The sequence below is a fragment of the Micromys minutus genome (assembly GCF_963924665.1).
Source record: "Micromys minutus genome assembly, chromosome: 17".
Lineage (NCBI taxonomy): Eukaryota > Metazoa > Chordata > Mammalia > Rodentia > Muridae > Micromys > Micromys minutus.
Genome location: NC_137952.1, coordinates 11,126,642 through 11,270,820, shown reverse-complemented (window position 1 = coordinate 11,270,820; position 144,179 = coordinate 11,126,642). Strand labels below are relative to the sequence as shown.

The 144,179-nt window shown below is 40.5% G+C and overlaps 1 protein-coding gene across 1 annotated transcript; it reads left to right on the top strand.

Annotated features, from left to right (window-relative positions):
• The first annotated feature begins 40,611 nt into the window (after positions 1-40,611).
• Positions 40,612-130,846, top strand: TRIM44 (tripartite motif containing 44). Its single transcript, XM_080931012.1, has 5 exons — positions 40,612-41,611; positions 59,864-59,941; positions 75,571-75,810; positions 88,258-88,277; positions 126,607-130,846. Exons 1-5 carry the CDS (start codon positions 40,943-40,945, stop codon positions 126,632-126,634), a joined length of 1,035 nt encoding a protein of 344 aa, XP_080787138.1. The 5' UTR covers positions 40,612-40,942; the 3' UTR covers positions 126,635-130,846.
• The last annotated feature ends 13,333 nt before the right edge of the window (positions 130,847-144,179 follow it).

Below are 144,179 nucleotides of genomic sequence, written 5' to 3'. Positions count from 1 at the left end.
AGATACTGGATCTGCCTTTGTGGAGCTTGGAGTCTAAAGTGGAAATGGAAGATTGACCAGCAGAGATTAGATGTGATAAGTAAATCACAGCGGAGATAAGTGCAATGGGACTTGTATTGTGACTTCTCAAGCTAACCTACGTGAAAGTCAGGAACCTTGACAATCTGGCTTTCTTTTACTCTTTGAAATTTAGGACAATTTTGGCAAGGAGAGTACTATATGGAAATTATTATGGTAGTTCCCCCAAAACAATTTGTGGCTGTTCTGGGGTGCAGACTACTAGAAGGCATAGCCTCTGCTGCTTCTCTTGGGGGTCTGAGGAAGCCCTAAACTGGTGGTTTAACGTTTTTCCAGTAGATTTAATTTGTTGTCTGCAATGTGTTATACACCTAAATATTAATCTTCCTGAGGTTGGGTGCATAGGAAGGGCATGGTAGGAATTAATATCAGGGGGAAATTAGGTCTGTCAATAATATTAATAGCTATTTTTTTGCTGACTGCATATTAACAAACAAGGCTTTGTTACACATCATGGAAAGCTCTGAGAATTGGCAATGAAAGAATATTTCTTTTGCAGGTTGGAACGGAAGGTTCAGACGTCAAGTGCCCCTGTAGCTGGATGAGGTGGGGCTAGGTCTTAAAGACAAGTCCGTCTAGCACCAAATGCTTCTTCTCTTTCCCGTTACCTCCCCTACCCTTTCAATGAGGCTTTTAAAGCTGTGTTTGTATCCAGATCTCCTCCTTGTCTTTGTTGACCTTTAAATCCATTATGACGTGTTTCTAGATATGGGCTGATGCTTTTGCTTTTTTGATAGAAAAATTATGTGTTTCTCAAATCTAAAAATTTCTCTTTGTAATTTTCTTTCCTTAGTCTAAACAACTTCTGAGTCATTGTTTCTTTGATTATTATTTTTCCTTTCCTACCCCAATATCTTCTTCTGAAAATATTATTGAGCATATATTATATTGTCTCTCCATCCTCAATGGACCAAACGATTTATCTTTTTCATCTCTACTTCTCTGTGACATCCACTGGGTGTGAAGCTCTGTCTCTTGATCAACAAGTTCTCTCTCCATACATCAAAGTTACTGTGTAGTTTATCTCTGAAATTTAGATTCAACCATTTTAACTCCAAGACATTGCTCAGTTATTTCAGAAGCTTTATTTGGCTTTTTTTTTCCTCTCAGGACTTCCCAGTCTTTGTTTTATGTTGTTTTCCTTTCTTTGGTTTTCTAGACTTTTTTCTAGGTTTGCTTTCCTTATTGTTCTGTGTCAGTCACAAATGTGCGTCAGATTGCTCCAGCATCTGAGGCTATGGGGTGGTCTAACCTTGCTGACTTTTAGAGTCGCCACATAGAATGCAGGATACCCAGTCAACTTTAAATTTTAAGTATTCAGTGAACCAAGTTTGTGGGGGGGGCGGTGGGGGGGTGGGTGGGTGGGTGTGTATCAAGCAATATTTAGGACATAGTTTTATTGAAAATTATGTACTATATTTCTGAAATGCAAAGTTAGCTGGGCAGCCCCTTATGTTCTCCTAAATAACATATTCTGATGCTTAAAGGCTTTGTGTTTGCTAATTTGGGGGCATAAACTCATATTCAAGAAGATTTTAACCTGTGACCCTCTTCATTTTCATTCCTTGAGTCAGGAACCGCAAAGATGAAACAAGAATTTGGTCTTTTAAATATTTTGCCTTGTAGTTGAAGTCCTCAGCAGGTAAGGAAGATCTAAATAGTAAACAAAAAGAAGTTACAGCGGGAGAGGAGAAGGAGGAGAGGGTGTCATAGGAGGGATAGGGAGACTAACTTCTGAGCCAGAGTCTGGAGAAGACAAGCAACAAGCAATCTTCCTTTGTAAGATGTTAGCTTTCTCCTTTGAGGGTCTTAGCATTGAAGGGTCTCAGACAAGTCCCACCTGCTTTCCCTCTAGCTGGGGTACATTAAATCCAGTCTTCTTACTAAGATCAGGCATGTTCTATCTCTCTCTCTCTCTCTCTCTCTCTCTCTCTCTCTCTCTCTCTCACACACACACACACACACACACACACACACACACACAACAGACCCATTTTCACTTGGCATCTATCACTACGCCTTGGGTTCTCTTTTTTGTATGAAAGCCCTAGGGATTTCCCTACATTTTTATGAGTGGAGCTCTGCATTTAAAAAGATGTTTGTTATATTTTATAAAACATTTATAGGTGTTTTACAGAGGGAAGGTTTCTGGGTCATGTCATTTGTCTTATTGCCAGGAACAAAGTTCACCTGGGCACCTTATAAACCCTTCTATCTAACGCTGCTTGCCACAGGCTGGTCCTTACTTGAGGATTAGATGCCCTTTTTGGTTAGTAAGAGATTTCCCACCACAGAGACACTTACTTTAATAGGATTTGACCTAAAGTAATCTATGAAACAAGTGACCTGGGAGTCAGTAACAAATTCTGTTCAGTTTGCCACTAGCAAGTCTAAGATATAAACCAGAAAAATGAGTTAAAGAGAAAAGTGGGACCAAGAGAAAAAAACAATTGCATAGTTGGGCTGCGCAAGGTGCAACCTTTGCCTCTGGTGCATAGATCCCTGAGCTTGACCTTCAGCCTGCATCAGAGCACACCACATGATGCGTCACTGCAGAGGGACGAGCTCTTGCCTGGGCGGGTTAGAGCTAGGACTAAGGGAAGGTCAAGTAACTCCAGTAAAATGAGTTTTTATTTACAGTAGGCTTCCTGCTTCTGCCACAGTTCGGAATGATGCAAAACCCAGCCACTGGCACTTGACCTTTAGCCCCCTGACTTTGAAGACCACTCTCTGCCAACCTCTCAAAGAAAACAAAGCCATGGACATTGCATACTGAGTCTCAACCTTGAATTTCCAGGGGCAGAACATTTGGGTTCATCATTTTGTGAGCCTGTGAGCCTCTCTCTGGTGACCTATTAGCAAAAAAAAAAAAAAAGGCTAATGAAAGAGGAAGTAAAGCATCTTTGACTTCACAAGGCATTGAGCTAATGAAAGTCACACACACACACACACACACACACACACACACAACACACACAATAGCTATGTGCCCCTCTTCTTCTCCATCTGTGTAATTGGGATTCATCCAAAGTCTCTCTGTAGTGTCATACTCAATACCCAGCTTCACATAAAGTTTGTGCCTTTTCTCACACTATGACCCTGACCCTGTACACATGACTCGTGCTGTAAAAAGTTATTATAACGATTCTGACATAGCACCTCAGGAGTTGGTGCGCAGTGTGAAATCCCTATTGGGTTTTTTCAGGGGATACTTATGGTCCAGGTGTGTTCTGCAAATACCAATACAGTCGTGTTGGCTGTGATGCCTCCAGTTCCCTTAACAAATGTCTATGGCCTCAGATCACCAAAGTGCCGTCTCTACTTTGCCAGCCACTGCAATCCCTTTCCTGAGCAGTTCCCTCATACTGTCCAATGGTGGAACACCTAACAGGCTAACATTCTGAAGATTCTCTTGAATAATGCCCCTAGACTCAAATAAAAAGTAAGCTCTAGCCTCTCAGTTTACAATTTGACGAGCATCCCCTGCCTATAAGATGCAGTCGTACAGATCTGTGGAGCAGTGATGCTGTCATCCTAAATCCTGTCCTTTCGGCTTTATCCAAAGTCATCATTTACCGGGGCAAAACTACAATGCACATCTCTGTCCTTGTCCCAAGTATCTCCCTTTTGCTCCCCTTGGGCCACACACTGTGCTAAGTGGTAGAGTTAAGTGAGTTAACTAGAAAGACGTGGTTTCTAATCTTCAGGAGTGTAGAATCGGGTAGAGGTGGCAGACATTAAGCAAATCATTACTGTAATAAATGGAATGGCAGGAGAACACATGGCCCTGTGAGAGCGGTAATAGGGGACAACCTCACATTGGAGGTTGAAGGATGTGGCGTTTAAACAGAGACCAGAGCAATGAGCAAAAGTCATGTGACTTGGAGGGGGAAAGTAGGAGGGGAGAGCTTTTCAATCAGAAGTAACTTGTCTGAGAGCCCGGCAGAAGGCACCTACTGTTATGACACAAAAGAAAGCCACTGTGGGGACCAGAAAAGGAACTATGGAGCTTGAGGCTGTAAGGCAGCCCTTGAGTGACAGGCACAGAGGGCAGAATGTGATGACATCATGATCCTTGTCTGTTCAGGACACCCTGGAGCATAGTGAGAAAGGGCTGAGTTCTAGAGAAAAGTTCTCTGGTACCAAGCCTCCCCCGTCTATTTTCTAGATCTGTGACTGCAGCTAAATGTCCCCGTGTTCTATGGGCCTCAGCATCTTTGTCTGAAAATAAGAACAGCAATAAAACTACCTTAGTAAGTTGTGATGGTTGGTCATAATTGTTAAATCGACAGAAAAAATATCCATGGAAACAAACCCATTTGTGTCTACGAGGGTGTTTCTAGAAATGTTTAACGGAGTAGAGAAGTCTGGCCCTGAATGTGGATGGCTGTATTCCATCGGCTGGAGCCCTGTACTGAACAGAGGAGAAAGTGAGCTGAGCAGCTCTCTCTCTCTCTCTCTCTCTCTCTCTCTCTCTCTGTCTGTCTGTCTCTGTCTCCCCTCCCTCCCTCCCTCCCTCCCTCCCTCCCTTCCTCCCTCTCTCCCTCCCTCTCTCTCTCTCTCTCTCTCTCTCTCTCTGTCTCCCCCTCCCTCCCTTCCTCCCTCCCTCCCTCCCTCCCTCTCTCTCTCTCTCTCTCTCTCTCTCTCTCTCTCTCTCTCTCTCTGTCTCCCCCTCCCTCCCTCCCTCCCTCCCTCCCTCCCTCCCTCCCTCCCTCCCTCCCTCCCTCTCTCTCTCTCTCTCTCTCTCTCTCTCTCTCTCTCTCTCTCTCCTCTTCCTGACTGCTGATGCAATGGGACCAGCTACCTCCTATTCCTACTACTATAAATCCCCCTGCATGAGGGTCTGTGCCCCCAGATCATGAGCCAGAATGAACCCTTCCATCCATACATTGATTGCTTTGCTTTTGCTCTGTATTTGATCTGAGCATCAGGAAGCATAACTAACACACAAGCCAACACATGCAAAGCACTTAGGACAATGCCGCACTCATAGGAAGAGCTCGGGAAACACTGGAAATTGACTTTATAATACAACACAGGAGGCTGAGTTACGTACAGGAAGATTCATGTTGCATAACAGAACATTCTTTGTAATAATAGGCTTATTTCAATGCATCAACTTGTTCTGTTTTGGCCTGTGCATTGTTGCTCATGAGATGTTTACCCCATTGTGCTGTTCCCTTCTGCCACTAATATCAGACATATGTGTGTCTCTCAGTCTGCGTAGAGGGTGTTACTACTTACTCTTCCTCGTATCATTTTCTTGGTAGATTTCTCCTCCAAACAGAAAAGTCACTGCAGGTTTCTGCAGCCACCACATACTGTCAAAGAAATGAAGTCATCATCTATAACACTGTTACAACAAGACAAAGCAAAACAAAAAAGAATGAATGAGCAAAAAGAAAAAAGAAAAAAGAAAAAAGAAAAGAAAAGAAAACCTCCAGAGCGGATCACAATGAGAAATGGAAGGAGAAAACAACTCAGAGGAGCAAAGCCTTGGGAGACCCAGCCGAGCCCCAAGCTCCAGAGAGGTTTATAAAAGACCCTCCCTGGTGTTTAGTTGATGCCTGCAGAAATGCTCCTGGGGAAGGGGGCCTGTGAGGAAACAAATTGTCCTAGGATGCTATCGCAAGATTATAGATCCCTGAGAATTCCGAGGCATGGTCATCAAAACCATGAGTGCATTAATCCCCCTGCGCAGGAATGAGAGAAATTGGAGTTGAAAGGGCCCGATTAAGTTCTTAAGGCTTTCCCTAGGGAGAAGGCTCTGCAAAGGGCGCATCATGAATTCAGGAGACTAAGAGCATTCACCTTATAAGCTTGGCGTCTTCCCTCGAGGTCATTCTTCCCCGAGGTCTGGTAGCTGTGAAGGTTTTCACAGAATGGCTGCCGTCTGTGAACTACAAGGTCAGAAGAGAGCTTTTGCCGCAGCTGTGGCTACCCATGTGCATTTCTTCCAGATGTGCAGATTGCCTGGGGGTCCCAGTTGTCCCTGCTGAGTCTTCCGTCTAGTTGCTCCCAGAAGTATACGGACTAAATTCCTTCAGTCACACTACCTCTTTCTAAGACTGTGTCTGAGCTACGAGACAGTTGCTGGAGCAAGAGGGTCCCTACTATTAGAAGTTTGTGTGGCTTCCTAGAGCCTGTCTGTTTCAAGTCACTTGCCACAAACTTTTTTTTTCAAGCATGAGATTGTTCCATTTCCCGCTGTTAAAAGCTCGTATGTCTTCATGTTTGCCAGGGCGTGATTTTGTTGCTACAGTTCCCTGGTTCAGCAGGTAAAGAAAACTTAACACCAAGACTGATGACCTGAATCCCATTTCCAGGAGCCACGAGGTGAAGGAAGAGAACTGACTCCCTCAAGTTGTCCTCTGACCTCCACAGAGCGCATGCATGTATGTACACACATACACACATGAACATGCACACACACAGTAATAAATGTGTTTTTAAGCAGAAGGATTAAAGTTTAATAAAATGAGTCATGCTTGTGACCCAACTTGTAATTCCAAAGGCAGAAGCAAGAGAATTGTCATAGTTTGAGGCCAGCCTGGGCTACATAAGAAGACCTTGGATATGATTATGATAATGATGATGGTGGTGGTGGTGGTATTGGTGGTAGTGATGGGGGGGAGGGAGAGAGAGGGAGAGAGAGAGACAGAGAGCACTCATGGGAAGAAGGGATAAAGTGATAGTTGTATACAGCTAAAATTCCAGTGCTCAGCAATCTGAGACAGAAGGATTATGAGTTCAAAGCCAGTCTGAGCTACCTATTGAGACCCTACTGAATGAAATGATGAATGCTTTAATAATAGTAGGCATTTTATCTAGTATGTTTGTTCTTCGTCATTGTAGTCACAGAGCCAAGAAAGGAAGACCTCCCTCTACCCATATGCTTAATGGTTTGTTGGGCTTTGGCCTGTCCAGAACCCCACTCTCACTTCTTGGGGGAGCTATGGAAAAGCAGGTATGGTGGCTTAGTGGACTCTCTCGTACTCAGCAGTGTGTTGGTGAATGTTCAGCAACTGGCATCGCGTAGGTCAAGGTGAGAGCAATCGGCTGGTACCGTCTGCCTGTGTCCGTGATACAAACACTCCCATGTGTGTAACAGCACTGTGAGGTCTCCTGAGTGCAGACCTAGGGACACATCAACAATCAGCTCTGAGCTGAGCCATTGTGCTCTGGTTGGAATCCAGCACCACCTCGACGTCTACCTACAACAGGTGTACAGGCAAGATGGAGTAGTAAAAATGTCTGACCTTGCTTACACAGTTTGCATCCTGCCAGGCACCACGCTAGGAAGACCTACGTGGCAGATAAAGTTTGGCCCCTGTTTTACAGTTTAGGAAACAGAAGCAGGAAGAACATAAGAAGCTGTTCAAAGACTAAACCATGGAAGTTGAAGCGCGGCAAGTGGAACCCTGGTAATTGACTCCAGAGGTGACTCACTTCATCATTCTGCTACCTGCAGACTCGGATTCCAAAAGGCATTGGCTTCCAGAAGGTGGGAGGTGGCATCAGCCTCAAACACCATGACAGAAACGACACTGCCAGTTGTTCTAAGGAGAACTAAACACAGATGTGTTCTAATTGAGTGTAAATTTTATATTCTGAGCATACCCTCCGATTATATATATATATATATATATATATATATATATATATATATATATATATATGTATACATATATATTACCTAATATTTTTAAAAATGAAAGTAGCATAAAACTGTAATATCTAATAATTACGAAGTGTATACTGTGTATACAATATTTTAAAATGGTGGGAGGGGTCTCACTTTGTAGATTCAAATGACTTCATGCCCCCAAACTCCTGATCCTCCTGCCTCAGACTCCAAGTGCTGAATTTACAAACCCAGCTGAATAAAATTCCACAGTGAACATATGCCAGATTTTCTGAATCTACCCATCCATCAATGGATCTCTACACTGGCTCCATATCTTGGCTATTTTGAATAATATATGCATCACTGTGGTATACAAATTTAAATAAGGGCACATGGAAAACCAGTCACAACAAGATTAATTTGCTTCCCTATACTATACTTGATTAGTATAGAGATAAACCCCAGCCCGTTTACTGCCAAACCCTGGGATCTCTACATCACCCACAGTGACTTCTGCCTTTAAATAGGCCTCCCAATTCTACAGCCAAAAGTGATTTTCCTAGAAAGCTCTGCCGGAATATCTTAAAGATGATTTTGCCAAATGGCCACTGAACAAGCTATCAATGTGCAGGTCAGAAGACTCTTTGGTATCTTTCTACCATCGGCTCTTGGTCCCCTAAGTTAGCACTTTTCTCCGAACAGCTCGTCTCTGTTGAGATCAGCAACAGGTTCAAAGTAATAGCAGAAGAATGAGCCCAGTCTCTGAAGAGTTGCTCTTTCTGATCTTCTGCAGTGTCCCTCTGACGACCAGGCCGAACAGGAAGCCCGATCAGCAGTGTGCAGGAGTCTCTTTGTCTGTAAGGCAGAAGCCAACTTTTGCTGGCACATGCAGGCTTAGGTGACCCAACTTGACTGCCTTGACAGGTGTGATATGGATGAGGTGTTCTTGTTATTGGTGATAATGAGACTTTTCAGTGTCTGTCAGTTATGGAACAATTGATGTCATCAAGTGACTGGCAGCTTCCTGGGTAAGTTGCTGTTCAGAGGCAGGGCTGTTGAAGCATCAAACTCTTTGAAGGAGTCGCTGAAGCTGGATCCAGAAGGGTTAACAAACTCCAGCGTGCCTGCCTTAGCTCTCCTAGCACAGAAAGGAGGAGGTGGGCTGGGGGTGGGATAAGTGTCACAGTCAGACACATATCTATAGCAAAACAGTTTGAAACCATATTGCTGCCTGTTCTGGAATTATTTTCTCCTGCTCTGGCAATCTGTCACCTGTAACTGGGAGTAGAGGAGCAGAGAGGTAGGCGTCAGAGAGCCCAAATGAGTGAGTAACATACTCTTGGTTTTATGGTGCTGCCTTCTAGGTCCTTGACCTAATTAGACAGAGCAGTCTAGCAAGACTGCCTGAGAATCCCCACAGGGTGCATTGCAATATCACTTCTAGTCCAAATAGCATATACAAAAGGAACCTGGACTCATAAAAATTAAACAAAATGTCAAAACATTGAATTGCTATATAATCAGCCATCTCACATCTAGATATATATCCGAATGGATTGTACAAGCTAGGACTTGAACAACGGCCCCACAGTAACTGCCAAAGAGTGGAAGCATCCAAAATGTTCACGGTAGATGAAAGAAGAGCAAGATATGAGATATCTACGCCACATAGAATACCACTCAGCCTAAGGACAGGATGGCCCATGCTTACGCAGCATGTGGCACATGCTACAGCATGTGCAAACAGTGGAGACATTGAGCTAAGCGAAATAGCCCCAGCTCAAAATGATAGCTGAAGCAAGGAGTGGTCGCACACTACTATGATCCTACTGAGTTTGAGGCAAACCAGGGCTGCAAAGAGATAAGCTCTCTCAAAAGAACAGAAAACAAAACCACAAATCTAGGTTGAGACTTCTTGATGTGAAATTCGGTAACCAGCATGTCTTAGTTTTAATTTGAGAAAAATAGTTTAGAAGGATAGATATGTAAATGATTGACAGATAGATTGATATAGATAGATAGATAGATAGATAGATAGATAGATAGATAGATAGATAGATAGATAAATAGATAGATAGATATTGGGTATGAAATTTATAATATAAAACTGAAATTCGCTTCTGTTTCCTACATATCTATACACATAATATAGAGATGGCTTTATGTAATTATTATAATTTTGAGCATAAAATTAAGTTTCTTGGTGTGAAATTTTCCATTTGTAGCACCATGTTGGTACTCAGAAAGTCAGCCTTTAAAGCATGTCAGATACTAGATTTTTTTTTAATTAAAGATGTTCAGCCTATATTCCGTCCTTCCATTTATAGGAGCCAAGTAGATTAGTAGGGCTTACAGAGACAAAAGTATAAAGGTGTGGCCAGGGTACAGCGAGATATCACTTGATGGGCACAGGGCTTCCATTTAGGATGTTGACAAAGTTTTGAAGACAGCCGCTGCTGCCGAGTATACTTCAATGTGTATGAACATTGGGCCATCACACTCAGTATGGTTCACAGCTGTATATTTTACAATGTTAAGAAAAAGAAAAGACTTAGAGGGCTCAGTGGTTGAGCACTGATGTTTCATGTAGAGGTCCCAGGTTTCCAGTGTGCACCTGGCACCTCACAGCTGTCTGCCACTCCTGTTCTAAGGATGGGAGGCCCTTACACAGGTGAACATGCAAATTACAGTGTCCATAAAATCAAAACTAGCATCGTGTCTATAGCCGAGTCGCTCCAAAGAGTAAGCCGGCATGGGTTCTCTCAACTATCATGTGTCCTATCGATCTTAGCTAACTGCACACTTGACTCTCCTTGTTCTTCAAGAAAATATCATCAGCTTGCCTTGACAGAAAAGAAAATTCTACTTCAGAGAGGTAGAGTAAGTTGGCTAGATTCCAACGCAGTGGTAGAGGAAAGATCTAAACCCCGGCCTGTCGTCAAATGCGGTGTGATTTACATACTCCTGAAAGCTGAACATGCATTACCTTCTCAGGGTGTGTATACAACAGTCAGAGGAAGCCTTGCTGACCTCCTTCCCAAAATCTGGAAGACTTGAGCTCAGAAATATGTTAGAAGTCATCAGAGGAAGATAACTTACAATTCACAGAAATAAAATATACCGTCTTCCCTGATAATAGTTGTATGATGGGACCTGGAGAACTGCAGGAGCCGAGATATCAGGCTCTGTGTGGAATATCTGTCTGCTGAACTGGAATTTCATTCTTTGAGGCCGTTTGTTGTAACCAAGAGAAACACGCCTTTACTATGTTGATAAAAACCACCAACCATTGATTAATTTCCTAAGTCAGTTAGAATCGGTGACTTGTCCCAGCCAGGTGTCCCTCTTGGTTAGTGAGGGACAATGCTGGCTCATCAGCATTCTATCCTGTTCAGAGCTCTAATGTTTTCCCAGGTGACCATACAGCCTTAATATTGCACTGTGCCTCAGACAGCAGCTCAGCAGAGTGTGATGTCATGCGCTCAGGAGTCTTGCCTCATGGGCACAAATTCTGGTTTACCATTCAGTGTTATATGACCTTGAGCAAGGGACTTCACTTTTGTGCACCTTACATCTTGCTTGGGTGATTCAGAGGCAGAACTTCAGTAGAACAGAACTTCCAGGTTGTTGTGAAATCTGACTCCAGTGATAAATAAAAATGCTACACAAAGTGGCGCCCATTGGAAAAGAATCGCAGAGATGGATTAATCATAATTGTTAATTTGTCTGCATCTAATGATGGCTTCTCATCCCTCAAACACCAAAGGTATGGGAAAACAATCCTGAGTCCCCCTTCTCTTCTGAAGTCTACCCACTGCTACTTCAGGAAGGGAATAGGAGATGAGGAAAGGTGGCTTTGAACCAAGTATAAGCATCACACATTCTCCTCTGGTACCAATTACTATGATAAATTGAAGGTGACAAGTTATTTTATGACATAAATGCAAATCAGCATTCACTTGACTGTTATTTTCCAATGCCCTGGCATTTTAATGGTCCCCATAAGTTTCCTTCACTTGCAGCAAGTATCGGTATGTTCTCAGTCAACCAGAGAATTTATCTTTAGGTGGGGAGTGCAATGAACTGAGCCCACCGGCTGACTTAGAAAAATGATCACATTCCCATCCACAAATTATTCACAAAGCTAGTTAGCATCTGAGTCTTTGTTGGGGAAAATAACACGATAAATAGAGATGTGTCAAAGGGGCTTGTTTCCACCTGTCAGACTCTGCTCTCTAAATACTAGGCCTTCACACATGTGTGGCGTGTGCTTGCTTATGCGAGCTTCACAAAGACAACTAAAGGTTGTCCTTAGATGGAGAAGTGCAAGTGACAAAGACTTGAGACCTTTTCCTCTCCAACAAAATGCTGCCAAGAAAAGAGCATGGCTTCCTGTCTGCCGTGTCCACAAAGCTGCCTGCAGCCTGCTGCTTGCTTTAGCAGGAAAGGAGGAAAGACCACGGCAGGTTTACTCCTCACCACTGAAGCTGGTTTCTCACTGTGGCAGTTCTGCTGGCCTATCATCCCTTCTCTTTCTTTGATGCTGATGGGTAGAGAAAACAAAACTAATACAGCACGCACACGGGGGGGGGGGGGGGGTGAGCAGACAAAGCCAAAGGAATAGACAGCAGTTGTCACTGTAAACAGAACTCACCTGCCAGTCTTCTACAAAGGACCATTAGCAGACAGTGGGAGTTGTGAAATACACTGTCTAATTAATTAAAAAAAAATAGCTTCAGAGAAACAACCCCTAATTGTTAAAAAGCACTTCTATTAGAGCATAAAGGTAATCATAGAATTAAGTCATTAAGAATCATAACAAGGAAATGGGTGCCCAAAATGGAATGTGATCCCCAGTGACACCTTTCTTGCGGCTGAGACACTGGGCAGCATTCAGGTCACTTATTAACCAAATATTTAGAGAGGGCCAGCTCCTGTGAGACACCCAAGAGGAAGTCTGCAAACAGCTGGCTTGTTTTAAGAATATGTTTTGCTTTATTCCTAGAATTGTGTGTGTGTGTGTGTGTGTGTGTGTGTGTGTGTGTGTGTGTGTGTGCAGCATTGCATTATGAGATGAAATCAACAAGCCAGAACAGAGCAGGCTAAGGGAAGTGGCAGTGGGAACAATTTTATGCACACCACAGCACAAGGAGACTTTCTATCAACACTTTCCCTTAAGTGCATTGCATAAAACATTCCGTCTGACAAGGTGCCACCTGGAAACACAGTCTCTCCCCTCCTCCACTCTTCACCTCAAAGCCAAAACTAGACTTCAAATGCTTAACTTCCCATTGTTTGAAATCATATGCTATGCGGAATAAGTGTTGCTGTTGATGCAAAACTCAGCAGCACCCATGGGGACTGCTGAAGCCAAGAGCGTTGGGTGTGCCTTGGTAGCCACGTACAGGTAAGGCAAAGGAAAACGTTTCCCCCACAAGACAGGCTCCAACAGAAAGTTCTTCCATAGCCACTGAGTAGTACTGCATTTGCCACCTCCAAACTCTTCTTATGCCACTGAGCCTGTTCCATCCCCTCATTTACCATAAAACAGTCATTTTCTTTCCTATGAACTTTGTCCTGGGTTTAGATCTACAGTTGGCAGCTCCTGTGAAAAATTATGCTATTATGATCCCTGACAGGCAAAAGCTAGGAAGCTCCCTTTCCTGCTCAACTCTTACAGCTAGCAAGCAACTACCAAAGCCAGCTACATATTCAGTTCCACTACTAGTACTGCGGCCAACAGAAACGTGCCACAAAGGATATTTGTAGCATTTATGATAGACCTACACCCAAAATGCCCCCAAATACCCAACACTACAATAGAATGTCATGAAGAATGAACAAAAGCACACACATGAACAAATCCTACCTGAGAAGGAAAGCCATGCCAAGAAGACATACTCTATTCTATTTGGTTGTTTTGGGTTTTGCATGATTTGGAGACAGACCCTAAGGCCCCATGCATAAAGCAACCACTCTACCACTGAGCTGCCATCTTAGCCTCTGGATTCAGTCTAAGAGAAAGCAGCACTGACCAGCCAAGAACACAACAACCTCAGGCAAGGAAACAGGCATAAATCCTGATTGAAGGCAGACACAAAGACAGATTCTGAGGCTTCTGTTTTGTTGCTCTCTCTCTCTCTCTCTCTCTCTCTGTCTCTGTCTCTGTCTCTGTCTCTGTCTCTGTCTCTCTCTCTCTCTCTCTCTCTCTCTCTCTCTCTCTCTGTGTGTGTGTGTGTGTGTGTGTGTGTGTGTGTGTGTGTGTTTTCTTGCTGTCTTACTATGTGAGGATTTGGCCTGTCTACTTTTTCTCTGTGATACAGTTTATAGTTTTTAACAATGTTTTTTCAAAAGTTTAGAACTGAGGAGAAGGTTGCTGGAAAAAATGCTTACCTTGCAAGTATAGGAGCCCAAGTTTGGTACCCACTTTAAAAATACTGGATATGGTGGCTTATAATCCCAGGGCTGGGGAAGCAGACATGGCCAGATCCCTGGGGCTTACTGAACAGCCAGACTAGCCTAGTAGGCAAGTGTCAGGCGCAAGACAAGACAAAACAAAACAACAGCAAGAAGATGGACAATGCCTGAAGAATGGCACCTGGGATTGTCGTCTGGTGTACAGGCACACGTCCACACATGTGCCTGTACACACATTAGCCTACACCTGTATACAAGCTTAGCTGGGTGTGGTAGTTTGCATCTTAAAAACCCAGCCCTTCTGAGAGAAGCAGGGGAGTTAGGAGTTCAAAGTTATATAGTGAGTTCAAGCCCAGACACTTTGTTAAAAAACAAAACCTCAAGATTGGCTGTGCATCAAGGGTAACTCTTGTGATCCTGTTAGAAGCTGCAATTTCCTCTCACTTCCTGTGGGGAACACTGTAAAGTGAGTCAAGGTGATCGATCAGCACAAGACAGAGGCAAGATAGACATTTTATTCCTGTAGAAAGGAGCCCTTGAACCTCTCCAGATAAGACACCAGCATTGCTCCATTCTCCCTTGGTAAGCATTGGTTTAGAGGGTGAGCCTCTAGAAAGACCACTGGCATCAACATTTACTATTGTAATTTTCCTTCTACTAATTATAAAAGATACTGTCCCTTAGCTGTGTGTACAAGTATTTTTATGTCTGGGGATTGGAGGCATGCCTGACTGTTGATAAGAAAGCAATACAATGCTTGACTAGCATATTTCTGTTTCCTGAAGTACATTCAGTAAAGGTGTGTCCTAGACTTGACAAAAGTACAGTACATTTCCCATGTAAAATATTTTACCTCTCAGAAAGGAGAGGCCAGGAATGACCCTTCTCTGAACTCTTTTCTGCCTGGTTCCATGGACAAGTCTGACTGGCAAAGCCCTGAACAAATTTGGAACATGAAACGGGAGGAAGTTACAGACAGACTTGAGGGACAGGGTGATCTTCAGTAGCTTCCAGGAAAGCCCTAAAGAATCCCTTTCTTTGGGTTACTGGAACAGATGGCAGGGGCTGTCCCTGACTCTGTTTCCCAGATATCCTGTTCACCTTTAGTTTCTAAGTTCCTGCCTCATGGACCTTTTGTTTTGGACACATTAGGTAGTCTTCGTTTTCTCTAGTGAATTTAGGCAGCATAGAGAAATACAAGGGCATGCAGAATTCTATCATTCTGGACTCTAACATCTAAAATCTAAGGGAGCAGAGGCTACTGGGCTCTGAGTTTCCCATGAGGGGCTCAGCTTTGCCACTAAACCCATCATTCCACTCCTGACTTCCCACACCAACAATAACCCAGCTCTCTGAACACCAGTCCGCCCTCCTATATGTCTGACACGTATCATCCTCCCTGGAGCAGACAGGATGCTCCGTGTTTTCTGAGCGGTGAGAGTCCAAAGGCTGTATCCATAGGTAAATACTATATCTCTCCCAAGACAACTGAAATCTAGTGTTGTGCCAGATAGAACCAACAGGAGACGGAAAGGAAGAGTGGACTTCCGTCAGGCACTTCCTGTGGGCAGGGTACTATTTCAGACACTTTGCTTGTGTCACTGTCATGACAGTGCAGATACTATTAATATTTCTACTTTACAAATAAAGGAACTAGGGCTCAGAGAGGTTAAGTAAATTGGCCAAGATTAGAGTTGCCCCGTCTCAATTCCTTGTCTTCTGCTGGATCAGTAATTTTTCATGATGTCATGTGTCCCTCACAAATGGCAGCAGTTAATAATTTCCATAATGATTATGTGAGGCTGTTGTGAATGTGTCTTGATATTCTATTTTGTTACTTTAGCAATGACAGGCTTGCATTTCGACACTGCCTAGCTACGGTGGCTTAGTCTTGACCTCTAACCTTCCCCTACCCTTTGAAATTGCTTCATTCCTCTTCCTTCAAAGGAGCCAGAACTGCTTTAGTTAGGAGGTCCCACAACAATTTCCTTCCAAAGCCTTCATTTCTCAGGCTACATTGAGGTTATTGGTTCTCTGAGAGGGTTCATTCTACTCCAACCTCTTCCCTAAGTGCCTGTGAACATGGGCTACTAGAAAGCAGAGCATTGCATTTAGCCACATAATTATGGCCAAGTGTATAGTCTAAAATATAATTTTAAGTTATGGACCCATCACTTGAGTAAACTTAGGTAAATTAACCGCTCTGTCTCAGTTCTCACACTTATAAATTACAAGTGATAGCTATATCCGTATCTTAGGATTGCTCAGGAAAATAGCTGATATAAAATATGGACTACAGCTTTTAACACTGCCCTGTAATACTTGGGAGGGAATAAGTAGGAGATTCATGAATTCAAAACCAGCCTTGACTATAGAATGAGCTGGAGCTGACAAGGCTTATGAGGTCTTGTCTCAAGAATAAACAAACAAACCAAAAAAAAAAAAAAAAAAAACAGAGGAATGGATAAAACATATAGTTCATGTGAACAACGTGTTTTTATTATCATGAAGAGGAATGAAATTGTACTGTTCATAGGAAAATGGATGCAACTAGAGATCATGATATTAAGTGAACTAATGCAGGCTCAGGAAAAAGTTGTATGGTTTCGTTGTTTGTGGTTCCTGGATTTTTAACAAACACATAAAATCATGTATGCATACGTGATATGAAAGAAACCATCTACCTGGGTTATAGAAGCTGGGAAAAACATGAAAAATGAAGAAGGGAGACATAGGCAAGAATATGGAAGTATTGAAAATACATATGAAAACCAGAAAAAAATGGTCAGGGCCCCCAGCCCCATTGCAAATGACTAACAAATGTGAACGTTGCTGTTGTTGCTCTTGTAGCTGTATTATTATTATTATTATTATTATTATTATTATTATTATTATTATTATTGTTATTGTTATTATTGTTATTATTATTATTACTGCTCCTGCTGCTACTTCAACGACAATGACGACTTCTAATACCAGCACCTCATGGGGATGTGAGACATTATCAGCCAGCTTTCTCAGATGTTCGGACAACAAACCCAAACCTCTTTGTCTTATGAAATGGGCCAGAAACGAGCTAAACATGTTCATCAGTAATTCAGGAAAGCTCTGCCCAGGCAGAACACACCCCAGCCCTCCTAGTGAGCCACCCCCATCCTATGGTTTTCTGCATTTTTTGAAGGGCTTTTTCTTTCCCTAGGATACTGACTTCTCCCCATCCCTCACCAGTCCTCCGTTGGCAGAAAAAAAATCATTCCCCTTTCGAACTGAATCACAGCTTTAATAAAGCTATCGTATTTGACCACAGGCTTAAGAAACAGTAATATAACATAATAGGAGAAGATCATTAAAGTTCTATAAAATGAGCGTTTTCTCTGCTCCTTCATTTCCAGTGTCCTGGAGCCTTAGATAAGGGATAAATATTTTTTAATCAAAATCTAAATAACAGTAAATCTCACTTTTCATTTCATTTCAAGCATTTTTCCAGTTAAGTATGTGAGTATGTGGTGTTTTCTAATTTCCTGTGTAGATCAGATAGATGGACTAGATGGAGTATAAAAGAGTTTGTGGTTGTGTTCTCTCTCTCTCTCTCTCTCTCTCTCTCTCTCTCTCTCTCTCTCTCTCTCTCTCTCTCTCAGTTTTCAGGACACTTTTCTGATTGCAATTTCAGCACACATCTCCTCTCTGGTTAAGCTGTCAGAGAAGTGAGCCAAGAATGATTAAAATTCTAGAGACGGATTCGTTAAAGAAAAAAAAAAGTACTGGGAGGTAAAAGCACTGACTTGGAGGGAGAACTGGGTAAGCAGCTCAGGAGGCTGGGGACAAAACAGACATTAATTATATATTATCCAAGGGCCACAGTCCACACACATGGACATACACAGATACATACACCGATACACACACACAGACACACACACACAGAGATACGCACACACAAGCACACACACAGTTTAAAGAAAAATGGAGCCCTTGTCTTCTTCTGTGCTTTCTTCTCATGCTTTAGAACATTGATCAAGAACACAGGCACTAAAGTCCAGCATTACACCTGCCGTTTGTCAGCTCTGTGAACAAGCAACTAAACATCATCGACAAAAACAATAATAATGTGAATTTGCACATGAGTGTGTGTGCACATCTCTGCTTTCCCTCCTCCATGGATTCTAGGGATTGAACTTAGGTCATCAGGTTTGAGCAACACAGCAAATGCTTCTGCCCTCCCCCCTACCCCCCAGAGACTTCTCCATCTTATTTTTAAAGACAGGTCTCTTACTGAATTTAAAGTGCACTGAGTTGTTTAGAGAAGCTGGCCATTAAGAGCCTGGGATCCTTCTGGCTGCTCCTTAGAGCTATGATTATGGGCGAGAGCTCTTGCATTAAGCTTATTAAGTGGTTGGTGGGATCCTTGTGTTTGTATGGTAAGTACTTTAACAATTGAGCCATCTCTCCAACCCAAGTAACTCAACTTCTCTGAGCCTCAGCTCTATTGTTGGTAAATGAACATGATGGGAACAGAATGCATAAGGCTGACAGGAGTCTGACTCTATCCAATGCATAATAAATGAAATAGTGCAATTTTTAAGGTTATAGAGATGATTTTAACATAATATTTTGAACAATATAAATTGTCCAGAGAAGATTTTCAAAGGGCACGCATGCTTGGGCCATTTTAAAATTGTCTGGGCTAACATAAAAGGAAATGAAATCCTTTTCATAAGCCCAGAAGTAGGTTGTCAATGAAATTTCCCTTAGCCCCATAGCTGGATAATCTAAGATTGAGGTACCAACAGATCCAGCACCTATTAAAAATCTGCTTCCTGGTTGGCAAATGACTGTATTGTTGTTGTGTTTTCTTAGAGCTCATGAGCATCTCTTATAATGTTGCTCATCCCATTCATGAGGCCTCCACCTGTACGACCTACGTACTGACAAAGTTTCCATATCCTAAAACTATCTCATCAATGATTAAGATTCTGATCTATGACGGTTTGGGTGGGGACACTAACATACAGTCTGTCACACACAAAATGATGCTGTGTAATGTGCTGTTGTCCTTGACTTAACACCTTTTCATTCTCCGTGGAAGAGCCACGGATCACTCACCAATAGGATTTCATAAAGTACCAGTTGCCACAGAACACTGCTCTTGCAAAGTAGGGTCATGTCCGTCACATTCCTGAGACCCTGGTCTCAAGCCACAGAGAGACTCGATGAAGATGTTCAGCTTAGCATCATTGGTTGAGCTCAGGATGTTGGTCGGCATAGCCACAATCCCTTTCTTGATGCTCCAGGTAAGAATTTGCTTTCTTGGCTTTTCTAGCTTCTTTCTGGAATTGTAAATTTTTTTTGAGAGTTTCATACATGAATGCTACATTTCTATCACTCTCACCTATCTGTCTCCGTACTCCAACTCCTTTCCTTGTCCTTTCCTACTCCCTCTCAATTTCATGACCTTTTCATTATTGTTGTTGTGTTTTAGAGTTGTTCACATGTATATATGCTGAGTGCTTGGAAGTGGGTAACCTATTAAAGAAATGGTCCCTGGAAGGATAGCTTTTCCCTTTCTTAGCAACAATTGAATACTGTAGTTCTTCCTCTACGGGTGGTGCCTTGTGAATTTTTCTCCATCCACATTGCTATGTCTATTGGCGCTGCCATTATGCGGGTCTTGATTAGAGACCATATTGTTGAGAAGTCATGTGTGCCGTCTCCCTGACATCGCTAAATGGTATTATTTTATAGCAGGCATCTGAGACTTCTGGCTTCTACGTTTCCATCCTCTCATTCAGGACTTTTCCTGAGCCTTAAGTGTAAAGGTTGCATTGTAAATGTACCAGGTGAGGATGGAGCACACAACAGTCACTTATTCTCTGCACTGCAATTATTTATTAAACGTTGCAATTCCCTGCAGCTACTACAAAAGAAAAAGCTTTGTTGATGAGGGATGAGAGCTACTGTTATCTGTGGGCATAAGGATAGGTATTTAGAATACAAGTAAAATCTGTATTGGTTTAGGGAAAAGGATTGTAGAAGGTTCTCTTATATGGTCTATGACCTCTCTCTCCAGCAATGGGTATCTATAGACCAGGCATGAATTTCCTCCTGTTGAGTATGCCTAAAGTCCAATTGACAGCTGTTGCTGAGATAAAAATTTTACTAGTCTTATTTACATTCCTTGGTCCCCTCCTGGTCCTCTTTCCCCATCATCAAGGTGAGAACAAACACACTCAGTCCTTCCTGCATTGTATCACTCTATAATCCCCTCTTTAAATTTTGAGAGTTCTTGTGATTACACTGGTTCTATTGGCTAATCCAGAATAAGCTTCCCATTATTAGTAGGTTGGCTGATTAGTAACCTTCTGTCTGCAACCTTAATTTCTCTTTGCCATCTAACATGGCATGCTGCCAAGAGCAGAACCCCAGACATGGCAGCAATTCCTGGGGGGTAACCAACCAGCAATCTGGTGGCAGGTTGGCCACATCGAACCACCTCTTCCACGGACAGGACAATGCTTTGTCCTCACTAGAGTGGATACTTATTCTGGTTATGGATTTGCCTCTCCTGCATGTAATGCTTCTGCCAAAACCACCACCCATGGACTTACAGAATGCCTTATCCACCGTCATGGTCTTCCACACAGTATTGCTTCTGACCAAGGAACTCACGTCACGGCCAGAGAAGTGTTGCAATGGGCATGTGCCCATTGAGTGCATTGGTTTCATCATGTTCCCCAGCATCACGAAACAGCTGGCCTGGCAGAGTGGCCTGTGAGGACAGTTATAACAGCAGTTAGGTGGCAGAAGCCTGGAGGGCTGGGACAGAGTTCTCCACAAGGCATTTTATACTTTGAACCAGTGTGGAAATTCTCATAGCCACAATTCACAGGAATCAAGGGATGGAAAATGAAAAGTTTTGCTTTCTGTCCCTGCCACCTTAAGTTTTGCTAGAGGTTTTGCTTCTCAAAGTGGGAATGCTCATGCCAGGAGCCACAACAAACATTCCATTGAAATGAAAGCTCAGACTTCCTTCTAGCCACTTTGGGCTTCTGGTGCCCTTAAGCCATCAGGGTAAGAAAGGAATGACAGCGTTGGGAGGACTGAGTGGTCCAGATAACCAAGGGGAATTTGGATTGATTTTCCACAATGGAGGGAAGATAGATTATGTCTGGAGTGTAGGCTATCTTGGTGTTACCTTGTCCTGTGATTAAAGTTAATGGGGATCTACAACAGCCTAAACAAGGACTGATTACAAAGGACACAGGTCCTTCAGGAATGAAGGTATAGGTTGCTCCTCCAAGAATAGAATCAAGACCTGCTGAGGTACCTGCTGATGGTGAAAAAAAATGCAGAACAGGTGTTGCAGTAAATATTAAATAAAAGGCTTAACCTTTTATCAGCACCCACGGATGCCACTCTAGTGTGGAGCCGTGCACACGGACTCGGTCACTCGGTCCACGTGACACCTCCTCCACACAATTCCCTACCCAGGCAGTTCACTCCACCTGCCCTGCTGCCTCTGTCCCGGGTGGAATTGCGGCCCCGGCATTTTCTTTCCTCCACCGCCCGTCAACATCACTTCAAAGCCCGGTAACTTATAATAGATTCTCAAAATTCACAAACCCTCTACACAATAAGATTACATCCAATAGACAAAGATACAAACTGCCCTTCCATATGAGATAAAGACCTATAGAATCCCTTTAAATATTTATATCTACCTGTGTCCGATTACAGCCACCAGGATTTAAGTCTGCTTTTCCAGGCTCCATCTTGATTTCTGTTCCTCTTCCGCTTTTTTCTGCCTTTGCTCCGCCTACCTCCACTGTTCAATCACATATCAACCTCACACAAATCTACAAACATGTAGTAAAGGAAGATAGTTGCAAATACCAGCTAAGGCCATGTGACCAGTGGCAGAAACAAGAATTATAACTGATATGAATGTTTATGTCACCTCTTGTTAAGAATGCATTTACACAGATATTTGTGCTTTCTTTTTTCAATTTAAACATGTCTTAGTTAGGGTTTTATTGCTGTAAAGAGACACCAGGGATTTAGTCTATTGTCATCATGGTGGGAATAGCACCACGCAGGCAGACTTGATTCTGGAGAGGTAACTGAAAGTTCTACATCTGGATCCAAAGCCATCAGGAAGAGACAGTGAGCCACAAGGTCTGACTTGAGCTTCTGAAACCTCAAAGTGCATTCCCAGTGGCATACTTTCTCTAACAAGGTCACACCTATGCCAATAAGGCCACATCTTCTAGTAGTGCCACTCCCTATGGGAGCCATTTTTATTCAAGCCACCAAATGTAATGTAACATCAATAGAGTATCAATGGTTATCATATTTAAACTTTGAAATGCTAAAAAAATGTCCCTCAAGGGACATTGCCACTTATTCTAAAACTGACAATGGGTTTGTGTTTGTACAGCAGATAGTTATATCATTTTAGGAATAGTTATGACCTGGTTAAATATGTAATGCTTCTACATGAGATAGTTATATTATCTTAGGGGTAATTATAACCTACTTATTGTTTCTATTTGAAAATTAAGTATGACATAAAAGATATGACTATGTACAAAGTTAACAATGGTTGAACTTGTGGTAAATATTCTTGGTGTCAACTTGACTACATCTGAAATTAACTAAACCTCAAAAGTTGGGTACAGCTATGGGAGGGGTTCTTAATTAAATCGCCTGAAGTAGAAAGAACCATCTTTAATTTGGATCTTTTGAGGTAGGATGATCTACCATTGATCTGGGCCACACCTTCTAGTGGCAGCCTATATAAAGGACATGGAAGAAGGGAGCTCTTCGGTCTTTGCCAGCTTGTCCTCAATGTGGCTGCCAAGTCTATTCCTTCTCGGGCATTAACGCCTACTTACTAGGGATCCCACCGTATACTGAAGAACAGGTGAGATATTCATCCTCATGGTTTGACCAACTACTGGATTCTTGGACTTTCTCTTGGTAGATGGCCGTTGTTAGATAAGCAAGACCACAGCCTATAAGTCACTTTAATAAATATTTTTTCGATATGTATTATTAATCCTAATGTTCTGTTCTACTAGAGAACCCTGACTAATATGGTAACTTTCCATGGCATGGTCACAGATTCTGAGGACTGGGATTCAGGTATCATGGCTGAGTCATTGCTCTGTCTACCTCATGGATCACATTTTTTTTTTTTTTTTGTAAATAATAGCAAAAGTTTTAAAGAGTCTAACATGCATCAGACATTTTGATACCTAAAAATTTTGCAAACATCACTGCATTGATTTTCACAACCATTCAGTGAATCATGAACATCATAGCCCTGATTTTAAACACATCAAAGCTAAAGATCCCAGCACATTAAAAAAAAAATACAAGGTCATAGATGTAATCATTAGCAGAGTTGGGATTTGAACCTAGGATCATTTACAAGGTCTCTTAACACAACATTGTCTAATTTTAAATGTCAAATATAACTACTGGGGTGGATGATCTCAGATGAGTAAAGATGTACTGAAGAAAAGTCTCAGAGAGTCCCTTAAAAATCCAAATGACAGCTTAGTGCATGCTTTATGATGTATAAATTTCCTCTGCTGACAGTCTGTCCTTGAGGGTGACAGAAAGTATTATCAGAACAACTTACTCCAAACCCAGGGCTCCAGGGCATGACTGGATTTGGGAGTTAAGTCATCTTAGCAGTCATCAGCTTTTTGAGGAGAGAAAGAGTGGAAACAGGTCATGTAGCCCAGGTTGGCCTTGGATTTTCCATATATCTGAGAGTAGCCTTCAGTCCCCAATTCTTCACTTCCACATCCCAAGTGCTGGAATATCCCACACAAACTGCAAATGTGGGATACGCTACCATACTTACCAATAATCAGTTGTCTCTTCTCTCTGTGACCTGCCGTCCTCCTAATTAACTATGCATTAGTACAAGTGCCTCACCAGTCCTAATTGTCACCCTTCTGCTTTAGATATAGCGAGAAAACCAAGTGACTGCCTCTCTCCAAAGGTCCCAAGGAGAGTTACAGTGCCTACTTCATTTCCTCTGCCAGACACCCTGGTCTATCGTCCAAGCTGCCACTGTGATAAGGTACTTGGTCCTTTGTGAGTTCAGCAGTGAACCAATATCTCTAGAACCATAAAGACACAGTGATCAATCGGGAAGGGGTACTTAATAGGTAATAAACTTGTTTATTTATGGTGATTTCCTATGTCCCATAGCAAGAAATCCAGAGGTTGGAATTATCTGGTTAAATCTGAAGCTTAATCTTGTCAAGGGCTGACACAGTCTTCTGTGACCATTTATGTTTGCCACCAAGATTACAAGATGGCTTCCACAGCTTCGCCCCCATAGCAAGATGCTAAAGCAGAAAGCAAGCAAGCAAGGAAAACAGGAAGGAAGGGATGGGTGGATTTCCTCTTTGTTCAGGAAGAAAATATTTCCCAAAGCTTCCCAGAAGACTTGCCTTGTATGATTTGTAAGAAATAATTTGGGAGGATGGAAATGAAATTGTAACCAGCTATATCTGGAGAGATGTTGGGTATACTGCTTAAGGAAAGAGGCAAGAGGGTCCCAGTGAATGTTATTGGCTATCTATTGGAGCAGAAGAGGGTCTCAGCGAATGTTATTGGCTATCTATTGGAGTAGAACTAAACACGGAGAAGGGTCCAAGGCCCAGACCATATTAGGTACTCGACTGGGGAATTCACAGTGAGATTCACAATAAATCCTCGGAGAAACACAAATACGGACCACCAGAACCAGCATGGCCACATTATCTTACCCTTAAGTCACTGGAACAAAAGGCCTGGCACTATCATTTAATGGAAGAAGGATCTGTTTTAGCTCATGGGTTCAGAGGTTGGGTTCTTATGCCAAGGAGGGCACAGCTAGCAGCAGCTTACCCTGGGGCAGAAAGTATCTAGAACTTGGCTCTACCTATCCCAATTTCCTTCATGTGAGGACCTAGCTCCCAGGACAGTCCCATCCCCCACTCAGATGAGTCTTCTCCATCAGCCCACCTTCTCTGTAAATAGTCTCAGGCAGAGGTCTGTGGCATCAAGTCTAGTGATGCTAAATCTAGTCAAATTGACAATGAAAATTACCCATCCCACATGTGAACTGTGGTAATCGTTTCCAAAACTCTTACTTTCGCTCCCTCCCGCCGTGCACGCCCTCCTATAGACTAACCGAACAGAGTTGGGAGGATGCTTTCTTCTCTTCTTGACTCTTGGCTGGCCTCTCCCTTGCTTTGAAGTATGTGTGACATCTGGCCTAGGCTGTAAGGAGCTTTAAAACTTCCAATTTTATCTTTTGTTTGTTTTTTGTTTTCTGGAAATCCAGATTCTACATAAAGAGGTTTTCCTACTGGAGGGGATTGCAGCAGGGAAATGGCCCTGGAAAATGAGAGTGAACAGAGAAGAGAACGGAGGCTGCCCAACAGCTGGGACGCGTGTGCGGGACAGGCTCTTGGACGTGCCAGCCCCAGCTGAGCCTCCAGATGCTTGTACCTGCGTGAGCGGCCTCAACCAACACCATATGGAGCAGAACAGCTCGGCTGAGTCCTGCTGGTTCACGAGGTCCCGAGAAAGCCTCGACCGTTACTGTTTTAAATCGTGAGACTCAGGAGGCCTATAGGGCATAGAAATTGAGGGAGCAGAAGCCCTCCTTCTACACCACCCACTTCCGGTGCCAGTGGAACCAAAGGCTGTGTCAGAACGTCCGTCCGGGTTTAGGAGAGGCAAAACTTGAGAATTCTGGTTTCTTATGCTTTCACTTGTTGTTAAGAGTTTCTTGGTTTTTATTGTTGTTGTTGTTGATGATGTTGATGATGACGACAACGACGATGATGATGAAATAAGGAGCTGGTGTAGCTCATTTTGGTCTCGAACTAAAAAGGAAGCCCAAACTGACCTTAAGCTACGCATTCCCCTGCTTCCATCTCCCAACGGTGAGACTTAGGAATGTGTGTCACCACACCCAGCTCAAGTACTCGGATGTCTTAAAAAATAAATCAATAAAGCCCAAACCAAAGGGGGGGGTAATTAGGTAAGTGAGGCAACACAGGTACTAGGTGTTGGAGGCAGGGGATCAGTTTAAGGTTGTCATTCCCTAAATCATGAGTTGAGACCAGCCTGAGCTATACGCAACCCTGTTTCAAAAAAAAAAAAAAACCAGAACTCGGGGTGGAACACGTAGCTCTGTCGGTACAGCGTTGACTAGCACGCAGGAAGCCCCGGGTCTGACCCACAGTACCCCATAAACCAAACACTTAGGAGGAAGGAAGAAGGCCAGATGCTTAAGGACATCTCTTACTGCATAGTCACGGTACAGTCATCGTGGGTTACATGAGACCCTGCTTCGGAAAAACAGTGAAAACTCATATCCCAGCGTCCTCAGTCCCCGGGTGTCATTGTCACATTGTGCACCGCGGGTGCTCTTTAAACTTTTGCTGATATTCGGAAAGCAGTGGCTCCCGTTAGATGATTGCTCATTAGGTGTTTGGCTCAATCCTAAATATATTACCTCAGGTTTGATGTGCTTCAGGATTTTATAGGTAATAGAAATTTAAATTTTCCCGTGGTGGAGTTGGGGTGAGGAGAAAACAGGCTTTTACCCTGAGCATTTGAGAGGCAGTTGTAGGAGTACTGGGAGAGCAAAGCTAAGTAATGAGTTAAATAATGAGTTTAGAGTCTGCTGGCTAAGTAGTAGTGGACCTGGATTCACGTCCCAATGTGCTAGACTCTGAGATATGTGTGCACTAACCACTGTGATAAACAGCCTCACTGACTCTCGGAGGCATCCTCCCCACAGATGAGATTTTTCCTTCTTGAACGGCGCAGCGGTTGCATTCAGACCAACTTGCATCGTGTCTTAACTGTGCCTTGGGGTGAGTATAGATTTCAGGATTAAGCCAGAGTGGATGTGTTTGGAATCTTCAAAGAGTTTCGCATCACTGAACATTTGCTATGCATCATCACTAGGGCTCCTTGTACAGGGCGGAAATATCAAACGCCTTGAGTTTTCATCCCCCAGAAGAGCTACATTCGTGGCACTCCTTCCTCCCCGACGCTGTTTTCTATTCCTGGCCTGTTCTCATCCTTAAACTGCTTGCGAGGTAAAGGATGAGCCTTGAATTCTGGTGTAGAAACTTTGTACAGTCTTGCTGGGTAAGGGGGGGGCGGGGAGGAGGGGAAGATGGGGAAAATAGATACACAGGAAGGACATTGAACCAATGAAGACAATCTATGATCTAGGAGTATCTATACACTCGCAACCCCACCACTGCTTGTCACTGTGTACAATGACTGAGCGTGACAGTTTGCCCCGGGCACTCGGATCTACACCTGCCCTGCCCTGATGGTTGATAGGTTTCGTTGGTATCTCAGGGTATCCTGACCCTGTCTGTCACATGGCATTCCCAGCACAGTGCTCCAGAGTTTTAGAAAAGGTGGGCATTAGACATGGTCACTGGTGCTGAGGCCCTCTCTGTCCTTTGTCTTAGAAGAGGTCATAACACAGAAGTGAAGACACATTAATAGCTTTCCAAAGGGGGGGGGCTCAGCATAATAGCAGGCCCCATGGAGCACGGTGCAGGGCAGCATCTGTGGGAGGAGATGAAGCAGAGATGTCAGGAGAGGGAAGGACAAACTCAAAGGACTCAGAGGCAGGGAGGCATGACACACCTAGGGAGCGTCCAACCACTCCGGATAGCCACATGAAAAGCAAGACTCATCTTATGTTGGAATTTCCCAAGTATCTCATTTAAAGCGAAAAACAAACAAACAGCAATCGTTTCTTTTCGGTATTGTTCGTGTTGAGATAGGACATTATTCTGTAGCCCAGGCTAGCGGGGAATTCACTTATGCACCCAAGGCTGGCCTTGTAGCAATCTTATCTCATCCTCTCAAGTGCTCTCCTGCGATAAGCATGAGCCGCCACACTCAGCTTCCATGTGACCCCATTTTATGAGAGGATCTCCTAGTTAGCTTTATTTTAAATGAAAATAAAAATCCATGTGTGGAAGAAGGTAAGATGGGGAAGCAATAACGAGAGCAGGGGCGGGGGGGGGGGGGGACTTAGTATTGTCCTTTGCCTGCAGCTTTGTCATTTGACCCTCAAAAAGCTTGCTGTGGCAAACATTGTAGAACACGGTGCCGACGATATGCCCTGAATAATTGCATTCAGTGATTTAAAAAGTGGCCCTAAGCCAGGTGTGGTGGGTTCTCCTGGTAATCCCAGACTGAGGAGGCCAGGGCAGGTTGTTTGAGACTTTAAGTCAGCTTAAGCTCCTTAGCAAGGGGGTGAAAGTGGCTCTAGTGATGTTGAAGAGTCTGAGACACTAATGAAGTCAGGAATAAACCGTTTCCCAAACTTGTAGGCAAAATAGAACAAAACAGTCAGCATTTAAGGGCCAGGAGCATAGTTCAATGTAGAGGACAAAATTAACATACATGATGCCTTGGGTTCAATCTGAGCACAAATACATAAATTCTGTCTAGCCAATAGCAACAAAAGCCAGTTTCCAAATATTTCATGCAATAGTTTATTTAAACTATAGCTAATGAAATATAATAAATATTAACGCAGACACTGCAAATTTTCAGTTCTACATTACACTGTTGTACATTCAAACTGACTATAAAATGCGAGAGGGGGAAAAGGAGGAAACTGCCCCATCTGGGCAATTACCTGATACTCAGCAACATACTGTGACTTGGTCTCTGGGGCACTGGGGTACACAGCTGAGGAAGTGGAGAGAGAGAGAGAGAGAGAGAGAGAGAGAGAGAGAGAGAGAGAGAGAGAGAGAGAGAGAGAGAGAGAGAGACAGTTGGAAAGAAGTTAGATGGTCCAATCAGAGGACTTGGATGTCACACCCTGCTCAGGGCTTACAGTGGTGTGATCCGTGCGTGTTCAGAAGATAAGGCTACCTGTAACTAACCCTGGGTTTCAGGAACGTCATTGCAGCGGTAGTGTGGAGGGCGGTACAGAGCAAAAACACACTCAGGTTTTTCTGTGGTTGTTTTGCAATCCAGATGGTGTCTGACATCAGGAATGTGGATTTGAAGAATGGGGGCACTTTCTTCATACCTTAAGAACGTGCTACGCTCTGCAGTGGGTGCCGGCCATAGGTCCTTCAGTAATGTGGATGCCTTTCTGAAGATCACATCCAATCCCGTGGACCAAGGGACTCAGTCTCTAGGACTCATTTCCCCATTCAGATGCCAATCACAATGCTGCAGGTTGTTTTTGCCTGTGCTTCTGGCTTACTGGCTATAAATCCTGTTTCTCGCAGCCTTCCTGTCAACTTGATTAATGTGCTAGAGTGGTTCACAGAACCCAGGCAGACACATTTACAATTTTATGATAAAGGATACTAATTCAAAAGTCCTGCGTGTAGAAGAGCAAAGCTATAATTCCAGAATGCTAGCACAGGAGGAACTGCTCAAGTTCCAGGCTAGCCTGGGCTACATACATCACAATGCCCTGCCTGAAAAGCAAATAAAATGAAACAAAAAAACAAACCAAGATAGATGAAATGATGCGTGGGGTGAGGCGTAGATGGTGATCTGGACCAGCGACTCATTCTTCAGTGACAGGTTCCTGATGGGGAAGTACATGGGGTGAGAAAGAAAGGGGAAAAAGATGAAGGCGGGGTCAGGGGGACTTGTACAAACTATGTTTATTGAGTTCTGCGGCACGTTCCTCGACCAGCGAGGAAACACGACCACCACCAGAGGATTCTTCTCAGATCACGCTTTATTGTGGAAGCCTCTTGGTTGAAGGAGAGAGCAGGAAGCGAGGGGCCCCAAGGGGCCCCAAACTACCCTAGCTGTCCGCTTATATAGGGAGAAGCACATACGGGCTTGCCATGATTGGTTGTCACCAGTCTGCTGACACCAGAGGCCTCGGGATTGGCCGGAGATAGGTTATGTACTGCGCATGCGCAGGGTGCAGCGCCTTAGCTGACAAGAGCATTACTATATATGGAGTTGTTTACCTCAAACCGTGAGGGAGCCAGCGCCATCTTGTAATGGCGCCCGCATTCAGCTCCCCACAGAGTTCAGCTGCCTATATACTGTTTTCAGGGGGAAATGACCAAAGTCAGCAGAGAACTCGATTAGACAACACTGGCAAAGAGAATATCAGCTGCCTTAGGATTGATAATTACAGCCCAGGGGAAGAAGTCCCCCAGAAACTACAACCTTAACTCCTTCCAGACACATGCTCCAGCCTCAGACCTGACTTGCCAAGTTCATCCTGGGCAGGAACACTGAACTCAAGTTTCCTTTCTTCTTTCAACGGAGCCTCCAGGAAAGTCTTGGACTGGTCTGACTCCCCAGAGTAGCATAGATAAAGATGCTTCCCTGTCCTTTCTGGGTGTACCACTCTCCCAGAACATCCATGCGAAACTCTGCAGAAGCCCTCTCAACCCCATCCTCTTCTTCACAGAGACTTTAATGCACAGGTATGATTGGACTAAGGCCAACAGTGTAACTGTGATTAATAGACTAAAAAGGAAATCCAAAGAAAATTGCAAATATAATTGTAAATAAAACTTTAAATGCCTGCCCATTCAGTTGCTTCTTGGCCTCTCTGAGCAGCATCCTCTCAGGCATGAGAGAGACCTCTTAAGAACCGATTATCTGCTGAGCAGTAGGGGCAAACACCTTTAATCCCAGCATTCAGTAGGCAGAGGCAAGCAGATCTCTGAGTTCAAGGACAGCCTGGTTCACAGAGTGAGTTTCAGGCTAGCCAGGGCTACACAGAGAAACCAAAATAGCAAAAATAATTTAAAAAAAAGAGCTAATCATTTCACAGCTACTATCAGAGAAAGTAGATAAGGTAGATCACATCCTTTCATTTCTGTTGGTCCGTGGAGAGGCAATGAAATTTGGAATGAGTACACACTGTTGACATGAACACTGCCTTGTTAAAGACCACAAAGCCTCAGACCCATGGGAATGCAAATGCTCTCAGGGGCCTGAGTGTAGACGTGTAGACGTGTAGACGTTGATAATTTGTTTAGATGGTATTAACCCCAGCTTCTCACTTCCTAGAAGCCTGAAGTCTGAACGCTCCCCTGCAGAGGCCCCTTACTGAGATTAGCTAATCCTCCCACTCCTCCTTTCTGCTGCAAGGAATAAGTGGATGTGAATTCTCTGGTTGCTGCCAGTGCATCTCCACCAGAGAGCACAGCCCATCTGACCCCCGCTTTTCTGCATGTGTCTGTCCTTTCTTCATTTCCTATATTCCTCAGAGCTCAGTATCTGAGCCATGGAAACCACCCAGCTCTCACTGAGGGAGTGAATGAGCCAGACTCACTCTGAAACTCCTTGTGACTATCACAGCCTAAGAGGTGGATGTGAGCATGTTACCATGGCTCTTCCACCTTTGACCACGTCCATGACTCCTCTGGCTTATGTGCCCTTCCTGAACTGAAGCCCCAACTTTCTTGAGTTGAATTCTTGTAACGCTTGGTCATCATAGTCTAAACTTAAAAGTAACTACTAGGGCAATGCATCGTGTTGAAATTTGCTTTTGAAGACATAACTTATTGAGTGAGCATGAAAGAGGGAAGCAAGTTAGCCAACAGCCGCCTCTCATTTTGTTTCTTAGTCACATCACTGTGGTCCCTCATACCAGACAAGAGTCTACAGTAATAGTTAGAATCAAAGGTGAACTAGGCTGTTAAGAAAGCTGTCTCATCTGCCTCACCTGGAGAACCACCCCATAGGCAGCCAGCAAACCCAAGCACTATTGCTGATGCAAAGAAGTGTTTGCTGGCAGGAACCAGATATGGATGTCTCCTCAGAGGCTCTCCAAGAGTCATACAGATACAGAAGAGGATGCTTGCAGCTAAACATCAGACTGAACATGGGACACCAATGAAAGAGCTAGAGAAAGGAATGAAAGAGCTGAAAGCTTTGCAACCTCATGGGAAGAACAACATTATCAACCAGCCAAGGCACTGAGGTGGAGAGGGTGATTAGAAGAGGGAGCACCTTCATGGAAGCAAGTTAAGGGGGAAGAGGGAGGGGAGTGGGGGTAAGGGTATAACATTTGAAATGTAAATACAGAGAATATCCAATAAAATTGAAAAAAAAGAAGAAAGCTGTCTCATTCTATAAGGAAAAGATGGATTCCTACTCTAAACCACACAGCTTAGCACAAAAGTGACCTGAAGATGGTCTTTACTGTGAAAACTAAAGGACAGCGATGAAAGATGTTGGAATTGTAAATGGAGGTCTCTGTGTGTGGGGAGGGGGATAAAAAAACAAACCCCCATGTTCTATGCTAAAGAGCTACAGGGTTGATTGACTGCTTAAAATGGTGATTGTGTTGAATGGGAATGTTGCAGAACCAGAGTCAAAATTAACTTGGGCTTTCTTTAATTCCCTTAAGAATTCATTCCTGGGGGCTGGAGAGATGGCTCAGTGGTTAAGAGCACTTACTGCTTGCTCTTTCAGAGGACCTGAGTTCAATTCCCAGCAACCACATGGTGGCTCACAACTGTCTGTACTGGGATCGATGCCCTCTTCTGGTGTAACTGAAGACAGTGAGTGTCCTCATAAACATAAAATAAATAAGTCTTTTAAAAGAAGTCATTCATAGTCCATTTGTACATCCAAGTAAATATTCATCTTTGGCTGTCAGGTAAAATAATTGGAATGTATAAAGTTATCAGACCACTAGCTTTCACTGACTCCAAAGCTAAGAAGTAGCCAACAGATAGTGTCTAAGGCTGATGTTACTTGCCTTCCTGATATTTCCACCAGTATATTCAGAAAATATCTTATTTATGACAATAAAAGAACACGCAACCACTTCCATGTGGGAAATCTGAATCTGCATCCCTGGACTAGGGTCATATATTTTTTCTGAGAATGAATCAACTCTTATTTCTTTTGAGGCAAAAGCTGTGTTTTATTCCAACAATCGATATGTTTAAGATCACGGGGCAAAGAAAGACATCTTAAACACTAATGCATTTGACCACATTAATACATAAGGCCTCTTTTCAGAATCACACCCTTACTAGCAATGTTAGTGGACAAGTAGCAGACCAGAAGATATTTTCAGTGTTTAAATTGACCAGAGTTACTGTCTAGAATGTCCAACGAAATCATCCAGAAGAAATAGTAAAATAGAGGAAAATGAAATCCTAATGAAAGAGTTATGAACAGTCTATTCATCACAAAGAACTATTCACTTTTATTAAAAAACTAAGATGCTAAAAAATAGTATCGTGATGAGTTTTCATGAGATTATGCATGCACATGTGTGTGTGTGAGAGAGAGAAAGAGACATGGTGGCCTATACCTTTAATCTCAGAACTCAGTAGACAGAGGAGGATCACCATGAGTTAGAGGCCAGCCTGGTTCACAAAGTAAGCTCTAGGACAGCAAAGACTCCATAGAGAGACCCAGTCTCACAACAAAAGTAACACACACACACACACACACACACACACACACACACACACGCACCCAAGTGTGCAGGTCCCTGTGGAAACCAGAAAAGAGTCAGAGCCACTGGAATCTAGGTTGCAGGTAGTTGTGAGCTGTCTGCCCCTGGTACTGGGAACAACAATGGGGTCCTGTGAAAGAGTAGCAAGTATTTTCACCTACTGAGTCATCTCTTCAGCCCCTTTAGCCCCTTTATTAAAGAACGTTTTTTAACAACACAGCACGGTGTAAAATAATGAGGAAAGAAAAAAAAAAAAAACCCTTCAGCTCTATGCTATGCAAAATTTCATAATACATTAAATAAGACAATACACTTTTAAAAATATGTACAGAGGCAATGACATTTATCTAACACAGTAAAGAGAGTTTGTGTGGAAAACTTCTGGGAAAAACTTGGGGGAATACACCTAGAGTTTGAAGACAAAGAAGAAATAAAGTTAAATTAAAATTAAATGAAGTAAGAAAGGTGTCTTGCACGAACCAAGGTCAGATTAGAATCTGAGTGGTGTGACTAACTGCTTAACCTACACTCGAGTTCCAAAATAAATAATAAACCGAGAGAACGGGCCTCGGGGAGATTTGCCCTCATAATCATTGATTTACAAGTGCAGTGCACCAGCCTCCGAAATACAGTCTTTAATTAGTTCCAGTCCAGAGGTGACTGCTTTTCCAAGTGGAGAAATGCAAGGCAAATATAGGGTCCCCCCCCACCCCCACTCATTCCCAGAGTGCCGATCTCACAGATGATTAAGTGTCTGTCTTCCCTCTTAGCAGTCTGTGCAGATAAAAGCCAAGGCCACCCCCCAGGAAAGCGGTTCCCAGAAGAGGAGCTTGAAAACACCATTTTGACAAAAAGAATTAGCATCACCCTGGGTTTAGGGAGCTGGCTCAAGACCAGGGAGGAAGTCAGAGATTAACTCACAATTGACTGGATGTTCTTTCATAGAATTCCCCCAGCCTGCAGTTTCCACACCGGCACAAAGGAGGCACCCACTAGGAAGTGATTTATAGAAGGCATTTGAAAACACTGATGACGTCAGCGTCAGGGGAAGGTTCTGAGTTCTTTCGGTGAAATGATGATCAGGGAAATGCTGTATGCTGAGTGAATGACATTACTAAGTAAATGTCATCAGGTACCTGGATCAGGGCTTCTAGCTTATCTAGGATTACTTTGGAACTAAGTGTTCACAGTATTATACTAAGCAGCAGCGAGCCATTCAACCATTCACATGTGAGCACCGAACAAAATGAAGTGTTCAGGAAAAGGCTGCAGTAAGCAAATCAGTATATTTATCACCAAAAGCCTTTTGAAGAATAGAGTCAGCCTCAGCCCCAAAGACTTCATTCTTTATATTGTGGTGGGGCTGGCTGGGCTGGGAGGTATGATATTTCACTGTACTGGCATAACAGGATAAGATGGTAGCTAATATGATAACAGGAAGAGATGAGATTTAGGTGATCCCAGGGGCTTGTTGGAGAAAATGAAACCAGGCGCTGAGAAGACAGCATACTTTTGTAGAAATCGGGCCAGTGGAAGGGGGCCCATCCACTTTCTCAGCACTAGTGGACTTTGAAGTTCTTGCTCTCTTTTTAAACTTCTAAAGGCCTTTCTGAAACTAACTGTGCTACAAATGAACCACTCTAGCCTTAACTCCTTTATTTGCAGCAGTGGAAGAGGCTGCACATTGCTGTCCCATCGGGGTGGGAGTGAGGGGTGGGGGAGCTGGGATCAAGGGAACTAGTAAGAAGTAGCCAGAATCTCAGTTCTGATATACTCAGGTCAGGTCGGGTAACCTTTATTAAGTTGGTGGTGTTTTTGTGTGTGTTTGTGTGTGTGTGTGTGTGTTCAGATTGTTAGGTAGCTAGGTAGATATTAGCAGATTTAGAGGGATGAAATTCTACCTCATAGTCAGCAGTTTATACAAACAGGAATCCAAACTTGGAGTCTCTGAATACAGGTCAGGAGAATGAGATCTGAGCCCCATCTCTGGCCCTAGTTAGAGCCATTGCTATTCTAAACTTCCTGGGAGGCCATTAACAGATAACCAGGTGTTGTGAAATGAATGTTTAGCAGCAGACTTTCTGGTACTTACCGATATTCCTGCCTAGAAGAACCAATCCAAGTGGACCTGTCAATCACCACACCACAGGAAAAGTAGTCTGTTCTAGAGACTTTAGAAACAGGCTAAAAACTGCCAGAGTTTTAGATCAGCATAATGTTCTCTTTGGCTGTTGTCCAACAGTCACCCCTTAAGAGTGGGCATTGCTTTACAATGGTCTTCTTGGCCCCTGTCCACTCCCCACGCTTGAGAAGGCTCTACTTTGTAATAAACTCCACCTATCTCCTACACTGGGCTCTGTGTGTCTTGTCTGAATTTTTTTTAATGGAGGTTCCCAGGACCAGAAAGTCATAGGGAGTCAAAGGGAGATCCTCAGTAACAGAATGTTTAAAGGCTTAAGGCCTAATAGCCACATAACACACACTTGCTATTTAGAAATATTTATTTCTGAAACTCTCACAGGCATTCACAAGAGTCACAGCTGCAAAGTGCTCTGTCCTTCACATCTGCCTGCTGAGCATCTTAGAGATAGATGCCTCGCAGCTGCTGTGAACCACAGTGAGAAGACAGTGCCAGTGCCAAGTGTGCCGAGCAGCCGGGGGACAATTCAAAGTTTTGAAGTAACTGTTATGCAGCAATAGGTCACGGGTGCAGGTTTTATTCAGTGATACTCTCCTGAAACAAAACTCTAAAACTGGAAAAGCTTTGAACTTGGGTGCCAGGAAGAAGCAAGAAGGATTTTGAGGTGAGTATTAGAAAAAAAAAGAAAGTAAATGAAAAGAAACTACTAGTTTAATTCTAATGGTCTTTGAGATAGTATAGAAGTTTGGCCTGGTTCTTCCTCTCAGCTCCATGCTCCCAGAAATAAGACTCAGACTCAAATTATATTTACAAATACCTTGGCCATATAGCTAGGCTTTTACTCTTAGTTCATAACTTAAATTATCTCATTTATTTTAACCCACTTTCTGCCATTTTGCTGATTACCTGTGCTCAGGTACCATGTTCCTGTCTCGTCACATTTTCCTGGGTGAATCTTCTGGCATCTGGCTCTATCCCAGAATTCTTTCTGCCTCCTGGATGTTCCACCTCCTATTTCCTGCCTAAGCCATAGGCCATCAGCTTTATTACTGACAGGTTCCACATAGACATGATATTCTCTCTACAAGAAGATAGCTATAGGTGAGAACTTAAAGAGAAAATGTTATTGGAAACTGGAAGTGGTATTTGTTATGTTGAGACAGAAGGTTAGACACTGCCACCTACACCGATGTGGAAAATAGAAAATGTACCTAATCAATTGGATGTTGTAGCTAAAGTCATTTCCCCGAAGAGTGTTGAAGGTATTGTCTGATACCTTTTCAAAGGTGAAAGGAAAGAGAAAATACAAAGGAAGAACATTTCAAAAAAGAGTCTAGTTTGAAAATCTCCAGCTAAAGATGGCAGATAATGCTAAAATAAAGAAATGGCTTCCAGACAAAGACTATTCCAGGATGTTGAAAATACCAGTGATGGACAGAGAGTATGACTGTACAATCCTTTATTTAGAACTCAAAACTGCCCATCCCAAGGAATCAGAAAAACACTCAGACAAAAATAGGACTTCAAAGATGCCCCAGGATGTGTGCCTCGGCAGCTTCAGCAGAGGGGCAGTCTCGGTAGAGAAGGTTTTATTTTGAACAGATTTGTAGGTATGAATTTTGCATAATAGAATAAACCAAATTATATTTGTAGGAGACTTTTTAAAGTATTATAAACAGGGATGGAGAAAGCATAACATAATGTGACCTTTGAACTTGCTAGAGTCTATTGTTAGAAATCGAAGAGACAAAGTATACAGTTCCGAACATGTATTTGAATGGAAAAGGAATTAAGAGTCCAACAGGTGAACTCATGAACTATAGAAAGTTCTTCCTACACAGGAATAGGTCTGAAAGTCCTAACCAAAGAAATGCTAACATGTATGTAACTTGGCTGAAGGACCTTGACGGACCATTCCATTCAGAGCTTCCTAACTTCCTTTTGAACAGCTTATTTCAGCTACTGAGCCTAGCCCACCAGAGTATCTGGGATACACTGGTGTTAAGATGAACAGGAATTACTCTTTGAGAGGCTTCCCCTAAAACATACCCAGGAGCTTTACCCACATTTACAGTCAGTTTAGATGATGTGACTCTGGAGTGATGGTAGTTGGGTTGAGACTTCTATGGAAAAAGATTATTTTACTTTTAGAAGATGCATAGATCATTGAAGACCGAAAGGCAAACTCGGGTAGCCTTTAAGATGATTCCCCAACTTAGATCTTTTGTTATTTATGCCCCTGGTCAGTTTCTTCCTACACTTGATAGGACAATATTATCTCTGTGACCAACAATCTATGTTGGAAATGATGGTGTATAGCTCAGGTCATACAAGATATTATGCCTTCTACCATGTTCTCTCTTGCTTTGGGGAACTTCAGCTTATTAAGAGAATCCAGCAGTCCTATAAAAATTAGGTCCTCTTGATGGCCACATGAGCGGAGCGAGCTTACTTACAAGCAAATATTACATTTGCAGATTAGCCTTTATATGCCTACAGTACAATGTCCTTGCTTATATTTCTAAGCCAGAGCCACACAGAGTTAAGCCAGTCCTGGATTCTTTACTCATGGAAATGAAATGAGACCACTGAAGTCTGTTATATCAAGGTTCTGCACTGGAAGGTTGGAAGGTCATTTCCCAAGAAATGATAGATTAATCTGTAGCTGTTCCCAAAGACGACGAGGTATGCTCAGAGATTTGGATGGTTCTACTTTCACTGGAGAGGAGTAGGGAATACTGAATACCTTACTGAATCTACCAACTAGGTTACCAGACATTATAAAGTCCCTTTTAAAGCATTTCATCTACCTCTCTCAGACTTTTCCACAGAACGCTCAGAGGATTGTCACATATTGAACATCACAGCATTGTGTTTGTTAAGTAGAATTAAAAGAACCGAGAATAATAATGATAACACGTTACTACCTCTTACCAAAGACTCCAGAACCATATGTCTTTTTTAGGGAGTGTTGTACTAGGTATTGAACCCTGGGCCTCTGAATGCAATGGACGTGCTCGACCACTAAGCTACTCTCTACACTTTTCTTAATTTTGTTTGAGACAGTGTCTTATTAAGTTGACCAGGTGGCTTTCAAAACAAGCAACTCTCTGTGTCAGCCTTCCAAGTACTGGAACTAAAGGTGTGTGCCACCACACCGTCAAAAATTCTTTTTAAGATGTATTTCCACTTCAAAGATTGTAAATACAATGTCATTGTGTTTCCTAACGCCTAAATAGTTTTATTTTCAGCCCAAGATGGAAATAACCAAGCAACAAACTGCTCTCAGATGAACTAATGCTGGAGTCTGGGTTGCCATTGGTCAATTTCTTTTCCAAAATGGGGCACTAATCCCGGTTTTGAGTGAAGTCATTTCCTGAGAAATAAATGGAAGGAAAACAGAAAATGTGCACAGAATTAGAACAAAATATCTTTCCAGCATTCTACAGAATTGTTCTGAAGTTAAAAAGAAGAAAACAAACAGAACTCTTAATTTTCTAAAAAAAATTATTTAATGAAAGCTGCACAGAGAATACATATACACGAAGAGACATCAAGCATTATTTTAAAATGTCTATTAATCTCCATCCCTTGATGTTTTTGTGGCGATTTTGAAGTCCTAGCACTCTTATTTAAAGAAATCGGGCCACCATCTTTTTCTCTTTTCCTTCCTCCCCATCCCCACTCTTCTCAAAGATAGATCTATGAAGCCCTGGCTGTCCTGGAACCCCAAAGTGGAAGTTATTAGTCTCAAACTCAGAGACCCACTAGCGTGCATTACATGCCTAGTGGGTTACATTTATAACCCAACTTTCCCTCTGCCTCACTAGATCAAAAATGCCCCTTTCCTCTCCAAATTAAAAAAAAAAAAAATGTCTGTTACTGGAGAGACAACCATAGAGGGTAAATAAGGGGATGCGTACATCACCAGCCGACCGCCAAACATGTCTTACGTTAAGATAGAATGACCTTCGAAGGGTCATTGTCAGCAATAACTACAAATTTTGCTAAAATCAATAAAGCTTAGTGATTCCTACAGTAAAGACTCCATCACATTTAATCCACAAATTCCCCACGAGGGAGATATTGCTATTAGTTCTTTTTTACATCTTTTTTTTGGGTTTGTTTTTAAAGTGGAAAAACAGAAAGGTGAATTAATCTGTCCATGATTACAAAACTAAATGATGGCCTTAGGATTTGGGGACTCTAGTGGATTTTGAAAACACAAAAAGATCCAGCACGGTCTGGGGTATTTTAACTTTGCTTAATGTGTAGCAGCCGTTTTCCTTTCTCTTGGAGTCCGCTCTAAATCTAGAGTGACAGGTTAGTGACTGAGAGTTGGAATCTCACTTCAAAAACAAGGTTTCCCTGCACCTGACACAGCTATCGCCCAGAGAGATTCTGAATCCTTAGGAGGCCGGCATGCAAATAGACTTTGCAAACGCACAAGACATAGTATTGCTTTGGATCGAAAACGTTGCCTGTTTGCTCATCCAGGCTAAGACCTAAGGAGCCTGGAAGAACCAACACAGCCGTTTGGGGGGCCTTATGGAAATCCCAGGAGGGCAGGGTGTGTGATAAAGCACCTTGGGCCTTGGCTCCTTAATGGGGCGGGGACAGATTGTCTCTAGAGTGACATAGGTCCGCAGGGACCGCAGGCTAGTGGTTTTCGGTCAGGTTGACACCTCCAGGGAGGGCGTGGGGGAGGCGGGGCCCGTTGCATGATCATTGAGAAGGGAGTGCGTTCGAGCTTCTCCTTCCGGGGTGGGGGTGGGAGGATGCTCAGCCCCGCGGGAAAACGCAGAAAAAGGTCCTTGCCGCTTTAAGTGACTCAGGAAGTGAAAGGAGGCCGCTGACGGCGTGGGTAAAGTGGAACCGGGGCGGCGTGGGCCCGCGGCAGCCGCGATCTTGCCGGGCAACGGTGGCCGAGCTGCGCGGCGCAGGGGCCGACGGGGCGCGGACTGCCGCGCCGGAAGTGGCGCGTGAGGGACGGGGAGCGGCGCGGCGCGCAGCGGAGAGACCAAGCGGGCGCCAGGCCCAGCGCTGACGGCTGGCCCGGCCCTCAGGCCTCAGCTGCTGCAGACGCGGCGCAGCCCAGCCGGGCGGCCGGCCAGTCCCCGGGGGAGGCGGGCCTGCGTGAAGAGGCCCCGCGGTGAAGGCGCAGAGCACGCAAGCCGCTAGGCCTCGGCCTCGTCCCTGCAGCCACATGGCCTCCCGAGTGGGCGCGGCCTGCGAGGAGCTGCCTCCCGACGGCACGTGTGACGAGTGTGAACCCGACGAGGCTCCCGGCGCGGAGGAGGTGTGCCGCGACTGCGGCTTCTGCTACTGCCGCCGCCACGCCGACGCGCACCGCCAGAAGTTCCTCAACCACCGCCTGGCCGCCTACGTCCATGGCGCCCAGGCCTGGACTCCGCCAGCCAGCGGGGACGAAGCGCTCCCCGAAGACGTCGAGGCCAAAGGGGAGGCCGAGGGGGAGGTAGAGAGCGAGGTGGGGGAAGAAGAGAGCGAGTCTGAGGTCGACAGTGGGTCGGAAGAGGAGAGCGAGACGGAGGAAGACAGTGAGGATGAGAGTGATGAGGAGAGCGAAGAAGACAGCGAGGAAGAGATGGAAGATGAGCAAGAGAGTGAGGCGGAGGAAGACAACCAAGAAGGAGAATCTGAGGCAGAAGGAGAAACTGAGGCAGAAAGCGAGTTTGACCCCGAAATAGAGATGGAAGCGGAGAGAGTGGCCAAGAGGAAGTGTCCAGACCATGGGCTGGATTTGAGCACCTATTGCCAGGAGGATAGGCAGCTTATCTGTGTCCTCTGTCCAGTCATTGGGGCTCACCGGGGCCACCAGCTGTCCACGCTAGATGAAGCCTTCGAAGAGCTGAGAGTGAGTATTGGGCATTCCGACATGTCTAAGGGGAACAGGACCCCCAATTTCAGATGGCGTAGGTCTGAGCACATTCATTTTCATGTATCAGTAAAACGAGTCGCCATGTTGGGAGCCCTTGCCTAGTCTACCATTTTGGTTGAAATTGTCAAGTTGTCGGTTCTCGTCTGTGAAAGTGCAAGTACACAGAAAATGTTGGGTGTAATTTCTGACGGTTTGCAAATTACGTCTCCCTGGATCTCAGATAGACCATTCCTTGAGAATTGTGACTCCATTTAGGCCAGTTTCTACATCATCACTGTTAGGATAACTGTTTCAGGGCTTTTGCCAAGGCAGCTTGGCCCACCTAAAAACGTGAGGAACCATGAGTTTTGATAAAACCAAGTAGTTGCTTCCTCTGGTAGAAGACTCCGAAGGTGGTGGTACAGGTGTTTTGTTGTGTGCCTTGAGTTGCCTTAGGTTCCTTGTTCTTTTGAGACTTAGTAGAAAACAAGTATAGCTGGAAGGCTAAATTGGTGTGGAGATGGAGGGTTTTGTGTTCACTGGCCAGACTTTGATGTATTCAGCTTGGACCTGTTTTTGGTAAGCAGTAGACATTTAGTAAATATTGTTTGCATTTGGGTTGCCTTTTATGTATGCAGTGGACTGCTACATCGATAACATTTTTTTTCTGTGTTCATTAAGTAATGAGTATTGATAAACGTCTTACGGCTTTTGTTTCCCTATGCGATCTCACAACCACTGGCTTCAAAATGACTATTTTGCTAATGAAAATACTCCGTATTAATATTTTTTATTCCTACTTTTACTATGTGAAGTACATCTTCAGAAGTGTACAAAATATATAGCCTAACAAATAAACAAAAAGCAAATATTCATGAGACTTCCAGCCAGCTTAGAAATCATTATTAATACATGTTATTACTAATTGTATTATTAGTGATTAGTAGTAGTAGTATTAACTACTATTTTTAGTAATATTGATACTTCATAACTTTTTCTAGTAACACTGTGTCTTGGTAGCCATTTTCCTGACTTTTTGGGCTAACAATTTTCTTGGTTATATTTGTGTCTACAGCATTCATGTGCATTTCTAAACTTGAATTGGCATTATGGTTTTTACATTATTGACATGCAGTGTTTTTAGTTTGGGTGGTTTTTGTTTGTTTGTTTGTTTTTAAGGTATATTTGTGTGATCCATCCATTGACTGGCTGTGATTTTTCATTGGTGTATTGAATTCCATTTTATAAATATGCTAAAAATCACTCTGTACCTGACATTTGACTTGTTTTCAGCTTCTGGAATTTCTTGCTTTTATAAGGATTTACTTAGCGAGGTGCCTTGTGCCTGTAATTCCAGCATTCCAGAGGTGAGTGCAGGAGAATCAGTTGAGGTCACTCAGGGCTCTAGTGGGTGTGAAGCCAGCCTTTCATGTGAGATTCCTGTCTCAGAAACAAAGTGACACACCTCCTCAAATATAATGCAAGTGTACGTATTCTTGGTCATGCCTCCTGATACCCAGGTTTCTATATCTAACTAAAAAATAGTTTTGAATGTTACCATCTGCTTTCCAAGTGGTTGTTCAAGTTTGCATGATTATGAAGACACTTCTTGTTGTCCTGAGTATTCACCACCACTTGGTATTAATAATATTTTTAATTTTTCTCAACACAGTAATTATGTAACATGGTATATTGTGGTTTTAATAGCATTCCTTTGGTTTCCGAGTATCTTTTGTATTTCCTCTTTTGTAAAGTACCATTAGGTCAAAAAGAGCAGATTCAGAGTTAGGTTATCTCCTTTTTTCTCACTAACTTACAGGAGTATGTATGTATACACATACACATGTGTGTGTGTATGTATGTATGTACAGATATAGTCTGTTTCTTTAGTGCTTATATCTATGTTGATATCTTCTGTTCTGTTTCATGGATTTTGTTTCCCTTTCTAATATATTAATAGTACCTTGAAACACTGGCTGCTGCATAGTAGTCAGTAAGTATATGGATCAGAAGTTGATAAAGCTGAATGTAAAGTGGATGGCTTGGTATTCAGTCAGAACCTCCCTTAAGTGGATCTGTGGAAAGATTCTTCAAGGTCTTGGCCTTGGGAGTTCCTCTTTAGCCTCAACTTGAGAACTGTATGTTGTTCAGTCTGGGATGGCAGCTTACTTCATGTACTTCTTCCTGTTGACTGCTTGAGTATCTTTAACTTGGGCTAAACTGTTGGGTGAGGACTGAGTGAGCACTGGCACACAGACCTCTCTGAGAACAAACCTTTATAGTTCCGGCATGTGGGGTAAAGATGAGAAATGGTATGAGGAATGCAAAAGCTTGGCCCAGGGGAGGCAGAGGCTTCTGTCCTCTGACGGACAGACAACGTTGTGAGTGGGAAAATAAAACTATTCTATTAAAAATATAGTTTTGCTTTTTTGGGGGTTTGAGTATTAGAGGAGCACTGTGAAGAGTTGTTTCTTGGCCTTTTGGGTAAGATTGAGTGAGGAAGAGAGTTACAGTCTTACACACGTATGAAATGAGAGAAAGAAAGTGGTTTTAGCCAGAGGCATGACCAAGAATGGTTTATTTGAGAAAGTGGTATTTGAGACATGAGGATTTAATAGGTAGGCATGATGTTAGATAAACTTTCTCTATCATAGCAACAATCTGTATGCATTTATTGTATCATAAGATACTGGGTTTTATGTCAGTCTGTTCCCTCTATGCTATAAACTCTTCTAAGTCTAGTACTTATGATCCTAGTCATTGTATTACTAGCACCTAACACAAGGCCTATCAGATAATAAACACACATGAAATACTTGTTAAATGTATGCTATGAAGTATAATAATTTTATCTAATTCCAAGACATTGCTGGAGAAGTGATAAGGAGATTGTGTTGTAGTGTATCAATATTTATATTGGACTAAGTTCAAGTAGACATTAAGTAATGGAATAACTTTAGCAGCAGTTCATATAGCATGGATGTATATTTCTCCTTGGTGTCTAGATGTAGGCAATCTAGGGTTAGAGGAAGCATGAAGTTGTATCATGGTGCTTGCTAGCTCCTCTCTGATATCATTGTTACAAACTGAGATGGCCTCTGAAGGTCTAGCCAGCAGTTCTAACTTCTAAGATAACAGGCACAGAAGTGAAATTCCTAGGCAAATGGATGGAACTTGAAGCTATCATCCTGAGTGAGGTAACCCAGTCACAAAACACTCATGGTATGTACTCACTGATAAGTGATACTAGCCCAAAAAGGTCTGAATACCCAAGAAACAATTCACAGACCTTATGAAGTTCAAAGAGAAGGAAGCCCAGAATATGGATGCCTCAGTTCTTCTTAGAAGGGAGAACAAAACACTCATGGGAGGAAACAAAGGGACAAATAGAGGAGCAGGGATTGAAGAAAAGATCATCCAGAGACTGCCTTACCTGGGAATCTACTCCGTATGCAGCCACTAAACCCGTGCACTATTGCTGATACCAAGTAGTGCTTACTGGCAGGAACCTGATATGGATGCCTCCTCAGAGGCTTTGCCAGAGTCATACTGATACAGAGGAGGATACTTGCAGCTAGCCATTGGATTAAACATGGGGACCCCAGTGAAGGACTAGAGAAAGGACTGAAGGAGCTAAAAGGGTCTGCAACCCCATGGGAAGAACAAAACAATCAACTAACCAACCCACAACAGCTCCCAGAGACTAAAACACCAACCACCGAGCACACATAGAGATCCATGGCCTGAGGTGCATATGCAGCAGATGATAGCATTGTCTGGCATCTATGGGAAGAGAGGCCTTTGGTTCACTGAAGGCTCATTTCCCCAGTGTAGAGGAACGCCAAGGTGCTGAGGAAGGAGAGGCTGTTTGGGAGAGGGAGCACCTTCATGGAGGCAATGGGAGGGGGAGGGGTGTAGGATTAGGGGAAGGGGATAACATCTGAAATGTAAACACAGAGAATATCCAATTAAAAAAAAAGAAAATAAATTAAGTGGTAAAAACCAAACCAACCAACCAAACAAAAATAGAAATGAAAGACACACCCCTCTATTTTCTCTCCAAATGTATATACTCTGACTTTTAGGTTTTATGGGGCAGAACTTAATCCAATGGTTTATTTAGTGGCAAGAGAGGATGGGAAATAATTTCTCCAAACTATAACATGACAAGGTAAAAGGTGACAGTTATTGAAGAGGAATGGCAGGGTGAATAGTAAAGTATTTGCCCTGCTCATCTTTACAGTCCTAGCTGTAATAATAGTTAATTCAGTCAGCTTCTCTGAGTCTTGGTTTCTTCTAACATGAGCATGGTGTGTGCCCCTGTGGCCTGGCAGGACTTTGGATCTTTATGAACCCTGATAGGGTATAAGTTGTGTGGAAGTACAGATTCTGACTCAATACTCACTTAGAGAAGTAAATGAAAATCACAGTTTTTACTGCAAAGAGAATTAAGAGTTTATTCCAGAGCCAAGAATGAGTGACTATTGCTCAGGAACACTTATTCCAATATTGTAACAGGTTCATGAAGTTTTATAGTAACAGAACAAAGAATGCCATTGGTGAAGGTGTCTTAAAATTTCATTGATGCGAACATCAGGTGCACAGGTTATAGCAAAATGGGGATGTTTCCACTATAGACCTAAGGTGCTATTTGATAATATTCTTAGCCTTTGAATTTGTAGAAATTAGAATTTGTACATTCCAAAAAAGATCTTGCCTGATTAGTCACAAGGGTGCTAGTTTAAACACAGGTGAGCAATTAATAGCTATTTAAGGGGCTAAAGATACCAAAATAATTTGACTTCCGAATAGCAACATTCCAGTTCTCCATCATCTCAGAAGTTCTAACGAGGCATGAGCCTTATAGGGTATACAACAGAGTTGGGGGTTTAGTGTTGTTTGCCTATTCGTTTGTTTCATTTCACGGTAGTAAGTAAAAAGAAGAATTTGAATTCACTTCTGACCTCAGAATGTATACTTTTCCTACTGCTGTTATTCTGTGTGAATTCTCAGTTATTCTTCCACTTATTTATGATTTTTACATTTCACAGAAACATTTTCCTGTTGATTGGGTACTTCATGCATAAATAAATTCAAACTATTTTCTCATCTCTCTAATTTTCTATTCTGCAGAACAAATGGCTTTCTTCATTTTCTTTCTCTTCAGCAGTTTTTTAGTTTATTATTTGATATTTAGATGTTACTGTCTATTCAGTTAGTAACAATGACAGTGGCAACAAAAATATGTGGAGAACTGTCTGTGTCCTATGGTGTGTACTGTAAACTTCATACATACTTGTCATTTAATTTTTTCCACAATGTTATAAGATAAATTATTAAGTTGTATTTATATTATTTGAAGTTAATTGCATCATTTGAAGAAAGGTTTTTTTCTTTTGATTTCTTCACATATTCAACATGTATTTATTGAAATTCTTAAATTTTCTAGATGAAAGTGTATGCTGAAATATTTTAGCTGTCAATTTATGTTTATTTTTTTATTTTTGACTTTTAAAAACAGGTTTTTGTTTGTTTGTTTTTATGTAGTCCTTGAATGTCTGGTGCTTGATATATTAGTCTAGCCTCATACTTGAGACATGTTTCAGGCTTGAGATTGATCATAGGTGTGTGCCACTGAGCATGCCTAGTTTACTTGTCAATTTAAACATAGGAGGAAGCACAGTTTTCCAAATTTCTTTTAGGGAATTCCTAAGCCATCAGCTACAGAGAGTGAGTCAGATTTTATATACATACATACATACATACATATATATATAGAGAGAGGGGAAGGGGGAGGGAAGGAGAATGAATGAGTTTACTTCCAACTAGTCATTGGAACTAAAATGACAGAAGATAGCACAAGTGAATTATGGGATAATCATAATTAAATATCATAAATTGTCATGAAAGTGAATAAACCAGAGCTATGAATAAATCTCAAAACAGTGTTTGAAAAGCAGGCAACTGCTAGAAATATATATATTGAATGGCAATATATTTTAAAAGTCTAGAAAAATAATTTACATGTGGAATATTTTTTGGCAGTAGGGAACTAACAATAAGTTTTTTTTTTAATTGGATATTCTCTGTGTTTACATTTCAAATGTTATCCCTTTTCTTCCTACTCAATTTCCTCTCCCCCTCTACTTGTTTCTCTGAAGGTGCTCCCTCTCCCAACCACCCTCTCCACCTCTGCACCTTGGCATTCCCCGACACTGGGGAACCGAGCCTTCACTGGACCAAAGGCCGCTTCTCCCATTGATGCCAGACCATGCTATCCTCTACTACGTATGCAACTGGAGCCATGGGTCTCTCCATGTGTACTCATTGGTTGGTGTTTTAGTCCAGGAGAGTTCTGGAGGGTTTGGTTGGTTGATAATGTTGTCCTTCTCATGAGGTTGCAAACCCTTTCAACTCCCTCAGTACATTCTTTAGCTTTTTCATTGGGGACCCTATGTTCAGTCTGATGGTTAGCTGCAAGCACCCTCAGCTGTATCTGCATGACTCTTAACAGAGCCTTGGAGGAGGCATCCATATCTGGCTCTTGCCAATAAGCATTTCTTGGCATCAGCAATAGTGCTTGGGTTTAGTGGCTGCATATGGGTTGGATACCCAGGTGAGGCAGTCTCTGAATGATCTTTTCTTCAATCCCTGCTCCTCTATTTGTCCCTTTATTTCCTCCCATGAGTGTTTTCTCCCTTCTAAGAAGGACATTCTGGCCTTTCTTCTTTGTAAGCATCATAAGGTCTGTGAATTGTTTCTTGGTTATTCAGAGCTTTTTGGGCTAGTATCTGCTTATCAGTGAGTACATACCATGACTGTTCTTTTGTGACTGGCTTACCTCACTCAGGAAGATAGCTTCTAGTTCCATCCATTTGCCCAGGAATTTCATAAAGTCACTGTTTTTAATAGCTGAGTAGTATTCCATTGTGTAAATATACCACAATTTTTGTATCCATTCTTCTATTGAAGGACATCTGGGTTCTTTCCTGCTTTTTGGCTATTATAAATAAGGCTGTTATGAACATGGTGGAACATTTGTCCTTGTTATATGTTAGAGCATCTTTTGAGTATATGCCCAGTAGTAGTATAGCTGGGTCTTTAGGTAATACTATGTCCAATTGTCTCAGGAACCACCAGACTGATTTCCAGAGTGGATGTACCAATTTGCAATCCCACCAATAATGGAGGAGTGTTCCTGTTTCTCCACATCCTCACCAGCATCTGCTGTCACCTGGGTTTTTGATCTTAGCTATTCTGACTGGTGGGAGGTGGAATCTCAGGGTTGTTGTGATTTCCATTTGCCTGATGACTAAGGATGTTGAACATTTCTTCAGGTGCTTCTCAGCCATTCAGTATTCCTCAGTTGAGAATTCTTTGTTTAGCTCTATACACACCTGTGGTCACTTGATCTTTGACAAAGGATTGAAAAGCATTCAATGGAAAAAGGGCAACCTCTTCAACAAATGGTGCTGGTTCAACAGGCAGTCAGTATGCAGTAGAATGCAAATTGATCCATTCTTAATCTCTTTGTACAAAGCTCAAGTCTAAGTGGATCAAAGACCTCCACATAAAACCAGGTACACTGAAACTATTAGAATAGGAAGTGGGGAAGAGCTTAGAATACATAGGCACAGGGGAAATTTTCCTAAACAAAACACCAGTGGCTTATGCTCTAAGATCAAGAATCAACAAATGGGACCTCATGAAATTGCAAAGTTTCTGTAAGACAAAGGATACTGTCAGGAGGACAAAATGGCTACCAACAGATTGGGAAAACATCTTTACCAATCCTACATCCAATAGAGGGCTAATATCCAATATATACAAAGAACTCAAGGAACTAGACTCCAGAGACTCAATTAATCCTATTAAACAATAAGTAATTCTAAGTCCCTGATGTCACCAAACTTATATTCTATGAATAAAACACATTAAGTAAAGTTAAGTAATATTTTAAATAATTCTTATTTTTATAATAAATACATTAGAAAGGGAGACAGAGTAGGTAGGATGATAAGAGAGGAAGGCTGTTGAAGAGTTGGAGAAGAACTGGCCTTGAAACAGGGACATAGAAACTACTTTTGCTCAGCAGTTTTGACTCACGTGGGCCCATGGACATCCAAAAACAAGATGAAAACCTGGCGTTTGCCTTTATTTTGTGTTGTGACTGGAGAAGAGAAATAAATTCTTGTCCTTAACCTCTCTTTTGAAGTCATCTTGACTTTTGAGAAGAACAAAACCTGAAAGGACAGACCACCTTTCCGGTGAAGATCAGAATTCATGAGGGCCTGGTTGCCTCCTCAGCTATTAACAGACTGATGGTTTAACAAAGTACCAGACTACATGCAGGACCTGAGCTGAGATAATTAATAATGGGCAGGACCACACCTTAGGTAGGATTGCGTAATTAAATCTAAAACTCACCTCAATGCCCTTAGGACAGATTTGGGGCCTATATAAACCCTTATTTTTGTTCCTTATTCCGGTGTGATCACATTGAGTGAGTCTTCTTTTCTGCTCTCTGCCTTCACTCCTCTCTTTAATTGGCATATTGGGAATGGGTAGCCCTAGTACTGCTTCAGCAACCCAGTTAGTGCTAGGATTGGTCATAGGAGGATCTGGGGAATTAGCAGTTCAAGTGGAGGGAATGAGTGTAAAGGGTGTAGGATGAAACAGAGCTGCTGAGACGATTGAAAGAACTGCAGGAGTATAAGGAGTAATAGCAGGCTTGGGGCTGCGGTGAGGAGTAAAAAGGGCAATTACAAAGTAGGCCATTATAAAGATTGTGGATTTTCTTCTGAGTGTTCTTATTCTGCTTAAGCCAGGCAGTAAGTCTGATTTCTGTTAAGTCTTTACTCAGCTTGCATGATAGTGTACACCTTCAATCCTACACATGGGAGACTGAGGTGGGAGACGAGCAAGAAAGTCCCTACATCTTGAGGCCCCGTCTCAACCAAAACAAAAGCAAATCAAAGAAGCAAAAACTGAACCTCACAAAACAAAACTTGACTCAGCTTTTTTATGGAGAAAATGGAATATAAGGTAGCAAGAGTGAGTATTTCCACTTGCCCATTTGGGAAGTAGTCGATGGTGAAGAACATACAGATTTTACATGCACTTTAGAGTTAGGTTTAAAGCAACTGGAGGACTAGAGAGATGGCTCAGCTGTCAAGAATGCTCACTGCTCTTTTAGAGGAACAGAGTTCCATTGCCAGAGTTGAGTGGTGCAGAACCACCACCTGTAACTACACCTCTAGGACATCCAACACCCTCCTCTGGCCTTTGTGGCACCTGCACCTGTGTGTCATACATAGACACGTGCACAGACACACACACACACACACACACACACACACACACACAAATAAAGATAAACTCTTTAAAAATAATAGTAACAACAAAAAGCACTTGGTCATAGATTTCCAATCTGAGAATGATTTTGAGTCTAAGGAACCAAAGATGGTTGCTCAGTATGAGAGTGAGTTTCAAGTTGGAAATTAGATAAAATGAAGAAGGTGGTAAGTATTTTCATTTGTGGAATGGTGATAATAGTTTTCATTTCATTTCTTTTTAACAAAAATGTGTAATTGTTACATTTTAATTATAGCCTATAAAGTAATGAGTTTCACTATGGCATTTTCACATATACTTTATTTTTGTTGATTTCTTGTCTCAACTCCCCACCTTTGTCTCCTTTCTTTCTTCCTGCTGGTCTCTTTCCTTCTCCAGGTGACCTTCATTCCATTTTTATGTCCCATGCATTCTCTCTCCCCTTCTTCCACTCATGGTTCTAGTTTCATGACCTAAACATCTGCTACATAAACTTAGTAAATTCTAGGATTCACATATGAAAAAACATGCCTTTGTTTTTCTGAGTTGAGGTTTTGATTAATATAATTTCCTGTTCCATTCATTTTCCAAAAAATACCATGATTTCATTTTTTATTATGAATGAATAAAATTCTATTGGTATATGCACCACATTGCATGTGCAGAAACATAGGTGAAGAGTTATTTATTGGAACATGGGCAACTTCAGAGGCCACTATACTGAAGAAAATGTCTTTTTGTCACCATCAACTGCTGTTGATTTGGGGAGAGATTCGGCCTGTTAAACCCTTCCCTCTTCATAATAGAATGTTGATATGTCGATTGGCCAGTCTTATGCAGATAATCACAACTCCTAAGAGTTTTAATTGTGTAGTGCCTGGAAGACAGCATCCACTATGTTTCACTCAGTTCCTCTAGTCTTAATCCTTTCAGTCTGCCACAGTTTCTATGAACCCTGGAGTGAATGATAAAGAAGTCTCACTGAGGGCCAAGCATGAAACAATCACTGATACTTAAGACTTTCACTGGTTATACATCTCTCCAGTAACTTGCCCACTGGAAAAAGAAGCTTCTCTTACCAAAACTGATGACAGCACTAACCTATGAGCATAAGCACAAATATTAATCAACCAAGTTGATCGGCACATCATGTCCATTAAGCTAATTGTTGATGCTGATACTGTAATGTCTCCACTAGGGCCCATGACCTCCCTGGCTATGGGTGTTTAGTCAGGTTACAGTACCAGACATGAATTTGCTCTTGTGGATGCAGTTAAAACAAAAATGAATTGGTTACCTCTAAAAAAATTATGTTATTGTTGCAATAGTGTGCACATTATTGCCCAGAACCTCACAGAATCCATAGCTGAGTAAAACTGTTAATGACATCTCTCTTACAGCAGCTTTCATGGAACCTTCTGACATTATAACTTTTAGCTCAGCTCCTATTTGATTTCTCTATATCCGCAACCAAAGTATGTTAGATGGGGAGAATCCAACAGCAATAGCCAATAGCCTTATCGTTTTGAGGGTCTCTGGGGCTTCCCTGGCTGGTAATTCAAAGGAAAATAGCCCACCTCTCCAGCTAGAATTTTCATCTAATAACTACTCAGTGAGTGGTTTCTGGGTCTACTCACTGAGTCCTTTTTTCAAATTTTTAAAAATTCTTTTTATGTGTTTAAACTTTTGTACATTAGTGTATGTTGGACATATTTCCCCTCATAATCTCTCTTTTCCCAACTCTTTTCTTTTCCTTGGTCCTCTTAACGTTAGTTCCTTCTGCTTTCAAGTCACAGGTACAGGCACACATACATCTAAGAACCATATGCTATTTAGCATTTGCCATTGCCATAATTGGCTTCGTATGAGTATCTCCAGTTGTTGCCATTGTTATAATTTCATTTTTTTAAAATTATCTTCATAGTGTGTGTGTATATGTCATACTTTTCCATTCCTATGTTGGTTCCATAAATTAGTTGTTGTGAATGGTATTGGATTAAACATCTACCTCTGTATCCTTTTGTTCCCCTTGAGAGAGGCCTAGCTATCCACAAACTAGCTCTGTAAACTAGGCTAACCTCCCAACTCAAGAGATTCACCTGCCTCTGCTGGGATGAAAGGTGTGTGCCATTACCACCTGACTTTGTTTTTTTGTTATTTGTGTTTTGAGACTTGGTCTTGCTCTTTAGCCCTGCCTGGGATAGAACTCACTGTGTAAACTAGGCTGGTCTTGATCTCAACTTGAAGTCAACCTGCCTCTGCCTAAGTGCTGGGATTAAAGATGTGCACTAACACACATGTCTCCACTGTAACCTGCCTCCTGTATCTTTATCTTGACGTATGTTTGCTGTTTTTTATTCTAGATTTTAGAGGAAAGCTCCTAGTGCCTAAGAAAGAGCCTCTGCATTTCAGATTTTAGATTAAAGTCTTTGATCTATTGCCATTTGATTTTTGTGTAGGAAAAGAAATAGGAATCTAATTTATTCTACAGGTGGTTGCCCCATTATCCAAGGACCATTTCCCTGGTGTGTATTTGACAGCTTTGTCAAATATTAGGGGACCATGGCTTTGCAGTTTCTGAGTTCTGTATTCTATTCTATTGGTCTACATTTCTGTTTTCTACAGTACCATAAAGTTTTATCACTATAATTCTGTAATATAAGACAAGATTAAATATTGTGATCATTCCAGCATTAATTTTTTTTCCTGCTTGAATTATTTTGGTTATTTGGGGTCTTATCCATAATCTTTTTTATTTTTGTGAACAATGTCATTGAAATTTTGATGTGGATTGTTAAATATGTAGATCACTTTTGGTAATATCATTAATTTAACAATATTAATTCTGTCCATCTTTGAGCATGGGAGGTCTTTCCATAATCTAGAGTCTTCAGGTTTTTTTTTGTTTGTTTGTTTGTTTTTGTTTTTTAATACTTTTAGGTTTTCATTATAGAGGTCTTTTAATTTTATGGTTTGGTTTAGGCTCAAGATTTCGAGTTGTTCCTAAGCTATTATAAATGGGATAGTTTTCCTAACTTGTTCATGGAAAGTTTGTTATTTGGTACATAAATTTTTCTTTAATCTTTTTGTTAATGGATTTTTTATTGGATATATTTTATTTACTTTTCAAATGTTATCCCTTTTCCCAGTTTCCTGTCCATAAACTCCCTGTTCCATCTCCCCAGCCCCCCTACCCCCCCCCCGTTTCTATGAGGGTACCTCCCATCCACCTACTCCCACCTCCCGCCCTGACATTTCCCTACACTGGGGCACCGAGCCTTGGCAGAACCAATGGCTTCTCTTCTTATTGGTGCCCAACAAGGCCATTCTCTGGTACATGTGCAGCTGGAGCCATGGGTCCATGTGTATTCTTTGGATAGTAGTTTAGTTCCTGGGAGCTTTGGTTGGTTGTTACTGTTGTTCTTATGGGGTTATGAACCCCTTCAGCTCCTTCAATCCTTTCTCTAACTCCTCCATTGGGGACCCCCGTTCTCAGTTCAATGGTTGGCTGAGAGCATCTATCTGCCTCTGTATTTGTCATGATCTGGCAAAGCAATTTTCTTTTAAATCTTTATATGCTATTTGTTTACTGAAGGTACTTAAGTCTGAAAATTTCCTTATAGAATTTTAAGTTTTTTAAGTATATGGTTATATCATCTGCAAATAAAAATATTTGCAAGTCTGACTTTTCCTTAACTATTTATATCCCTCTCCCCCTTTTTTCTTTTCATATTTTGAGTCAAGCTTGCATCCCTAGGGTAACCAACTTTATCATGATATTTGATGGTCTTAGTGTTTTTTTATTGAGAACTTTTGCATCTTTACTCTGTTGTTGTTGTTGTTTTGTCCTTAGTTTTAATATCAGGGTAATACTGGCTTCAAAAGGCAAAGTGTAAAGGTATTAAAAAAAGATAGAAATGAAAAGTTAGAGCAGTCCCTTCCTGGGTCCCAAAAATTGGAGACTGATATTTTGTGCTTGGGTTTGGGAAGGTAAATTAAATCTGAAAACTTTTAGCTTGTTACATGATTTATGTTGGTGCTGAGCCTGAACCCTACCGAGTCTCAGTCACGCTTCACTTTAGTAGCTTCCTTTTGCATATCAAAGGCTTCTGCTGTCCATATGTAGCTCTGTAGTTTATGAGCTGGGCATGCTCTTTTATTTTTGGAGAGGAAAAAGTGCACAAAACAAAGCATGCTCATGCTGACCAGTATCTTGAAATGTATTCGGGGATCAGCCCATAATAATACATTCTCTTCTGCAGCCATGTTACTTGCTCCAAGATGACATGGTAGAATCTCTTCATTTATGAGACTAGATATATAGTGGCCGTGGAAACTGAGGAGTTTACATACTAGTTGAACATATTAGCATTCTGTCTAAACTTCACCCCACAGTTACCTGGCAACAGCCAGGCATGCCTGGCACTATAAAAGGGGATGTTTGCCCCCTCCTCACTCTTGCCTCTCTTTCCCTCTTGCTCTCTTACCCCTTTGTCTCTTCTCTCCTCATCCTTCCTCCTCTCCATGTGCTCATGCCAACCTCTTCTCTCCTCCTCCCCTCCCCACCCCTACTACTCTCTTAACCCCCCCCCATACCCTGAATCAACTATTTCTATACTATACCATCATGTGGCTGGTCCCTCAGAGGGGATTCCCAACATGGGCCTGCCAGAAGCACCCCCTTCCCTCTGCCAGAAGCACCACACCTCCATAGAACATATCCCCACTCTGCACTGTTTTTATCTTTTTCATAACAGAACACCTATGCTTAAGGCTCTATAGAGTACAGAAGGAATAGGTGTGGGGAATACAGGCCATGGAGGAGATGAACTTGCACCAGGATCTTCCTTTGATGTTTTGCATCTATTGTAAAACTTGTTAGAGACAGATCTACCCTAAGAGATATCATTTCTTTTTTTTTTCTTTTTCCTTTTTTTTTTTCTTACCGCTTTATTTAAAAAACAAAGAGGAATACATGTGCAGATTTTTAAAGGCATTTTGGCATAACATTATATGAATATTTTGTCAGTACTTAATTCTTTTAGAGGTTTGATAGCATGCATTGAGATCCCACTAGTTACCATAAGCATGAAGTACATGTAGGACAGAACGTAACATGGAAACAGATTTCTTGTTGAGTATAGATTAAGCATAATGATCTGTGAATAACAAAAATTGAGATTTCATTTTCATTTAGAGAGTCTTCATTCTCGTTTTGAGACTGAATGTAGCTGGCTCAGTATAAAGCCTAATGAGTGTTTGACTAACTCTGAGTTGGCTGGAAATGTAGAATGTAGGATTTTCTGAAGGGAGGCTCTTTCAGGTTCTGCTCGGAGTCTCCCCTGGGTAGGCGATGCTTTGAGACTTTGTGGGCAGGAGGAAGGGTTCTGCTGGTGAAATGCATTTTTAGGAAAAGACAAAGGGTTTTCTCATCTCTATACTAGTAAGGCACAGCTGCCTTCAGTCTGTCAGCTGCTTAGGGATTCCTTCATTTGTTTTCTGAAGGCGTTTAAGACATGGTTTGGTGCATTCCTTTCTTTTTTCTACAGCTATGGGGAAAGTCATAATCCATTAGTGTTCTTGCTGAATAGCTTAAAATGGGTGCTGGCAGCTGAATGTGTGTGTGTGTGTGTGTGTGTGTGTGTGTGTGTGTGTGTGTGTGTGTGTGTTGGGAGCTGGGGAAAGCTTTCCAGGGACAAGTGGCCTGCTTGTTTAGCTGATGAGAATAGGTTAAAGGATGATATCACCAGACAGGCTTTTTTGGTCTGAATTATCTTATAAAAAGCAGGGTTGCATCTGGCAACCTAACCCTTTTAAAGTACTAAGGTTTCACCTTTCCTGGTATATGACTTCTAGATTCCTGTTCCCAACTGTCAGTTGTAAGACCATAGAGATTAAAAGCTTAAATGAGTGGAGAAGATGTTTTAAAAAATAGAAATTACTAAACTTTAGAACCATGGCTAGAATGGAAATTGTCCGAGACCAGCTCAGGCAAACTTGGGTCCCCCAGGGCCAGAGTGAGGATTGAAAGAAAAAAGACAAGTTAGTTAAAGCTGCAACATGACCTCGGCCTGACTTGAGGCCTAAGCCTCTTGGCCGATGCAAAGCTTGGTTTAATTCTTCCTCTTTTAAATTATTTTAATTTCATGCAAAAAGGTATGAGACTTTCAGTTCTGAGACTGGGATCAAGCGAGATAACAGCCAAAGGTCCTGTAAACCTCTTACTGGAGGTCAGGTGAAAAGGTCAGAGACAAAAATGGATACTGCTGTGTCTATATCCTGAAATCCGCCCTGCCCTGAGCTGCATTCCTAATGATACCGCCTGGAGCTTCAAATGGGAATATACTTCCCTATGCCACATTCTTAAAAGCCCTGCCCTGAACTTCAGATGCAGATGTACTTCCTTATAGCTTTATCCCAGGAGCTCTGCCTAGAGAGCTACAGTGCCAATGTGCTTAATACTAGCCCTTACAGGGTGTAGCACAGAAGCCAGATTCCTGCCTACTTCAAGGTGTCCTGGGATAATATTAATATTAATATTACCCTGCCATCAACTGTCTGGAGGTGCCAGAAATACTCTCCACAGGAAATGTGATCTGAGTTGTGTTCAAAGAACACATCTAAAGCAAATGCTGGCTGTGGTCACATTATCAGATCTACTTGTAGTCTTGGGAGGGAAAGGAGGTTAGCAGAAGAAGATAGACTTTAGTGTATTTTAATTTATGGAATGGACTCTTACAAAATATATACTGTTTGGGAGGAATTGAATTGACTGTAGACTTGGAGATAGTCCTATGATTACTCTCCAGGCTGATTTTGAATAAGTGATTTTTGTGATATATTTTATCTTTGCACTCCTTAATTGACCCTTCTCCCATAAGAAATGACAATAATTGTTTTTGTGCTTGTTTCCTTACTGAATGATAAGTGGTCTTGTCCTATCATAGAATTTCTGAGATAAGAAAATGAATTAGTTCTTATGACTTTAGATTTTGCTACATGCATGGATTGCAAGAACATTTTTCTTAAGATTTTATATTCAGTTATTTATTTATTTCAGTAGACATTCTACACCTTTGTTTTAAATACTACTTCGTATGTCCTAAAATTTTTAGAGAATATTTGTGAAGATCAGAGAACAAGTTTGTGAAATCAGTTCTCTCCTTCCACTTTGTGTGGGTTCCAGAAACTGAGCTTAGGTCATGCTTGAAAGTGGCAGTGCTTTACCTGCTGAGCCATTATTTTGGCCCTGGTAAAGCAACACCTTGAAGCAGGGTATAAGAGATATAGACACTAAAAAATAGTTCTAGCCTTAAGAAACTCAAAACATCAAAAAGAAAACAGACAAAACTAATAATGTAATTAAATACATATTCCATTCTTTTTATCCAGTGCTAGGTCCTGTTCTAACTATCCTGGCGTATGTGAAACACACTGTATGCAACATGTACTGTTATGGCTAGCTTCATTTTATAGACAAAAAAATAGAAGTGCAGGAGGTAAAATAACTTGCTTAATATCACACAGCTGCTGATAGAGTTGGCATGTGAAGCCATATGCGAAGGTCTGTGTTCTGTGCTGACCTTTACAGTGCTCACTAGTCACTGTAACATGATACTTCATGTTACAGGAAATGTGTCTAGTCCAGGTTAAATTGGACTGTATGAATAAGAACTAGATTTTGAAGACCTAGTTGGGAATGGGTAGGAAGCATAAGAATCTGTCCATCTGTCTGTCTCTTTGTGTCTGTCTCTTTCCCTCCTTCTGTCCTTCTGTCTCCTCCTCCCTGGAGTGTGCTGTGCTGTGTGTGTGTGTGTGTGTGTGTGTGTGTGTGTGAGTGTGTGTGTGTGTGTGTGTTTGTGTGGGGGGGGGTTGGTTGGGGAGGTAATTTATTAGGAAAGAAAAGATTCTCAAGAGAAGAAGTGGGCCAAAACATACAAAGGTCAGAGACTTAATAGAAATAATATGTTGCTGATATTTTAGACAAAATGATTGAAGCAAAATGTATTAAAGGTGGTCTTACTTTCTTATAGCTACTCTAAAACTTAAGATTACATAGAGGCTTGCCTTTGTGGGAGCTCACATTACATTTTTGTTGGATTGTACTATAAATGACAGGCAGGTATCATTTTGGAACACTTACTATGTAGACATTTCAAATAAGCCTCATTTTATCCGTATCTGCTCATTTACTTATATTACCCTTCTATATTATCCCCGTTTTGTAGGCAAGAAAGATTTCAAGAAATTCAATTATTTGTCCTAGGTTAGTCAACTAGTGACAACTTCAAAACCATGTGACTGATTCAAAAACTTGTTTTCTTAACTAGAGTCTAGTAATTCAATTTGAATTTAAACCTGAGCTGTTTTAAGTATATATAAATTTTAAGTATATAAGTATATGTAATATGCATACTTCTGTATCAGAGATGTAAAGTTTCAAAATAAAAATCAGTAGTCCATAAGAGAATTCTTTTGCAGGGTTTTGACATAATTGAGTCTGAGATGAGGCAGTGAACTCATCCTGTGTAAATTGTGTTTATTTAATTTTTCATCCCTCCCCTCTTCTCTTTCTCCCTCTGTGCTCCCCCCCCCCCTTCCTTTCATAGCCTGGCTGGCTTGGAACTCACTATGTAATCTAGGCTAGTTTCAAACTCAGAGATCCTCCTAGGTGCTGGGATTAAAAGAAAGTGCTACCACACCCAGCCACAAATTGTTTAAATTTTCACTTCCAACCATTTGCCTCTCCTTGTCCACAGAGAAGGGGAATGGGGCTGCGCACCATCCTTTCTTGTTGGTCCTCCCATCTGATAAGACAGATTTGCTTTCTGTGTCACTGTCCTCTGGCCCCCGAAATACTGTGTTTGAAAGAGCAATGATGTGCTACCTAGTGACTCTGACTATTTTTTCTCCTAGAGCAAAGACTCCGGTGGACTGAAGGCAGCTATGATAGAGTTGGTGGAAAGGTTAAAGTTCAAGAGCTCAGATCCTAAAGTAAGTATTGTTTTGAAATGAACTGGGTATTGGTACCTCAAGCATTTGTTCTCCTTGGTCTGAGTCCTGGGAATGTTAATTAATGATCATCTATCTGTACTTTCTACTTAGATTCAATTAAGCCTCTCCATCAAAAGCAGTGTTCTAATATGCTTGGAGAAAAGTCATCTATTTTCTTTTCATTTCTCCATTTTATGATTTATAACACATAATCATTAATATTTTTTCTGAATTACAGAGAAGTACATTTTTCATCTGTCTTTTTGAGACTCCTGTTCTCTGTTCCTGTTAGATCTAGCCAAAGGTATCTGAGCTACCAATTAACATAATTCTGGTCCCTTGACACCCAGCCAGTTGGGGACTGATATACCTTGTCTTCCCTGGCTTACAGGAGGCAGCAACCCCAAATATGTCTTTATCTTCATTACCTAGTGTCTGATCTAGGAAATTATTTGAACATCCTAGATTCTTTGCAAGATTTGAGGAGCTGGAAAATTGTTATTCTAGGGAATGTCAAACCAGAATGGGGGTGAGGGTGGAGGTGGTGGGTCAGGAGCTGAATGTGCAGGAGGGATTATGACTAGTAGATTTACTTCTCTTCTTACCGAAACACTTACCATACCACTGCCTGGTATTGGGACCAACTGGCTATGTTGGAAACTCAGAGCCTTTCACAGTTAAGTAGGGAAAGGAACATGCTTTTATTTTTGTGTCTCTCCTTTTTCTTTTTTTCTCACAAAATCCTTATCAAATAGGAGTACCTAAGAAGCTAGGTCCTGTGGTAAAATACATGGCAAGATATAACCATTTAAAATGTGTGTTTCAGAGGCATTAAGTTCATTTACAGTGCTACACAGCCATCATCACTGTCCTCCTCTGGCATATTTTCATTGTCCCAAACTAAAGCTCTGTCCCTATTAGGCACAACTCTTCAATTCTTCCTCGTTTCATATTTTTGATTGCTATAAACTCCTGGGAAGTTGTTCCTTATCCCAGATTAATTTGTTTTATTTTAAGCACAGCGAGTCCTAAAGGAATAGAACTATTTGCTCCAAATACAGTACATTGTGGAGATGAGAATCAGATAATTGTAGTGCCTTCACTCTTGTCTTCAACTCACACTGCAAACCAAGCATCAGGTCTCTACCTGTTCTTAGGTGTGGGTAAATACACTGTCCACAACTTTACCTTCAAGCCCCCTTTTTGTTACTCCAAGGCTTTGCTTGCATTTATATGGAGCTGGCCTGAGAAAGGGTGAATGTAAGTGGAGAACAACCAGCCAGTAAGGGAGGATAAAATGGGCCACTTTTAATATAAACTATTTGTAAAAAATGTTCTCAGAAATCAATTATTATCTTCCAAAAGTACCCTTAAGTTTTCTGTCTGTCCTGTTAACCTGCAGTGCCCTACCATTCCTCTTTTGGATTGACCTATTGGTTTGGGTTGCTTTATATACAGTGATTGAATATAAATTGAATAAAGATACAGGGGACTGAGCACTATCTCTGCCTCACTTCTTCTAGAACTCCCAAAGTCAACTTCAGACTGAATTTACTCAAAATTTTTGATTTACTATTTACTTACTTACTCCTTCACTCACTCACGGATTGATTGATTGATTGATTGATTGATTGATTGATTAACTGACCAACCGATTGATTGTGGGATTCTGTCTGCTTGTTTGTCTGTGCACTCTATGCATGCTGTGCTTATGGAGGAACTGGGGTGGGTTCTATTGTTGGGTACTCAAAAATATTTAAGAGAGATGAAGGCAGGTGAACATAAAAATATACATACTTACTTCATGGCATTAGTAATTCTGTCCAGAAAGTAGACACCTTTGTCCTTCACTCTAAAGTGGTTAAATGTGGTACATCTACAGTGAGATACTATTTAGCAATGAAAAATGAAGTAGTAATACAGGACATACTTTCAAGTACCCTTGGAACTATCATGCAGAGGAAAAATAACCTTTTCTCTTAGAGTTTGTTCGTTTTTTTACTTTCTTTCTCGTTTTTCTTACTTTCTTTCCTTCCTCCCTCTCTCCTTCCTTCCTTCCTTCCTTCCTTCCTTCCTTCCTTCCTTCCATCCATCCATCCATCCATCCATCCATTCATCCATCCATCTCATTAAAGATGGTTGTGAGCCACCATGTATTGTTAAGGAATTGAACTTAGGACTTATGGAAGAGCAGTATTTTTAACTGCTGAGCCATCTTTCTAGTCCTTAGTCAGAGTTCCTAATTAAGAAACTTTTAACAGAAAGCGATCATCTGGAGAAAAGAGAATATAAATTTATTTACTAGTATAACTCAGTGAATAGGCTTGAATTGAGGCGTGAATACCATTGAAATAGACCAGTTCTGGGAGATGGCCAAAGCAGGTAAACAGAGGGAGAGGCTCTGCATGGTACATTTGCATTGATAATTTAGAGGCACCTTCACTTTCTGTTCAGAGAGGGAGAAACTTTTAGACAGATTTTCTTTGTAAATTTCTCTCATGAGAGGTAAGTTTTGTGTGTTAAATAATTACAAGTCAGTTGTGGAAATGGTAAATGTGCTTGTCATTTCAGTACTCAGGAGACTGAGCTACAAGGAATGCTCTCAATTTGGGACCAGCTTGGACCACATAGTGAGATCTTATCTATAAGACAAAATCACAGTAACAACAGAGTGAACTCAAGATAACCTAAAAATGAATTGTTATTTGGGGTAACCTGTCCCATTATCTGACAGTTATATTTTGGAGTATCATGTCCAAGACATTTGAGGATATCATATCCCTTGCATAAGTTTTAAAAAGTTATTCACTTTACATGTACTTTAGCTCATTGTAACTATTAAGTTTTCAAGGCATACAGTCAAACCTTGAAAAAAATCAAGTACTGACTAAAAAATATATTCATATAGTTTTATGTAAAAATTATGTTAAAATCTGAAAAAAAAGTACTGACAAAAAATTGTATAATTTTAAGCAAAAAATGTTTAAAATCTGTACATTTATCTTTGCTTTGTAAAATAAAGTTGTAAAAAAAGTTATTCACATAGGATCAAATATTGTATGATTCTACTTATATAAAAACGGAGATTGGAAAATTTGTAGAAATAGAAAGTGGACTTGGTGTTTTCAAGGGCCCACGGGAGGGGCATTAGCGACATTTTAAAAGCATGGTTCTTTGAGGGATGATGAAAGGGCTGAGATGGATGGTAGTGATAGTTCCGTAGCCCTGGATGTTGCTAATAACCTGAGTAAAAAGGAGCTCACAGTATCCTTTTTGGTTTTTGTTGTTTTAATTTGGAGACAGGCTCTCTGTATTGCCCTGGCTGTCCTAGAACTCACTATGTAGACCAGACTGGCCCACAACTCACTGAGATCCTTGTGCTGCTGCCTCCTTAGTGCTGGGATTAAAGGCATGTGCCACCATGCCCAGCACACTTTAATGAATGGAATTATAGGACCTGTGGATTATATCTCAATAAAGTTCTTCACTGGAAATGTTAGCTGTGAGCAGTGTCTTTTTCTTCTTCACAGTGAGTGAGGGCCAGGAACTCCAGGTTCACTCTAGCACAGAACAGTAGTGTACACGCCACAGTTACTCAGCCCAGGCTTCTGGAACCAGCTCTGCCCCCAGGAGAAAAGCTTGGGCTCAACTTTTGATTGTTCAGTTTTTGCCTGTAAAAAAGGTGTATGGGTAATAGAATACCCTTCATAAGTTGTATGGAAGACTGTATGAGATAAAGTGTTTAGTATTGCATCTAATTAATGATGACTACTTTTAGTTTTCTGCTAGTCCTGCAGAAACCGCTTCAAAAGGGGGACCCTTTCAATCCATTCTGAAAAAAAAAATGGGTCGCCCACTTATAAAAAACTAGATTCTATATTGGATCAGTTAACACTTCTCATAGGACCATCTATATCTCTTTGAGTGATAATGATGTAATAATGTAAAATATTCAATAATCTTGTGATAATGAGCAAATAGATTGAGTTAAATTCTTTCAGTTGGGATCTCTTGGTGTGGCCAACAGGCTCACTTAGTGGGCCTGGTTTGGCTGTAGCTCTCTGCTCATGCAAGTCAAGGCAGATCCATCACGAGCATGTGCAGCTGTGTGTGTACTCCTGATAGAAACAAGAATCCACTGCATCTGTTGTGCTGTTCTGGGCTAAACTCTCTAGTTAGCAGAATTGCCTGGTGCCAAATTAAAAGAAAGAACAGTTGTTTCATTTAAGAGTTGCACCACTTGTAGCCCCAGTTTAAAGTAAATGCCATGAAGATTCTTAATTTCCCCCCTACTCCCTCTTATTTCCCCTGAATCTTTAGGCTTTGACTATGCTCTTTTTTTTCTTGGGGCCCTCAAATCATAGTAAACTCCTACATACATTGACTATAGGCACTTTAAAAGTAAGGTGGCAATGATTTTTGGGTTAATAGGTGAGCTGGAATATTGTTAGAAAATGAAGGGACTGAACATTAAATAGCTTAATAAAACTAATTTGTTGTGATGTCTGTGCTCCTTCCTATACTGACAGAAGACTTGATAATCTGCTCTGCTGAATGCTTGCACGGGCTGATTACATGGCTTATAGGGAAAGGGGAGCTGAGCTGTCTGATTCCTCCATAGCAGTCATGCTTCATGTTTGGAGTGCAGGATCGTATTTGACATTTAATTTAGGAGCCTGGGAACCTAGATAGAAAACTCTACAATGACAGTGGTGATAAAATCAGCTAGACTTTTATTTAAGAGCTTCTATCCCCCTATAATTCCTCCCCCTTTCCTGATAAGTTAAACCTTTCAAGAAATAAAATTATAGTATACTCAGCAAAAAGATGCTTTTTTTGATAACTTAAAAGTAAGTCTTCAAAGTACAACTCTCAGTCTACTGTAGTCTATATGTAGATGCTTTCAAGGCTGTGTAGGTATAAAATTATTGAGAATAATGCCTCTTTAATTGTCTCTGTATCTAGATCCAGGGCTAAAATGAACAAAAATTGAGGAAATAAAGTAACTTATGGAAGGTCAGACCTTATGATACCAATGAATTTTCTTTCTGTGATCTTTTTGTTTTGTTTTGTTTTTGTTTGTTTGTTTTTGTTTTTCAAGATATGGTTTTCATGTGTAGCACTGGCTTTCCTGGACTTGCTTTGTAGACCATGTTGGCCTCAAACTCAGAGAGGTCTACTTGCTCCCTGAGTACTAGGATTGAAGGTATGCACCACCACACCTGGCTTCTTTCTATGATTTTGATGTAGTATCTATAGGACATTATTGACATTTTACTATACAAGTACACTAGGAATAAATACCAATGCAGAGTTTATTCAGACTTTCAAGGTGAAATATTTATATTAAGCATGACATGCTTTTCTTTCCACCTATGGTGAAAGTGTCAGAAAGTCTGGTCCACTTGGCACAGTACCTATTATCTGTCATTTAATATTCTAGAGCCTTCACTTTTATCTTTAGAATAGAATTAATTGTATTGTGTTATAATTAATATTTTTAATATGGAAATTTTTATTTTTGTGGTGCTGGAGAGGAACTGGGGATTGTTTATATGCTAGGCTAGCACCCATATTACTGAATTATGAATGTAGGCCTCAAATTGGAGAGTTTTGAGGAGATATGAAACAATGAATGAACATTTGCTCTCACAGCCTTCAGGGATCTGAAAAGCATTTTAATGAGCACCATGGTTCTTTATTTTTGGATATACAGGTGTTGCTAAAATTCCTTCCTTGAGTAGAAACATGAACAGTGTCTATCCCTCCTCCTTAGGTCCAAGGGCAAACCAAGTTATAATTCCATCAAAGTTCACCCAAGGGAACCAATTAGTTTATTAGACTTACTTACAGAGCAATGAGTGAGAAATTATGGACCAGGAGCACAGGTGACCTTATAGTAGCACCCAACAAGGATGATAGCTTCCCTATAGCTGCATAGATGGAACCTCTTCCCCACATCGTTCCCCACCTTTGTACTCTAGTCTTTCCCAGAGACCCAAAGACCATATGTACTTAAGACAGACATACATAGGAGGGCTGGCTGGATACTCAGGCATGGGTTGCACGATCCTCCCTATTGCCTCCTTTCAAGAGAGTGCAAACAGGTAGCAAGCCCAGCTCTGATGAGCAGGTCCAGCTCAACTCCTGAAAATAGTGGTAGTTTGGTCTTCAAGCTGTCTTACACAAAACAGGGTATGAATTTCTCTTATGAAAGGAATAGGGTTTATATCTGCCCATAAAAGGACATAGGATAAGAGTCAAGTGTAAGCTTGATAAAACTGCTGTATCCACACACTCTGAATAGGTGCCACAGAGCAAAATGTGACCTGTCCTTTCTGCTTTGCTACTATTGTAGTCTAGACTATCTGGGATGATGCTCCGTCAGGTCTTATCAAACTAGAGAAGGTTGCCATTGCTTTTTAATGATGTGGAACTCCTGAGGCAAAAACTCAAGATACTAGATTTTCAGTTCCCAAGTGTGGAGTCTCTCTTTAAGAAAGCTTGCTAGACACAGCTTATGAGTGCTCTTGTGACTATTTCATAGAAGCCCACAGTAACTGTTCAGATACTGTTATCTCTTAGCAATAGATTACTCATTGGCCTGTATGCCTGGAGTAATATATAGCTCTTTCTATGTGGTATTTTAGGCTAAATTCATAAAAATCTCTATGAGAACAGTTATCCTACTTTACAAACAAACTTTTATTTGCCTGAACTTCAAAAAGTAGTTTCATAGAGCCAGTCCTGAAAACCCTTTTTCTAGTATATTTTGTATATTAGGCTACCTGGGTTCAACTATTGTGAGCCCTTGCAGGAACAAAGGCCTGGAATAGGAAAGTTCCATATTCAGTGTCTTTCTGAATGTTCCTGGTGTGTGTACAGTTATTTTGGGGTTAGTTTCCCTAATATGAAGTAATTGGATTTGAAGGGAAAGTGTTTGGGTCAAATGACAACTAGGGTGGAGGTTGAGAGGCGAGTCTTTCTCTGTTCTTTAATTACATATTTTAAATTAGCTTACAGAGAAGTGAGTTTCCATAGTGTTTGTCATACATCCTTAGTTTGGGTTAATCAAATCACCACTCCATCCTGTCCTCTATTTCCCCACCCTCACCCCTGTGTACAGCTTTAATTTCCAGTATTTCTCCATCTTCTCTCATATATGTCCTCTCCTCTCTCCTCACCTATGAGGATATCTTCACTTCTCCTCTCCCTCTCATGGTATCCTTTTAGTTTCCTGAACTTCATAGATATTTGTTCACACACAACTAAAAATTCAAGATAAGATCCACATATGAGAGAGAACATGTGTTTGTCTTTCTGGACCTGGGTTAAGAGATGAGTTCTTTTTAGTCTTCAGCAAATAGAGCAGGTCTCCTTTCTCTATGCAAATGTAACACGCTCAAAAATAGTATAAGTTCTGTGCTGTTGAACCCACAAACTTTTAGTGTCATTTTCTACCTCCCACTTCATTATCAGTAGCTGTCTCTCGTTTATGCTGTGTTCAGGTGCAGAGGAAACAGGAAAACAAGATGGTCTAGAAGCACTCCTTAGTTTTTATAGGTCCTGCATGTCCCTGGAGATCATCTACTTTTATATTCCCATAATGCAGGTCATCCTCAGAAGTGATGCTCAGAAGTTTGTGATTGTGGCCTCTGTTACGATTCTGGGGACAGGCAAAGAGGGAAGCATTTTAAGAGCAGCTGTCAATGTCAAGTCAATGCGAACACAGAATCCCCAGTGAACTGTTCAGTGTTGCATCCATTTCAGTGCATGTCACTGGGTTACTTATCAAGTTGTCAAGATGATAAAGTCACAGCAGCTGACAATAGGACAAGCAGTCCCAGAAGGAGAAGATGCTTGGCAGGAATGATGCATCCATAGTGGTTAGATGTTCATGTCTCTCACTAAAGGCTGTGTCTCAGCTGCCTGGGGTGGACAGTGCTCCTCTCAGTTTCATCAGCAGATTCACTTATGTGCTTATCAGACCCTTTCAAGACTCGAACCTCCAAGACACATTGGCCTCTGATACGGATACACAGGGCATGTATGTTTATGTTACGGAAGGAGAATTGTGGGGCAAAGAGGAAGAGGCATACCGCCATGTATAGGAAGCTCTACAACTTAGGGCTCAAAACCTGAAATTCATAGTTTAGGGAGGAAATAAATTCTAAAGGAAGGATGGAATATTTTTGATTGAGTTTTTGAATTATTGTCTGTGAGAATATGATTTGAAAAGTTAGAAATATAAACTGGGTGAAACGCTATCAAAGCTTCCAGTGTGGTGAGAGAGACTATGTGTAGTCACTTTAAAGTAAGATTGAAAGGATCAAAGGTGACATTTGAAGTCAAGGTCAGAAGGTAAGAATTCAGGGCCAAGGAGAAATGAAAAGAGTATTTAAGACATGGTTGAAAGAGATTCTAACCATAGGCTCACATCAAATGCCATGACTTAGAATTTTTAGAAAGCTGGCAGTGGGAGGGATAGGAGTAGGTTAAACGGCTATAATAGAGGGGGCAGGGAGGGCGCTACTGAAGAGCACTGTGAGGGAATGCTAAGGAGAGAAGCGAGTTTTCATAGATAGGAGAAACCCCAGCTATACTGTAGAAGGTTAAGTGTAGTGTGGCTTCATGCAGAACCAGTGGACTACCACTATATATATATATATATATATATATATATATATATATATATGCCCCATAGATTAGAAGGGAGAGAAGGAAAATAAAACAGCCTGGAGCTGGTATCCTGGATGCCTGCCTAAATGCCCCTTGAACGGAGGTGGGAGGGCATACAATGTTTTATGGAAAAACAAGATAGAAGGCAAATTATATACTCAGACTATGCAAATTTGAGCTCCAGCCAGCCATTTACTTGGGGCAGAGTTACATGTCTTTCCGCACTTCGGATTCTTCATTGTAAACTAAATATAATGATAGCTTTCTCACAGTGTACCTACCGTGATGGCTCACTGATGAAATATACACATAGAGCTTCTGATCGTCCTTAACACAAGAAATACTGGGGAGGGGGGACAAAACGCAGGGAGATAAGGAGTTGGTAGTGATTCAGCCTGAAGTGAGGTTTAAAGTACCAGAAAAGTATCCAGATGGAGATGGTCATGCATCAAGAGGAACACTAAGATGGTTGTCTGGAGAGAAAGTCCAGGTATAAAGGGCCTTCTCCAAGGTTTTGATGATTGTATTCAATAGATGGGATGGAATTGCTAAAGCAGAGTCTAGTGCTTCTCATTGCTTCTGTCAATGTCCAGAGACACTTTGATTGTCACAGCTGTGGAAGGGAGGATACTGCTGGCCATTATACAATACCTGAGCATTTCCCCACAGCAAGGAATTGCTACCTCCAAGTGTCTGTCAGTGGTGTAGGGTTGAAAACACACAATCATAGTGACATGTGAATAATGTATAGCATTGCCACAATGAAGGTGGTAATGAGGGGGCTAGAGAAGTGTTACAACTGTGAAAGAATTCAGACTAATGGTATAGCTCAAATTCTATAGACAGCTCAGTGGGAAGCAGTATGGAGTTGGTGACTAATGTATTCCTTAATGGTGGAGAAGAAAGGGCTGCAAGTTTGACACGTCTTAATAAAACTTTTTAAGGCTAGGAGAGATGGGTGATGCTGATGGGGAAGCATTAGAGTAGGAAAAGGTTCTTTTGTGCTTTTCTATACTTACTGGTGCCATGTCACCACAAATACTGATTTGGACTCCATTCCCCTGAAGAAGGAAGCTTCTTGTTTGGGTATCAAATGTGTTCAGAGACAAATCTAGATTGGTGAATTATTTTAGTTTATACAGCTATATCATTTTAGAAGAAAACTAAGTTTGGGGTCCATTTTTATAATTAAAAAAATGAGACTCTAAAAGGTTTAGTGACAGTCAAAATCACCTAGCTGTTCAGTTGTGAAAGGCAAGTTTGACTTAACATTCAGCATCTCTGGCCTTCCATTCGGTGTGTTTTATAGGCAGGATGTTGCATGAAGTGGTTGTCAGAACACTGAACAGGATGACTAGAGCTGAGTCCTTTGCTTTACTGTTGTTACCTGCTACATAATACTGATGAGTGTTACAATCACTGCAGCTTTGGTTTCCTTGAATTTAACACGAAGCCCTCATCACCTACCTGAGAACTAAGAAACAAACATAGGATAGTGTCTGGAATAGTCTCTGGATATGATGGATATTAATATTGATTTCATGCTCGTCCATGATGCCATTTCTGCTTAGCACATATTTGCCTCTTAATTTGGAGGATCATTATGAGTTTTAGTCATCTGGTATCCTCAAGAACAGGCTTTAGTTTCTAAAAATCTTTTGATAAGTATCTAACTGACTGATTGAATAAATGACTTGAATTACAGTCACTTTTTGTTCATGAGTTGGAATGCACATTGTCCTAACATACTCTGGAGGGCATCTACTTTTAGGTCTTGTACAACCATGCTAACAGTAATCCTCATTGCATTCTTCTTTCTATAAAGTGAGAGGTGGGCTTCAGAACAGTGTTGAATAAATCTGAAGACACACCAGTGTATCTTGGACCTGCCATTTCTAGTTTGTTTAGAGCTATAACTATCACAGATTTTAGACTTTGTCAAATGTCAGATGCTTCTTCAGGTTTTATTGATTTAATCACGGGGACTATGGTTAATTTGTTTGATGGGATAGATTATATGAACTAATTTTCAAGTGATGAATTAACCTTAGCATAGATTTAATATTTATGTACTGTATGATTCTTTTTAGACATTGATTGACATGATTTGCTAATAGCTTATTGAAGATTTCATTTTCTCTTTCCTGTTTTGTTATATAGTCTAAGATAGTGACAAACTCACTGTGTAGCTGAAGATGACTGAACTCCTAATCTTTCCACTGGGGTTATGTGTGTGTATCACCATGTCTACTTCCAACTTTTTCTTTAAGACATGCTTCTTTTAAAATTGTTACAAAATAAATACTATACATTATTATAGAAAATTTAGACTGAAGGGGTAAGAGTATAGGTTAGAGGTGAAGCACATAAAAATACATGCCTTTGTGGTCAGTTTCTAGCACTGCTCCTGTCTCAGATAGATAGATAGATAGATAGATAGATAGATAGATAGATAGATAGATAGATAGATAGATAGATAGATATAGAAAGATAGACAGACAGATTTTGTTTGGATTAAGACTTGATTGTTCAGTAGATACTATCTAGAAAGAAGTGTCTTGAGTCCATTTCCACCATTCTGTATATCTACTTTTCTTCTCTGAATTTGTAGAATTTTCTTTTTTTATTGACATCACATATAGTGAGACTATTGCTGACATTTCTGGAGAACTTTAGGACAGGCTGAAAAAGTATCAAAAACTCGTGGAGAAATAATGCCTGACGTTTCCAGGTAATAGAAACCAGCACAAAGCTTGAAGCTTTTTAAGAAGTGTGGTTTTAGCAGGATCGTGTCAATGACAAGGTGGACTAGAACTAGAAGGAGGTGTAGAAAGCAGGAGGTCTTGTACAGAACACTCACTCTTCCACATGCCCTCCCCCAGGGAGACTATTCCATAGGCTCTGGAGTAAGGTGAAGGCCATGACTCAAGTTATTTCTCAGAACTTTGAACTAGGTTGAAAAATATCCATCTGCTAATTGATATAAATGCAAGTAGGAGGATAGACAGATAAAGGCTTGACAGACTATTCTGCTTTTTACTCCTATGTTTTACTTCCTTTACAGAAGACGAAGTGTCTTGTTAAAAAAATATTTGAAGCAATAGGAAATGAGGAATTTAATTATTATTTTTATCTGATGCCCTCTTCCGGTGTGCCTGAAGAGAGCTATAGTATACTCATAAAATGAATAAACCAATTTTTTAAAAAGCTACATGGGAGAAAAACTGTATAGGGGAAGAGTATGGAAATATTTTAGAATCTGCCATATTTATTTTCAGATGCAAGCGTAGACGATCTCCCTAAGTTCAAGGGGAGAGACAAAGTCCCTACCACTCAATTGCAGGATCATCAAAGGTCGCTTTAACATATACCATAAAAGATGAAGTTATGGCCATTTTGAAAGATGTGTCGTGCTCCTGAATGATTCTGTCCTCAAAAAACTAGGCTGTTTATTGCTACATGGTAAAACCAAAACATTTAATGAATTAAACTTATCCTCAGGGAGTAGTAGCTACCAAGGTTCGTGCTTCTTTCTTTTTTTAAAAAATTATTTTATTGGATATTCTCTGTATTTACATTTCAAATATTATCCTCCCCACTCTCATCTTTCCTCCCCCTCCACTTGTTTCCATGAAGGTACACCCTCTCCCAATCACCCTCAAGGTCAAATAGAGGATCAGGGATTAAAGAAAGGATCCATTAGAGACTGCCTCACTTGGGGATCCATCCCACATGCAGCCACCAAACCCAAGCACTATTGCTGATGCCAAGTGGCAGGAAACAGATGTGGATGCCTCCTTGGAGGCTCTGCCAGAGTCATTCAGATACAGGGGAGGATGCTGGCAGCTAAACATCAGACTGAACAAAGGAGCTAGAGAAAGGACCGAAGGAATTGAAAGAGTCTGCAACCCCATGGGAAGAACATTATCAACCAACCAAATCCTCCACAGCTCCCATGGACTAAAACACAAACCATTTAGTACTCATGGAGAGACCCATGGCTCCAGTTGCATATGTAGCAGAGGATAGCATTGTCTGGCATCAGTGGGAGAAGAGGCCTTTGGTCCAGTGAAAGCTTTTTTTCCCAATGTAAGGGAATGCCAAGTCTGAGTTGGAGGAATTTAATTATTAAAGCTCAGGGTTAATTTGCTTTTTCTCTGATCCAGTTTCCCTGCTTGTGATTTCAGGTCTCTAACTTTGAACCACGTGTGTATGTGGGTTCTAGTCAAATAGGTTGCAGTCGATTTATCTCATAATTGCCATTTTTCAATCTCTTGGAGTTAAAAAAAAATTTAGAGAGAGTACCAGGTATCCCTTAGTGAAACTTTGTAGATCTGGTTTCTGAGAGAAGCGCCACGGTCAGTTAACAGTGTATTTTCACAGTAGAAATGTACTCATTATAGCAGCACTAACATACATTAAAATAGAAATAGAAAAGAATCATATAACCTCAAATCCTAGTTCCCAATCTGGTAACTTCACTAGGGACATTAATATTATTTAACATTTCCCCTCTTTTCTCCAGCACCAAGGAAAGCATCATAGAGACATTTTGAATTCTGGAGGGCTTAGATCATTTAACCAGTTAGTATGTCCTGGCTACTTGGCATAAAGGCATTCTTTTGCTGTGGCATCCTTATGGAATTGTTACAAAGACTGCTTAAGACCTCACCAATCTATTCACTTTCTAATAAACTAATTAAAAATGGCCTCACTGTCTTCACCTACCTTTAGGCTTTTTGTTCCTCGGTTTTCTTTCTTACAGTTTTTCCCCAGTTTTATTTCTCCCCCTGCTATACTTCTATGAAAAAAGTACCAGGCTGAGACCAGAAGATTGGACTTTCTTCCTCTCCTATAAGTTTCTGTTTCCTTATTTTAAAAGAAGTTCACTTAGTTGACAACTACCTGTTCTTCCCACACCCTTTTTTGATGGTTCTTTTTTCTGTTATTTGTAGTTCTAGTTCTTCATTGTGGATTGTGGGTGCTTGTGTGTGTGTATGTGTGTATAATATGTGTGTATGTGTGCATTGGCATAGTGTGTATGTATGTGCAGGTGTGCAGATACTAAAGGTTGATTTGCAATGTTTCTTTTAATTGTTCTTCATCTTTTAAATATAATTTTTCATGAGTATTGTATATAATGTACAGATTTGTGAATGCATGTTTGCATGTATGTAAACACATGTGTATATGCAAATGGAGGCCCAGCTTTTTCATTCTTGCTCTTCTTTATTCATTGAGACAAGGTCTCTCAATAAAACTTAGAGCTTGCAGATACAGGTATACTCTGTTTCCACCTTCCTACCTTTACGATTACAGATGGGCTTCTATGCAGTCTTTTTACTGAAGCTGGAGCTCATTCTTTCTCTTAGACTGATTGGACAGTGAGCTCCAGGATCTGTGTCTTCCCCATTCCACCTCTGCTCCTGCCCCAGCACTGGGGTTGCCAGTACACACTACCGCACCCATCTTTATGTGAGTGCTGGAAATAACAATCCAGGCCCTGAGCTTATAGCAAATACTTTCCCAAAGAAACCATCTTCTGTCCTTTCTTCCCTGTTCTTATCTAATGTATGTATAATATGAACAAGTTGGTTTTTTAAACACCCACAAAGCTGGGGATGTAGCTAAGTAGTAGAACATTTACCCTGCATGTATGAGGCTCTTGGCTTGATCCTTAGCACCACAAGAAAAAAGAAAATACAGTTTTAAAAGCAATATGCTTGCAATATATAGTTACTTCCAAGATTTGGAGTGTTTAAAGGTTCTTATTTTCTCAGTTTTTTAATATAGCTTCAGCTACAGCTATATGTGTGTGTGTGTGTGTGTGTGTGTTTGTGTGTGTGTTTGTGTGTGGTATATAGTTGTAGTAAAATAAGACAATAACATTTTTGCTTACTATGTTGAAAAATGTAAAACTGATATTAACCAGTATCGATAAGGTTATAGAGAAATGCGTTCCTTTCACACATTGTTTTAAAATTGCTGTATCCTTTGCAGAAAGTAGTTCAGCAGCATCACTCAAGAATTCTAGAATATTTATAAGATGACTTAGTGACTTACGAGATCTCTGAAGACTCGTGTAAATATTAAAAATAATTCTTTGGAAGTTCATTTCTGTGTTGTCTATAGTAGTAAAAATATAAAAATTGTACATTTCTCTTATGAGAGGTATAAATGGGATATATTTTTATATCCTGCAAGTGGTAAAAAATAATAGAAAATGAAGATACTGTTTATAGTCACTGACTTTTAAGCAGAAAATAAAGACACAAAACCATGTTTATTGTAATTTATTTCTAGAAACATTGCCCAGTTAATAATGTGTGAGAACCATATAAAAAATAGACTATTTACTGCACTGGTAGTTTATTTGTATGAGTTTTTTGTTCCTCCTGTTTTACTGTTCAAGACAGTCTTATTGTACTGAGAAGCATGGACTCAAAACCCCTTCACTCTCCTGGTTCTGTCTCCTGGGTGTTGATATTACAGGTATATACAGCTATTCCTGGTTCAAACTTTGTCCTTCTCCTCTTGTTTGTTTTTTTCTTTTTTTTAAACAACCATCTATAGACCAGCTATCCTGGAACTCACTAGTAGTTTATGCTGGCTTTGAACTCTTGACATTCCTCTATCTAAGCCTCTAGTGTGCTGGGATTACAGTCATGAAACACCATGTCTAGCTAGAAATTGCACTTTTTATTTTATATATTCATCTATTATAATTTTTAAAGTAGTCATATACTACTGGTAAACCAATAAAACCCAAAGGGGAAAAAAGATGATAAGGACTTAGTTCCTGAACAATAAAGATGGTTACCAGGAAATGTACAAAATGTGTTGGAGAAATATTGTTGAGAGCATACTTCTAATACTTCAAAATGAAATAACAACCATAATTCATTTCTTCATTCTGTTCAATCTGCACTTCTTACTTGTCTGTTCTACAGGTAACTCGAGACCAAATGAAGGTATTTATACAGCAAGAATTTAAGAAAGTTCAGAAAGTGATCGCTGATGAGGAGCAGAAGGCCCTTCATTTAGTGGACATCCAAGAAGCAATGGCCACGGCTCATGTGACTGAGATATTGGCAGACATCCAGTCTCACATGGATAGGTTGATGACTCAGATGGCCCAGGCCAAGGAACAACTTGATACCTCTAATGAATCAGCTGAGCCAAAGGCAGAGGTAAATGAAAATGCTGGTGATTGGTAGCAGGAGAAATGTGACTGCCGTTATTTGTCAGCTTTGAAAATGCCTGTTTATGACCTATAAACATAAATGAGCTGAAAACTTAGGGAGGTTTTCAACTAGTGTGGAAACCAGAACAAAGGCATTGGCTACTAATGTCTATTCCTGGCTTTTAGGCCTGGCAAAGTATTGTCCAACATAACTTAAAGGGATGTAGTCAGTGGGGCAGATACTAAAAACAGGAAGCCAGAAATCCATACCAGAGAAGAGAGCAAGTGACTGACATGTTCCCATCTCAAGCTGTCAAATGAACCTGAAAATGATGAGAATCATTTTAGAGATGGGAACAAGGCCGAATTAGAATGAATCAGGGAGAAAAGCCTAAAACACCCCAGAGTGAGAAACTATGGATTTAACTTTGTGACTAGCAAAGGAGTACTTCCCATTGGGTATTTTATGGATCCATCTGTTTAAATTGAGGGCTTATTTGATGGACTAAAGAGTGGTACATGGAGCTGTGTATTGTGGTGCTACTTGGAGGCTGAGAAGGGAGGACCACTTTGGCTTATATAGTGAGATCCTATATAAAGTTTGAGTTTCCAAAAGAACCCAAATACCTAAGAAAACTACAACAGAACAAAGAAAGGAAAAAGAGCACATAAACAAAATACACAAGGTAAATTAAATTGGTATCCCTTAACTATATGCATTGCTATTTCATAACAATAAAGTGTTGTATATCAAATAACATACTTGAATTTCTATTGTGTACATGTCAAGGCAAAAGCTAGGCACGATGGTGACTGACATTAATTTCAGTGCTTAGGAGGCAGAGGCAAGCAGAACCCCATGAGTTTGAAGCCAGCCTTGGTCTACATAGCTAACTCTAAAGCAGCCAGGAATATAGAGACCTTGTCTAAAAAGTTGGGGAAGAAGATCTGGAAAGATAGTTTAGCAGTTAAGCTCACTTAACTGTTTTTGCTGGGGACCCAGGTTTGGTTCCCAGCTTATACATAGTATCTATCACTACAGTTCCAGGAGATTCTTAGCTTCATCTGACCTCTGTAAGCTTCTGCATACACATGTTGCACAGACAGACAGACACCCAAGTACACACACAAAAGAAAGAAGGAAGGGCAGGCTGGTGGGAAGGCAGGCAAGCAGGCAGGCCAGCCAAGGCAACCAGTCTTTAAAACGTCTATGTCAGGGAGAGGGTAGTTTTCTCATGTGTTTTCATAATGGTAGATGAAACTTCAGTTAAATACATGCAGGTAGGTTGAGATAGTTTGTTCTATGAGAAAACATAAGATAGTCAGTCTCAGTGTGAGCATTCCAGGACTGCTACTGAGTTAGTGAGTTCAGCCTTAACTGACAGTTTTGCCCGGACTACAGAATGTACTGGCCAGTGAGGGAGTGAGGGTGCAACACCAGACTCAGGTCTTGTTAAGTCGATTTGACAGGTATGAAGCCATTCTACCCATCCAAGACTCTTGATTGTTTTGATTAATGTGTGAAAAGAATAGATGTTGTTCTTTTCATTTTATCCTTCCTAGAATTAGAAAAGTCTGCACCTAAGTTACTAGATGTACAAGACAGTTCTTTACAATCATCATTTATTTAACTAAGGTCTGTGTTTTTTGTCAGCTCCATTAACAGATGCTGTATTCAGATGCAGAGAACTACAGAAACACTAACTTGGTATCATTTAGTTTGTAGAAAATGGGACCAGAATTTAGAATTGTTTGTCTTATTCTACTGGATGCTTCCAATCTTGTATGCTAAGTATTTTGTTGTACCTATGGGAGAAATCAAGAGAATTCAGTTCTTGCATAGTCAGGACCTCTGGAAGACCAGTCAGTGCTCTTAACCGCTGAGCCATCTCTCCAGCTCCCAGAATAAACTTTTTACTCAGTTATGATGTATTATTTGGTTTCAGTTTGTTAATTTAAGAGTTTTTATGACTTTTCATGAGGTATATGGATCTATAATTATGTCTGTTTTTGTCAGTGTTTAGTATTAGTTCTACATTTTTTAAAATGCATAACCTTTATTATAAAAAGATCATCACACAATTAAATGAGATCTATTTTGCATATCTCAATGAATGCAGATATATTTCTTTTTTACTTATTTATTTTTATTGGATATATTTTATTTACATTTCAGATGTTATCCCCTTTCCTGGTTTTCCCTCCATAGCCATATCTCCTCTCACCCCCTCTCACCTCCCCACGCTGACATTCCTCTACACTGCAGCATCAAGCCTTGTCAGGACCAAGGGCTTCTCCTTCCATTGATGCCCAACAAGGCCATCTACTGCTACATGTGCAGCTGGAACCATGGGTCCCCCCATGTGTACTCTTTGGATAGTGATTTAGTCCCTGGAAGCTCTGGTTGGTTGGTGTTGTTCTTGTGGGGTTGTAAACCCCTTCAACTCCTTCAGTTCTTTCTCTAACTCCTCCATTAAGGACCTCATTCTCAGTTCAATAGTTGGCTTCCAGCATCCGCCCCTGTATTTGTCAGGCTCTGGCAGAGCCTCTCAGGAGATAGCTATATCAGACTCATGTCAGCATGCACTTTTTGGCATCAGCAACATTGTCTTGGTTTGGTGGCTGGATCCACACAGGTGGCACAGTCTCTGAATGACCTTTCCTGCTCCAAAGGTTGTCTCCATAGTTCCTCCTGAGAATATTTTTGTTTCCCCTTCTAAGAATGACTGCAGCATCCATACTTTGGCCATCCATCCTTCTTAAGCATCATGAGGTCTGTGAATATCCTGGGTATTCCTAGCTTTTGGGCTAATATCCACTTTTCAGTGAGTGCATACCATGGATGTGTGTGGGGGATGGGGGGTTGGGTTACCTCACTGCAAGATATTTTCTAGGTGCATCCATTTGCCTAAGAATTTCATGTAGTCATTGTTTTTAATAGCTGAGTAGTACTGCATTGTGTAAATGTAACCACATTTTCTGTATCCATTCCTCTATTGAAGAACATTTGGGTTCTTTCTAGCTTCTGAATATTATAAGTCTCATGTGTCCTTTTGTATGTTAAAGCATCTTTGGGTATATGCCCAAGAGTGATACAGCTGGACCCTCAGGTAGTACTATGTCCAGTTTTCTGTCGACTTGCCAGACTGATTTCTGGAGCGGTTGAACCACCTTGCAATCCCACCAACAATGGAGGAGTGTTCTTCTTTCCTTGCCAGCATCTGCTGTCACCTGAGGTTTTGATCTTAACCATTCTGACTGGTTGAGGTAGAATCTCAGAGTTGTTTTGATTTACATTTCCCTGATGACTAAGAATGTTGACCATTTCTTTAGGTGCTTCTCAGCCATTTGGTATTCCTCAGTTGGAAATTCTTTGTTTAGCTCTGTATATTTTTTTAAAAAACCCATTTTTTAAAGTAGGGTTATTTGATACTCTGGAGTCTAACTTCTTGAGTTCTTTGTATATATTGGATATTAGCCCTCTATCAGATGTAGGATTGGCGAAGATCTTTTCCCATTCTGTTGGTTGCCATTTTGTCCTAATGATAAGTGTCCTTTGCCTTACAGAATCTTTGCAATTTTATGAGGTCCCATTTGTCGATTTTTAATCTTAGAGCATAAGCCATTGGTGTTCTGTTTAGGAAATTTTCTCCAGTGCTCATGTGTTCAAGGCTCTTTTTTCACGTATGTTAGTTTGAATATACCTGGTTTTATGTGGACATCCTTGATCCATTTGGACTTGAGCTTTATAGAGTGCAATAATATTGAATCAATTTGCATTCTTCTACGTGCTGACCACCAGTTGAACCAGCACCATTTGTCGAAGATGCTATCTTTTTTCCACTGGATGGTTTTAGCTCCTTTGTCAAAGATCAAGTGACCATAGGTATGTGGGTTCATTTCTGAATCTTCAATTCTATTCCATTGATCTACCTTCCTGTCTCTGTACCAATGCCAAGCAGTTTTTATCACCATTGTTCTGTAATATACCTTGAGGTCAGGAATGGTGAGTCCCCAAAAAATTCTTTTATTGTTGGGGATAGTTTTCCATATCCTGAATTTTTTGTTATTCCAAATTAATTTGCAGATTGCTCTTTCTAACTCTACAAAGAATGGAGTTGGAATTTTGATAGGGATTGCGTTGAATTTGTAGATTGCTTTTGGCAAGATGGCCATTTTTACTGTATTAATCCTGCCAATCTGTGATCATGGGAGATTTTTCCATCCTCTGAGATCACCTTCAATTTCTTTCTTCAGAGACTTGAAGTTCTTTTCATACAGATCTTTCACTTGCTTGGTTAGAGTCACACAAAGTATTTTATATTGTTTGGGACTATTGTGATGGGTGTCTTTTCCTTAATTTCTTTCTCAGCCTGTTTATCCTTTGAGTAGAGGAAGGCTACTGATTTGTTTGAATTAATTTTATATCCAACCACTTTGCTGAAGTTGTTTATCAGCTGTAGGAGTTCTCTGGTGGAATTTTTGGAGTCACATAAGTATACTATCATATATCATCTGCAAATAGTGATATTTTGACTTCTTCCTTTCCAGTTTGTATCCCTTTGGCATCCTTTTGTTGTCTAATTGCTCTAGCTAGGACAGTATTGTCTAGTCCCTGATTTTAGTGGGATTGATTCAAGTTTTCTCCATTTAGCTTGGTGCTGGCTATTGGTTTGCTGTATATAGCTTTTATTATGTTTAGATATGGGCCTTGAATTTCTGATCTTTTCAAGACTTTTAACATGAAGGGGTGTTGGATTTTGTCAAATGCTTTCTCAGCATCTAATGAGATGATCATGTGGTTCTTTTCTTTGAGTTTGCTTATATAGTGGATTATGTTGATGGGTTTCCGTATATTGAAACATCTCTGCATATTGAAGCCTACCTGATTGCGGTAAGTGATAGGTTTTATGTGTTCTTGGATTTGGTTTGCAAGATTTTTTTTAATTGAACAACTTATTTTAAAAAACAAAGATAAATGTACAGATTTTAATATGAATACATTTTTGTCAGTACTTGATTTTTTTAAAGGTTTGATAGTATGCATTAAAATCTTACTAGTTACACTGAGCATAAAGTACATGTAAAACAAGATGTAACCTGGAAATGGTCAAAGTTTTCTTGGTGTGTAAAGATTAAGCATAATGATTTTTCTTTTTCTTTTTCTTTTTTTTTTTTTTTTTTTTTGGCCTTTGTTTTTCTTGAACTTCATATAGTCTGTGAGTTGTTTCTGAGATGTTCAGAGCTTTATAGGGTTAGTATCCAATTAGCAGTGACTGCATATTATGTCTGTTCTTTTGTGACTGGGTTATCTTACTCAGGATGATATTCTCTAGATGCATCCATTTTCTTAAGAATTTCATAAAGTCATTTTTTCTGATAGCTGAGTAGTACTCCATTGTGTAAATATACCACAATTTTTGTATCCATTCATCTACTGAAGGACATCTGGGTTCTTTCCAGCTTCTGGCTATTATAAATAGGGCTGCTATGAATATTGTGGTGCATGTGTCTTTGTTGTATATTGGTGCTTCTCTGGGGTATATGGCCAGAAGTGGAATAACTGGATCTTCAGGTAGTACTATGTCCAATTTTCTGAGGAATCGCCAGACTGATTTCCAGAGTGGTTGTACCAGTTTACAACCCCACCAACAGTGGAGAAGTGTACCTCTTTCTCCACATCCTTGCCAGCATCTGCTGTCATCTGAATTTTTGATCTTAGCCATTCTGGTTGGTGTGAGGTGGAATCTCCGGGCTGTTTTGATTTGCATTTCCCTGGTGGCTAATGATGTTGAGCACTTCCTTTGATGCTTCTCAGCCATTCAATATTTCTCAATAGTTTGCAAGAATTTTATTGAGTATTTTTGCATTGATACTCATTCATAAGGGAAATTTGTCTGAACTTTTTTTGTTGGTTCTTGTGCGGTTTAGGTATAAGTGTAATTGTGGCTTCATGGAATGAATTGGGTAGTGTTTCTTCTGTTTTTATTTTTTGGAATAGTTTGGAGAGGTATTGGTAATAGGTATTCTATGAAGGTCTGATAGAATTCTGTACTAAACCCACCTGGACCTTGGCCTTTTGTTGTTATTCTTGGAAGACTTTTTATGACTGCTTCTATTTTTTTAGGGGTTATGGGACTGTTTAGATGGTTTTTCTGATTTAACCTTGGTATCTTCTATCTGTCTAGAAAATGATCTATTTCCTCCAGATTTTCCAGTTTTGTTGAGTATAGGCTTTTGTAGTAGGATCTAATTATTTTCTTATTTTCCTCAGTTTCTGTTGTTATGTTTCTTTTTTCATTTCTGATTTTGTTAATTTGGGTACTGTCTCTGTCTCCTCTGGTTAGTTTGTCTAAGGGTTTATCTGGCTTGTGGATTTTCTCCAAGAACCAACTCCTAATTTTGTTTATTCTTTGTATAGTTCTTTTTGTTTCTACTTGGTTGATTTCAGCCCTGATTTTGATTATTTCCTGCTGTCTACTCTTCTTGGGTGCATTTGCTTCTTTTTGTTTTAGAGCTTTTGGGTGTGCTGTCAAGGTGCTAGTGTATGCTCTCTCTCCACTTTCTTTTTGGAGGCACTCAGAGCTATGAGCTTTCTTCCCTGACCAAGTTATTGAGTAGAGCATTTTTCATCTTCCGTGTGTATGTGGCCTTCCTGTCATTGTTATTGTTATTGAAGACCAGTCTTAGTCCATGGTGATCTGATAGGATGCATGGGATTATCTCAATCTTCTTGTATCTGTCGGAGCCTGTTTTGTGACTGATTATATGGTCAGTTTTGGAGAAGGTAACATGAACTGCTGAGAAAAAGGTATATTCTTTTGTTTTAGGATGAAATGTTCTATTGTTGTCTGTTAAATCCATTTGGTTCATAACCTCTGTTAGTTTAGTTTAAACATAACACTGTCTCTGTTTAGTTTCTGTTTCTATTATCTGTCCATTGATGAGAGTGCAGTGTTGAAGTCTCCCACTATTGTGTGAGATCCGTTGTGTGCTTTGAGCTTTAGTAAGATTTTTTTTTTTATGAATATAGGAGATATTCGGAATTGAGAGTTCATCTTAGTGGATTTTTTTCTTTGATGAGTATGAAGTGTCTTTCTTATCTTTTTTGATAACTTTTGGTTGAAAGTCAATTTTATTCAATATTAGAATGGCTACTCCAGCTTGTTTCTTGGGACTATGTGCTTGGAAAATTGTTTTCTAACCTTTTACTCTGAGGTAGTATCTGTCTTTGACACTGAGGGGTGTTTCCTGTGTGCAGCAAAATATTCCATCCTTTTTACATATTCATTTTCTATCTCCAGAGTTGTCTCCCTTTGTGATTTCTTTATTGTTCCTATTTCCATGCTTAGATTCTGGATGGTTTTGTGTTCTTCCTCTTAAGGGCTTCTACTTATTTACCTGTGTTGTCCTGTATTTCTTTAAGGGAATTATTTACGACCTTCTTAAAGTCCTCTAACATCATCATGAGTTGTGATTTTAAATCAGAATCTTGCTTTTCTGATGTGTTGGTATATCCAGGACTTGCTGTGGTGTGGGAATAAGGTTCTGATGATGCCATGTGGCCTTGGTTTCTTTTGTTTAGTTTCTTGGACTTGCCTCTCACTATCTGATCATCTCTGGTGTCAGCTGGTCTTGCTGATTCTGACAGTGGCTTGACCCTCCTGTGCTCTCAGGTGTGTCAGCACTTCTCTGAGACCAGCTCTCTCCCAGTGGGTTCTAGGTACAGAGTGCTCTGGCACCAGGTCAGCTCCAGGTGCAGGCAGAAGCTGGAAGGATCCTGAACCAGGCTGCTCCTCGGTTCCTATGTCCTGAGGGCTCTGGGCACAACCCTCAGAGCAGAAGTGGTGGTCTGACCTGTGCTCTTGGATGTTTCAGCACTTCCGGGGAACCAGGTTTCTCCCAGAAGGGTCTGTGTACAAAAGTCTACTTCTACATTTCCTTCATAATTCAAACTGAAAAGTATTCCCTTCTCTGTTTTTGGCTACTCTCTATCAAACTTAAATGTTAATAGTATTTTAACCAGTTTTTTTTATTCAGAATAATATACTTAAGAAATTATGATGGCCATTCCTATGTGTCTTCTTGCAGTCTGACCCTTACCTCTGTGCTCCAGTGTCTACTTTTCATTTCAGTAAGGACTTCTCAAAACAGGATGATGCAGTAGAAAGTTATGTGAGGACTTCAGAGTTCACTGACTGCCAGTGACATGTATAGCTAACACTCTGCTAGCTTTTACTGTGTTTTTAGAGTATGGACAAAAGAGTGTGTGTATGTGTGGGGGTGTGTGGGGGGGGTGTAAAGGAGGGTGGGAGGGAGAGTCGAGGAGAGGATGTGATCCAATTTTCAAAAAACAGACTGATATGCTTTATCAAGCATTTTTATCTGTAGTTTAGGAACATTTCCATATTGTGCCTAGTGGATAGGGTTTGTTGTTGTTTTGTTTTCTTTTGAGATAGGGTCTTGTCCAACCTTGGCTGGCTTCAAACTTGCCATGGGGCTGAGGATGACCTCTGAGTCTCCTGTCTCTATGTCCCAAGTGTTGAGATTCCAGACATGTGCCACCTTGCTCAGTGTACGTAGTGCATGGGCTGGAATCCAGAGCTTTGTGCATGTCAGACACCCTATCAGCTGAGTATATCCCAAGCCCCACTGTCAGTTTTCAAAAGGAGCTTTCTGAGTTTAGGGAAGATCGTGCTAGAAAAAGTTTTTTCTATGCAGAAATTAAAAAAAAACCAAAATGTACATAGCTTAAGCATTTATTTTAGCTTTAAAAATCTACTGGTTTTGAGTTTGAATCTGGGTGTTTTTAGGAAGACACGGGTTTGCTAATTCAAGTTGAACTACATCTACCACCATTTTAAATGCCCAGTTATGACTAGGACATAGCTTAAAGGAAGTGTTTCCATATGGCATGTAAGGCTGTGGGTTTGTTTTCCAGCACCCTAAGAATTCAGCAATAAACTTCTTGTCTAAAATGTCTAGTATTACTCTGTAGTGATGGAGATACGATTTAAAGTAAGCTAGATGTAGCCTCTTAGATGTTGTTGTAATCTGTAGTATTTTGTATGTTCCACTAATAATTAAATTTGTTACTAATTTTCATCATGTTTAGGCAATGTTATAAAGCATTTAAATTCTCAGGAATCAAAAACTCTTGGAGTCAACAGTTGTCTTTCTTACATTCATTTTTGTTGTTTACCTTGTCATGATGGCTACAGGTTTACCTAAATAAGCAGGTTTAGGATTAACCTTGAATCTAGGTGAACCTCATTTCCACTGGTGGAATAGAAAGAAAAGGTCACATTATAGTGCAGTGTGCCACCCAAGGGCACTCAGGGTGTTTAAAGGAGGGCGTGGGGAGCATTGCTTAATCTAACAAGTCACTTTTAATATTTATAACCAGAATTAACTTATACTGGCAATAAATTATAAATTAATTTTAAATCCTGCTCTGTCTTTGCCCGAACTCCTGTGTAATTACTCACTATGTGCTTGTGTACCTTAAATAAGAACAAAACAGTTTCTTTTTCAAATGGTTGAAATCCACTAACAGATACCATGTGATGCTGTCACTGTCAGATGAGTGCCACAGATGCAGAGATTAGAAAAGAGCAGGGCTCTCCAAGCTCTTCGTGAGCAAGTTTCTGAGTTAGGCCTGATCTATAAGGAGTGCTTCGAATTAACAAGGCTTTGGGGATAAAGGTGAATATTCTTATGGCAGGACCAGCATGTGCACATCTTTTACTAGCAAGTTATAGTCATCTATCTGTATGTCTGATGACGTTACCCAAGCAGACGGTTATACTTCCTAAACGTGCTTGCTGCTTCATCCACCTGCTCATTCCTCCAAGTGAGACTTTAATTCTGCCTTCTGCATGCTCTTTAGCAGATCTTTCTAGAAAACCTGGACATAACAGCAAAACTGTGCCTTATATTTTCTCTCCTGTTCCCTGAAAAACAGTATCAATTAGTAATTCAGAGCAAGCTCAATATGACTCCCATGTGTTGAACACTTACAATATATCATACATTTGTTTAGAAAACTGAATCTTAGAAAAGTTAATTACCAAACTTTAAGGCAGAAGTTAACTTGAGATACTGTTTTTATAGCCCAGAAATCCTTCATGCCTTTCTGTTTAACCTATACAGGATGGATTCTAATTCACCACCCTTCTTCCTCAGCCTCATAAATACTAGAATTGAGAGTGTGCCATGAAAACCATACACAAAGTCCTGTCTCATAACCATTGCTCCAAGATGTGTGACAGTGACGAGGACTTGCTTTAACTCATGGGAGGACAACTATATATATATATATATATATTTTTTTTTTCTACAAGGTTAAATGGCCAATAATAATTAAAATTTTGTGTTGAACCTTAATTATGTTATATAACTCAGGAAATTTAAGCTTTATGATAAATAGCTTGAGATAATACGGGTGAGGTGTATAAGTTGATCAAAATGTGAAAAAGCCTTCTACTACCCCTATAGCCTCTGTCCTCCACTTGCCCACTTTTCTTTCACTGAAGTGTAGATGATTAGTGTCCTTACACTGTTGCAAATCTTTAATAATCTACTAAAATGCCCCCCTTTTCAACCTCTAGTACATAGAATGGTTAAATCATTTTCCTGGTTGGAGCTTCCTGTACAGACCTAATCTTTGGCAATCTGCCTTTATCCCACTTCCACTCTGAACTCCACACTGCCCTTAGCCCCACTCCCACACTTATCTATCATGTCTTTGCTCTTGTTATACCAGTATTCTTTTGTCTTATCTATTTATCCATCATCTTTGCTCTTGTTACTCCAATCTTCTCCCACTTTTTAGTGCTGTCAACCTGAGCAAATCCTGCCTATCCAAAGTGTCAACATACATGTCACCTTCTCTTCCATTTTGCTGCTGAGGTCATTCTGTTTATGTCTTCTATAGAGCTGTAGAATACTTAGTTTAATTCCTCTGGGCATGAGCACCTTGTTGAGAGCTCATAAAAAGTTAGATCATTATCCTCGGCACTTACATATGCTGTTTTTTATGATTCATACTGAATTACTGCTGATATCAATTAGTAATCTTTATTAACAGTGTCCTCTCAAACACTGTGCTTAACAATTACGAATATTAGTTAATCCTCGTATTGATCCTATGATACAGAGACAGCTGTTACCCCACTTTATAAAGTAGGGAGTTGAAGTTCAAAGAGACAGAATACCTTGCCTAGAGTAATACAAGTAAGTGCATAGACCCAAGATTTGAACCCAAAGAATCTGGTTCCATCTTACACAAGTTGGAATCATTCATTCATTGATTCTCTGGGGAGTACAGCTAGAAAGTAGAATTTCTATTTAAACCAACCTTGAATGACCGAAGAGGGGAGTGTAGAAAATAATTTGTCACCAGAATAATAAATATGCTACCATGAGAAAGGTTTTTAGTCTTTTGAAAGCTCTCATTTTGTTTCAGAGGGAAAGCCAAATAATCTGCTATGATGGTTACTGATAAAGTTAGGTCAGGAGTAAATCCTAGAGAAATAATGAACATTGATTATTTTTGCAGAATAAATAAGAAAAAGAGAAAAGTTATTGTTTGGGTAATATAAGGTAGATCACCAAGTGCCCAAACTACCCATTTGCAGAGGGGGACCCAAAAGCCATTTTAACTCATTGACACATTCCAGTGGAACACACTCAAACTCCCAGAACTTCAACCAGAGTCTCTGTTTCCTGAGTGCCCATTCAGAATTCTTTCCATGTTAATATGCTGTATAGTAGGACACTGTGTTCATAGTCCAAAAAAAAAGTGCTAGACCAAGACAGAAATGAGGTTTTGAAGAAAACAGTTTGTTGCTTTTGAAGCTGGTTGGCTTTGCCCAAGACCTACTGCTACTTTGGGATTCTCGGTTTTCTCAGAATGCTGCCAACCATAGAATGAAAACAAAACAAAACAAAAGACAGTTATTCAGACCTCCTAGGTTTGTATGTTCACAATCCATGCTTACAAGGACAAATTATCAGTTCACTTCTGCTGGGCAGCCTGAACAGAGGGATATAATAGTCTTTGTCTTAGCCTTTAGACCAGCTGTTCTTAACCTGTGGGTTGTGGCCCTTCTGGGAAGTCAGCCGACCCTTGCACACGGATTGCACTTCAGATATTTATGTTACAGTTCATAACAGTAATATGACTACAGTCATAAAATAGCAACAAAATTAATTTGTGGTTGGGGGTCCCCATTACATGAACTGAGTTAAAGGGCTACAGCATTAATAGGAAGGTTGAGAACCATTGCCTTAGATATCTTGTTTTTGTGTTGTTGTTGTTGTTGTTAAAATAAATAGAAAACCTTGCTTTTGGTTTGGCATGAAGAGGGAAATTAAAGAAATCTAGACCAGTTTTTACCAACAATGAATTCTAATACTGTTTTTTTTTTTTTTGTTTTGTTTTGTTTTTCAGGGTGATGAGGAAGGACCCAGGTAAGTTACATTATTGCTGCTTGTTTGTTCTCATAAATGGAATGTCATTTGTGGCCTTCTAATGCCCCCTGAGATATAGATAAGCAAGGGACAGCATAGAAAGGGGACATCTGTCTTAATTCAGAGCTTTAGCCTTTTGTATTGTACGACTCTTATCTCTGTCATTCTCGTCCTGTAAACTTCAGATAAATGTAGACTTGAACGTATATAGTGACAAAAATTTTGGTTTGTTCTTTAGCACATTCAGAATACCTTGCTTAGAGGAGTCGGCTCTATATTTGAATGATAATTAGACTGTCAGATGGACCTACTAAGCTTATAGTGTTCTTTTTTGATAAAAATTAGCTTTTGTGAATGTGCTCTAGACTGTATAATTTCTGTCACACTGAATACTAGGTAATAGGTATAAAACTTATTTAAATGGGGAAAGGCTTTTGAACTTTTCTGTATCAATAGTTGGAAGAAATTTAACAGGATATTTTTTATTGCCTCAACTTTATAGTAAACTTGGATTCCTCTTTCCTCTCATCTGCTTGAGTAGTGAGAAAAGACTATAGGATGGTATAGATTGCAACTATACCAAAATTGTAATGTTGATCCCATCTGTCATGGAGACTAGAGGACTTACAACCAGGAGATGTCAAAAAGGATGTCTTATCTTAGTCTTTGCTGTTCAGACTTTATTTTAACCACAAATACTGCTCTTTCTAATGTTTACGTAGAACCTCAATAAATGTAAAACATTTTTCTTTGTGTGGAGTTAAGACTGTATCCCTTGGTGACCCTTCTTCATCCCAGTAGAGCCTGAGTGGCTTTTGCAGAGACAGAGTTTCTCAGGTCTCAGTGCAAAGTTCACTGATGTAGTTCAATTCCTTCTTAAAAGAACCTTAAAAAACCTGTTCAAGATTGTCCATGGAGCCAGTATCTGATGCTGGTTTTATTTCTGACCAACAAATGTCATTTCTTTTTCCTCGTGTCTCAGGTTCTGTTGTTTTGTTTTTCCTTTTGCTGTGATGAAATATATATATGCATACATACATACATATGCGTACATACCCTGGCAAAAACAATTTAAGAGAGAAAGGGATTGTTTTTGCTCACAGCTCAAGGTACAATCCATTATGTGGGAAAGTCAAGGCAACAGGAACTTGAAACAGCAAGTCACATTGTATTTACAACAAATGAAAAGAGCACTGAATGCTTTAATGACCTCTTTTGGCTTTTTCGGGCTCCTACTCATATGGAATGCACATAAACTCATGCAAGCACTTAACATAAAATGTACTGTGACCCTGCTGTATGTCAGGCATGTACTACACGCTGTTACTCACATAGTGGTGACTAAGGCAAACATGGCACCTACTTTTGTACATTTAGAGTCTAGTCAGAGAGGTGAGCATACAGAGTAGCATTATGGAGGAAATGGTGAGAAGTGGAGGAAAGTAAGGGGGTGTTGGGAGGGAGGAAAGAAGAGAAAGAATGATAGAGAAGCCTAACAGGAAGTGTTATATATAGGCAGGAGTCTGGAAGATGAGAAAGCACACAAAGGTTGAGCATGGCTTCATTGTTGCAGGTAAGGGAACTTCTTGTGTAAAAGCACTAGACCAGAGAAAGTAGAAGATAAGCTCTGTAGTAGTAGTTTTGGTCTTAAAAGCCTTCCTGGGGAATTTGCACTATCCTAGAGTCAGTGGAAAAGCATTAAAGAATTTGAAACCACAGTCCTATAATCCCAGCATTCAGGAAGTAGAGGCAGAAGGATTAAGGATTGAAGGCCTTGGTAGCCTGTGCTATATGAGACATTTCTTAAAAGGTAAAAACAGCAATTTAAACAAAAACTGACCACAGCAGGTTTGCATTTTTGTGTCTACTGTCTTCAGAGTGGAAAACTAAAGGCAATCATAAGAAGCCTAGGTAAATTGATTAACCTAAGTGGTTTTTGTGTTGTGTTCTTCGACAAAGTACTGGACTGTGAGTACCATATAAGGAAATTGATTAGGTTGCAGTTTTTAAGGTTCTGGGCCTTGGCACCACTACCTGATTAGCTCTTGTGAGGACCTCATTGTGCATGCCATCATGGTAGCTTGAATATGAACAGAAGAAAGGCTCACAAAAGGGGAGGTTTTAGGCCCCCGTTTTCTAAAAACAAATCTAATTCCACAAACTTAGATTAATTTCTTCCCAGGATGGCAGCCCAGTGGCCCTGTCACATTCTATTAATTCTCACTCTTTAAGGGTTTACATTACTTCTGGATATGGCCACACTGGGGACAGATTCACTATGTAAACTTTTCAAGGATAGATAATGTCTAAGGTGTAGCACAAGATTTGTAACAATAGGATCCCAAATCAGTGTTTTCTCTAATAGCCACATTTTTACTATTTTGCACAGGCATTTGATTTGGACACCAGATTCTCCACGACACTTTGCCCCTTTATTCTCTAGCTCCTTGAAATCAAGGACAGTCACAGCTATAAACCTTCTTTCTGCCAAAAAGTTCAGGCAAGACCATGCTGAAAGATCCTTCGAGAGCTTAGCAGAATAGGAAGGTTAGCTCATGCAATGACATCCTGATAGTGCTTGATTAGCCGGAACATTTCCATGTTTTATGGCCACATTCCAAAGTCACACTGCTCAGGAAAGTTTTCGGATGCTTGCAGAGCAGTGTGAGAGTCTAGATTTCAGGTTTTCCACAGATACCTGAGTGTCATTTTGGCAAGGCATAGAGATGTCAGGCTGTCTACCTCATGCTAGGCTGCCATGGATGTCAGCAGGATTCCCTTGGACCATGACTTGACAAAATCATTTTCAGTATCATGTGCACTTGAGAGCATGTTCTAAATTGATAAAAAGAGGAGAGAAGATCCATATTTTCTTTTTAACCTTTAAATCCGTGCTTGGTTCCATTCAGCTTGCTTCTGTTGAACTACCGTTTGGCTCAGTCTGTTCCAGTCACCACTTCAGGACAGATTGCCTTTGATCTAAAATTTCTCTCATTTATGATATACACTTTACCATTTCAACAAGCCAAAGAGAACTTTGTTGGAAAGTATTCTGTGCTGCTGAGAGATTAAGTGAGGGTTTGATGTGTGAAGGAAATGTACTTCTCCCTGCACAGAGAGTGGCCAGGAGACTAGGTCCAATATTGTTGTCCTCTACCATGGAAGGAATAACAACAGAAATCCTATATCCTATGGAATAAGCTTTCCTCCCTGTTCACCAGCTATTGCTCTTGAGTTTTGATGTTCTGAGCTGTTTGATAAGAGTTAGCCAGATATTGTGCTTTTGTTTATGCCTGTTCCTCACCAAGTTTTACGGTATAGTTGTCTAGCAAATTAACAACAGTAGTAATTCTAGCTACTCTGTACTAAAGACTTAAGTCCAAAGTGCTTTCTATACAATTTCATTTAACCTCATGCAAGACCTATGATGTAGTTATCCCATTTGTCAAATGAGGACTTATCAATAAATTTATAGAGACATCACGAGCTAGTTAGTAGTAGTAGGTAGTAAGTAGAACCAGGAAGTTTTCAGGGCTTATTTGGACTCTCTGCAGGAGGCAAGTTTGTGGCCCTGTGTGAAAGTCAAGAGAATTCTCATGCAGTCCTCAGAGGCTCACCTTGGTGTACTCCCTCCAACCTGCAGTGTGACTCACTGACATGTAATTGCTGTGGCCTACTTTCTGAAAGGGATTTCTCTTTAGCTACTGCGCTTATCCAGGTCTATCTATTTAATCCTCACACAGTATCTCCTAAGCACCAACACCAAGAGAATTCTCTAGGGAGCCAGTCACAGAATTGTTGCTTGCTGTGTAGTGACTGCCCCATGATACATGATACACAGTCATGGCTGGCAAGTGGGTATGGTAAAACAAAAGTTTTAATATAGAGAATGAGAACATTAACTACTGTGGAGTCATCTTGTAAGACAGTCTCTTTGAAACCCAGAATGATTATTTCTTCTTCAAGCAAAAAAGCAATTTACACTTTCAGCAGCAATTTTCTGTCTTCTCTGTACTATTATGGGAGATCTGTGTTCACTGCCTCACAGATTGGCTCCTTCTCTCCCCCTGTTGAAGCCTGCTGAGAAGTAATATGTACTTGAGGAGAGGGGGTGGCAATATGATCTGCTGGTGTGAAAGCAATTGTTTTGTGGGAGGCAGTGAGAGAGAGAGAAAAAGACCCTTAAACGCTCATGCTTGGAGAAAAAGGAGCACGATCGGGATTAAATTTTTATTTGTTTTTGTGTTTTTTTTTGAGATTTTTTTTTCTCTTTAAGAGAAAATAGCTTTTTAATAATATCAACTATACAGGGAACTTCTGTCGGATTTTCATGTTCAAAGTTGTCTGTTATTTAAGCATAAAGTGCCTGTTGAAATCACTGAGAATGTGACCCCTGCTGCTTGTGTGGTCAAACAGAAAGTATGTTTGGAAGGAAATCAGACCAAAGGACATTGACCTACCTCTCTTCTCTTTTCTGCTTGAGACCAATGGTGTGACCTTGTTCAAGTCATTTACCCTCATGTACTATTGTCTCTATGTAAAATACCAGCCTACTGCACCTTTGCTGAGTTAGGTGGTTTGTGTTAGTCAGTTTTTCATTGCTGCAATAAAAGACCTGAGATAAATAGTTTGTGACCCTTGGGAAAGCCTAGAGAATTCATAGTCCTCAGAGGATCACTTTGGTCTATTTCTCCAACATATATGAAGAAAATTATTTTTTCCTCATATATAGCTTCAGACACTTTAACCTATGATTACTGACAACACAGTAGAGCATCATGGAGAGTCATAGATAGGAAAGGTGGCTAGGAGTCAAATAAGAGCTTTTCAAGGCATACTCCTGTGGTTCTTCAGTAGGCCTCACACCCTGTAGGCCGGCAGTGCCAGAGTTGATAGCACATAGTCTTTGGGGAATATTTATTAATTTTAGCCAAGTGTGTTTTAATTAGTAATTTTTAAAATTGTAAATCTTGGTTTTGTTTCTTTAGTAGCCACAATGGTTAAGGAAGAGGGCGCCATGGGCCTTGGGGATATAAGGACAAAGATGTCTGTTCTTGCATTTACAAAGGTCTCAAAGACTAGCTAAAGACAATTTTATTATCATATTTCATTGCAATATGATAATTATTAAGATATTTTAAATATTAATAAAGTACCAAGTATGTAGATATATTTCAAATATTTAGATATATTAAATCATTTATTGCTCACAGTAGCCCTAATTTATATTTATAGTTATATGTTATCTTCATTTTTCATCAGATGAAAAACTGAGTCATAGAGAAGTTTCACATTCATGAGATCACAGAGGTTTTTTGTTTTTTGGGGTTTGTTTTTTGTTGTTGTTTTGTTTTGTTTTTTAAGGGCAGCTTCCAAGCTCCAGTGATTTGATGCTCGAGCGTGAGCCGCACTATTGCATGACAATAATCCTGTAGAGTGAGTCTGCTGAGTGTGGAGTACTGCACTAACTCGAATTCTTCGGCACTTGACAGATGGGTGGAGATAGGCATTTTCTGTTGGAAAGAATAAGAAAGTCATCCAAACAGAAAAACCGGCAAATATAAATGTTTAGAGGTGTGAGGATTCATGTGCCAGTGGGACTAGCCCGTGGTGACTGCAGAAGATAGTAGGTTCAGCTTGTAATGTGACTGGGGTGCGGCGTTGAGACACAGGCTTCCCGTTTCACATTACTTCTTGAAGCCAGGATTTTGTCCTATGCCTCCAATCATGTCTCATAATTTTTATACACCATTAACTGTTAGTTTGTTTTTAATGCCTTTGTTTCTCCATCAACCTGACAACTGGGCTAGTGAGGTGACTCAGCTACTAAAAGGCTTGCTGCCAAGCATGATGACCTGAATTCTATTCTGGAGGCTTACGTGATAAATGTAGAGAACCAATTCCTACAGGTTGTCCTATGACATCCACATACTGCTCTGGTGCACAGGCCACATACTTACACACAAAATACACATGTAATTTTAAAAATCTGATATCTGATTATATTTAACAATTACCAGGAAGGACAGAAAGCATTCTTTAAAAAAAAGGAAAAATAAGAAATGAGGTAAAATGTTTGGAAGGACTGAATTTCATTTCCGTTCTATTTATATTCCTATGTTTATAGTTCTACCTTCCTCTACTTTAGAATAAAGTCTAGAAAATCACTACCTAATTCCTTTCAAATAAATGAAAAAAGACAACCATAATGCACCAACATTTTCCAAATGGAGGACATAGATGTTTTACTTAAAAACTAGTCAAAGAAATTGGTGTAAACTGATACTGTGTTGGTGTTGAGTTAGAACTGATCCTGAAGGGTCAGGTTGTGGCCTTACTCTCTGTCTTGTTTGTCTTCCTAACCATCATGGCCTGGTTCTTGGCAAAATATGTTTAGGAAGTCAAAACTCTATATTATTTTTTAAAGAATAACTATTTTGTAGCCCTATTATGTCCCCCCACATGGGGGCAGCCACAGCAAAATTGTTTATTTAGTCTTTTATTTTACAAGAAACCTGCTGGTTAGTCAGGCAGGAGGTAACAACATATTTTCCTACCTCCCAATGTCCCTTTTCTCTATTCCTTTCTTTTTCTTCTTCTTCTTCTTCTTCTTCTTTTTTTTTTTTTTTTTTGGTTGGTGAGAGGAGAGGGGTGGCAGTGGGATGTAGGCAATGGAAACACAGAGGCATCCACACCACATGCTGAGAACACATACTGGTAAGTTTTGTTTTGACTTTCTTTTACTTTTTCCTTTCTTTTTTGAGGTTTAGAGTCACCAAGTAGAAGTTTCCTTAACAGAACTGCAAGGAAGTGATTTTGATCTCATATGTGTATGTTGTGCGTATGTACACATAACACTGTGGTATCTCAAATAGGGAGGTTTTTGTTTTTACCATGGACCAAGAGGCACTTATTTAGACACCGTAGACATGGGTAGTTAGAGGCTCACAAAAGAAAACTTTGTAATCTGCAGGTGTTCAGGAAGAAAAGCCCCTTTTTGTATAAATGCCTCCCTCCCTCAAGTCTTCAACATCACTACCCATTCTCTGTAGGTTGAGATGTGGTTGTAAAATGGGAAGATTTTGTTTCCTTGGTGACTACATGTCTACTTACACTCTGGTTCCATTAATTCTATTTAAAGAAAAGTGAGACTGAGCATGAAGAAAACAGCACAGAGAGGGAGGATCTTCAGGGGAGCCAGGCAGGGAAAGCATCATTTCTCAGCATTTCTCTGTTCTTGCTTTAGATGCATCTTGATCTAGATACTATGGCACAATGTATTTTATCAGTCCAGAAGTTCTGTCACTCAGACAAGTATGAAGTGACCAAGATGGCAGCTCTGTCCTATTTTTAAGAGATGTCCAGGATTGGTAATTAACCATCACTGAGACTTACTGATATCGTGAACATTGAAAGGGAGCTAGACCAGTGTATCACAGAGCTTTTAAAGTAACTATTGGAATTATACTTATACTGACCACCCTTGTGTATATGATAAAATAGATACTATAAGAAGTTTAGTGATTGACTATCACTAGGATTTAGAACCCAGATCTAGCAGTCTTAAAACTTCCCGTGTTCAGCCTTTATACTGCAGTCCATTTTTCAGGAGACTGAAGGTTTAGATCTTGCAACTTATTCACCAGAAATAAGTAAAGCTGATGGGTAAGATACAACAGTCAACAGGGATACAGCCCTTTACCACCATTTTCCTTTTCTTTGTCAAATACAGACAAGCAGTTTGAATTTTAAAAAAGTTGAGACTAGGCTTGCCAAGAAAGAATCTGAGGGAGAATAAACAGGAACTTCAGTCCCCAGACAGGTAAACAGTAGTTTACTCCCTGGCTTTTGTGGAGCCAACAACTGCCATTGCCTCTTCTGAAAGAGCCACTGTTCACCCTGTGGCAGGTGCAGGCCAACTGTTGCCATGACAACTGGAGGAGAAGCAAGCAGTTTAATTCCAGAACTGATAATTAACTGGGGGTGGGGGGAGTGGGAGTGGTGAAGAAATTGGGGGGATAATTGTTGTCAGAGAGAGAACTTAGCAATTACTGGCAAGCTGCATATATGCAAAGGCCAGGCACAGATGCTTCAACCCAGCATCCCCTAACATTCAGCATTCACTCCCTCTGCTTGGAAATTTGATACACAAAATTCAAGGGTCAAGTTCCATATACATCTGAGTCTCCTTAAGGAACACAAGGAAAGAAGAATGCTGCATAGGCTGAGAAAACAAACTCAGGAGGGCATATGAATGAGTACCTCAGAGATACCATCCGGTCAGAAGCAATTCAGAAATACTGTTAAAACTGAAGGATAGAAGCCACAAAGTATGTTCCTTTTCAGTTTCTACACAACCAAAACAAGTAAAATTCCACAGCAAAACTAGAACTAGAAAAACATTGAGAGTAAGTACATATGTATTATGTGATGTATTTGCTTTTTTATATGACTTCGTGAGGTGCCAGATCCCCTGAAACTGGAATAATAGACAGTTGTGAGCTGTCTTGTGAGTGCTAAGAATTAAGCCTAGGACTCTAATTTGCTGAGCCATCTCTCTAGCCTGAAAGTATAGTTTACTGTGATGTTCCACAGCTTCTGTTTTGAAAACTAATTGTATGTAATCTCCTTGTATTGTATATATACTCTTTGGGTCTGGTTGATTTTGGTCTGTGATGTTTTTACTTATTTCTAAATTTTTTTAAATAAGTGAAAAAATAACTTAGTTGAAAGATATCTTGATTCTATTATCATGTATACTGATAATTATGATTGCTTTTATGTCACTTTTAAGTTTTATTTAGTGGAATATAATATCTTAATAATCTGGGTTCCACCATTATCCATTTAGTAAGTACATGTAAAATATTCAATTATGTATTGTTTCTTTTTCTTGCCATTGCATTTATGCTATATTTTCCTCACAAATTTATCCTGATAAATGTTTGCAAAAGTCAAATTTTTTTACTTTATAAGTTGTACTCTCTTTTAACTTCTTTTATAAACTGAGTCAAATTATAGGCATTAATTCTTTATCAAAATATTGAGAAGTGAAATAGAGCATTATGTTCCTTTGGCATTAGTAATTGGTAAAATTATAACAGTGCCTATTCATTGGAGTCTACTGAGTGTCTGTAATTACCAACAACTTTACCTGTAAAGACTTGCTTGGGTCTTAAGAATTTTTGAATTAAAGATGTTTTTCTTTTTAATTGTTTTTTGCTAATTTTTGGTGTTGTGTCAAAAAATGATAATATTATTTAAATTAAAGGGAAGTTATTGTATGTAAAGGGGGAAATCTTAGCTTTCTTATGTGACTCAAAAAAAGCATCATTCTAGATCTTGTACAATATCAGTGGCAAGTGGCCATTTTGGCTGGTTCTTACTCTAGAGCCCTGCTATTGGGAGACTTCGGTGCCTTGTTTTACCCATTCATCCCATACCTTTCCTTCAGGGTTGGAGAAAACTTTGTTGCCTCTTTAATTCATTTTTTGGATTCCCACCTTTCATCTCTATTGTTAACTTGTCTTCAGTGTCATATGCTCTGTGAGCTATACATGCTCCTTCATACAAGCACTGGAATCCTTTGATTTTTCTTTCTCTCTTCAGTGTGTAGTAGATCTGTTTCAGATGACTGAGCCCTTCTTGCCAAGGTCCTGATAGAAAAATGACTGGTGTGGACTCCTTAGTCCATGGCTGTTTCTTAGAATGTGGTGAGCTCTTACATTTTTGGTTGTGGGCCTAGCCTTTAACAGCTGAGCCATCTCTCCAGCTTGCTTCTCAGTCCTTAATTACTCCTCAAGATCATAGTCAGAACAGTTCTTTGACTGTCCACAGTAATGGAAGGATAATGTGTTGTTGTCTAGCCTCTTATTTCATATGACCTCTCATTGTTCAATGAAGCTATTCTGTCATTCCCTCTTCTGCATCTGTCTGATGGGTCATGTGTAAGGTCTTCAGACTAGCAATGTATGCAGAGCCATAACTTGAGGAAAGGAGTTTTGGTGAATGAGCAGCAGATTGTGATCCAGGGTAGTCAGGCTAGTAGGAGCTGTCCAGGCATCAAAGATAGCTGAATCAGAAGAAAACAATGAACAACAAAGTAATGAAGTCTCAGGAACCCTTTTTAATCCTTTTTCTTTCAATGGTGCATTATAGAGTAGACTGGCCTGGAATGCCTCGTCCTCTTCCCACCACTTACAGATTAATGAGGTTGCTGACAGATAACCTTAAGGCCCATTTGTAGACCACCTGACTGTGAGACCTGGTTTGTTCTTCAGGGCTCTTAACCTTTATCAGCCTACTGCACATTAATGATTCCAATAGTCTTTACCCTCTCTAAAATAATTTCCAGTTCCTAGGAACTGCATAATAGATGCGCCTGAATCTAGCCATTGTGTTCCCTTGTGTCTATATAACCAGGTATCAATAAAGAATGTGCCAAACTGTAAAAAAAAAAAGAAAGAAAGAAAGAAAAATAAGAAGAAGTGGTGAGCATGGCCAGCACAGCAACAGTGAAAAGAAGGATGGAGTTAAATGAAGATCAGGGGCCTGAGTAAGCTTGGCAGGGGCACTGTTTGGTTAAATACATTCAGGAAAGTCCTTGAAATTCTTTAGGCCTGAGTTTAAACATTTAAAAAGTAAGAGTCCTGAATTTGATGTGACCCTAAAAATTCCTTCTAGCTCTCTCCATGTATTTCTAAAAGGTCTATTTCTGGAGACCACAGACTTAATAGAAGTGGCACTGCTGGGAAGGAAGGTTAGTTGGGAAACAAAAGATGTTAATAACAGCTCCATTTTGTATTGATGTGTGTGGCCATCAACCTTGCTTAGCCCTCTCCACCACTTTCTCCTGGTCTGTGTTATGGATTCAAAAAGGAAACAATTGATTCTTCATCTGCAAGGTGAGGTCTTTGGAAACATACGGTGCCATGAAGTTATAAATTAATGTAGCCTTCTGTGCAGCATTTCTCCATCATCTTTTGATACCCTGGTGTCATTATGTGCTCCCACCAGTATACTTTACAGTATCATAACATCTTTATAAAAGCCAGCCTAGAGGTCTACAGAGAGATCTTATTTTTCTCTATTGCTACATCTCTACATAATCAGAAACTCTGCCAAGTCTTCCTTCTTCTGAAGGGCATGCTTCTGACTTTCTTTTATCCTTTATTTGGTGATTCTCCTAAGAAAAGAAACAACTTGCCTGGTTAGTGAGAAGCAATTATCTGACTCCTCTTCCTCATTGTATAGGGTCCATGTGTTAATATAATAGTCTAGCACTGAGAAGGTAGCAAAGCATCTTTATTTACTTTTGCTATCTTCAGTCACCTAAGTGGAGCAAAGGTGACCTGCATTCAGATGATTAGGAAGAAACTGCCTTTATTAGACCAGGTAAGTTTTTGTTTTCATTTCTCACTTAGTGATAAGTTAGTACTTCAGCTGTTACTTAGAGATGACATTGATTTAGTGGGAGAGGTGGCAAAAAACATCACAGCAGCTTCAGATATTAGACATACAAGTCATCACTGTATTTTATTGATTGGTTTTCTATCGACTGTACCTTGATTACATTTATCTTCTTAAATTTCACCTGATCCTTTGAATTGGAGAATACAATGAATAAGTGAGATCTTTTAGCACCATATCACAGTTTTTAATGGCTTCCACTGTCTGCTTACTCAGCAGTCAGTAGGAAAATGCAATTACCAAAGAGGAAGACTGAGGTTCCCCCCCACCCCACTTCCTGTTTTGATATCAGGGCTTAATTTACAAAGCTTGGTAGTTACCTGCTGGTGTTTGCTTGGCCCATGGATTGTGTTTCCAGGAAACCACAATCTATCTTTGTATCATCATATTCTGACTATTTTAGTTAAAATACTGAGTTTGTCACTTTTTCAGTCATATAGGACTTTGACTAATCAATATTAGATTTGCCTTTTAGAGCTCCCTAAAAGGAGAATAGTAAGTACTGTATGTAACAATTAAGTGTTTATTTTTTAATTATATTTACTTATTGTGGTAAGGTGGGGCACAAACACATGTGGAGATCAGTGGACAACTTGTGGGAGTCCATTCCATCTTTCTACCATGTAGAGAGCCCAGGTTTTAAACTGTGTGATCAGCCTTGGTGTACTTAACCACTGAGCAATTTTACTAGTTTCTTACTTTGTTGTTCATTTTATGTTTGCTTGTTTATTTTTGTCTTTAAATTTTCATTCCCATTCTATCCAGTATTTTAACTGCCAGGCCCCAAATTCTGACATAATATGAAAGATACTGCTGCTACTTTTTTTGTAATAATGAAAAGATTTTTTTAAAAGTTGACTTGTATCAGTGTTTTCTATGGTTTCTTCTGCACCAGAAATTCTCTCTTCTATCTCTAGTATTCTGTTGCTGATGCTTGAAGCATCTACGACTCCTGATCTCTTTCCTAGGTATCCTATCTCCAGGGTTGTGTCTTTTTGTGATTTCTTTATTGTTTCTATTTTTATTTTTTAGATCCTGGATGGTTTTATTCAATTCTTTTACCTCTTTGATTGTGTTTTCCTGTAGCTCTCTAAGGAATTTATATGTTTTCTCTTTAAGGGCTTCTACTTGTTTACCTTTGTTCTCCTGTATTTCTTCAAGGGAGTTATTCATGTGCTTCTTAAAGCCCTCTGTCATCATCTTGAGGTATTGTTTTAAATCCAGATATAGTTTTTCTGGTGTATTGGGATATCCTCTGCTTGCTGTGGTGGGAGAACTGGGTTTTGATTTTGCCAGGTTGTCTTCATTTCTGTTTTTTACGTTCTTGCCCTTGCCTTCTGCCATCCTGTTATCTGTGATGTTAGTTGGTCTTGCTGTCTCTGACTGGAGCTTGTCCCTCATGTGGGCCTATGAGCCTGTAGGCTTAGGGGTGAGAGTGCTCCTGGGCGATGAGCTCTCTGTGGGCAGGTTTTTGGTACCGATGGTAGTGGGATGGCCCTAGCTCTAGGTGCAGATGGAGAACATATACTAACAGCTTGACAGCACACCTGAAAGCTCTAGAACAAAAAGAAGCAAATATACCTAAAAGGAGTAGACAGCAGGAAATAATCAAACTTAGGGCTGAGGCTAAAATCAACCAAGTAAAAACAAAAAGAACTGTATAAAGAATCAACAAAACTAGGACTGGTTCTTTGAGAAAATCAACAAGATAGATAAAACCTTAGGCAGACTAACCAGTGGACACAGAGACAGTATTCAAATTAACAAAATCAGAAATTAAAAGGGAGACATAACAACAGAAACTGGGGAAATTCAAAAAATTATCAAATCCTACTACAAAAGCCTATACTCAACAAAACTGGAAAATCTGGAGTAAATGAACCATTTTCTAGACAGGTACCAGATACCAAAGTTAAGTCGGGATCAGATAAGCCATCTAAACAGTCCCATAAGCCCTAAAGTAATAGAAGCAACCATCAAAAGTCTCCCAAAAAGAAAGCCCAGGACCAGATGGGTTTAGTGCAGAATTCTATCAGACCTTCATAGAAGACCAATAATCTAATACCAATAATCTCCAAACTATTCCACAAATTAGAAACAGAAGAAATACTACCCAATTCATTCTATGAAACCACAATTATGATTATGCCTAAACCACACAAGAACCAACAAAGAAAGAAAAGTTCAGACAAATTTACCTCATGAACATCGATGCAAAAATACTCAATAAAATTCTTGCAAACAACAAAAACCAGCTGAGCCAAGCCCAGAGGCTGTGTGAGCCAGTAGAAACCTCCTATGGTTTCTGCTTTGGCCCCTGCTTAAATTCCTGTCCTGACTATCCTCAGTGATATAACTGTAAGATGGAACACCTCAACCATATACCCAAACCTGCCCTCCCTACACAAACACAGAGCACACAGCCATACACAAGTACTTTTGTTCATAGTTTTTATTCACAGCAACAGAAATCAAACTAGAACAATCACACAATAAAGGCTAGGAATTAAATTGTCTCTTAGAGTATAAATCTTCGAGCACATATTTTTGTACTATGTTGCTATTAGATCATAGAGCTTACTTGCTTAATTCAATAAATATTATTTCCAAGTTACACAATAGAAATAAAATCTATGATGTATTTTCAGTAATCTAAAACTTTAATGAAAAATCTTAACATTAAGTTGTACTCAAATAAAAATGCCATCTTTATTTGTTTAGGATAGAATTAGCATTAATATTTTCTCCTATAAAGACCTGACTAATATATCTCATTATTCATTATATATATTTCTATAATTATAGTCAGTTTATATATTTAATTTCTATATGTAAACTAAGTACTTGAAATGTTTTTGTTAGATTAAGACTGTCATGCCTTGCCTGTTGCTCTCTTTGCAGTGTGCTAAATAAATTTGTTCCCCCTTACAAAACTAACCAAAAACCCTAAGAATTTTAAAATCTGAAGTTCATTGATGGTGCGGGAGGCTGAGCAGTTAACAACACTTGCTGCTCTTGCAGAGAACCAAAGTTCTGTCCCCTGCACTTAAAATTGGTCAGCCGAGCACCCGTACCTCCTGCTCCATGCTATCTGACATCCTCATGTATGTATACACACATGCTCTCACACATTTTAAATATGAGATACTAATTGAATTTTAAGACTGCAAACTTAAGTCATCAATCAAATCTGTCCTAAAGGTATGTTTTATCTGCTTTGAATAGTTTTAAATTTCAGATTAGTGTTTAACATCTAAATATTTCACATTAAAGAGCAGATTTAACCCCTTCTTTCAAAGTAACTTTAGCAACACTGGGTGGTCATTTCTCCATGATGGTCACCAGCTAGACCTGGAGTGTGTTTTACTGTACCACAGTCTTTCTTCAGCCCAGTACTTGTTTACTGTCATACCTTGAAAGATTTGAGTCTGTATTGCTGAGGTTAGTCCAGCCTCTTCTGACTGCTGAGTAATGACAGAGGAAAGACCATTTCCTTGGCTGTACTCCCGCCTCTATACACACTGACCCTTTGTAGTTTTGTGCTTTGCTCCTTTTTTATATGTTAAATTATTCATATAAGCTTGTCTTTATTCTACTGTCTTTTAGAAAAGGAGTTACATTCTCATCAAGTAACTCAACAATATAGGAGACTGGGAATATAATAAGATATAATCTTCCAACCTAAGGAAAATCATAATCTAGCCTTGATTATTTTTAATTTAAGGAAGTATTTAGTACTCTTATAGGTACCAAGGCATGTTTCGAACTTACTTGCTAGAATGTGACCATTGACAGCATAGGATTTGACATCACAAAGGCCTAATTAAACAAGTGTGGTGGAGTGAAGTGTGTCTATACATTTAGCACTTGGAAAGAGTGAGGCAAGAGAATTGCAAATTTAAGGCCAGTCTGCAAGACTTAGAAATTAGAGGGGAGGGGGAGTGAGCTCATATCTTAATACTTGTTAAATAGAAGACAGTGTTGGCTTGTTTACAAATTTTAATCATGTAATAAACAATAAAAATTTTAGTATATTGAAAAAAGTATTTATATAAGGTGGTTTATATAAACTCTTCAGCCTCACTTTTTTTTTAAATCTATAGACTGGAGATATTTTAGTAATAATTACCATTTAGTAACTGCTCAGGGTTTGGTAACTTATTGCTAGGTCTACACAATCAGTTGGCATTTATTTGGTGCTTATTGATGAACAAATAAATAAAAAGCATGAAATGAATGTAAGGTGTTGGGTTTTCTCAAACAGCTATGACAAGTGTTCTAGCAGACCGTTTGGCTTTGAATGTTCTGGTTTGATAAAACCTAAAGACTCATGTTTTGAAAGCATCAACAGCCAAAGTTCTATAGAATGGATCTGTGTCCTTACCTCTGTGTCCTTACCTTAAATGGCATTAGCCATTTAAAATTAATGAGCATCAGGTAAGAAGTGAGAATCTCATGTTTTAGGATAGACACATGCTCAGGGTCTTGAAAATGTATTCAAGTCTTGGCCTGTGGGCTCAACTTCATGACATAGCAACTTGAGAATATTGCTTTACAGAACCCCTTTGGGATTGCAGATCAGATATTTACATTACGATTTATGGCACTAGCAAGATTAAAGTTAAAAACTTATAATGAATTGATCACCACAACATGAACTGTATTAAAGGATCACAGCATTAGGAAGGTTGATAACCACTGCTCTAAGGAATCGGGACATCTATTAAGGAGACTTGAAATGGGGAAAATATTAGATCACTTTCCTGGGAGTCCTACACTGCTTCTTTTTACAGCTTTAGGAAATAAGCAGAGAATTAGTGAACTGCTATTCCTGTTTCATGTTGTATACTGATCCTCTGAACCAGTTTCCGCCTAGAGATTATGAAATCAAAGTTCTGAGAGAGAAAAGGGATCTATTCTAGTTCCTGTGCATTTTGTAAGGACTGGACCAGGACTTTTGTTTTTTCTTCAACACCATATAGCCTCCCAGAGTCTACCTCATTGCTCGTGGCACACACCAACTCATCAACTCCAGTCCCTCTCCTAAGAGGAGATTGAGACCATCAGAGTAGGTGTACTAAGTAAATGCATGCTGCACTTTTTCTTGTTTTCAAGCCATGCTTTTTAGGCATTTGAAAAGTCAGCCCTTGCTGCCAAAATGCCAGGTAAGGTATCTTTGGTAGAATTTTATTCTAATAGAAAAAGAGACAGAAAAAAAAAAAAAAAACAAAAAACAAAAAAAAAAAAAAACCTCTTGTTGAGACAGCTGGTTTTCTGCTCTAGACAGCTCTCTTTGCTAGTAAAAACTGTAAAAGCTCTCTGGATAGTTCATGGGTTTTCTGACCAAAGTCAGAAAAGCTGCTATTAAAAAAAAGTGTTCCATTTTCCAATCAAGTCATAAATCCTGTTAGAAAAATCCTAAAAGTGATTCTTGGGTTTTCCAATCAAAATCAGAAAGCCAGAAAATGTTTTTAAAGAGCTGTGTTCACTCATCTGACAGCCTTCTCTGGATAGCTGCTAGAAAACAATTTTAAACAGCTATATTTGCTCTCTAAGTAATTCTTGAGATTTCCTACCAAGGTCAGAAATGCAATTAGAAAAAATTCCAAAAGAGCTGTGTTCGCTCTTCAGAGATCTCCAGACAGCTCAGCAGTTCTACAGGAGAACTGCTACGACTCTCTGCTAGCTCATCTGCAGACCAAAAGCTCAGGTTTTTATTTACATATCAATTCAATTATTTGTTCCAGGTTCCCTCTAGACCAATCAACATTCCATGACCACAGCCCCATAACTTTTAGGAAGAGACAGCAGATAAAACACAGACAATAAAATAGCTGGGCAGATTTCTACCAAACCTGGACCTAAATTCACTGTCTCAGGCTGACCTCGAACTCAGGAATCTGCCTGCATTTGCATTTGCCTGTCTCTGTATCTTTCTGACAAGCTGACTTACAGTGTAGCAGCATCAATTCCTTTACATCTGTGAAGTTCCAAATACAATTCATATTGCATCCTTATTTTTTGCATAGTTGAGAAATTAATATTTTTGAACTCATGTTTCAGAGTTCTTTTCCACAGCCTTAAGGACTGTCCTAAAGGTCCCAGGGTGTACCATTTTGCTAAAGATACAGAGACACTCTCAACTCCTGGAATTGTTCTATTTCGAATTATCACGGAGTCATTAACAGGGAGGACATTCCTTAAAGGAATGTGAAAATATGTACATTGTTATACGAACGAACGAGCTTTATACCCACAGCAGCCATCAACACTAGTGGAGGCCCGTGCCCAGTTGGCCCTGTCCCAGTGGCAAGAGCCATGTTATTCCACCCCCGCCAAAGTCATACCAGAGTCCGCAGGTTTGAAACCAAGGGAAGAAAAATCTTGGCAAAGATATACTCAAGTCTATGCCTTTGATTCTTCTGAGTATTTACTGAGTTTCAAGGCAGCTTGCAAGAGTTTATTCTTTCTTTCTACCATGTGGATTCTAGATCAAACGCAGGCACAGTTAGCATCAAGTGCCTCTAATCGCAGTCATCAGCAGACTCTAGGATTCCTTTTTTATGACTGAAAAGGGGCTGCGGCTTGAGATATTGTGTTCAGGCTCAAGCATGATGAAAGAACCACGTCTGTTAATCATGGGGCACATACTTTCCCAAGAACATATTTTATAACCCTACTTCCAAATCAGATTTTTTTTCTGTAATGCACATTGCAGCAAGATTGCACAACTAATGTTAACTGCAGTGTAGGATATGTGTGCAAATACTCTATAGTAGAATGAGCTGAGGACAACTACCAAGTCAGCAAGTATATAATATCTGACAAATATACTTCATTTGCTGCTCATAATAAGCTTTTATGTTAGAAAGTGGAGGTTTATCCCACTTCATTTGGAGAAGTAAGTGATGCTGAAATCATAGGGTCACATACTTAAGGACAACAAAAACAAATGGATTTTATTGATTATTTGTATGCCTACTTTGTATTGCATGCTAAGCACCTTATCTGTGTTGTCCTTTTCTCCATTTCTAGAGCTGGTGGGAAGGGCCTCAGCTCTCCCTATTTTATAGGTGTATCTGAGTAACAGGTATAGACAAGTTAACTGCTTAAGTTAAATGTAATTTGGCCCAGTATCACAAAACTGAGTGGGATGGAGCAGAAACAGAATTCAGACTTTATTAGTGCCAGCCTAATGCTTTTCAAGACTCTTCTACCTTTTCACTATCAAGACTTTGTCGCTTTGTATCTAAGAATGTGCCATGCCACTGACATTGCCCAGAGCCCTTGAAGTTCTCTGCCCATTACTCCTTTTAATTGATGTAACCTATCCTGTTTCTTCAGTGTTGTTTTTATGAACACGGAATCTAGCAGCACATTATTTTAAATGTTCTATCATTATGAATACATTTCCTTTCATTGTAATAGCACCAACTGTAATGACTACATTTTGTTTTCATGCAGATGTCACTGGTGGTTTTGATGCTCTCTTCTAATTTATGTTAGAAAATGAATGCTTAAAGTATTGCCGAGGCTCCCATTACTCCAGAGAAAATGAGGGGTGCCCTGTGTGTGCATATGTTCTTGCATTCATGCAGTAGATAAAATGGTTTGATCGAAATGAATTGTGTGCCTGAAATGAGAGTCTAGGTCTTTTCTAGAAGGGCACATTGAAGAATATTTGTGTGCTTACTGGCAAACCTATGCAAGCAGATTTCTTTGTGAATGTTTGGGCTACTTGGTAGACACAAACTGTACTTGTGCTTTGTAAGGACAGGAAAGGGAAGGCCTCTAAGATCTTACCCTGATGTGCACAGCCACCAGGGGCTGCTGTTATGCTCAGGCCCTACCATCTGCTTGTCCATCGGCCATATACTGACGTAACCTTCAGTGTTGAGGGTGAATAGTGTGACAGAATCCCACTTGGAAGCAGAATGTGCTGGGATTGGGGGTAGTTGTGTGAAGTGACCTTTACGGTAAGAGTTGGGGTATATAGTCAAGAAAAAGTATGGGTATAAAGCTCTGGAAGCTTTGTGGAAGTGAGTATAGTCTTCTGTGATCCCATAAATGACCTCCTTTGTACAGTTTATCTACACATGATGGTGTGACCACTTATGGGACATGTACATATACATACGCAGTTTATCAGACATTGTTTCTCAGTTTAGCAGTTAAAGAGTGCCTGGAAAAAACCTTGTAAGGGCCAGTATTACGAGTCTTTATTCACAAGTTGTAGGAATTAAAGGGTTAGAGGGCTTGTAGTTCATAGAATATAATAATATCCTAAGGAATAGCACATGCCTATATTACACCAGAGGAATGCCCCCATAATAAAACTTGACAACTTTGTTTAAGGTCACTGATTTATCAAATCCAAAACAAGATAGTGGTTGTAAACTAAGCTTAGAATGTGTTAGTGTATTATGTTTGTATATACTAAAGACATATGTTCAGAAAATGTTCATTTGCCTCAAACAACTGTTGCTCCAAAAAAGGAAGGGTAAGGAGGAAAAGAAGAAAAAAACCTAAGACTTTTTCTGGAAGTTGGTTTAGGGACAGTTAAAATGCTCTTTGTATCTTTATGAGATAATAAATCGCACCAGAATTCTATAGCTGAAAATCTACCCAAAAATTCATTATGGAACTACCAGTGTCTCCTTTTCTGTTGCGTGGGGAGTACTTTCCTTCTCTGAGTCTTTCAAGATGTAATTTTTGCACAAAGTATCACCTGTGAGTCTCTTGTCAATAACTAGAAGAACTAGTTTCCCGGTGCCTATCCAGAAATACAAGCCTAAGGTGAACCCCAAGCAGTAATGATAAGGAAGTTATCTTCTGTCCCTTATGCTAGGAAGCTACTAATACTTGTCCTACTTGTCCTAGAAACCTATTAATACTTTGCACAAATTCTGTCTAATCAAATGCCTGGTTTTAAGGAATTAGTTAAAATGCAAATAAATAACTGTAAATGGTAACACTGACCCCCATATATGGGTTCAAATAATGGGTGACTGGTATATCTGTAGGAAGAAACATCAAAAAGACAAAAATATTTAAGACCTATGTGTCTGGGCAGTCTGCCATAATGTTCACCATTTTCTCAGGGCAGTGATTTGAAGAACATTTTATTTTTGCTGTGGGCAGGGTTGGTCTTTTTTCAGCCTACAAAGCCTTTTTGAAAGGGACATAGAGAGATAGATGAAGGTGCAGAGGGAAGCTGCCTCCTGCAGCATCTGCTTTAGGTTTTAGGACTGAACACAGGAGGCCAGTACAGTTTACCGCCAGACCAAGTTTGGTCAGAATTGCAGGAAAACTAAAACTCATCCAAAGAAAACGTTTGGTCTGTGCTCCTCAGACCTCAGCCATTATAGGTAAGAGCAGGAAACAGCCTGATTCTCCCTCATTTCACTGCTCTCTGTTCAAATAAACTGTCAGGGAAGCCTGAAAACCGGCCTGAACACTTGTGTTGAGATGCCCGTGTTAACAGAGTTCCTAACAGATCTACCTTTGCAGACAAAACTAGAGCAAAACCTTTTGCATTAATTCATCCTACAGGTCTTTGACCTCCAAAATGCTCAGCATTCCTAACTATCCACATGTATCTAGTTTCTGCAAAGCTCTTCAGCTCTAGAATGATTGAAGCTTGTGGGAGAGGGCCAGCTCTACAGAAAATGTGACTGTGTCTTAATCCCTGTCCTCTGCACTTCCACTGATGTTCTTGTGTCTTGTTCAGTTTTAGCTATGAAAAAAACTCATGATTTTGTTTTTTCAACTATAAATACTACTTATTGAATGAGAACAAGCTGGTGTCAGCCTATGAGCTTTATAAACTATTAATCTAAAAGAAAACAATACCTATATAGTTTATTTTAAAAATATATATTGTTCTGTGCTAGAGCCTTAGTAAAGTTTCCTATTTAGGCCTACAGCTACACTATTACATAGGTTATTGTAAAATGACACATTTTACAGCTGGGGGCACTAAAATTCAGAGAGACAAATGAAACTCCCAACATTTACTTGGTTTATTTATTTTTTTTATTTTATATACCCTTTTCTTTGGTAAGTTATAACCAAAGATCAAAAAAAGATCCACCAGAGAGATTGTACTATAGTCTACTTGAGATTGAAACATCTTTTGAACAGGTGCATGGAAGCTATACCACGTGTTGCATTGCACCCATCCATCTCCTAATTACTGAGATCTGAGTGATGTGGGCCTGACAAAAACCCACACTCAGCCTCCACTTTCTAGTTCTTGAAATACATGGGTTTTATAGTTGGCCAAATGTGGGCTCCAGCTGTGGCCATATCTCTGACTTCCCAGAGCCTCAATCTTTACATATTTAGAGCACAGCCATCTGTGCCAATTAAAACAATTAAATTGTTTAAATTAAATTAAAGATAAATGGGGGGTCTTCTTGCTTTTTACATATACCAGTGGTTTCCACCCTCCATTGCATTTAATTTTCCAGGGCTTAGTCTGCCCATTCTTTTCAGTGAACAAATGATTATGATTAACCACCTGTGGATTAGGTCCACCAGGGCCCCTAGTACTATAAGTAGTTTGACTGAAGAGATATCTACAATTTATGGACAAATAGCCACCTCTCCAAATGAACAACAACAAAACAAACTTCCAGGGGTTTTATTTAAACTGTGAGAGTTATTGCATTTATCTATTTATTTCTCTAAAGTAGTTTAATAAAGGAGTGTCTTTGTTGTCTTACAGCAAATGACCTTAAATATAAAAACAACCCTGAAAAGAATTCCCTTCTTCTAGAAGTGATGCATAAAATCCTAATTTTTGCTACCCATTCCTCCACATTTACCCTGGCCTCAGTAAAGATTGCCAGGGAATGTTTTAAATATAGTGGGTTGAGAAAACAAAGCAATTTTATGTTTTTTATGTTAGCTTCTCATGCTAGTGTGGAGTTGTCTCTAGGCAGGTTGAGGCTCAGAATATAAGAATCTTGAGACTATTTCTTTAAGGAAGAAGGGAGCAGAACAATATGTTGTAGATGTCTACTGGAGGCAGACATTGTCCTCACAACATTTAATGGGAAAGTGGATCATTTACCAGTGTTTCCTCTGCTATATTCATAAAGTGTCACAAGCAAGAATACTGAGGTCAAGTTGGGGGGGGTCAGTTTTGCAGGAGAGCTACTAAGTGAAAGGATTGGCTAACCTTGTTTCTCTTGGACATGGTTGCTAGTCCTCTTGAGTCTGAAAAGCAAGAGTGCAAGTTTTGGCAGCAGGGAAGCCTGTCATCCAGGTTGTAGACAGATGACCCTCAATTGGGCAGCCTTAGCTTACTCGGTATCTGTTACTTCCTCCAGGATTCAGAACACTTAAGTACAAAGTAGTGGGCTTTGTTTAAACTAGATGACATGCAGTAGATGGAAGGCTACCATGTTCAGTTCCCTCTGTGTGTGTTTCTCTCTTTTCACTCCTCCCTCTCTCCTGTTTGGTGTTGTCATGGGTTTGGAAGGGTCTTCTGGTAATGACCAGACTGGTGCTATCTCTCATCAGATAACGCTGGAGTATAATCCAGAAAAGAGCCTCTAGTAAGATTGTTTGAAAGTAAATGTTATAGTCACCTTTTTGGATGACTATAGGAGCCCATACTAGGAACCTGTTATTTCTATAAGTAACAGACAGTGACTATGAGAACATGTGAGAAACATTCAAGGCCTTTCACTATTTTAAATAGATCTGCAGAGGCCAGTAACCAAAAACTTTTATAGTGCACAGCTTTAATACCAGCTCTTGGGAGACAGAGGCAAGCCAGTGTGGTCTACAAAGTGAATTGTAGGACAGCCGGAGCTGCACAGAGAAATCCTACAGATTCAGCTGAGTCTGTGCCTGCTGTCTTGTCTTCTCAGCTTCTTGAATATTGGAGTGGGATACAGGTAGAGCGAGCTCTCATAGCATTTTTTCCATTTCCTAGAGAAATATATAATAAACACATCTACTGCAGGAGGGGGGATAGGTGAATAGGAATCAGGCAGTAAGTAGATCAGGAATCTCCCCAGTTATCTTCTATAAATCTACTCAGAATCCTGGAGAAGTTGTTTCACAGAAACCCATGGCTTATTGGCAGAATGCATTTATGTCTCCCAAGAGTTTCCTTTCTCCATTAAGAGAGTTTTCTTACTGTCCCTGGCCTTTTCTAACTTGCCTTAGGACAGACAAGTTAATTTGGTACTGGCAAAAATGGAACTCAGGTTCTGCTTAGAACCCAGTGTCTCTTATTCCATACCCTTAGCATTAGTACACTTGCTCTTGACACTCTTTGATGCTGAGTCTCAGACCAATCCTGGTCATATGAATACATTTCAGCAGCCTGATGCCTGCCTACTTCCCCCTTGAAGAGTTTATATTGAGTTACTACTGGGTATTTGTTATTCTTTTTTCCTAAAAACATCTGTTTGTGCTGTCTTAGGGGAATGTTGCACAGAATGTGGCCTGAATATTTTAAACATTTGCTCTTGTTCACATTTTGAAGTGCTGGCAGTGTGGCAGACGCCATATGGAGCTCTGAAACCATTCTCGTCTTATATTCTTTCTCGTCTACATTCCCCATCTTCTTATGACCCATGAAAAGAAGCCTGGGAGCTGCTGCTGAGTCACTTTCAGCCTACTCTCCCATGCTCTGTCTCTAGCTATGCTGGACTCTGCATACCCTGTGGCCATTCTAAGCTGTTTCACATCTTCCAGAGTTTATTCAAGCTCTTCCCTCCACCTGGCATGCCTCCCTCCTGACCCCATTATCTTCCTGGAAAGTACTAATCCATCTGTCAGTGATGAGTGATAAAACCATTTCTTACTTGTTATGTGAGGGTCACCACTTCTTTGTAGTGTGCAGACTACCTACATTTTAAACACTGTGAGGTCCTTAACTATATTTCATTCCTTTTTTATTTGCACATAGTAGAGGTTCAGCTACTGAGAGATGAAAAGGACAAGTATAGAAGTCACAATAAAAGATTAGAAAGTGACTGAATACTAATTATTAGGCAGTGTGTTAAACACGTTCCATCTCCTGTTTATTTCTTACTTAGCTGTAAGGGAGAGCCTCAGCACCTGTCATTTTTTTATCCTCTCATCTTGTTTCCCTTTCTTCTTAGTACAATTACTTTGCTTATTGTTTCCTCATTGGAAATTATGCTCCATAAGAGCCAAACCCTTGTCAGATATACTTTTTTTTTAAAATATTTATTTATTTATTTATTTATTTATTCATTTAGTTAGTTTATGTATGAGTAGACTGTCACTGTCTTCAGACACACCAGAAGAGGGCATCAGATCTCATTACAGATGGTTGTGAGCCACCATGTGGTTGCTGGGATTTGAACTCAGGACCTCTGGAAGAGCAGTCAGTGGTCTTAACCACTGAGCCATCTGTCCAGCCCTTGTCAGTTATTCTTGATGCTATAAGGCAATACCTAATAAAGTGCTTAATGTATTGAAATGTTCAATAAATATTTTCACTGAAAGAATAGATGATTTGATGCCTTTATTCCACAGATCACTAAAATAATGGATAATGAGGTTAAATAGCTTTGTCAAAGACACATAATTCAGATGACAAACCCTGGTCAGGAATCTTGGTCATAGTCTTATGTAGGTAATGCTAGCATCCTATATTATCTTCCCTAAGAGTTCTACAAATAAATAGGCTTAGTAGCACTAGAAGAAGTTGTTCTTTTCTGTTGGATGTAGTCTCTGCATTGAAGATCCACCTTCTCCACCTTTCACCTCAACAGCCAAATGAGGGATATGCTGCCAGGAGAATGTGTCCTAAGTGCCAGGCCTGTTACTGAACACTGAGCGTGTAGAAACATATCATCTGAACTTAATTTAGATTCGATTTTCCAAAGGAGAAGAAAGAAAATGAGCTAAAAGCTGAAAACCACTACTGTAGAACTGAATAAAAAACAAGCTTGTTAAGTCTAGTGCTGGACAGACAGAACTGAAATTGACCTGAGGGACTCAGGTTGCCTTTCAGCAAGGTTATAACAGAAAAGTTGAGTTATGCTATAGTTGTAAAAGCTGAAGAGGAAAAATAATCTAGCTGTTGTCTTTGCCCCCTTTTGACATTTCTATTGGGGATTCTCCATAACATGAAGAAGTTTTCTAGCAGTTATAACCAAAGTTTTGAGTCTGCCAGAGCCTTGGAAAATCTTTAACTTTGAGGCATTACCTGGAAGCCAGATTAACTTCACAAGCCTTCTAATGGATTGCCTAACCATCTCTGAGTTTTCCTGCCAAGTGGTCAAAAACAACGGGCAGGCTTTGATTGTAGTTGCATTTTGTCTAGTTCTGAAACCTTGAGATGACACTTTCTTACTTTTTTTTTCTTCATATATAAAATGAAGTGTTCCTGTTGCTACACAGTTACTGTGAAAACAAAATATAAAAAATGTGAGCACATCAAACAATTCCTACAGTGAGTGCTTGTAGTATATCTGGTTCTCATTTTACCAGTGTAGACACTTATTGTTCATGAGGCTAGAATAAAATCTTGACCATTAGTGTGTGTGTTTTCTACTAATGGTCACAACCACATTGCAGTGCAGCTTTACCACTACTGGATCCAAGCTTTAGGTGGCATTTCATCTGAATGAACAGTGACTTAAACACTCCTTCACCTGGAAGAATGTTAATTATTTAGCCTGGAAGACTTAATGACATTCTTACCTCTCTCCTACCTTGGGTCGCTAAAGGGAGGGGTGAATCATTCAAACTCTTGCAGTTGGGTCTCTCTTGAAAATAGCTCACAGCTAGGTTGCAGAGCACTGGAAGATTCCAAACATGGAGCTGTTTAATACAGAAGCAAGATGAGAACTTTTCTTTATGGATATAAATTGGTTTTTGAGGTTTTCTTGTTGGAGATGTTACTTATAAGCTTGTTTCTGCTATGGCCTTGTGGTTGTTTGGATGAGAATAGCCTCCTTTCCATATTTGAATACAATTGGTAGAGCTGCTTGCAAAGGGTGAGGGGGTGTGACCTTGTTGGAGGAGGTATACTACTAGAGGCAGGCTTTGAGGTTTCAAAAGTCCATGCCATTCCCAGTTAGCTGTCAAGATAGAAGTTGTCAGATACTGCTTCAATGCTGTGCCTACCTGTGTGCCTGCTGGCATGTTCTTCGCCATGATGGTTATGGACTCTAACCCTCCAAAACTCTTCCTTCTCTAAGTTGTTTGATCATGCTATCACAGCAATAGAGTAGTAGCCAAATCAGCCCTCAGAAGAGTCTGATCACACTTGTCCTTTTCTAGCAAGTCTATTCTTTTGTAAGAACAGTCATTGTTTATGATACAGCATTTTAATCTACATTTAGTATTGGAGTGGTTATATAGGCCTCATTATTTCAGTGGGCTCTCTGTTTACCTGTAAAACCTGTTAACATAGTTGCCTGAGCAATGTCTCTAGGACCAACAAGTGACATGATCTGCTAGGAAGGTTTCTCAGAAGTCATTTTTTATACGGTCATTTCAGTCGCTTACATATTCATTAACAAGATATATGACAGATATTATATCATGTTCAGTCACATGCATGCATACACATACACACTCAAACACGCGTGTGTATACTCTATATCAATATATTCTCTAGATAAAGAGAACATGTATACATACATGCTAATCTCACTTGATTCCTTTTAACAACTCTTTAAAATAGCTAGTTACTAATTTGTCCTCTATTTTCAAGTAAAAGTACAGAACCGAAAAGCTCTAGTAAATGGTAGAGCTGTGATTCAAATTAGTATGTTTAACTCCTAGATCAACATCCATAACTATTGGTCATAGAAGTAGCATTAGTTTTTTAAGAGTTACAGTTCTTCCAGTAGTCTACAGAGTTCAGACCTTATCTCATAGTCATCATGAGACTCAAAGCACCCACACCCACACACTGTTTTTCATGTAGAGATGAGATTAGTGTCAAGAACATTAATTTATTGATCATTTTTCCTTCTACCTTTGTAACTTGTAAGAACTAGCAGCTTGGAGCAACAGAAATTTTGAAGCCCAGATTGTATTAAATCTTAGGTTTAAGGTTTTGGGTTCTTTTGTTTTGTTGGGTTTTGTTTGTTTGTTTGTTTGTTTGTTTGGTTGGTTGGTTGGTTGGTTGGTTGGTTAGGTTTTGATTTTAAGGAAACTGCCTGAGATTTGGTTTTTATTATTCATATGCCAAGAGAAGATGAGAAAACTGGGTCAGGTGATTTTCTGGAGGTATAGGAAGGAGGGAAGGCAAACCTTTAGGCTATTTTCTGCTTCTTATTTTCCACCCCCTTGAGTTGCATGGACCCTAGTAGAGGATATAGAAGACTTCATCTTAATTCTCTCCATGGAAGATCAGCAATGATGTGAGATCCAGAAGTGTTGGAGAAAGGAAGGAAAATTGCAAGCAGCCAATATAATGTCAGTGAAAAGGAAAACTTACTGGTCTCCTGCCATTTACTTCTAACAGACACATGACTCCCCTCTTCTTCCCCTTCCTCCTCTCCACCCTAATGCTACTTCAGTTTTCTGTATATACTTTAAAATCATCCTATTTGTGGCAGGAGTATAGGGGAAGTGGGTATTCTCACATTCTCTTCCCTGTGTGAGTAATAATTATAAATCAGCACACAATGATTTCTGCCACATATTTAGCAATAGTGTATCAAGAACCTTTAGAAACACATACCCACTCTTCTCTTTGGCCTCCAAGGCAGAAGCAAGATAACTAAAGGAATACTATCCTTTGGAAGGCATCACAGTAAGGTGCAGATGTTGTGCCGCTGCTGTGGCTCTAAGACCTACCTACCACCTTCAGAAGTCGACCTGTAGCAGTTGTAGCCGCCCTGACAAGTGCAAGAGAATGTATAACTCAAGTGCCAACACCAAGGAACGGAACACTACCAGGACTGGGTGGATGAGGCACCTAAGTAGTATTAGTTCAGATTCACACATGGATCCCATGAAGGAACAACTAAACCCAAGAGGGCAGCCGTGCAGCATCCAGTTCATCTTGAGGATTTCAATCAGTCATAAAATAAATACTCTTTTTTTTTTTTTTTTTTTTTAAAGAAAGAAGCACATACCCTTGGCTGGTTGGAGAAATAGCTGATTTTAAGAACTAGGAAATGTATAAGGCAAGCCAGGGGAGTGTTTTAATAACAAAGTGAGGAAGAGCTCAAAGAGAAGCCAAATGTTCACATCAATGAGGAAATGGCATGGGAAGCTCAGAACTAACTAAAAGCACTCTAAAGGCCAAAACTGAACAACTGAAGAACAATATGGTTTTAGATTATAATCCCAAGTGTAAAGTCAAGGCCCAGGAGTCTACACTGGTACAAATGAGTGAACTGGTGAGTAAAAGAAGAAACAATTTTATGTTCAAAAATATTTCAAATGGTTTATGTAAATATGCTTCAAGGAGACAGGAATGTGGTTTCTCATTTCAATTTGGGCTTTTTATAGTAACTTTATTATAAATTGTACACTATATGAAATGGGAAAAGAATACTTACCAATCAGTATTGAAACCAATGATCATGGTCAGCTTTAACAGTGTGAAGTTATATTGAACTTGAACCTTTGAGAGTAGGTGATGCAGATTGCATTTTAACTCTGAAGTCTTTCTTCCCAGCCCCATAACCATGAGCAAGACATTGGACACATCCCAACTGAAAGACATCCCTACAAAATGTCCCAGTATTATACCATCAGAGCAGCCATGGCAATCGCCAGGAACCCCGAATCAAGACCACTAAATGTGGTTTCCCAAAACAGAAACTGACAAGATAGGAATCATTTCTTGTTGACAACAGGGAAACCTAAGCATAATTTCTTTTATTAACCTAAAGTCTTTCTAAAATTTAAAGTATTTTTAAAGTACAAATATGCCTTTTGACCTAGAATTTTCTCTTTTTCTGTTTTTTCTTGGAAATTATTAAGGGTGATTCATCCACATTGATGTATGTCACAGAGATGTAGGAAATAGTAAAAAGCCAGAAAACTTTTAAATATCCAATATTTGGTCTTCTAAATGTATACAATTCAATCATAAATCATAATCTTAAATACATTTCTTGATGAGAAAAAATATTCATGACTGATGGCTGAGTGAAAAAATTAGGTTAAAATGAAGTAAGAAAGGATGAGACAATTATATGAAAGATGGCTGAAGAGATGGCTCAGTGGGTAAGAGTACTGACTGCTCTTCCAGAGTCCTGAGTTCAATTCCCAGCAACCACTTGGTGGCTCACAACTATCTGTAATGAGATCCAGTGCCCTCTTCTGATGTGTCTGAAGACAGCTACAGTGTATTCAGATACATAAAATAAACGAATCTTTAAAAAGAGAGATATGTATTTTATGCATGCAGAGTAAAGTTAGATGCAAATATATTTCAGCATGTTAATGGAGCTATAGAATTTTTTTTCTTTTTCATAGAGGTAGGGCCCATTTAGTATAAAAAGCAAAAGATACTCAGTAGGTTTGTTTTTTTGGGGGGTTTTATTTGTTTGTTTGTTTGTTTTGCTAGAAGTAACTTCAGTTCTTAATCTGGCAGCAACAAAGGATTCAGTCCTCAAAAAAGAGTTCTAAAGCAGATGTGGCATTGGCTATCTAAGCATCCTGCTTTGTTTTATCCATTTACTTCCTCATAGCAGGACACTGGCTGTAATCTTGTTGAGAAGCTGACTTTACACACACCTGTAAGTGTGAGGAGCACCACCTGTGAAAATGGTTACTAGGCTCATAGGGATCAAACTTAACACTTGGTCATAAGCTATACAAGAGACCAAGCCTCTCTAAGGACTCTAAATAGATCTGCCAACCTATGAGACAAACCTGATCTGCATTTCTGCATTTTCTTTTTCTAAAAACAAATCTGCACTTCCTTCTGCTATAAACCTTCTTACCTGGTCTTTAAAAAGCAATACACATTTCTTCATTCCACCACACACACACACACACACACACACACACACACACACACACACACACAATGGTGGGCATTACTGTCCTGCTTTTTAGGTCTTTAAAAGAAATCCTAAGTAACTACTACTTGTTAGAACTGGGAAACAAAGAATTAGAATATTAAAAACTCAACTTACTAAAATAGGCCTGTTTCAGAGAAGCAGGCACTGAATATTAGAGGTGCCCCATGTGGTCGGGGGGCTCTTGGTGATGGCTGGTTCTGCATAAGGAGGCACCTGTAGCTTTGTAAGAGTTCCTTTAACTAAAGAACCCAGCTTAGACTAGAAAGCCTGGAAGATACACACATAATTAAGGGTGAAGATGACATGCTGTCAGTGAACATGGCTGCCCAGCCTACATGAGCCCTGAGATCCTCAACACTACTGGGACCTACTCCGGAAAGGCAATGGACATTTAAAGCTTTGAGATGATGCTCTACACACTTTTGGTTGGACAATACCCCTTTCATGACTCAGACCCGAGTGCCCTTTTGTCCAAAATCCACCACGGACATATCTGCATTCCTGAGCATGTTTCCCCAAAGCCAGGTGCCTCATCCACAGGGTCCTGAAATGGGAACCTTCTAAGAGACTCACGGCTCCTGAGGTCTTCTTACTCCATCCCTGGTTCGAATATGTCTTGGAACCGTAGTATGTTGACTCAGAAATAGGAACTTTAGACCAGATTGTTCCCAAATACCAAGAGGACAGTGACATTAATTTCTTCTTCTACTAATCCCCCCCAAATCCTCAGAAACCTCATAATTCTCACACATGGCATCTCTAATGATGGGCAGGCCCTCTTACATGATGCCAGCCAGATTTGGGGACAGAGCACCATTGTCCCTGTGGGGCTCGGTGTGGTGCCACCTCTCTGGGCTGAGTGACTTGATTTGACCAGCATGTAACTCAGATTAGCTACTGTCCTCTTTTCGATGAACTATCATGACTGTCCCTATGTTGAATGCAAGGGACATGTTTTGAAGCTAATGGGCATCTTACATGGTCAGGTGTAGTGAACTTGAACATTTGAATGGGAAGCAGTTTGCACAGTGGCATTTGAACAATGTGGCAGTCAGTTGGAGTGACAAGCCTGTCATCTTTGAACTTGTCTTTGAAGGCTCCTTTTGCTGCTGCAGTTTCTCCTACCAGAAGTTTCTTTTTTTTTTTTTAACCTTTACTCTTGCTGCATACTCACCCCTGATTCTGTTCCAGCATTGAACAGAGTAAGAAACCCTTGAGCCTGCCTGAACCCAGACCCTCCCCCACAACCTTGCCAATACCTCCTATGCACTGTTTCCCCCTCCCTACCTTGGGACCTGTCTCCTGCAACTATGAAAGCAGTCACCAGCTAATTGTGGAAAAGTATTGGGAGATTCAAATTCTTGGCTGTTTTAGAACTCCTGAGCTCAGTCAGAAAGTAATTTTTTTAAAGAAGTTAATTTGATCATGTGGAATCTGTTAGCTCTTAGGGCTCTCCTCAAATATGGCAGCATTTAGCCTGTATTCCCCACGCCCACCCTTAGGACCATCTCCAGGTGTAACATTTTGTGTGTGCAGACAAGGGTGAGGAGACGCTCCAGCCTGCTCTCTCGGGAGCATGTGTGAACCATGTTTGTGCTTCATGGGAAGTGAGTTTGAGAAAGTCTTGCAAGATTCTCAGACTAATTTCCAGAAGGAAACTGGAAACCACTTTTCCATGAGTTTGTGGTGCCTTTGGCATCCAGGGTCTTCAGTTTCCCATGCTGGGCTCTGGGGTTCATGTGTTTGTTGTGACCCCGCCTGTGAAGCTGCCTCTGGAGTGACAGAAAGAGCAAACCTGTAAAATGTAGTTGAAAAGGACTTTACAACTCACCCAATGCAGATTCTCTCTCCTAGCTGCCTACTTCCTGCTTTAGCTTCCCCAGGTGGGGACCTAGCCTCTGCCTGAACACTTCTCAGAGAAACTGCCCAAAATTGTATTAAAAAAAAAATACAGATGAAATAGCTGTCACTGTCCAGGACAGTGCTGAAACCAGGTGTTTTAAATGGGTAACAAAAATACTGTATTCTGAGAAATGACACAAAAACCAGCAGGCATCTTTAAGGGCTATGCCTAAGCAAAATACTAACACTGATAATGCAGTGTATACCTCACGTACTGTGTGCTATATATTTGTATATACATTTTACATTTTATACATATGTCTGATTGTTGTCATTTAGCTCTGAGGCTTGTTTTGTCCTCCATGTCTGTCTGAGGAACCTGTGTGTCCAGATCTGTGTGAAATGTGAATGATTAGTAGCAATATAGTCTTGACAGGATGGTGGGACTTGGGGAGGAGCAGGGACAGGCCTCTGTTGATATTGCCCAGCTCCTGTGTCAATGATAAATTCCCTGGTTGAGAACCTGGGACTAGCCTGGGCTTACCAGGACAGCTGGAAACACTAGGTCTCCTCTGTGTGTGTGTGTGTGTGTGTGTGTGTGTGTGTGTGTGTGTGTGTGTGTGTGTGTAAAGGTAACAGTGGTACATTGTTGCTAACTTGTAGAGAACTTTTAATAAATATGGTTTCATAAAGAAAAACAAACCTCACCTCTTTGCTGAATTTGGTGTGGTTTCCAGAAGCTGATTGTTTCCCATACATCCACCATTTACAGGCTGGGAACCTTGAACAAATAAATCATGGAACCTCCTTGGACCTCAGTTATCTCTTTTGTGAAATGGAGATGGTACCTACCAGAATCTATATAAAAAAAAATAGCATCCGAATTACCTTTTAAAGATTCATTGACTTTTATTTATGTGTATATGTTTTGCATGCATGTATACCTGTGTATTACATGCATGCCTGGTGATGGCGGAGGTCTGAAAGGGTGTTGGATCATTTAGAACCGAACTTAACACGTGTTTAATTTGGAGAGGACCTTATTATCTCTTTGGAGTTTTTCCGAAATTACATTTATTGCTCAGGCTATCCCACTTTCTCAAGTAAGAAAAATGTGTTCCAGAATCACATAGCAGAACCTGACCTGGAATGTCAGCCTTCTCATGCTTTTCTCCTTAGACCCAGGAACAGGAACATTTGCTTTGTTTTCTGTTAGTACCTACCTGGTTCTACAGGTCAGGACTAGTAAGTCCCTGTGCTTAAGGCACAGCAGCTCATTCCCCTTCTGCCTAGCTGTAGGGCTGTGTGAATATGCCTCCTACAGGAAACATCCTGGATCAGAGAGTGTGGCCCATCCCCCACAGGGCTGAAATACTTACTAGAACTAAGCAGTTGCTTCTGCAAAGACTCAAGACTTCCCAGTTAGCTTTTTCTGCAGTGCCTATGTGGCCTGTTTTTTTTTTTTTTTTAAGAACTCTAAATCTTTTTCAATTCTAACTAGATAACCTTTTAATTTCCCTATTCTCTTGAGTTGAATAATTCTTTTAGAGAAATGATTAATTAATAAATAGCCATGAACTCTATCAGACACAAGTAATGCCAAGTCAAAGTATGTGTATTATTCTATGGATAGGAAAAGAATTTTGTGAACTCAAAGTGCCTGCCACCTCACATGTTTACTCCTCTTCCACTCCTTCAGCTCTTGAGGACACAGCTGAGAAGCTGAGCAACCTGTCTGTGTGTCACATCTTTAAAAATTGCCAAAGCATCCCTTCTGCATGGTGACTGCTCTGTCAGCAGGTTTAGAGTTGAGTGAGGGTGAGCCTTGGCTACTTCTCCCAGCTTACATTAATAAGTACCACAAAAAGAAAGGCGTCTTTACATGTCTAAGTCTGGGAGGATTTTGTTCATTATACTACCTGGGACTTCTTGACCCATTCCATTCCATAGACCCTGTCCCTAGCCAGACAAGTGCTAAATTTGCACCACCATCCCATTCAGAATTTAGGTAATCCTAGTTCTTTTAGCTAAATTTTCTGATTTTACATCCTTTAAAGGAATGTAGGAAAAAGTATGTGCCGCTTTACCTACCTTTAAGTCAACTCCTGAAGGCTTGGGTCAAGGTTTAAGAAGTAAAAAGGATATGACTGCTGATATCATGTAGTTTTTATGACATTTTATGTACGCTTTTGTCAAAACTGGCATCACAGACATTTTACAGACAAGATTCAATATATAATCTTATTGACAGATTCATTTCTTGTACCCAAACTATCTAGCCAAATCACACTCGCTTTCTGTTAGGTTTGATTTCATTTGTATCCAACTGAAATAGACATACTTTTGGTATAGTTCTTTCAGACAGCTGTCTTCTGAGTTTAAATCTTAGTGAAACATATTGATAAGCATGTTACCTTGTCTAGACAAAATAGGGAGTGATGTCTTACTATTTCTCACCCTGCCCTTATGGAATCGCTTTAAAGACTTTGCATAGATAAGGCAATGTCAAGAACTGTGTACATATCTTTTCTGAAGTGGAAATAAGGTGAGTTTGAAAGTGGACATGACTACCAAGATAGCCTATGCCCAGGTTCTTAGATGATCACTTCTAGGGAGAAGATACATAGGCATCAGGGACTTGTAAGTTGGTCTCCTTAAGAGTACCCATGCTCGAGTCATCCCTGCAAAGAAAGCCATTAAGTACAACTAGGGAATGTCCACTAGAGCTTTAAGACGGCTACTTGTAGACATAATACCTTCAGACCAGACTAGTCAGTAACTGAGCAGAAGCCACTTCACTATTCCACAGCACTCGGTGACCCACTATTATCAGCATTGACAGGGGAACTTTTTTCCTAGAAACCTCCTTAGGATGGTTAGCACCATGAAACTTTCTGTCCAATCCCTGTGTTTTCTTAGTTTTGAAGTTGTCATTAAATAAAAGAGCTAAGGAGATGATGATTCAATGCATAATGTGTTTTCTGCAAATATATGAGGACTGAAATTTGAAGCTCACATAAAAACTATGTGGCAGTGCATGCCCGTCACCCGAGTACTTGGAGAAGAGTGGTAGTGACAGGCAGATGCCACATGATTGCAGACATTTATTCTAGTTGAAATGGCAAGCTTCGAGTTCAGCAGAGATAGAGATAGGCATCCAACATCAACCTCTGCCCTCCACATGGTTACACGGGCACATGCTCAGCCACACACACACACACACACACACACACACACACACACACACTAAAAAAAAAACCCTTTCATCTCAAAAGCATCTGGAGGCAATTGGGAAATAGCATGTTTAATCTGGAACATACCAAAACTAAAGGTATTAAAGGAAGGTTGGGAGAAATCAAATTTTGATTTTTTTTTTCATTTTTTTAACCATATGTATTGGGTAAAATAAATAAAGTTTTGATTTGTACTTTGATTTATACACTGAAAGATATATGGCAATACCAAGATGAAGTTGAGATTTACTCAAGAATTTAGGCTTCATCAGTCTCATGACCTCAGGTCAATTATATAAAGCTGTTCCTACTCTTGTCCATTAGAAATTAATACATTCCTTATACAGTCACCAAAAAGGCCTGTGTAATGTGTATCTCCATCCAGTTTTAGATCTGTGTGGTGTTTGTGTGGAAGAGTACCTAAAGAGAAAGGCTGTACTGCCTCACTCGGAGAAGATGCAGACTATAAGGCATTTCAGATAAGAATGTGCAAATGTGCGCAGGCTCCTGTCATAAGTGGACGCAGTGTCAGGGAGATGACGCCCACTGATGAAGTTATGGCTAACCCGTCAGAAGATACCATATGCCAACTGGATTGAGCTGTGCTACAGATTTCATTAAGAGCTCTTTCTTTCTATTATTACTATAAGAAACAGGTTATTACTATGAAAATGTTTTCTTGTTTCTAAAAAACAACAGAAACTCAAGCTATCTCCCCAGCCCACGTCACACCACAGTACAAAGCTGTGATGTACTGATGGGTGAGTACTGTGCCCATCCAGTCTGATACACAGGAAAGCTGAATAAATATCAGCAGCTGAAGAAATCAATAAATGATATGCCAGAGCCACAAGGCCTCATACTATAAATGGTGAGGTAAACCTTTTCAGTCCCAGGAAGAGATCTCTCTTAGGGGAATGAGAATGGATTTTGTCAGTAAATACCTATGGCCTTTTCCCTACGCTCTCCAAGTTTTATAGTAACAAACCTGAAAACTGGAAAAGAAATTGTATATGTTGGATATTCTCGGTTTGAGGTTAGAGTTGTTGACCTCTTGGAAACTATGATGAAAATTTTGGCCTTTCTCAGACAAAGAGACACACAGACAAAACTCTGAATACAATTTTACTAGGTTCATGAACCCTTTATCTCACGAATGTTAAAAGTGACCTGCAGCTTAAGTGAAGGGCAGAGTTACTGTCAGTCCTCTCTTACTAGAAGTAAGACTGACAGGGGAACAAAACAAGCTTGCTCTGAATATAATACTGAGGGGTGCCAGTTTTATCTGTTCTTGGATTGTGGCTAGAAGCTTTTTATAAAGGACCCTTTGTTTCCTTTGGGACAGATGCCACCAAATACTGCCTCAGTGGCTGTCCTCTGGCCAGCCCTGCCTACGCGCACCCTTTATCCTATGACTGGACAACCAACAGGAAAAGAGCAGAAACAGGACAGAATTGTGCATGTGGCATATTGTTGAAATGGCTCTTCTGACTTCTAGAGTGCACTCTCTCTCTAAAGTGTTTCCACCTTGGAAGTACTAGAAACTCCCTGTTAGAATATTTTTCTCCTAATGGTTTCCCCAGAAGGAAACAAAGAACATAGATTTATATAGACAAAGATAATCTTTTTCTGAGAACTTCTCTAGGCCATAGCTGGGAGCTAATAAACTACAAACCTTTTCTGTCTCTACCAGTTTGAAACGTCAGACTTCCAGCAAAATCAGACCTTGATCTTAAGGACCCTAGGTTCTTATATCTCAGAGATCTTCACTTCATCTGGACAGGGCGGAAAATAGTAATTGCAGTATCCCGGGAATGGAATGATTACTGACAGAAAACACCAACTTACAGGTCATGGTATTTCTGTGTTCAGGTTTAATAAGCAGGAAATTGAGTTGATTCTTACTCATCTTTGAATTGGTGACCCCTAGACATGGATGAGGCGTGCCTAGGCAGGTTGCTGGTTTTGCCTGTTTGTAAATATGCTCGTTTCTATTGCCTGTCTTTCTCTGGTCCTGTCTTCTGCTGTCCAGAACCAGACAAGTGGTGCTTTAACACCAAGCATCTGAAATAATCACTATACCATACCTTTGACACTGAAACACTAACACCAGCAGTCCTCTGCTTATCTCAGTAGTGGTTGGGGCTCTTTTTAACCCTGTGTGTTCCTCCTTCCATTTGTTTCTGTTGTTTTTAGAAGTCACTGTTGAACACTTCTCTATGGTCACTGTACAACTACTAGATGTGTAGTGCTTGGTAAGGAGTATTAATGCTGCCTTTTTTACTTCAAGAGAAGGGGGTGAGAATAAATGCCAAACTATAGAATGTAGTAAGAGCAAAGAAGGAAGGTACAGAGAATGACCCAGTGAGCTGATGAGATAGAGCACTTCTTAGAGACTGCAGCAGAGCTGAGACCTTGGCTCTACCCAGTACAGAGTGCCATTGATTGCTCCTGCTGCTGCTGTTTTTCTGACCTAATAATAGGTGTCTTAACACCTAAAGGAAATAAAACTAATTTCTACCAGCAGTTTATTTTGTTAATTAAAATTCAATTTGATGACCTTCTCGTTCCTTTACTTACCAGTTATATACTGGGCACTGTGTATTTTATATGTGTTCTTGTTTGGTTCTCTAATAACCCAAGATAGTTAAATTTAGAAATCAGAAATTAAAGAAACTAAGACACTTTCCTGTGGCCCTACTGCTCGATCATGATAGAAGCAGCGTGAGGCTGTCAGCCTGTGTACTGTGATGTCTCAACTCACTTGCTTCTCCTTTTCCTTTTTAGTGGTGCCAGTGAAGAAGAGGACACATGAAGACTTAGCATTCCCTGCAGACAACACCCCTTCCCCGTGTGTATGTGACAGCGTGTATGTAATGGCTTCTGATATCTGTGAAAGCTGCCCAGCAACAAACTTCTTCCACTGGATATGTCCCCAGATCCACAGCAGGCACACGTTTCCAAGGGACCAGGGGTTGTATGCATACTGACTGTGTGCTTCTTGTTCTCTTGTGGTAGGTCATGGGAAGAGCCTCTTTGATCACCTTGGAGGGCTCCTAGACAACCCCCCAATGGCTGCTTTGAACTTACTCAGGAAAGCCAGCCACTGGAATATTGTGCAAGTCAACAGTATCACTTCCTTAGGAAGGTTCTAGAACATCTCAAAAGGAAATCAGTTTTCCTTACCTGCAAACAGAAAACCCACTTTGTTGGTACTGAAGCTTAAAGCAGATGTGGAGCCAAACTGACTCCGTAGGCAGTCTGTCACAGTCCAGTTCTGCCTCTGGGAAATTTGATAGAACATCTGGGTTAAAACAGGGCTGGAGAAAGAGTCCAGAGCTAGAAAGAAGATATTTTTAGTAGTGAGGTTATCTGGGACTTCAGATTCATAATTCAGTGCTGTGGAAATGAAAAAAAAATGATTGGAAAGGTGGGAAGGAAATGGCCTTAAGGACCAGAGTGAGGCAAAGAAATCTTATTAAAAGTTGAAATCAGTGTTTTAGAATTCAGATCACCCAAATTTTCCAAAATGGTCACTAAAGAATCTGATAAAAACCTGAATTCTTGGGCCAGCTGTGTGGATTAATGGGCCTGTTACAACATAAAAGGCTGGCGTGTCTATTGGCAGGTGGAGATTGTCACTGTAAAACTTAGCAGTTCCACGCAGGTTAGTCTATGGTGGTCAGTGCACTGTGAGGGGAATCCTTGCCACTCCCTGGCTGTTAGCAAACATTCCCTCTATTTATTATAATTGGAATCCTCCCATCCCTGCAGCAGGCTATAGTTGACCTCACATGCCCCAGTTTTCTCTTTTATGTAGCATGTCCAGGCATGCCCCACAGCTAGATTTCCTGGCCTTCTCACACTCCAGTCTTACAACCACACTTTTCAGGGCCAAGGAAGAAGTAGTGTGTTGACAGATACCCAAGTACAAGTTCACAAGCACCATACCTTCTTGACACATCAGCTTTCTTTCCAAATGGTGTGTAGTCAGGGGATAACTAATTTTTTTAATAGAATAAACACATACGTTATAGAAGAAAATGTCCATACACTTAAACTGCTAAGATAAAATAGGAGACTCAGAAGGAAACTCTTATTTGTAAGTGGACAGTGATTCCCTCTTCTCCGTTTGTGTGGTATTTCCATGTTCACTTTGAGATTCTATCTGAACTGGATTCAAGTAACCTTGGGGTTGCTGTTGACCAAGGTCTAGACTTCCAGATCCAAGGAGTCCACCTTGGGGTAAATCTCCCTTTTCCTGTCATCCAGCTTGCCTGTGTACTTATCATAAAGCTTTAGGGGCAGCTAACATGTATGTACAGGATAGTTCTAAGGCATAAACAACATATGCTTATTGTAGGAATCCTGTTTATGTCATTGTTCAACCCTGTGCATGCTAGAAAATGATTTATCCCTTTGAGGCAGGAAACTGCCAAGCCTTATGCTCTAAGCTAGGATTATCCTAGCTCACTACACATGCAAGGATATAGGGACAGAGAGGACTATAAGATCAAAAGATAGATAAATACTTTTCCCCAAACTGGTGGCTAGAAGATGGCTTAGAAATTTTTGGTGCTTTACCATTTGTCTGCAAAGACTGGAAAATTTAATACATCTTGAGTTAACAACCTCCAGTGATATCCTGTTCTTAAAAAAAAAAATTGAGAGATAGACCATTCTAGAAAGAGTATAGAATATCAGAAAATTGAAAAGACTTGACAATTGGGAAGCTTGTGTTGTCTTTCCCCAGTAATCATTGATCTTTACATGTTGACCTTATATTAGCAATGAACAGATCATTGCCTCTTCAGCTAATCATGTTATTACTTTAAATCAGTGTTTGGGGAATCCAGGAATTTATAAACAGGAACATAAGATTTGCCAATCTGTCTCTATAAATTATCACATCCCTGGAATCCTCAAGGAAAGCTTTTCCAGTTTACCTAGAAAGGGTTTCATATTCACCTTATGGGCTCCTGCTGTCTTCAGCACCTGATAAAACTTTAACCAGGAAAGCATTTAACACATCACAGCAGTCTCTGCCCAGATCTCTAAATTCCTAGTGACAAGTATTTATCAACGTAAGAACTAGGATGCTTTCTTTATGGTATGAGCTTCATCCTCAGAGCTGTGACTTGTTGCTTGGCCTTGTGCCCCATGGTGAACGAAGCTTCTTGCCTTTCCAGGTCAGTGTGAGTTAAGAGTGTCAGAATTGTATTGTGTCCTGACAGACTATGGACAGCAGGGTTTACCCAAATCATCAAATGATACAGGTAGTGAATGTCTCTAAGATAAGTTGGATCCTCCAAACAAGTCCAGGATACCTTCTAAATGTTAAGTTTCTGAGTGCCGGGAGCAATTTGTTCATTGGTTTGATACCACTATGTCTAGGGCAGTTCCAAGAAGTGCTTGACTTCTCAGCTCTCATAGCCAGTAAGAGAAAGTAACCTTAAGACAGGCTGTGAGCCTCTATAGATGTGCAGAGGACAAGTGTCTGTAGGTGCTAGCAAACAATGGAATCAGTTTGAACACGGCACTCTCTGCTCTGTAGTCAGCCCTCTGACCCACATCTTGACTCACCTACAGACTGAGAGAGAGGCTTTCAGTTCCCCAGTGCTGTATGCCCATTCATACTATGAATTCTTTTTCAAAGACATCAGGATGGCCTTAGTCCTCTGCCCCAGTAGATGTTGTAAGTATTCAATGTTGTTAACTTGAGCTTCCTTCAAGGAGCTGGGGGAGCCTTTCTTTTTGATACAATCCTCACAAAAGAAAATAAAGGCCTTCAAGAGTGTAAAGTTTTTAGACAGAGTTAGAAGTGATGGTAGTCTTCTAACTTTATTTAAATACCTCCTGCTTCATTATTATAGAAAAGCAAATCTTCATGTTTTAGGAAATCCAGGCACCATGTCTGTACTCTGTGAGAAAGTGCCAATTCAAAATTACTAACTTTGGACTCCCTCCCTGGAGAGAGAGAGAGAGAGACAGAGAAAATGAGAGTGAGATTTGCACACACCCACATATACTATGCCACTTAATTATTTAAGAGTTAAGGGAAGCTCAAAGCAGATGTCAGTTCTTACAGCACTAAGCCAAGATGGCACCCCAGCCCTCTTCCATCATGTCTAATAACATGGGAATTTTAGATGCCTTGTCATTTGGTGACCTGGATCATTTTGTCATTTCATACTCCATTGGGCCCAAGAGTAGAACTGCAGAATGGTAGTCAGTGCTTTAAGAAGTCCTCTCTCCCACAGAGAAAATGCCCTACTGAGTCCTGATATTCTACTCTCACGAAATGGTGCTCAGTGCACACTTCTCAGTAAATTGGTTGATGCTTACTGTGTGCTGAGCACATCTAGATTTTTTTGTTTGTTTAAAGGCAAAGGTCCCATTATAAATCAAGTCCAGCCTGCCCTAAGAGAAAAGGCTCACTGAGGCTGCCTTCACCCATCAGTGATTCTGAGGCCCACCATCCTATGGAATTCTGAGAGCCACAGGAGCCAAGTATTCCCCAAATCATAAAAGAACATTCGGATCACTTGATTTTTCCATTACTATTTGAGGCTGAGCAGAAACTCTAGAGCAAGGACCAGAGCAGGAAAGTGAAAATAAATGGAGACACTTAGAGTGCACTGTTGGGAAAGTAGCCAGAGTCTACGCTGGGCTTGATGTGGCTTTAAGGGGACCAAACATTTATACTTTATGGAAGTTAAATCTGACCAGTCTTTACAGTGACAGGCCACAGTGCGTGTGAGTGGGTAGAACCAACGAGTTTATTGTCTTCTGCCTGTTGTTGTGTGCATAGTCACATTCCCTCCTTAGTCATCTTCCCCTTCCACCCTTCACACTAAACAAGGGAACACTCAATCTTTCAAGGGAATTACATATCTGAGTTAATGTTTCAGTATATCATTTTCATACTGTAAATTATTTTGTAAGAGAGATTTACTGCTATCCCAGGATGTTCGGACTTGGCACCCCTGTGCATTTGGAAATCAATAAACTATTACTGGAAATATCATTTGTCTCTCAGAGTTGTTCACAAAGGACCCTGCTAAGTATAAATATCCAAGATGATCATATGCATGTACATATCTGTGGTAATGCTGGAGATGATGGTTAGTTAGATGTAGGGACCTAAGTTACTCCTGACTTCTTAAAGGGCCATAGGAGACTTCTGGAAGGTGATGAAGAGTAGACCAGCGAGTATTAGGTAACTAGGTAGATTATAAGGTAAGTATTTACTCCTGGGATCTTTTCAACTTTGTGACTTTGATTAGCTAGAAAGAAAGTCAAATTTTAGTTTTTGACTAATTTTTTTTTTTTAAATATAAACTAACATCACCCTTGGGCAAATTATAGTGAAGCTAGCAGTACCATCTTTGTGGAACTTTAAAGGTATCTATCTGAATATTATTGATGAGAGAATTAAATGGTAAGTAAACTCATTTCAGACTGGCCTCTAACACGGGGCCAACCTGGAGTTATATACTCAGGACTTGAGTAGCCCAGTATGAAGATTATAGGTAATAGACCTATGGAATCTAAAATTGCTAGCCTTTCCAAAAAGCATAAAACATAATGCTCCAAAATCCTAAAAGCCATGAGCAGGTATGTTTGTGAACCTGATCTGATTTGCTTCTGTCAAAGGTGTCTTCATTTACCCTTTCTTTGTGGCACCATGAGAACTTCAGAAAACTTTGCAGACCAGGGTGATGGAGTCATTCAAGGTCACCCAGTAAGCCAACCTGGATCAAAGCCCCAGGACAGAAGACTGTCTGTCTCCTGGAGCAATCATTATGTCCCACTTTCTCCCCGGTTGCTGAAGGGCACCTTCTCTGCTGGCGGATGGGTAGGTGGCATGGCCAGGCACGTAGCACTTGGTAGTCTTCAGATTTCAGACCACAGTGTATTGGAAGGTTTCCATCCATCAATGCCAGTCCTCAGTACCACATTTTATGGCTCACACCATTCTCATTTTATTGCCTTTCCTTTAGACAGCTCTTTTTTTTTTAATTGATTGTTTCTTGATTCTGCTTACATGTAGCCTCATTTCCCTTAGACTCATAAAAACATGAAATTGCAACTTGTCTGGAATCTCTCCTGGTCTTCACAAGGCGCCAGAAGGAGATATACTTAGCAGGAAATCAGACCACCAGCCTTTCAATAAGAGGGAACGATGTCTCAACAAATGAATGAGAAAAAAACCACTTGAACTCATTCAGTGGCTGTACCGAATGTCTGTTTGTTAAATATTGCAGTTTCTAGCATTAAAACATTTTTTGCTAACAGTAATAGCTGCCATTTAGTCCATTTAGTCAACTCTTTGTCTGGGCCAGGGACTCCTTGTTGTTTTTCACATTGTTCTATTTAATTCTCAAAGCACTAATACTGTTGTCTCTCATTTTATAGCTCAGAGATATTTTAATAAGCAGAGAGCCGGGATTTAAATCAAAGCTAACAGACTGTGATTGTCTGCTCTTCCTACCTAGCCATACTGAGTCATCTTGTTTGATAAATAACATGTCCCTGGAACTCTGCCCATACAGTTCAGCTGAGAGGTAAATATTGAGCCCTTGCTTTGTAAAGCCTGGGAAACAGGACAGTAGAAGGACTAAAAGCAGCAGTGCAGTTCTTTTCTGGCCCAGTGCTGTACTTTGGAAGACTTGTTTTACCTCCTTCGTTTAAGGCAATACATAATGGAATCACTGAGAGACAGTGTTTAGTGCTGCTTTGACTGTGGACTTAGACTCTCCAGAGTCAGCCAGCTCTGCCACAGAGTCCATAGTTGAAGCATCATGAAGATGGTTCTGTGTCTGAGCTGGCTGTAACATGCCATTTACCTGATCTTAGCCATCTCATTACTTCATTTATTTGTAGTTCCTGAACATAAAATCCAAACAAATGGATTGAAAATTAGTAATTGGGAAAACCTTAGCAGAAATGCAACTCTTTGAAAAATGATAAAAAAGTTAAAAAAAAAAAAAAAAAAATAAGCAGCCAGTCTTCTGCTCAGTGGAAATAAATGCCAGGAAGCAAGCATACAAGAGGCCACACATCCACCCATCAGGCACCTTCCCAGAACTTCTGTTCCCACTTCTCACAGTTCTAAATGTTTGACTAGAGTTCACGTCTTCTTACAGAAGAGTGACAGCAATAGCCAAAATGTCAAGTGGACCAGAGAAACTCAAATCTCATTTATGGAGAACACTTAGCTCCAAAAGGGGTACCAGTGCAGCACATTCAGATAATGAATGAGTATACAACACACACAGATATTCAAAAGTAAGGATTTGTTGGGCAAATGTTTTTTAAATGCTTATAACACAGATGGTTAAAAAGAAATTAAAGTAAAGTAAAAAGAAAACCTTAGGATTAAAAGGACTAAACCTTTGACAATTCAGAACATTTAGCTAAACAAAATGTACATCCACTTAGCTGAGGCTTCATTGTTCCGTGAGACTCTTCTGTTCAGAAAAGTTTTTCCTCTAGCTTTTATAAGTGACTTTCATGCTACAGTGCTTTGAGTATAATGACATGAACAATACAAGTGCCAAGTTTTCAGTGTGATGAATAAAACTACTAACCAGAATACAGGTCAAATTCTGCAACAACAAATACTGCTATCATAAAAATCACTTAGGCATCTCTAAGCCTGTCGATTGCCCATTTATCTTAGGCAATAGTCATTACAACAAAATCAGAAGTATAATAAAAGAAACTAGACCCTCTCTGCAAATTGAGCATAACATAATTAACCTGTAATAACATATTTTCACTTCTATTTCTCCAAATCTGTCCTACAAGAAGAATCGACCTTATATCAACACAGTATCAGCCTAGAAAATGGTTGGCTAGTTCTAGAAGAATTCAGAAGCAAAGTGAACATGGAGTTGGATAGCATTAACTCCCTATAGAACTTTGTCTGCAGAGTCATTTCTGACCTATGTTGGAACCATCAACCAAAGGGTAGTTGACTTCTAGTCCTGATGGAGTACACATACTAAAGCCTAGAATAAAGATTCAATTCATTTCTTGTCATTCTTTGAGGACTTTGGAGTAACCTGACCCTGATTTGATGACCCAAACTTTTTTTCCCCAAATCCAGGGACATTCAAGTGGAACTATCTGCCCTTCCAGTGAATACCGAATGCTAGAGAATCAGTGCTGTATTGCCTGTGTATAGAAAGTTGTGTTAAGCAGATTCATGCTATTTGTACACTGGCAAGGATTTTTTCCTGCCTAGCCTTTTGTTGTTGGTTAGGATCTGACTGCTGTCAATCAACTATCTTCCTGTTACTTAAATATTTTTCATTATTTCTTTGCAACTAACATCCTGTATACCTTTTGTAGAATAAATTAAATCATGATTTGCTTCAGAACCATACAGTTGGCAACAGGAAAGGAGAGAGGTGGAAAATGTCCATGTTTTCCCAATGAGAATATCTGTCCTTTTCTAAAAACATCTATAAACCTGGGTGCCACTCAGCTTGCAGAGGTGGTTTCTTCAGACCTCAGGGTAAGATGAGTCTGCAGGTGTGTCACTACAGGAAATTCTGTTTGCTTCTCTAAACCAGGGCACTTTAAAACATTCCTGTGTCCCAGGCCAGGAGATCAGGTTCAGAAGAGGCTGACCCCTCTGCTTTGAGAACACGAAGACCAAGGATGTAGTTGTTGGCTACATGCTATTTTATTATAACATCGAGATGTCAGGAAAACAGGAGAACATAGTAACAGTATTTTTCTACACCCATTAAGAGACCTTTTGAACCCAGGTGTAGGCTTTATCCTATAATTAAATTCAACCTATTCCAAGAGGCCAGAACCACTTTAGGAGACCATACTTGAGACAGTAGTCATGGTGAGAATTGGAGGGAGGGTGTTCTGGGTAGAAATGACAAACCACTGATAGCAGCATAGTGGGCGTTTTCTCCTGTTGAAATGGGCAGCAGATTGTTATAAACTATAGTTGCCTATTGTGGTACAAAAGGTAAAAACTTATTCCTCCTAATATAACTATTTTGGTCCTCATTACTCAAGCTGTATTTCCTACCTTTACAGTCTTTAGTTCCTATATTCTACTGTCTATGAGCTTCACTTGTTTGGATTCTACCTTTAGTTCCTCTACCAGCCTCCCGCCCCAGATTCATTTCTTTAATTTGTACCTTTAGTTCCTCTGTTCTCCTGTTTTTCTATGAGATTCATTTCTTAGTTTTAACCTGTAGTTCCTCTGTTCCACACCTCTTTCTACTGGGTTGAGCAAGACGACAGCATTTGTTCTGTCTGAATGCATTCTATTTTACACCAGGCTTTCCAGTTCCATTCATGGCAGGATGAAAGGGAATGACTCTAAGGTCAAGCCCAGGCTGACTTACAGAAGCAAGACAAAGACAAAAACAAAATCCACGAATAAGGAAATGGGCAAAAATGAAAGATGATTATTTTCTTAATACTTAAACCAGTTCTCTTTGTTAACTGGTAGATTAGAGCACATTTATCCTGGAAGATAGTACCTATCTGCTAATCATACATATCCCCCATTTTTCCAAATATACTTGTCTGTTATTTACTAAAGTTGCTACTGAGCCCTCCCCCACCTCTGGCAAAAGGAAAAGTCATGGAGAATGAATGAGTCACCTAGGGACTACCTCTTGTGGGGTCATGGGAAAGACCAGAATGTTTACTCCATTCTTGAGAGTCAGGCATGGGCATTCTTTTTTTTATTGTTATTAATTTTTATTTGATGCTCTCTGTATTTACATTTGAAATGTGATCCCCATTTCCCCCACCTCGCTCCCATCCCCCCTCCCCCTCTACTTGTCTTCCCGAAGGTACACTGGCTCCTAATCACCCTCTCCACCCCATTGCCTTGGCATTCTCCTACATGGGGAAAACATGCCCTTCCTGGGCCAAAAGTCTCTTCTCACACTGATGCCAGACACTGCTCTCTTCAGCTACATATGCAACTGGATCAACAGGTCTCTCAAAGTGCACACAAAGGTTGGTGTTTTAGTCCATGGGAGCTGTGGAGGGTTTGGTTGGTTGATAATGTTCTGCCCATGAGGTTGCAACTCCTTTCAGCTCCTTAGGTCCTTCCTTTAGCAAACTCATTGGGGTCCCTGAGTTCAGACCGATGGTTAGCTGCAAGCATGCTCAGCTGTATCTTTATGATTCTAACATAGTCGCTGAGGAGGCATCTCTATCTAGTTCCTGCCAGTAAGTATTTCTTGGGATCAGCTATAGTGCTTGGATTTAGTGACTGCATATGTGGTGGACCCCAAGGTAAGGCGTCTTCTGAGTGATCTTCAATCCTTGTTCCTCTATTTCACCTTGCATTTCCTTCCATGAGAGTTTTGTTCTCCCTTATAAGAAGGTCTGAGGCATCCCCATTTTGGCTTTCCTTCTTTTTGAGCTTCATAAGGTCTGTGAATTGTTTCTTGGGTATTCAGAGCTTTCTATGGCTAGTATCCACTTATCAGTGAGAGCATACCATGTGTGCTCTTTTGTGACTGGGTTACCTCACTCAGGATGATAGTCTGTAGTTCCATCCATTTGCCTAAGAATTTCATAAAGTCATTGTTTCTAATTGCTGAATAGTACTCCATTGTATAAATGTACCACAATTTCTGTATCCATTCCTCTGTTGAAGGACATCTGGGCATTCTTTTATATTGTGCTATTTGAAGGCCATTACTACCCTAGGGAAGACAGCTTCATAATGACTTGCTTCCCCCTCATCACTGGCAGGTCTCAGAGGGACAACTGTGCCTTACCTGGTACACCATTGGCTGGCAGACATCATAGCAGTCAGAAGTGAGCCAGAGTTCAGGCTTCCCCGATCTTCCACCCACCTACCTCCTTCCATTCCTTTACCCCTTCTTCCAGACTCTCCATCTGGAAGCCATGAACTTCAAGGATCCCAGACACACATTCTCGGGTTTCAGATGTTTGGGAAATTTCTCAGCTTGGGTCATTGTTCAGGAGTAAGAGAATTTTTGTTTGGATGGGGAGGGGGGTGGGAGGGAATAGCTAAGATCCTTTCACAGAAGAGAAAAATAAGGTGTGTTGTTGATCCACACCCTTTGTCAACTCAGCTCCCAAACCACACACATTGCCCAGATCCAGAGAAAGTATTTCTGTTTCCCTTGGGAGGTATCAATAGAAAAACCATTCTCATAAAAACACTCTTCTTCTATGTTATAAACACAACTAGCATCGGATAATGTGATGTAATTGATTTTTGGTGTGTCAGTAGAGACTCCAGAGGAGAGAACGAAGAGTGATGAAATGAAACGAAAAACAGAACTGAGACCCAGATTTTGGGGGTTGGTGGAGGGAGGACAGTTAGCAGGAATTACTGCTTAATGATACTGTGATGTCTGCAGAAAAAATACTGTCTTCTACCTTTGGAACATGAAATAAGGCTTACTCCTGAGCCTGGGTTTCAGAAGTAAATGGTCTTGGTTTTGTATTGTATCTTTACCTAACTTAGGGTGTAAGTTAGGATGATGATATCCAGGACCTAGTACAGTGCTAGAACACAACAACTGAGACTTACAAAGGGGGGGTAGCTTTTAATAAAAAAAGTACTAGTCACTGTACTGATGATGATCACCCCTCATTGGAGTCCACTGACAGATCCTGTGGATGGAGCGTGTCCTAACACTAGCCCACACAGCCTTTAGATCCTCCTTTGGGCTATTGTATGGTTCCTGTTACACCTGTTGCAGGAGCTTCAGATTATAATGTGTTTATTCTTTGTAGCTCTCCATATTGTTGGCTGCTGTGTTACCAGTGCTAACAAAATTGCTCACCTGACATAGCTATTCAGACATTTTGTGGATATATTCTTTCTCCAGATACCATATCATGATGCTGATAATTTGAAGACACCTTTAGCTGAATGTCTAAAACAGGTGGTACTACCAATAGACACCTGTTTGCCCTAGAATAACAGGGAAGAGAGATGAGAAACTTAACTCCCATCCCTACTCTCCCAACAACAGACTCCAGCAGCCATGTCTTTCTACATACTCCTAAAATAAAGGTAGAGTTCTCTATGATGGAGATACTCTATTCTCTTCCAGCTCTGCAATTGTAAAATCTTAATCAGTCTTACCCAGGCTGCAGCTAGGGTTCTAATCTATGTCAACTAAATACTACACAGCCTGCTTAGGGTCCTACCTTACCAGTATTCCAAGCATGCCCTCTTTACCCCAATTTGAACTTACATTCATTTTCTGGACTAGAAGCATAAATGTAAACTTATCAAAGATGAGAGTCTGGCACTGGGCATGGGGTTCAGTGGTTGTTTGCCCAGCATGTGCAATAAATACCCTGCATGGATTCAGACCCAATACAAGAAAGAAGAGGAGGAGAAGGAATTGTTTTTGTCTTGCTTCTAACAGAACTGGCCATTAATTATTCCCATGTCTTTACTAGTATGTTATCCTTGAGGCCACAAGAGAATCTTCAGACACAAGCTTTGATCTGACAGGCAGCAGTATGTGGGTGGGAGGTGCTGGAGAGAGTGTACACTCAGTACCAGAGGGAAATACATGCACATCAGGAAAATAAATGGCTCTATGCCCCTCCAACCTGTTGTTTCAATATTGGGTCAGAATCTATTTAAAGGAGAGGATGGCAGCAGCATGAAGAGGGGCTGTTGTTGCTGGAGCTATGCCGCACTTGCATACCACTCAACAAAAAGCTCCAACCCCTTCTTAGAAGACCATTTAGCAGCCATCTGTTAGTCCAGCTTATCCCTCCTGAGGTCTCACCCCACCCACTTCCAAATGGTTCTCAAAGTATTCCCTGCAACCTCATACAGTTGTTTCCCTGAAAGGCATTCTTGAAGTAATTTTTGCCACTTTTATTATATATATAGTAAATCACATAATATGGTGTGTGTGTGTGTGTGTGTGTGTGTGTGTGGTTGGTTGGTAATTCAGTTAGAACACTATTCCTCTTATAGGGCGTGTGACCTACCCGCTGCCCCCAGATCACAACTCTCCCCGTGTAGTTATAGGCTGATACAGAGTTCATGCCCTTCCATGTAAAAAGAGACAAAAGGGTGGTATTTTCTTAGGAGATTTTTAGACCCTCTGGAATGTCACAGGAGGATTTAGCAATGGTAAATAAATAGTCCCACTTGGCAGGACAGTTGTTTTTTTCTCTGTTTCTCTCACCCATATCTTTGGACTACTCCTCCTCTTTGTCTCTAGGGATAGGCAGACATTACCCATTGTAGTTCCTGAATGATAGGCATACATGGGCAGAGCAGTTGATGGTGTGATGTTCAGTTGTGTGAAGTCACACATCAAAGGATTTGAAGTTTTTATTTATATGTATATGTACATATGTATGAGTGTGTGCACTTATATTTGTGCAGGAGCACACGAGGACTTGATATTAGAAATATACAGTGCATGTGACCTGAAATTGGATGGGCTCACCATTTCATTTTATGATGCTCTTCAAAGCTGTGGTAGAACAAAACAAGGCAATTCAAGCAGAGTCTGCAGAGGTTAAATGAACTACTATGTTAATTGGATAGTTATGGATAATAGCATTACTATAGTAAATTATTAGTGAGGTATCAAAGCAGGTACTTTAGAAGAGGAAATCAGCAATACTAATTGTATTCCTAGAAATGTGTTTATCCTAGCTGGAACAATGTCTCAGTGAGTAAGAGCACATTCTCCTCTTGCCATCTCCTCCTGCTTGTTATTCCCTGTACTGTCAGAAAACTGAGCTGTGTGTCCTGGAAACCTAACACTCAGGGATTCCATGTGGTATTCATACATACCACACAAGAAACAAACATAATAAAAACAAATACTTGCTGGGCAGTCGAATGTTTTTAATCCCTGCACTTGGAAGGAAGAGGCAGGTGTATCTCTGTGCGTTTGAGGTCAGTCTGGTCTACAGGGCAAGTTCTTTTGGGAGGGGGTGCATCAATAAAGCAGAACTTTATTGATGACATTAAAGAGAGTGGGGAGGGCTTCCTAGACCCCTCTGGTTAGTATGGGGGTCTGGGATGGAGATTGTGAGGGAGATGCTCAGTGTTGGAGGCCGAGTTGGGATGGGACTCCTCAGCAACTGAGGGCCTCTCTCTTGCTCTCAGTGTCCTTGCTGGGGAAATGGGTGGCCCAGGGATTCTTACTCCTTGGAGATCATGTAGGCCTTGAGGCCCACCACCGTGTTGCTGTAGCCGTATTCATTGTCATACCAGAAAATGAGCTTCACAAAATTGTCATTGAGAGCAATGTCAGCTCCGGCATCAAAGGTGGAAGAGTAGGAGTTGCTGTTGAAGTTTCAGGAGACAACCTGGTTCTCAGTGTAGCCCAGGATGCCCTTTAGTGGGCCCTTCACCACCTTCTTGATCTCATCATACCTGGCAGCTTTCTCCAGGTGGCATGTCAGATCCACAACGGATACATTGGGGGTAGGAACATGGAAGGCCATGCCAGTGAGCTTCTCATTCAGCTCTGGGATGACCTTGCCCACACTCTTGGCAGCACCAGTGAATGCAGGGGTGCTGTTCTGAGCTGCCCCATGGCCATTGCACCACAGCTCTCCAGATGGGCCTTTCACAGTCTTCTGTGTGGCAGTGATGGCATGGACTGTGGTCATGAGCCCTTCCACAATGCCAAAGTTGTCATGGATGACCTTAGCTAGGGGGGCTAAGCAATTGGTGGTGCAGGATGCATTGCTGACAATCTTGAGTGAGTTGTCATATTTCTCATGGTTCACACCCATCACAAACATGGAGGCATCGGCTGAAGGGGAGGAGATGATGACCCTTTTGATGATAACTCTTTTGGTGCCACCTTCAAGTGGGCCCAGCCTTCTCTATGGTAGTGAAGATGCCAGTAGATTCCACGACATACTCAGCACCAGCATCACCCCATTTGATGTTAGTGGGATGGTGATGGGCTTCCCATTGATGACAAGCTTTCCACTCTCAGCCTTGACTGTGCCATTGAATTTGCCATGGGTAGAGTCATAATGGAACATGTAGACCATGTAGTTGAAGTCAATGAAGGGGTTATTGATGGCAACAATCTCCACTTTGACAGATACAGATCAGAAGGCAGCTCTGGTAACCAGGCACCCAGTACAGCCAAATCCGTTCACACCGACCTTCACCATCTTGTCTATGGGAAGAGGCTGGTGCTGCACAAGATGTGGCTGTCTATGTAACAGGGAGGAGCAGAGAGCTACAGAGCAAGTTCTAAGACAGGCGGAGTACCCCTGTCTCAAGCAACCAAAAATAAGATTAAAAACAAATCCTTAACCCTCTTTTAAAACATTGACACGTGCAAGAGTTTTTTGCATAAAAATATTGACATAACATTGTTCCTAGTGACAGAAAAATGTAACAGTGATGGAAATGGGTCTCAACAGGGAACTGGCTATGAATCTTAAAGTCCACCATATGGGAGAACACTGTAGAGCACCAGGAGGGGTTTCTACTGCTGCTCACTCGGCCAGCAACACTTCCGAAAAATCGCTTCCTTGTCTGGATTAGCAATCACAGCTTGCCTTTGTGTAATCATAGAACATTCTCTGGGTTTGTAATGAAGGGATGATTGAGTTTTCTTGTAAAGAGTGGGTTTGTGTCATTCAAGCCAAACCAGAGACACAAGTCCTGCAGAGAAAAAGAGCAAGGGGAGTAGGCAAAAGGTACCCTGGGTCATGGTACAAATGATTTGGGGTGGGCTAAGTGGGTAAATATCCTGACTTCTGATCACTGGAAAACCTCCTTAGCCTGTTCTATGTTAGGAGAAAAAGAGAAGGTCATCTGTGAGGCCTCAAGCAGAGATGGGACAGGTCATGTCCCCTTTCTCCAGCTCTGCTCCTCCGGCTTTGTTTTCTGTCCATTATAGACAACACCAGGGTTGGACATGGAGATTGGTACTGTTGTCTGCTCACTGCTGTGACCTCCAGTGCAGCATCCAGAGGCCATCCACCATGGCCTAGTCTCTTCAGAAGATCTTAGGTTTTTCTTCTCCTTGGCTTGTCTTATGCTTCCTTTTCCCAGGATCCTCATAGGAGTGGATCTCATTTTATTCCAGTTTCATAAAAGAGGAGGAAATAGTTATAAAAAGGAAAAAAGGTGCAGTCCTGGGTGTATCCTACAGAGTCTATTCCTATTTTGATACCCCTTACTGTGTCCTAGACCCTTCATAGTCCTCTTCCTTGCATTTGAGAGAGAAAGCTGTGCCTGATGGGGTTAGCGTATGCACTGAGCAATGAATGTGAACACATTTGAAAACCTGAGCACTGCCTATAAGCTATTGTTAGCAACAGAGCATAAGCTGTGAGGACAGAAGCCCAAGCCCAAACGACCCTACTGAGAGACAGGGATCCATGGTTCTCCTTAAAGAACCATCCTCTATTGTAGAAAAATCCCAGCCTTTCCTTCTTGCCCCCACTCTAGCATACTTTTGACAAATAGAGGCACTTAGGAATAGAGGGAGATAGCACTGGGGAGACAGCCCAGTGGGTAAAGTCCTTGTCTTGCAAGCCTAAGGACCTACCGGTGCATCCCAAGCACCCACATAAGATGTTGAGCAAGGTCATTCATCTATAGCACTGAAGGGAGCGGAGACTGGAGGATTGACCCTGGACCTCTTTAGCCAGTCAGCCTAGCTGATACAAGTTTCAAGTTTAGTGGAGAGACTCAGTATCAAAAAAGGAAGGTAGGAGCTGCAGAGATGGCTCCATGGTGAGCACGCTCTTGTGGAAGACACAGCTTTAATTCCCTGGACCCTATAGCTGCCTGTAACTTCTGGGATCCACCTTCTTCTTCTGAACTCTACAGGCTTACACACCCATGTAGTGCACATAAATACACTCACCACCCATATGTACACATACATCGATTGCTTTTTTCCAAAATGAATAATTGGGGAAGATACCATACATTTTCCACAGGTAGACACACATTTAGAAAGAAAAAGAGGGGGGAACCTCGAACATCTGACACCTCAGCTCTTTCACCTCTAGCCAGTATCCCCATTAATAGGAATTGGAGTGTTCCCTTATACAGTACCACTCTAGGCCAGCAGGGGTCTGCCATCAGTTGCTTTTAGCCAAAAAAAAAAAAAAAAAAAAAAACTTGAATGGGAACTAATGGGCATGGCTTCAGAGAGCAGAACTCCTAGATATAAAAAATGAATCCATGGTTGTCAGATTTTGAATAGTTGAGTCCAGCCCTCAGAACATCTATTGTTTTTATCTACAATGAAGTGCTTACTTTAATCTTTTTTTTTTTAATTTACCCAGAAGATATAGTTATAAGGAGAACCTTAACCTATGAGCTTAAACCATCCATGTTTCTTTCAAAAACATTTATATTCCTCTAATTTATAGACTCCACTGTAAAGAAAAGCATGAGTTTGGTATATAGTGATTCTGGATTATTCTTGGGGGAAGTGCTCACACTTGTACATATAAGGCAGAGGCTGATGTCGGTGTTTTCCTCAATCCCTTGGCCTTATTTTCTGGAGACAGAACCTCCCGCTGAATTTTGGGCTCAAAGATTGAGCTAGACTGGCTGGCCAGCAACCTCCGGGGGCCCTCCTCCCCAGCTCTGGGATTGTGCATGCACACCACCACACTGGCGTTTTGTAAATCTTCACATAGATGCTGATGGTCAAACTCTAGTCTTCATGCTTGTACTGCAAGCATTTTACCTACTGAGCCATTCCCTCTGGATCAGCCTGAAGGTTGGTTTTCTCAGCCATTTTCACCCCCTGAGATCTATGCTTGCTGTGCACAATTATTATAGCAGATACGGCTAAACATCTCAGCACAGTGCTTAAAAGCCCTTCCTACACATTGCCTCATCTGCGCCATTCTTATAAGAGGTTAATTATTAGCCTCATTTTATGGCCAATGAAATTGAGCCTCGGGCAAATGAAGAAAGTTGCCTGAAATCCCACCACTAGTGGCTAAGTTGGCAATTTTCCATGCTGATAAGATAGGTTCCATAGGTATTAAAAGATTTTAGGGTGTGCAAACATTTATGTCAAGCAGGCTTACGAGATGTACTTTTTCAGCAATTATCCTGATTTTACTTATTAGCACTATTTATATCTTGTCGCCATGCTAAACAGCAATGCTGCCATCTCTCCTAACTGTGAGGTGCCTGAGTTTTGCTAATGTTCGTCCCTTCTCTTCACACAACCACACTCTACTTCAGCTCTTTGGGGAGATCACAGAAAGTTGCAAGGATCCAATCTTACCCACATCCAAAAGCTCTCCCTATCCTCTGTCTCACAGGGAAAACCAAGCTTCATCATTACAACAACCTAGAGAACTAGGTGCTGCTTCCAGATGAGACG

Excerpts from the sequence above, each read along its gene's own strand:
- TRIM44 (XM_080931012.1), top strand. The coding sequence starts at position 40,943 with ATGGCCTCCCGAGTGGGCGCGGCCTGCGAGGAGCTGCCTCCCGACGGC. Across the intron at positions 41,612-59,863 it reads AAGCCTTCGAAGAGCTGAGA|AGCAAAGACTCCGGTGGACT; the intron begins GTGAGTATTGGG and ends TTTTTCTCCTAG. Across the intron at positions 75,811-88,257 it reads CAGCTGAGCCAAAGGCAGAG|GGTGATGAGGAAGGACCCAG; the intron begins GTAAATGAAAAT and ends TTTGTTTTTCAG.